Raw genomic sequence first — 132,870 nt, 5'->3', positions numbered from 1 at the left:
ACTTTTACTATTTTTATTAAAATAAACATCACTGTAAACGTAAGGTGGCTATGTTTCAATTAAAAAAAATAGTAGTGACCCTATGAATGAGTGATCTCCAAACTGTCCTGTCCTCAACAGGTTAATCCCATAACAATCTGAAGAATTTTAGGAACAATTTAAATTGTAAAATGTATGAAATTTGTCATGGGGGTTCTGTATATCCTTATAATACTAATGTTGAGACAAATGAATGTCGATCAATATGATATATCAGCAGCAGACGGATACCCACAGTTGTCTATTTCCAAAGAGTTCTAAAATTCAATTCTGACATATGGTGACCTTTTTTCAGTGGTTTCCAGATAAAGAACTGTCCAACATATACTCAGAAGTGGTTTACACTTCCCTTCCTATTGGGGAATCCTGGGGCAGTGCAGCTTGCTGAAGGTCACACAAGCTAGGTCTACCCACAGGAGACACAGTGGAGAATCTATCTCCCAACTTCTGGCTCCACAGCCAGATACCTCACCAACTCAGCTATCCAGCTGTTTTGTAAAATATGGCATGCTTATATCACTTAGGGGCTAGATGAAATATTGATTCCTGTGCAGTTTGTGATTCAGCTACTTCTCACACACTTGGCTTTTATTAAAGAACAAAACTCTGATCTCAAGGCAACTAAATATATCAAACAACACATTTAATGTAAGGCTCAGCAACTGTTTTTTAAATTAAAAATACCTTCTTTTACCAATGAGCATGGTAACTAAGGGTATCTAGAGCTGCAGTTCCATAACAGTCAGAGAAATACAGCTGCCTCTCATTGATTTAAAGGAATATGTATTTGGGCACTGAAGCTGCAATCCTCTACAACAGTGGTCCCCAACCTTGGGCCTCCAGATGTTCTTGGACTACAACTCCCAGAAGCCTTCACCACCACCTCTGCTGGCCAGGATTTCTGGGAGCTGAAGTCCAAGAACATCTGGAGGCCCAAGGTTGGAGATCCCTGCTCTACAACAGTGGTTCCAACCACTGTGTTATTGGTAACCCAGGTGTTATTAGACTTCCAACTCCCAGACACCCCAGCCAGCACCACTGGCAATGAAGGATTCTGGGAACTGCAGTCCAAGAACACCTAGATTGCCCAAGGTTGGGAACCACTGCTCTACATGCTAGCTAAGTGATATAAGCATGCCAGGTTAGAAAATGCTCTCCAATCACAATATTCTAGTCTTTGTTTTCTATTTGCAGATAATAATTTTACATCTGCTTTAGCATGACTGGTTCCGGCTATTTTAAAGACTATCACCAAAATATCTATACAAGGATGTCAATTTCTTTTTAAGTAGTATCTGCCCCACATTGTAGGTAGGATGCAGTACGATGCTACAAGCTGTTTTGAAAATGTGAAAGCACTTCACCAAGCTGTAGAAAAATATTTCCATGATTGATACATGTAGCATACAATTAAAAATAATTTCATGTGAAATATTGATGTATGTAATATAACATATCGCAGTTTTAAAAACTGCTTTAGAATAGAATTAAACAAACATAGCAGAAAGCAAGTACTTATATTGAATCTTCCACATGCATAAACATTATCCAGTTACTTGCTTTTAAAGTTATGCCATTTGTGGCAACCAGCATGGCTTTTATTTTGTTATCCTGTATAACTATATAGTAGTGAATGCTATATTTACAAGAACACCTTTGCATGTGAGTGTACATAAACAGATTAATCTAGTTACAGTAATTTATTTTTTGAGAATTTGAAAAAAGTGATTCTAGATGAGGGATGTGATGAATAAATAAACTAAACAGATTGAGATCCTGAGTCTTGTTTTCTTATACAGCACAGGGCTATAATCCTTCCTCCTCACAAGGCTTAAATATATTCCCAGACTTTGAAGCCAAGCATGATCCTTGTCAAGACTGTAGGATCATTTCAGAAGAATATAATGATTGTTCTTATTGTACAACTTCTTAAAGACAATGTTGTGACACAAGGTGAGATAATTGGACCACTACTCCTGACACCATGATTGGCTTCTCTCTGTGGGGAATGGGGCACAAAATAGGACAATATTCAGAAATCAAGAACCATACTGTTGTAAGATGTGCAGTTCCTGTTCTACAAAAGGCTGGATTTGTTTCTGTTTGAGGTAGAAGATGGTGCCTTCTGGTGCTACCTTTTGCAGCAATACATTAACCTGCCTTTCTCTCTGAAATTTGTTGGTATAGTCCTAAATAAACGTCTTCTAAAAAGGCATGGAAATAATTTGCTATATGACAACAAGAAAGAAAAGGAAATTAACAGCCAGAAACCCATTCAGATCCACACAAAGTTTGCTGGGGGTACATACAGATGTTATACTATTTGTACTCAATTGAGCTGGAGCACTGGATGTTAGATAATATAGTCCTCAAGGAGATGGGGAGGAGGGGCCAGGAAAGAAGCAAAATTATCCTAAGAGTTATAAATCTGTACAACTCTACAGTTTTAGTAATAAGCCTTGTTGAAATTTAACTTGCAGGAAAGTTACCTGCGTATGAAATGCGAGTGCTGCAAAACAAGCAAAAAGAGACTGTATCAACATACTTAGCTCTCTGAAACAAACATAAAAACCCAGGAAACATGCCAAAGATGGTGGTGGGGGGGAAGGAAAAAAACAAAGGGGCAAATTAAGGTGCAGAGAAATGAGATTACAGTTGGCTATGAAAACAGAGAATTTGAGAATGGTGTGGTATTTTGTACAAAGAGAAAAGGCAAATAGTTTTCCACTCTAATCCTGGGAAAAACATGTAAACTCACACATAATAGGTCCTCCACATGTTATGAGGGCTGAAATCGACAACCTCTGGAGGGTCGTAACCACCCAACCCAATCTACCAGTTTGTAAGACAAACAAATAATATGGTTACATCCCTGAAACTAGATGCTTGTGTACAGTACAAAAGATGTTAGCGGGTTACCTTTACAGTGAATGGTTTGGGGTCTAATTTTTATCACACACTGGTAGGGAGGGATTTTTTGTTTGCTGTGTGGAACAATAGCACACCCACATGCTGTAAATGAAATGACCACTCTAGTAGCTGCAAAATGCAATAATTTATGCTTTTTTCTACAAAATTCAGTGTGTGCTGTAATTATTGTAGCATCACTAAAGTTATGAAAATCTAAAGTATAGTCAAAGACACATAATCAGGATTGGAAACAGACTCTGGATATTTTTTAAAAACAACAGTGTTGAACATACCATGGCTGTTGATCTGCTATTAATTAATCTTTAGCAAGTTGCAAGTTGTATTAATTATCCTGTAATTAGCCAAAAGTGCCATCTCTAGCCATATCTAATTGCCATATCCAATTCCCTCACATATTAATATAATCTTTTACTAACTACTGTTAAACTGCCTTAGAAGGGTAACTTATACTGAAAAGTGATGACAAACAAACAAGCAAGTAAGTTCTAATGAAAGCTGTCACCACAGACTCTTTATGGAGGCAGCCTCTGTCAGGACTCATTCCTCCATGCATCCTTGATTGCTGTGGGAACCCTTGCAACTCACAAAGGTACACCAGGGTGCTTTGCAAAGAGTGCAAAGAAGGGGAATAGGAAACAGCATAGAGGTAAGAGGGCTGCTCTACATCCTGCTGTTTTATAGAGTTTCTGCCAAATTATGGGACTGGAATTTTATTTTTCCCAGAAGTTCCATCTCTAGCCAATAGCACCATGTCGTCTGCTGTACTGAAGGATACTGAACTCTAGGAGGGGCTGCCAGGGGAGAGAAATTTGATAGAAATTACATCCCTTCCCATTTTTCCAACTGAACACTTGTTCACATGTTTAACCATCTTGTGAAGTGTCTTAAGAAGAGAGCCACTTCAGGATATTTATTTATTTATTTAAGATATTTAAATTTCAGATATTTTTACCCCACCTTTTCCCATTGAAAGGACCCAAGGAAGCTTACATGATTAAAATACAATATTTAAATCTAAAAACAGTAAATATACAAATACAGAAAAGGATCAAACAAATACCACACTTAAAAATGGTAAACAAAGGCAACACAATATTGGCATATTTAGCACTTCCTCTGCTTCTGCATGGAAGGAAAGAGGAAGTAAAGAGTGAAATGTATGCCTGTGTCATCATAACATCTGAATACAAGAAAAGATTTTAGTTCAAGTAAAGGGAGAAATGCTTACTTTCTGCAACAAATATCATTTCAGGTGACCATTAATTTTGATTGAACTAGATGCTGACTAGCCAATTTGTTTAATAGCTGTTGACTGCAGATAATTCTCAGGATGTCAAAAATCTTCTGTAACATTGTGTGTGTGTGTGTGTGTGTGTGTTTGTTTGTTTGTTTATTTATTTATTTGATTAAAATATGGAGAATAGAGATGGGCATGAATCGCCAGTATAGCGGTTCATGCTGGTTTCTTATGCAGCTGAACAGGTGTTGGGGTTGGCGGGGCTTTAAAGCACCAAACACCAGCTTGCAAATAAACAAATCAGTACGAACCACTGAATTGGCAGTTCATGGCAATCTCTAATGGAGAAGCTCAACATATACTTTAAGACTGGATCGCAGCTAGGCTTAGAGGGAAAAGTAGTTCTGCTTTCACATTCGCTCAACACACATTTTGCAATGCTCTGAAACATGGACAGACAAAGCATGCCCTGTGGGCTACACAGAAACTCAAAATACATTTTTCAACCCTCAGGCCTCATTATGCCAACTTTTGTTGTAATTTGTTTTTCAGTTCCTGGTTAGGAGTGGTTTTCGATTGTGTCGGGGTGGGGATACCCCAAGCCTGCAAAACTCAGAAGTGTAAATGGATGCAAAGGCATTTTCATTTAGGCATTTCATCATAGATCACAAGCTAAATATGAGCCAACAGTGTGATGTGGCTATAAAAAAGGCTATAAATAAATGTAGTGGTGCCGCAAGTTAAGCCACAGAAGCCTCTGTGCTGAAAGGTCAGAAGACCTGCAGTCATAAGATCGAATACACTTGACGGAGTGAGCCCCAGTTGCTTGTCCCAGCTCCTGCCAACCTAGCAGTTCAAAAGCATGGAAAATGCAAAAAAAAATGTGATTAGATAAATAGGTACCATGTGATCACGGAAGATTGTTTTCAGACAAATGCTAGCTCTATGGGTTGGAAATGGAGATGAGCACCGCCCCTAGAGTGGGACAAGACTGGACAAATTGTCAAGGGGAACCCTTACCTTTACCTTTTAATAGAAGTATAGTTTCCAAATCCCACAAGATTCTAGCCCCCCCCCATTTAGCACTGGCCTCACCTTGAGTATTGTGTCTAGTTCTGGACAGTACACTTCAAGAAGGATGCTAATAAACTGGAACAAGTTCAGAGGAGGGTGACAAGGATGATCAGGAGGCTGGAAACCAAGTCTTATGAGCAAAGGCTGAAAGAATTGGACATGTCTAGCCTTGAGAAAAGAAGATTGAGGGGTGGTATGTTGTTGTTGTTCAGTCATTAAGTCATGTCTGACTCTTTGTGACCCCATGGACCAGAGCATGCCAGACCCTCCTGTCTTCACCTGCCTCCCGGAGTTGGGTCAAATTCATGTTGGTATCTTCAATGACACTGTTCAACCACCTTGTCCTCTGTCATCCCCTTTTCCTCTTGCCCTCACACTTTCCCACCGTCAGGGTCTTTTCCAGGGAGTCTTCTCTTCTCATGAGATGGCCAAAGTATTGGAGCCTCAGCTTCAGGATCTGTCCTTCCAGTGAGCACTCAGGGTTGATTTCTTTCAAAATGGATAGGTTTGTTCTCCTTACAGTCCAGAGGACTCACGAATCAACTCCAGCATTACAATTCAAAAGCAGCACTTCTTTGGCAGTCAGCCTTCTTTATGGTTCAGCTCTAACTTTGATACATCACTACTGGAAAAACCATAGCTGAATATGCAGCAAGGTGATTTCTTTGCTTTTTATGATGCTGTCTAGGTTTATCATCACTTTCCTCCCAAGAATTAGGTGTATTTTAATTTCGTCACTGCTGTCACTATTTGCAGTGATAATGAAGCCCAAGAAAGTAAAATCTGTCACTGCCTCCATATCTTCCCCTTCTATTTGCCAGGAGGCAATGGGACCAGTGGCCATGATCTTAGTTTTTTTATGTTGACCTTCAGACCATTTTTTGCACTTTTTTCATGCTGATATGATATGATAGAATTTTCAAAAATTTGAAAGGCTGCCATACAGAGGAGGGGCAGGATCTGTTCTCAATAATCCCAGAGTGCAGGACACACAACAGCTTGGCAGTGGACAACATTGGCAATTATAGGCCCATCACCAATGCTTCTTTTCTTAGCAAGGTAGCTGAGAGGGTGGTGGCTCACCAGCTTCAGGCTGTCTTGGATGAAACCGATGCCCTGGATCCATTTCAGTCAGGCTTCATGCCACACCATGACATGGAAATGGCATTGGTCGCCATGCTGGATGACCTACTTAGGGAAGCCAACAGGAGCAAAATGTCCTTGCTTATCCTCCTTATATAAACAACATTGGGGAGATGATATATGAGGCTGTTGGGGGAAGGTCATCCGGGGCTGTGGAGCTTCATGTCACCGATATGCTGATGACACCCAGCTCTACATCTCCTTTTTTCTATCTGCAGTGGATGCTGTTATGTCCCTTGGGCACTGCCTGGAGGCCATTCTGCAATGGATGCAATCAAATGGACTAAGGTTGAACCCAGACAAGACAGAGGTCCTGCGGGTGGGTGGCCCCAATATCAGTGGTTTGGGGAAACTCCTTCTCTTTTGAGGGGGTGACTCTCACCACAAAGGATTCGGTTTGCAGTCTGTGGGTCCATCTTGACCTGGCACTTATCATGGAGACCCAGGTAGTGTCCATGATTCTGTCTGCCCATTTACATCTTCAGTGGATCACCCAGCTGCATCTGTATCTGGACACAGGAGCGCTCACCAGGCTGGTCCATGCACTCGTAGTTTCAAGACTAGACTACTGTAATGCTCTCTATGTGGGGATCCTTTGAGGCTGATGCAGAAACTCCAGATGATCCAGAACACAGCGGCCAGGCTATTAATGCGGGTGAAAAGATTTCACCATATTTCCCCCATCTTGGCCAACGTATACTGACTTGCGAATTACCTATCCACTTCCACATTGATTTCAAGGTGCTAACCATTACATACAAAGCCCTTAATGGTTTAGGCCCTCAATACCTTGCAGAGCATCTTCTTCCACCCAGTTCTACTCATATCACCTGCTCCAGTCAGGTCGGGCTGCTAAGGGGCCTAACACCAAGAGAGTCAAGTTGGGGGAAAAAACTAGGTATCGGACCTTCTCAGCAGTCGCCCCTTGCCTCTGGAACAACTTACCTGTAGATATCCACCTGGCTCCCTCACTGAGGGCCTTCAAGACTAACTTGAAGACATGACTACACAGGCAGGCCTTCCCTACAGCAGTTACCTAACCTATCTCCCCCTTTCTTTATTTTTTCCTCTCTCTTTCTTTTTTTCTTCTTTTCTTCCTTTCTGATCTTGGATTCTGTGATTAATCTGGATTTTAGGTAAAGGTAAAGGTTCCCCTTGACATTTAGTGCAATCGTGTCTGACTCTAGGGGGTGGTGCTCATCCCCGTCTCCAAGCCATAGAGCCACTGTTTTGTCTGTAGACACTTTCTGTGGTCATGTGGCCAGTGCGACTAGACCCAGAACACCGCTACCTTCCCACCACGGTGGTATCTATTTATCTACTTGTATTTGAGTGCTTTCGAACTGCTGGGTTGGCAGGAGCTGGGACAAGCGACAGGCGCTCACTTTGTAATGTGGATTCAATCTTACGACTGCTGGTCTTCTGACCTTGCAGCACAGGGGCTTCTGCCGTTTAACCCACAGTCCCACCACATCCCTATGTGGAAAAATTTGGATTTTACTTTAGTTTATTTTTATGTTATATGCAAACCACCCAGAGTAGACACATTCTAGATGGGCAGTATATAAACAAACAAACAAACAAACAAACAAACAAACAAACAATGGGCTCAAGTTAAAGGAAGCCAGATGTCAGATGAATATCAGGAAAAACTTCCTGTTAGAGCAGTACAACAGTGGAGCCAGTTACCTCGGGAGTTGGTGAGTGCTTCAACACTGGAGGCATTCAAGAAAAACTTAGATAGTCACCTGGCAGATATGTTTTGATTGTATTCCTGCATTGAGCAGGGGGTTGGACTTGATGGCCTTGTAGGCCCCTTCCAACATCACTTTTCTATGATTCTATGATTTCCCCTCACTCCTATTTTTTAATATTTCACCCACTAATAATAATTACATGCAATCAAGTCAATTCTGATTTATGACAACTCTTTCCAGAGCTGTCTAGATAGACAGCTCTCAAGGGAATAGAAACTATGCACTTAAAATGCATACTCATTTTAAAGGATTAGTACACCATATTTCAGGAAAAATTGCTAAACTAGTGCCTAGGTTTAGACATAAGAGCAGCACTTTGGCTTATATGCTGTTCACATACCTGAAGGGCATAGCAATAAAAAGTTTGTATTTTTCTCTGCCAACCAAGATGAGCCTCTGCCATTGCCACCATTTTGACAGCCAAGATGGGCCACTGCCACCATGTCAGTAATTGCTGAGACCCAATCAATCCCTTTAACCCTTTAATTTTTAGACCCACAGGAAAGGATTCCTTTATTACTGACTCCTATTAAAATTTAAGAGTGCCATATGGGTGAGCCATTCAAATAATCTTTCAGACTAAAGTGATTATTCCTAAGGAATACCTGAATCTCTAGAATAGACACATTTCATAATTTTATCATAGATATCCCTAAGATAAACTCTCCCACCAACTCTGGAATGACAGTCTCGACTGCAAGGGAAGAACTGTGGAAAATGATAAAAATTGTGTAACAATGAACAGATTTAGAAGTGTAAAAAGAGCAGTGGAAGACCTGTGAAGAAAAGAGATTGAAAATAGGCCACAGAAGCCTGATTGCTAATGAGCATCCTTTCAAGATTTTATTAAAATGCAAGGTACCTGAGTTCAGGCCAAAAAAATATCTATGACAGCTGGAATCCTAGTCAACAGTTGACCCACAGAGGCCTGCAGAGACAAAGCTTGGGGTGGTTGTAAAGGCAAGGCAGACACAACATGATTGATAGTTGCTGTAGGTCTCACACAACAAGAAGGCCTTTGACGGACAGTATGTTCCAACTGAGCAAAAGAAGAAAGAAGAAAAGAAATGAGACGCCAGACTAGCAGAGTCTTAAGTTACTTTGCAGAGTGCTGGTTTCACTGGGCCCAGACTCAGACATGCCTTATTAGGATCCGAAGCCCTTCTGTGTTGTTCCTTGTAGAGGATGCCGAGAATTTTATATTGTTTGCCCTATCTTCTTTTTTTACTGTATTTCTTCAACCTGATGTAAAGAAATCTACCCGAATCACCCGACATAGCCAGCAGGGGCGGCTGAGGGATCTGACGCTGAGAGAGGCCCGGAAGGAAAAAACAAGAAACCGGGCCTTCTCGGCAGTGGCCCCTCAGCTTGGAACACACTCCCTACTGAAATTCGGCTGGCACCCTCGCTGGGTGCTTTCAAAAGCCAATTAAAAACTTGGTTATTTAAATAGGCCTCCTCCCCCCCGTCAATTAAGTGATTCTCTCTTTCTTTTTCTTTCTCTTCTTTTGAGTATTGCCATCTTGGAAATTTGCTGCTTAGAATTAATTGTATAATTGCATTTTATACGTTGTTTTATTGTGTTATAACTTATGCAAGCCGCCCCCTAGTAGACGTTGTCTAGAAGGGCGGGGTAAAAATCAAATAAATAAATAAATAAATAAATAAATAAATAAATAAATAAATAAATAAATAAATAAATAAATAAATGAGAAGTAAGAGGTCCATCTTAGCTGGACGAGAAAAATAATTTTTGGTTGTTGTTTTTAAAATGAAGTGTCTAGTGTGTCTCCATTCCCTCTTTAAAGGAGTGCAGTCCTCCATCTGAAGGACTGCCAGTCTTACTTTTGAAAGTCCATTTGAAAAGCTATCCATTCAAAGTATGATTTAAAAATTGAAAATAAAAATAAAAACATAAGGAGGGAGATCAGGGACTTTGAATTTGCCCATCCATAATGATTGTTTGGACATCAGATTCAGCACACACAAAGGTCATCAGGCCATAGTCTTTTCCACTCAAGTTGGATTCATTATAGTCTTGTTTAAATTATTTAAAATCATTTCTATATTTATATCTATATTTATCTGCCGTCTTTTATCCTCCTTTTTTTTCATGATACATGTCATACTATACTGACCAGTATGTGGCCACTCTACTGAAGAAAACTGACCTGAGCTTATGCTGGCACTGGTGTTCCATTTTAATTTGAGCTGAAATGTGGCTTTAGCAGAGAACCCATTAGGTGTGAGGAATTGAAATTATCTGTAGAACTGGCTACATTGAACCCCCTTTCCCATTTTCCCAGTAAAGCCAATATTGCTGGAGATTGGCTGGTCTCCTAGAATCCCTAAAAGAAAAGAACCAAATGTTCCTCTCAGATTGACAGGAACTTCAGGGACAAAAAGTGTGATTCTTTGCCTGCAAGAATCTTGCAGTTATGAAAAACAGCTAAGATGTGGTGAATGAATGTGTGAAACCCATTAAATACTTCACATTTGTAAATTTTGGTATTGAAAATAGCTTATAATAGACCGCATGGGCTCATATTGTGTGAAATGTAAGTTGTCAGAAACCATTTGTCGCCGGAACTAGTGAAGAAGAAAATCATTCTAGTCATTAGTCAGAACCTGTTGGAGGGTTTTAGGTGGGTGATAATTGGGTCAAACGATTTAGCCATGAACTCTTTGGATGGCCTGGAGTGAGTCATTTGCTCTTAGCCTCAATTCTTTATATCTCTTAACATTAACATGTGTCTTACCTTTCTTGTAAAAGATGAACAAGATCAGTACTGTACAGCACTTTGCACTCTAGACGTCTAAATGATTAAGTAGTTTGTATAAATAGTAACACACTAAATAAAACGTTTGTTCTTAATAAATGTGATAAGTTTAGATTTTTCTTTGTTTTACTGCTATAGTGTAAATTAGAAAATCAAATAAACTATCTTTGTATTCTTGGAAATGCTAGGAACGATGAATTTGCTAAAGCAGTAGTAAGTTTTACATCCTTTCCATTCAAAGCGAATTACACTCAGATACTGCCTTCGTTTTTGCATTCTGATTCCTTTCATTTGAGCATCAAGAGATTTCTCAGGATTAGAGCTTACTGTATCGCCCTCCCACAGTCCTGGCACCCCACTGCCATTGGTTAGGTTAAATACCACAGGCTCTCCATTCAGAGGAATTCTGTTCCACTTAAGAAAGCAGGAGCCAAAGGTAAGTTTTCTGTTTCTTTCTTCATTGATTACTAAACTAGTTTAAAACCACACACACACACACACACACACACACACACACACACACACACACACACACACACACAAGTCATATTTAAGGATATTTATTTTATTATTTTCATAAGAATTGTGATTTTTAAAATGAGCCTTTTTTAAATTTCTCTTTTAAACTTGATTATTAATACCTTTCTGTGGGAAGTACATAATTTCCATCAAAATATTTAACATTAGAAATGCCAGTATAACTACAGAATGTTCCAATATTTTGCTTATAAAAGGGTAGGGACACACAGATTTCACAAGCAGGTGTGTCTCTATCCTTTCCTTGCCTGGACTCTAAGGACAGAGTCCAGGTAAATTTGCAGGTGGTTGGGGGGGGGCTGATGTTCATCGAGGCATATAATAATATTTATGCAAACACATGTACAAAGTCTTCACCAGCTACTGAAATGTCAGCTTATTTGCAGAATCAGATTATAATAATCTGAAAATTAGTGGTGGTATTTCATAGTGTTCTCTTTTCCCATATGCATCTTAATATTTCTATGTAAAAAAAGCAGCAGGAGAAGACAAAAGATTTGGAAGTGATGTGGAGTCAGATTTCATTGCAATGATGTAGTAATGGCTATACTGTAGTTTCTCAGCCTCAACTTCTGTTCATTTAGATAACCAAGGATTTATTTCAGGAAGTCTTTGAGAGAATGGCAAGAAGGTGGATTGCTTACATGCTTTTAAAACTAAGCATTTTATATAACAGGAGCAGAAGTAATAATATTAGCTACATTGTGAAGTTGTAAAAATCAACAAACAGGTGTGAATACTACGTAAACAGGGAGAAATATTCCTGAAATTAGGAGTCATGTTTATCAAACTTCTGAGAAGTCTGTATGCTCCACCTTATCAATATGATACAATACATCAGTAATCTTTTAGGCAAACCCTGTATTTTGAAAATAAATAAGTACAAGAAAGTGCAATACAATTAACCCTTGGTTAAAAGCTGAGACTCAGCTGCCTGTAAGCTCTGTCTACTAAAAAATGAATAAATCTGAAAACACATAAGAGAAAAATGAGTGCCTTGTGCTGTTCACCATTCCCATTGGAATTTCATGCCTTCATGTGTAAACCTGCTTCACAAAGGCCTTCTTTCAAGAGACTTAATATCAGTTTGTTTGAGTCCAGGTTACCACGAATGAGAAAGTGTCTCATGAATTTCTAATGTCATAGACTGTGTACTGTTTTTTAAGCATTGCATATGAATGAACACTCCTGCCTTAGATTAAGTTTGTATTTGTATTTACATGCTTTTCCTATATTATTGCCTCCTCTATTCAATCTAGGCTGCGTAAAAGTGGATTTTCTTTGAGAACACCGAAATTTAAATTTATCCTTACAACCTAGCGTTAAAATAAGGAAAGAATACTACTAATTTTCAGACCACAATTATTATCTAGGCTTATGTTCCCTTCAGACTAATTGTATAAAGGAGTTACACTGAACAAAACCTGGTGATTACAGTGAGCCTTCAGGGTGACAACTCTGGCTGGACTGTGGCTAGTGTTTTTCATGCAATTAAAAAAAACAGTGTTCTAAATCTTAGGTTTCAAGAGAAGGAGGTGAAAATTATAGACATAACATAGCCTAATTTAACATGGATACCCTGTGTAGTATAGTGCTATAGAGTAACAGACTTAAACACGAATAAAAAAAACATATGTTTGCTCTGCCAGTTTATAACACCAGTGGGAACAAGCCCTAAGGCTCAGGAGACCTGGATTCAAATTTCTGCTCAACCATGGAAATTTAGTTGTGTGGCAGAACTGATAAAAGCACTGCTTCAATGTCTCACTTACCCTGAAAGCCTTTTTAGAATTGCTATAACTCCAATACAACTTAACATATGAAGGACAGGGACAAATGTTGTGTGAGCTCAAAAGAATTCCCTTCATGGAATAAGCCATCTCCATCCAAGTCACATCATGCACATAGAGCCCAAGTCCAAACTATGACACAGGTTTTTCTGGATTCAGCCATTTTTTGATTCTGTCATGTCCCAGAACTGAACTGTTATCCAGATGCATCTGGTAGAACTTTCCTCTGTCAAGAGAGCATTTGATAATGTGCTTCTCTTACAGAAGAAGACAAACCATTTAAAACTATCAAGAGTTAGAAGAAAGTGATAAAGCATAGTCATCCTGTAGCTTCTTTTCCATCAACAATGTAATGTCCTGGTGGGAAGAGCTGCAACAATGGAGTGCTCCCTTCCAGCTACAGCTGCAACAGAAGTGGAAAATAGCTGTATGCCTGCACTTCCCACTACTCATGCAGGTATAATACTAAAGGAAATATTGAGAATAGAAGTCACGTAATTGGAAAGGAGCTATGACAAAATTAAGGGGAAATAATCGCCTCTACAGTACCGTTCTTCTAGTTTTCATCTCAGTTTATGTGACCCAGAATTATGAACATAAAAATATTTTAATTGCTTAGTTTATTAGAATCTAGCTAAAGGAAAAGATCAGTCTACATCCCAATCCCAAAGAAGGGCAGTGACAAAGAATGCTTCAACTACCGTACAATTGCACTCATTTCACAAGCTAGCAAGGTTATGCTCAAAAACCTACAAGGTAGGCTTCAGCAGTATGTGGACCAAGAACACGCAGAAGTACAAGCTGGATTTCAAAGGGGCAGAGGAACTAGAGACCAAATTGCTAACATGCGCTGGATGATGGAGAAAGCCAGAGAGTTCCTGAAAAACATCTACCTCTGCTTCATTGACTATGTAAAAGCCTTTGATTGTGTTGACCACAACAAACTATGTCAAGTCCTTAAAGAAATGGGAGTCCCTGACCACCTTATCTATCTCTTGAGAAACCTATATGTAAGACAGGAAACAACAGTTAGAACTGGATATGGAACAACTAATTGGTTCAAAATGGGGAAAGGAGTACGACAAGGCTGTATATTGTCTCCCTGCTTATTTAACTTATATGCAGAATACATCATGTGAAAGGCTGGACTGGATGAATCCCAAACTGGAATTAAGATTGCCAGAAGAAATATCAACAACCTCCGATATGCAGATGATACCACTCTGAAAGCAGAAAGTGAGGAGGAATTAAAGAACCTCTTAATGAGGGTGAAAGAGGAGAGTGCAAAAATGGCCTGAAGCTGAACATCAAAAAAACTAAGATCATGGCCACTGGTCTCATCACCTCCTGGCAAATAGAAGGAGAAGATATGGAGATAGTGGCAGATTTTATTTTCTTGGGTTCCATGATCACTGCAGATGGTGACAGCAGTCACGAAATAAAAAGACACCTGCTTCTTGGGAGGAAAGTGATGACAAACTTCGACAGCATCTTAAAAAGCAGAGACAACAAAAGTCGGAATAGTCAAAGCTATGGTTTTCCAGTAGTGATGTATGGAAGTGAGAGCTGGACCATAAAGAAGGCTGACCGCCGAAGAATTGATGCTTTTGAATTGTGGTACTGGAGGAGGCTCTTGAGAGTCCCCTGAACTGCAAAGAAAACAAACCTTTCCATTTTGAAAGAAAACAACCCTGAGTGCTCACTGTAAGGACAGATCCTGAAGCTGAGGCTCCAGTACTTATGGCTATCTTATGAGAAGAGGAGACTCCCTGGAAAAGATCCTGATGTTGGGAAAGGGATGAAATTATTGGACAATGTCACCGAAGCTACCAACATGAATTTGACCCAACTCCAGGAGGCAGTGGAAGACAGGAAGGCCTGGTGTGCTCTGTTCCATGGGGTCACAAAGAGTCAGACACGACTTAACGACAAAACAACAAGCTAATATTTATGTTTTGTTTAATTTTATCTTATTGTATTTATATGCTGCTTTTCTCCGCATAAGGGACCCATAATAGACAGTATAAGTTTAGTGTTTCCGTGGAATATTTGCAATTAGATTATTATTGCTACTTTTCTGATTTCTTCCTCTAGGATAAAGATAGAAGAATGAAGACCTTTGCAAATATTTGCATCTTTTTTTCTGTCTTCGATGCCATTATAGCAGCTCCTACAACGAGCTCTGTAATATATGATTCTGAAACATACGATATTGCTTTGGAAGATCTGGATAGCCTATACGACTATGATGAAAATCTATCCGTTGATCAGGCTCAGGTAATTACTGAATTATGCATTTTTCCTTTGTGTATCATATAACCACAGGGTTTTTTTTTAGATCTTTGAGTGAGTGGAGGAGAGAGCAAGATGTAGGTTCCATTATATAGCTTACATTTTTATTGCTTTTAATGAACTCAACATATATCTCACAGTCAGCGTTCTATATGTTTCCAGTAGCCTCTCATTCCAAGAAGAGTCTCATTAGATAATCACTAGGGCCTGACAGAATACTGGGAGAACTTGAATCAAGCAAGTTATCCTTTGTTTCCCATGTTGACACCATGGCAACTGGCACTGGCTCATCTGCTGATATCACTATGTAAGAGCAATCACACAAACATTCCTCCACCCCCAGCAGGCTTTCCTTCACATAACTGGTTACACATTGGTTTCAAAATCTGGTGCATGACCAGCCACACAAATGACAGCCAACAGAAGAAAGAAAAACACCATGTAATTGTCCTTTCATGTAATTTTTTTGTAAATAAGTTGTTGTCCATGTCTTTTACATGGTTGGAATTTTAGCAGTAATGGATAAATAATTATTTTGACAACTATTACAATATTTTCATAAACTATCCATTTCTTAAAAGCATATTTGTTCCTCATAAGGATATTATTTGTGCTAATATCAGCTAAATTACATAAGACCTGAATCTATTTGACAGTGTCAAGGAGATTGAATTAATGGGAATTCAATGCACACACATTGATTCATCATTCGGCAATTGATTCAACAGGTCTGCCATAGTTGGGACTAGCAACTGGATTCAGGTATAGGTCTCTTTGAACTAGAATCTTTCCTGACAGGCTTTGGAATCAGTTTATTATTTGATGTAGCTAGAGTCTTTTTTTATTCTATATTTTTTCCCTTAAATTCCTTATGAAAATCTTACTTACATCCGTCTAGCTTCCTGGAGTCTCATTCCTTTTTGACATCAATTGTCATACAATTCTCTTTCATGACAGATTCTCTCAGCATTGGCTTGTACATCTCTTAGAATTTCACATTCACCAAACTCCATGGACCTCTTGATGAATCGCCTCCTAACATGCCCCACATTTTTTTTTCTATTAGACTATGACCAAGGACAAGTTTTCCATCTGTGTGTGTTTGTTTTGTTGAATGTTCTCTACTTCTGCAATTCTTAGTGACATGATTGGATGGAAATCTGGCCCTTAATGGGTTCAGATGCATTCAGAGCTCACTCTGACTCCCAGGGCCAAACTGACATGGATCGAAAGCCCAGGGCACTGCCTCTGAGTGGGCACCTGCCAGAAGAGGAAGGGCAAAGGATCCCAGGGTCCCCTTGGAACAGCTGTGCAGCTGAACCACAGTTTGTGCCCATACATAAAATATGTGTGCCTAATGCTGTTGCACCTCACAGGTTACCCTGTGCTCTATTCAGGACAGCCTATGATGAAATTTCCACCTGAGGTGGAAAGACCAGCAGACCCCTGGTATCAGGTAGTGGCTACATCAGTGTACACCCACATAGCTGTTGCCAGTATACACTACAGCACAACCAGCCAACATAGTCCATAAGTGATAGAATGGAGAGAATTGGTAGTGGCAGAAGGTAGGTGCAGCTACACTGGGACCTTCACACTGTTGAAGGAGGAGATGGAAGCTATGGCTGTAGCGCTTACAGAGACCAGGTCTACACGAAGGTGTCTCTTTGCCATGATTTCCCGACTCTGAGGAGTCCCCAGAATCAAGGGACTATGTCTGGGAAACTTCCTTTGCTGCAGCATGCGCAGTTTCTCAAATCAGTCCTCTCTGAGAAAAAAATTGAAGAAAAATAGTTTACTCTGGAGAGGTGAGAATGATGACAGATCTTCAAAGCACCACTGGCCCTCCTCAGTAGGGTGGAGCACCTTATTCATTGTCTCCAGCACCACACTTCTCAAGGGCCTCATGTAGCTGGCTTTGGCTGTGCTCTATGCCAGTAGCACAGGGACTGCACACAGCTCCTGAAAGGGTTTGAATACCATCTGTTGCAAGGACTTTTGTACAGCAGAATTTATCCGAGCTGTGAATGATGTCTTGGACAAAGATGGAAAGGCAATTTAAAATGCATCATGCATGTACAAGATCTTGGTTTTCATTGTGAACTGGATTGAAACCAGGAGATATGATACTACTCCACTTTGTCATACATCTGAGCATTATGTGCTGGTGAAAGGTATTTTACGAGCCAGGTGATATGAACTTTAGTAGCATCTGAAAAAGTTTAATAGTGAAAACCTGAAATATGTAGGCATAAAACCGAATTGTGGGAAAATCTTAAGGAAAAGTTGGAGAACTTGATCTCTGACACCTTGAGGACAATATACATATGTTATGGACAGCTTATAGAAGAACATCTGGCTATATTATGCAAGGTGCTTATGAAAGGGAAATAAGATCCTAAAAGAGAATGAACATTTGCTTTTCTCATATAGTGAAGATACTGCTTTTATTTCTTTGATTTTAAATTTAAATTGGTGTCTAGGATATTTTCATAGTGTCTTTTTCTCACATGGGCATTCTTTATAAAAATGAAGACAAATCCCATAAATCCACTGTTTTATATTGTCAGAAAATGTGTATGAATGCTCTGTATTCTGTTTCCTTCCTCTCAGATGTGATATGTTGCTGGTATCATTCAAATGCTAAGAAAATTTTAGGGTTTACCTGCAGATTTGCAAGGATGAGGTGATGAATTCAACTTCTGAAACCATCCATTCTACATTGCTCTATAGTATCATTGTCATCCTACCAGACAGACAGCTGCCAGATCGACAAATAGAAGTCCATATTTCCTTTATAAATTCTGTTTCCTCCTCTAAGGAGAATACTATGCTAGAAAGTCCTAGAAATTTACAGTTCTGCAGAATTCTATAGATGAGATAAAGTATTGGCTTAAATTCCTCCTTTTGCTTCCAAGTTCTAGGAACTTTATGAAAGATTAAGTCCTAAAGGAGCTTATTGTTCTAAGAGACTTTAGGAAAGAAAAGATGTTATTCAGGCAAATAATTGGTGTGTCTGTTTCTAAGCAGAGACAACAGGAAAAAGGAAATGCTAAAAGAAAATAAACAAGAGAACAAGGAAGAGATGGTTAGGTCCAGAAGGAGAAATAGACTAGGAAGGAGTGTGATTCCAGGGTTATGTTCATTTTAATTTCTGAACTATATTTCAAAACTACAAAATATAATTTCAGCTCAGACTTCAAATGCATAATATAAAAATTATGCACATAATTTACTAATAATCAACAGAGAATGAAGTGGTCTGTAACAGATGGAATGTAAACTAGATGTTCTTTTAAAATTTGGGATAATTATTATGCTGCTTGATCCCCATGTCTCTCATAATGTGGTTTGTTGAGCTGTTATTTAGACAGGCAGACTGAACAATGTAGGAACCCATAATGATTTATTGGCATTTAAGCCTTTTCAGAATATGATAGTGTGAGCTTCCAGTTTCACACTTTTGAAAAATATGTAGAAAGGGGAAAACACTTTTCTAATAGCAACCACAGATCTATCAATGTATAGAATGCAAGTAGCAGTTACTGGCATTTATTATGCATACACATACAGGTATCTGGATATGCACTGATTAGAAAACTTACTGATTTTTCCCTGTGTAAGCCCTGCCAGCCCTGTCCACTTCCATGGGTTGTCCCTCTTCCATTCTTTGGTCCATAAAAACATGACACAAATTATCAGACTCAATGGGATTTTTGTAGCTTGTATGGCAGAATAAGGACGTGGTGGCGCTGTGGGCTAAACCGCAGAAGCCTGTGCTGCAGGGTCAGAAGACCAAACAGTCGTAAGATCGAATCCACATGACGGAGTGAGCGCCCGTCACTTGTCCCAGCTCCCGCCAACCTAGCGGTTCGAAAGCATGCAAATGTGAGTAGATAAATAGGGACCACCTTGGTGGGAAGGTAACAGTGTTCCATGTCTAAGTCGCACTGGCCATGTGACCATGGAAGATTGTCTTCAGACAAAACGCTGGCTCTATGGCTTGGAAACGGGGATGAGCACCGCCCCCTAGAGTCAAACACAACTGGACAAAAATTGTCAAGGGGAACCTTTACCTTTACCTTTATGGCAGAATAATTTAATAAATAACTTCATCAAGAGTCTTTGGTTCTAGTTACATCCTCTAGGCCCTTCACGGATTGCTGCGTTGTCATGGCAAAGGGGCTTGAGTAATTCAGAGAAGCTATGGGCTATGCTGTGCAGGGACACCCAAGATGGACAGGTCATAGTGGAGAGTTCAGACTAAACGCAGTCCACCTGGAGCAGGAACTGGCAATGCCACTCCAGTATCTTTGCCAAGAAAACTCCATGGACAGAAACAAAAGGCTAAAAGATAAGCCACTGAAAGATGAGCCTCACAGGTCGGAAGGTGTCCAGCATTCTACTGAGGAAGAAAGAAGGACAAGTACAAGTAGCTCCGAGCTAATGAAGTGGTTGGGCCAAAGCTGAAAGGATGCTCAGCTACGGACACACCTGGAAGTGAAAGAAAAGTCCGATGCTGCAAAGAAAAATACTGCATAGGAACCTGGAATGTAAGATCTATGAACCTTGGTAAACTGGATGTGGTCAAACAGGAGATGGCAAGAATAAACATTGACATCCTGGGCATCAGTGAACTAAAATGGATGGGAATGGGCGAATTCAATTCAGACGATCAGCATATCTACTATTGTGGGCAAGAATCCTCTAGAAGAAATGGAGTAGCCCTCATAGTCAACAAAAGAGTGGGAAAAGCTGTATTGGGATAGAATCTCAAAAATGATAGAATGGTTTCAATATGAATCCAAGGCAGACCTTTCAACATCACAGTCATCCACGTTTATGTACAAACCACCAATGCTGAAGAGGCTGAAATTGACCAATTCTATGAAGACTTACAACACCTTCTAGAACTGACACCAAAGAAAGATGTTCTTCTCAGAGGATTGGAAACTATCAGTCTACACCCCAATCCTAAAGAAGGGCATATAAATGAACTGTTATCTAGATGCATCTGGTAAGGCTTTCCTCTGTCAAGAGAGCATTTGATACTGTGCTTCTCTTACAGAAGAAGACAAACCATTTAAAACAGTCAAGAGTTAGAAGAAGGTTTGCCAAGGAGGGCAGAAGTGAAAGCATGTAAGAATTACCTAGACTGTGATGTTTGTAAGTTGGCAAAATCTAAGGTTTGTCCAATTCCATAGTTATCCTGTAGCTTCTTTTCCATCAACAGTGTGATGTCCTAGTGGGAAGAGCTGCAACAATAGAGTGCTCCCTACCAGCTACAGCTGCAACAAAAGTGGCAAATAGCTGTATGCCTGCACTTCCCACTACTCATGCAGATATAAGGCTAAAGGAAATATTTAGAATAGAAGTCACATAACTGGAAAGGAGCTAAGACTTAAAAATAAAGGGGAAATAATTGCCTCTACAGTACCACCCTTCTAGTTTTCATCTTAGTTTTTGTGACTCAGAATAATGAACATAAAAATATTTAAATTGCTTAGTTTAATCTAGCTAATGGAAAAGATCAGTCTACATCCCAATCCCAAAGAAGGGCAGTGCCAAGGAATGCTCCAACTACCGTACAATTGTACTCATTTCACAAGCTAGCAAGGTTATGCAGAAAATCCTACAAGGCAGGCTTCAGCAGTATGTGGACCAAGAACTCCCAGAAGTACAAGCTGGCTTTCGAAGGGGCAGAAGAACTAGAGATCAAATTGCTAACATGCGCTGGATTATGGAGAAAGCCAGAGAGTTCCAGAAAAACATCTACCTCTGCTTCATTGATTATGCAAAATCCTTTGATTGTGTCGACCACAACAAACTATGGCAAGTTCTTAAAGAAATGGGAGTCCCTGACCACCTTATCTGTCTCTTGAAAAACTTATGTGTAGGACAGGAAGCAACAGTTAGAACTGGATATGGAACAATTGATTGTTTCAAAATGGGGAAAGGAGTATGACAAGGCTGTATATTGTCTCCCTGCTTATTTAACTTATATGCAGAATACATCATGCGTAAGGCCAGACTGGATGAATCCCAAGCCAGAATTAAGATTGCCAGAAGAAATATCAACAATCTCTGATATGCAGATGATACCACTGTGATGGCAAAAAACGAGGAGGAATTAAAGAACCTCATAATGAGGGTGAAAGAGGAAAGCGCCAAGAGTGGTCTGAAGCTCAACATAAAAAAAAAATGAAGATCATGGCCATGGTGATCATCATCACCTCCTGGCAAATAGAAGGGGAAGATATGGAGGCTAGGAAGCCATGGGCTCCATGATAACTGCAGATGGTGATAGCAGCCATAAAATTAGAAGGCACCTGCTTTTTGGGAGGAAAGTGATGACAAACCTAGACAGCATCTTAAAAAGCAGAGATATCACCTTTCCAACAAAGGTCCGCGTAGTCAAAGCTATGGTTTTTCCAGTAGCGATGTATGGAAGTGAGAGCTGGACCATAAAGAAGGCTGACTACCGAAGAATTGATGATTTTCAACTGTGGTGCTGGAGGAGACTCTTGAGAGTCCCCTGAACTGCAAAGAGAGCAAACCTATCCATTGTGAAGGAAATCAACCCTGAGTGCTCACTGGAAGGACAGATCCTGAAGCTGAGGCTCCAATACTTTGGCCATCTCATGAGAAGAGAAGACTCCCTGGAAAAGACCCTGATGTTGGCAAAGTGTGAAGGCAAGAGGAGAATGAGATGACAGAGGATGAGATGATCGGACACTGTCATCGAGGCTACCAACATGAATTTGACCAAACTCTGGGGGCAGTGGAAGATAGGAGGGCCTGGTGTGCTCTGGTCCATGAGGTCACGAAGAGTCGGACACAACTTAACGACTAAACAAGAACAACAGCAGCAGCAACAACAAAATCCACTTGTTCACAGTCTGTGTTCTTTGTATCTTGTCACCACATTCCCTTTACTAGGAGCAGCTTAGATCTATCAGTGAGTCAAGGGGCTCCCAGCTAGTCCAATTCATGTGGAGGGTCCTCCATTTCTAGTGTTAAACTGCTCCTAAGAGAGATGGACAATATGACTGCAACAAGGGTAGGTATGTGGAGTTCCTTTCTACAGAGAGTCATACCTGCCCTGGCCTTTTGGTCTCCTCTCCTCCTGCCCTTCCTGATACTGATGCTCATGCTGCTCCATAAAGGAAACAGTGAAAATCCCTTCAAAAAACATCAATATGATGAAAAAGCAAAAAAAAAAAAAAAAAAAAAAAAGCATGGAATCCATGTAGTCTGGAAGATAATCCAAAATGGATGACCAGAAGTAAGATGATAATAATATTAACCTTAAAAAATGCAATCTGCAGTGGAGGAAGAGCAGTGGCAGCAGTAGACTAGCAAGGAATAAATCCAATCCAAAGTGGCGGGCTTCCAAGAATTTGAAAAGATTCAAATCCCCTTTCCCCACAATTTTCCAAATGTTCTTTGAATTCTAATTGGCAACTTACAGCCCTCCTCTTTTGTTTGTGGTGCTATTTTCTGCAATATCAGTAAAGCAATTTTGTGCACGATGATCAAATGAAGGTAATCCAAAATAAGAAATATAAAAGATATACAATAATTTCATTGAGCAGGGGAGTGGACTTGATGGCTTTATAGGTCCCTTCCAACTTTGTAATTCTATGATTGCCCTCTCTTTGGAATCCTGAATCTTTTCTATTTCAGTGCTAGGTCTTGGTTCATATCATTAGCTTTCATCCTGTCCAGGGGACAAGGAAGTTCATTAGATCCCAGGACCAGTTCTCATCCCTTGGATCTACTTTGGACTGCTTTACACACACACACACAATTTGGGGTCATGTGTTGTTGACCCCTGAGCAGCCAAGATCATCATAATAATCATCCTTAGACCAAAAGAACAAGGACAGCAGGGTACTCTCTCCAGGAGACAGCTGTTAATCAGTGAAACAAAGGGAATTGCCAGTGTTCTTATGTAAAATTGTTGAAATTAAATTAGGAGTACAAGGTGGAAAAAAATGTCAGCACTTAGATCCTGCATTTTTAGATCTTTAAAAAGAACAAAAATGCCTGCATAATCACTTGGATTAAAGGGCATTCTTAAACATAATCATTTTCTCTTCCTTGAAGTTGCACAAGACTAAATAATAGCAGAAGGGTAAAAACAAAGCTGAGAGATTAAGAGAGGAATGTTTTCAGCTGTGGTAGTATATGACATAGATTGTACAAGAAAAACTAAATTAAAGAGAGCGAGAAACTTTAAATTGCTTCATGGAGTTACCAAAACTTACAGAACTTCCATATGGAAGTAGCACGTAGTACACAAGCTCAGAAGCATCAGCTTTCCAGGTTATGTATTCTGTCTGAACAGTTAGTGACATAAACTGTTCAGAATTCAGGTTTTTTTAAAAAAAATCCCTAATTGTTCATGGAAAATATCAGATCAGTCATATACATTGTGCAACCTGGGCAACAGTGCATTTGTTTATATAATAGGCTTGCCATGGTTAAACAACAGCTGGAAGTTTTTAACTGAGGCAGAAGAATCAGGATCCGGATCATGGTGGTGAAGCTAGAATGGATGGGCAGATGTCAATTAAATATAATGTTCCAATTGCACTGTTCCCTTCAAAAGGTGCCCTTTCCCCTTGATTAGAGCCCAAAGGAGATGAGAACATGACAAATTTCTTTACGGTGTTACAAATTCAAGCAGCTTTGAGTCTAATTCAGCAAACCAGTGGAGAATACAGAAAAGATCGAAGTTCTATCTGGCCACCAAGTGAGTGTCTACCCACAGATGGGCTGATCCATGCTTTGTCTCTCCAAGGCCATTACAGGAGCTATGCTCTCTCTAAGAGTGAAGATCTCGTGCTCATCCCTCAACTAAGGCATGATGCTATAAATATTGGTGGCAAGGTCTGAAATGGTCCCATGGCAGTAGCCAAGCAAATACATGCACTGAAGAGGTTTCTGTGAGACCAGGATAAATAGTTACAACCCTGCATAAAATTCCTTCCTAGCCCTGTGAACTGGTAGCTAGGTTCAAAGAAGGTTCAAAATGATAACAGAGCTTACTTTGCCATCATAACAATGGGGCTGGGTGCCTTAAGTAGTCTAAGAAATATTGTAACTAATAATAACACAATGGCTAAGCTTATGGAAGAACCATCCTGACTTTTGTAGACAGCAGACTAGAGAGAAGAGGTTTCTTCTGAGTTCTGTTCATGTTAGTCCCAACTCCCAAATGAATTGGCTGTGGTAAGTCAAGAGGTCAGACCATGTCACAATAGCCCCAAACTGCCCCTTGTTGAGGTCTGCTGGAATTGCAGGGTATCCTCCCTGATCCCCCCCCCCCCAACCTAGCCTCTCGCTCAACCACAGAAATGTCACCTGGCATACATGGAGACTTGGACTTGTAATGGATGTTTAAAATCATTTTCAATGATTGTTGATAGCTGAGGTTTTCTTCCAAAGTGTGTGTTAATAGAAAGCTTCATATAGTTATTTTTGGTCAAGTAACTGTTTGGACAAATGTTGCTAAAGAGAGTGGTAAAATCTTATTTCCAAAGGACAGAAAGCGTGCTTACATAGATTCCAGCCCAAGAGACTAATTTTTGTATTTATTTTGCAACTCATTTATTTACTGCCAGGTAAACAAATACGAGCTTTTTCCTGAATAATTTTCTTTCTCAACAATGTATGACATTAATGGATCCTCTTCTGAGGTTTTGAGGACTTCAGGTTGCTTGGGGATTTTGCCAGGGTACACCAATAGGCACTTAATAGAAACCACTCTGGAAACCAATTTATAATGTAGCTCCTTTCCACCAGGGAAAACATAATAGGAGACTAATTTGAAGAATCTGTTTTTTTTTTTTTTAAAAAAAAATCTGCTTAGTAGATGGAAAAATATCTGAGTGGAAAGCACTGCATAAAATGATAGATAGTTGAAAAGCTCAGATGGATTCATATTTTTATTTAATATTTTATTTTCCCAGTTGTACTAGTGGGAACATGTAACAGGGCCTAATGTAATCATTAGATAGAAAAGACATTGTGCAGAAATTCCAGGTAATGGTAGTAATGTTTCATGCTTATTTTGGAAAGCATATCAGTATCAATCAAAAGTAAAAAGACCCTTAAAATTCTTTTTTAAAATCAAACCTTTCTGATGAGAAACCAGCTTACTTAGAAATATTTTCAATCCCTTTGATTTCAAAAGAGAAGAGTTTGGAATTAGAACTCATTTATTTAAATCAGTATTCCTGAAATGTTAATTATAGCCCTGTTGTCATTAAGGAGGAATGTGGAGTTGAAGAGAACATGCTGGCCACATCTCCTTTATCACTGCGTCAAACGCAGAAGCATGACTGTCTGGAAGCAGGGAGGTTGCTCTAGCTTGGCAGCCTCCCTGTGTGATCTAAAAGCCTAATTCGAAGTTGGGGAATGGGAGTCTAATATGGCGAAGCTTCCCAAGTACAGTGGCTTCTTCCTCTCCAAACAGTCGTGTTTCCATGTTCAATATAATGATAGAGAGGCCATAACTAGCACACTTCCCTGAACAGACTAGACTTCACACACTTCTTTAATACCAAAGTAGAGCTTTAAAAGGCCAGGGCCAGATGCTAAGAATCCATGTTCTTATCAAGGTTCAAAGTTGGCCAGCAGGTGTTCCAGATGTTCTAGTATACCTTGCACAGCTAGCCTGAGAGGGTATAGGACTGAAAATTAGCTGGTGCAATCTCAGACTTCTCCCAGACTGTATTACAGACTGCCAATGTCTTTTGGAAATTCTGGAAATTTGAGCCTCAACAGCAAATTCTAGAGTAGTTGGCTGGGAGGAATGAGTGGAGGAGCCATGTCAGCAGCAACCCAGGAGGCTTCAAAATCCTGCTAGCCTGCTGGAAGAGCACCAGAGGAGTTGCTTGTTGTGTCTTCCTTCTTTTGCTGTTTTGCTACAGAGTGTGGCTAAAGCACTGATGAAGCACAGGAGAACAATGGAGACACAGATATGGTATAGAATTTAACGTGGCTCATTTGCTTGTATGATATGTTACAGAACCACAGGACTTAAAACTTCGTAGGTACTCAAAAGCAGTGATCCCCAGCCTTGGGCCTCCAGATGTTCGTGGACTTGAACCCCCAGAAATCCTGGCCAGCAGAGGTGGTGGTGAAGGCTTCTGGGAATTGTAGTCCAAGAACATCTGGAGGCTCAAGGTTGAGGACCACTACTCTAAAGAACATCTGGTCCAATCCCCACCAAATGCAGTGAAAGTTCTCTTTCTAGTTCACAATGAGACACCAATTCCTGAAAGGTCTTAGGAGACAGGAAGTAGAGTTCCAGCAGCTTTCAGTTTGGAGGGTGCCGATGCCAGCAATTAGTTGGTGGGGTGCAAATCTGAACTGGCAAACCTGTTCACATCAATACATAATAGTGTGTTGCAGCTATACAACATGGTTCTAAATGGTATATATTGGTCATCATTGTAATTGTATCAAATATTCATTTTTAAAAGATTCATTTTATAAGCTTTCTTCATAGATAAAATGAGGATGACTTGGTAAGGACGTCTCCCAATATGTATAATAATCATGTATAGTCATGTCAATTCTGACTTATGGCGACTCTTTTCAGGGTTTTCTAGAGACGGAATACGCAGAAGTGGTTTACCATTCCCTTCATCTGGGGGTGCCTTGGGACTGTGCAGCTTATTTATTTATTATAGTTCTATACTGCTCCATCTAGTGGCTTTGCCATTACTCTGAGCAGTTTCCAACAGTGAAATAAAAATCAAGAACATAACTACATCCCACCCAACCAACAAATATAGAAATATAAAAATATAAAAAGAAAAACACAGTTGTACTCACAAGAGGCACAGTGGGGAATCAAACTTTTAACCTACTTACAGTAACTCACTGAGCTATACTTAATGGTTAATGGCCAGATTCTTCCTGGTATTTATGTAAGACTAACATAACTTGGGGGGGGGGCTAATTGTGACTAATTTATCAAGTTGCAGAGTGCACCTTGGTGGTGTACCTAGTCACATGCCAAACTATGCAAATGAGATGTACCTGGCACTTTGTCAGTTAGCTACAATTAACTACGCAAACATCAATTGCATTCTGCCCATTGTTTTGTGAATGTGATGTTCACCGGCTCTTTAATGGAACCCTATATTCCATCAAATAACAATTCCCTTTTCCCTCAAGCTTTTACTCCTTTCATATATAAACTGTAATTTTTAATATATGCATATTTTGGGAAAACTCATTTCTCAGAATTGCAACGGAAATCCATAAACAGGGAATGGCACATGTGCTATTTTTCCTCCACAATATCAAATAGCTGATCATTTTCAACTGCTGCCAAAAACAAACAAACATCTGGAAAACAAAAAAATAATATTAGATACTATCAAATCTAGAAACATCTTTGTCTTATTAAAGTCTTGTTTGATCTGTCAAACATATGAAACACAGAATAGTGCATGGCTCAGGGTAATGCTAATGAGAAACAGATTTGTATTTAGCCTCTAGATTGCATGTCCACAGTAACATATTTATCAGTGCTTTAAACATTTGCTTTAATCCATTTGCTATTGGATTGAGCTCCAGAGAAAGAAGTAAAAACTATCATTTTCTTAACATACATTTAATGTTTCAGATATGATACAAAGATCGGGGAAAAATATTTGACTCCCATTCTTCGGAATCACTTTTGTAATGTTTAGTTGTGGAGGCACTGCTATCAAAGTTTGGGGACCATGTTGCATTCAAGTAGTACCATTAGTTGTTGCATAGTGTACATAAGGCTCTGTGCAGTGGACTGGTAAAATGCATCTGAACAATGTGAAATGTGCAAGCCACATCCACAGTAGCTGATGGTTGATTTTTGTTTCCTATGTTCCAGTTTGCCTGACAGAAATTATGTAAAATGAAAATTAGAACAGAAAATGTTTGGTGTGGATGCACCCAGTTACTTTGGCAACCTTTGTATAGATGCCAGGGTGACTTGTTTATACACCTTTCTTATGAAGACTAATGGAAATCTTGCTCCCCCCCGTCCCTTTCAGACCAAGCCAAGTCAGCTGTATGGCTGCTGCAATAAAGGAAACTTTCAGTAAGAGACAAGAGTTGGCCAAGTCAGAAGAAACATTTCCCACTTTGTGGTCATACTATCCCAACGATGCAAAGGTTTTTATATAAATATATATAGCATATATTTGTAGACTGTGATCCTATTACATATTTACACCAAAATAAGGCCATTGATGTAAATTTCAGCAGTGAATTGCTGCAAGTTAAGAAATCAATGTAAGCATCAATGTTTACATGTCAGTCACATGACTGGTATGCAACCAAAAATGGCTATACTGATTTATTGGACAAATCCTGTTGTGTTACTTTTCACCAACACAACTTGGATTGAGCTCCAGAAACATTTAATTTACAATTATGGAAGGTCTCCATCCCCCCCCCCCCCCAATTTCAGGGTCTGGGGCTCCCTGGGGCTCCCATTTGCTCTGGTGAAGTCTTTGGTAATCTTAGCACACAGTGAGGGAAGCAGTTAATGGTAAAAAAAATTGCCACCAAATGCCAAAGTTATGCCAGTAAGATTTTGCCCCTTAACTTGCACATAAAGATTTATTCTACTCAGCAAGTATACTTTCTCTAATGGATCAGTTGTTGTTGACCTCTCAGAGTTCTCTGCTGCTCTGCCAGGCCATCTCCATTGCTTTTATTTTTCGTTGTGATGTATTTAGCATTGAAAAGGTGGTGCTGTCTAGTGGTGCACTGATCAAAATAAATGGTTAGTTACATCTCCCACTCAAGTGATGAAATTGCCATATAGACAAGGCATATGTTAATACTTTTGCGTGATACTAATGGTGGGTTAAGATGCTTGGAATGCATTCTTCCCTGTAGGCTTTTTCTATCCAGAAACATCTGCCTTGATTTCCTGTGTTTTTCTCTTATTTATTTGTCCCCGAGTCCATTCCTCTGTAAGCTGCTTCCCTTTCAAAATGACAGCTGGCAACAATGTGTTTTAGGAACACACATTTGTTAACAGTCTAGATAGAGCTTTACATATTATGTCCCTGAAGGGGTAACAACTTGCACAGCATAAAAGTATTGGTATTCCATATTAATAATTGTTTCAGTGGCTTTGATAAAAGAAGGTCTCATGATGCAGTGCCACTTTGATAACAGGAAGGACAGAACCTTTGGAGGTGTATTCTAGCAGTGGGGGGGAGAGATAAAAGGACAGACTAGGCCGAGTCACACACAATTCTTACCAATGTGAACATTTTCCCACCAAGCACACAAAGCACTATGTGTCACTCAGGAGCAAGGCCCAGGGCATACAAAATATAGCTCTTTGTCATGCTGCCTGGACTATTGGGACCAACGCTGAACTATCTGGAGGAGATATGCTATTGCATTAGGATGAGGTCCATTCTCTGTATCATCCTACCAACTGGTGAACATACTATTATCATTATTTTGTCTGTGTCTATTCAGAAAGGACCCGTTGCCTTCAATGGTGCTTGCTCCTAAGAAAGAAAGAGTAAAATTAAAGCCTTAATGAGGGCGCAGGTACACCGAAAGCGGAGACACAACACCTAAGCACTCGAGGGGATTTGAGTCAGAAACACCCAAGTCCAGCAGACTGAAAACTCCTAAACCTGAAAGACTGAAGTGAAGAAGAACGCTGAGCTCAAGAGCCATAAATAAAGCCTGAATCAACAATGATGGTCCCTGAAGGAAAACTAACATCCTCCTTCAAGAAATCTGCAGTCATTGGCGCTGTTATGCAAACATCAGCAGCATGACAAGAATAAGCTTCTGAAGTCAAAGGCCATTCTGTTCAAGACTTTCCAATTTGTCGTGGAGCCTGGATGTGTTAGTTGTCTGGTCCAAGACTATAAGGGGTTTCAGTTGAGCTTCAGCTCTTTATTGGAACAAATGGTTCACTCCCAATTCTTCCAGGTTTCTGTGACCCCTGTCTAGCAACACCTGGCTTGCCTTGTTGCCCCCTGAACGGATACTACCAGCGATGTTGGCAAGTCTTTGGGTCTGGGTCTCAAGTCCGAATCTGAGTCTTTGGTACCAATTCCCAATTCCCAAGACTCAACTCAAAGTCCCTATTAAGAACAAGCCATTTTTCCCTGAAAAAAAGGATGGGTGATTGGTTCTGAATTGTCAGTTGAGTCCAAGTCATTGGGGGAAAAAAATCTGAGTCGAGTCTGAGTCGAGTCACTGGTGTGACTTAAGTCTGACTTGCCAATGAGTCCTGTGACTTGAGGCCTCATCCCTGGATACTGTTTATCTGAACAGAAAAGGGGAGTGACAGGATATGCAGGTATAGAACAACACATCGAAGAAAGGGCCAGACGGATCTAGCAGGGACTGAACCAACTTTGCATACTCATTTAGAACAGAGATCAGGAACATGTGATCTTGCAGGTATTGTATTGCTGTATTAGCTAGAATTTAAAAGAGTTGCAATCCAGCAACATCTGGGGAAACATATGTTTCCTATCCCTGATTTCAAGCTTCATGAACACTGAAGGAGTTATCAAAATGGTTTCAACAGAAAATTTGGATCAATTTAGCCATGTTACTTTTTGGAGAGAAAAAAATTATATTCCTTGCTGGCTGAAGAAGGCTCTAAGTATAGTTCTTCTTTATACATGCATTAGTATCTTAGTACTTCTGAACAACATGCGGTGGTATATAGATTTAGTTCTCAAATATGAACCTCTAAAACAAATTAGGACAAAAGTAAGTGACTTACCCAAAGTTGCTTGGTAGGACTGGGTATCATGGCTAAAATTTAACTACACCCTTCCTATTTGTACATTCATTAGTTTCATTCATTTTCAGGTAAAATTTTACTTTTCGGTTGAAATGGCTTCAGAAAAAATAACTTTGCTTCCTCCCTATAAAGGCCAATACAGAAAATTTTCATTTCATTTTTTAGAAAGAGATATGATTAAAACAGGAAACTATTTTTAATTAATTCTCTCACTCAGTTTATTCCTGCACAAGGATTAGGAATATTTTGCAATACTGAATATTTTGCAATGCTGTATTTAAAAAGAAGAAATCACTCAGTTTTTGCAGTACCTTAGTAATGTATTTTCCCCCAAAGACAGCATCTATTACCAACTTTTCTCAGATTAATTAGTCTAATAACAATTAGAATGAAGACTCTATTAGTAAAAGTTCCATAGAATGCTGAATGTGTGGAACCCAAAGAGTGTTCTGAAAATTCAGATAGAAACAAAATAGACTATAAACTTGTCAGTATGCATTTCAAGGCATATGCACCATCTAGTGGTAGAATACCATTCACAAACTGGAATACCATTGTAAAACTGCCTTTTTTATTCTGCAGTGGCTAAATATTCAGTAATCCAATTTTGTTTGATTCATTTTTAATAACAGATTCCCACTATCCATACATGTTTTCATAAATTTAATGAAAAAAGCCATGAAATTTTAAAAATTAATAAATGTAGGAGATGTATTCTTGGAGGCTTTCACGACACGGATCTGATGGTTGTTTTGGGGTTTTTCGGGCTCTTTGGCCATGTCCTGAAGGTTGTTCTTCCTGATGTTTCGCCAGTCTCTGTGGCCAGCAAAAGGAACAGAGCATGGATAGAGTTCCTAGTCCAGTCCTCTGAAGATACCGGCCACAGAGACTGGCGAAACATCAGAAAGAGCAATCTTCAGAACACAGCCAAAGAGCCCGAAAACCCCATAACAACCAAATGTAGGAGAAATTGAAATTGACAGATTCATTCATCCTTAATTACAGGTGAAAGCTGGTTGGATAGCTTGGTGAGTTGAGTACCTGGCTGTAGAGCCAAAAGGTCATGAGGCTGATTCCTAACTGTGCTTCCTGAAAAAAAAGTAGATCCAGGCAGGCTGCAAAGTCTTAGAATGTCCAAAAGAAGGGAAGGATAGCACTTTTGAGTACTTTATACAAGAACAGCCATGAGCCAGTATGGTCTTGATTGGCACATAATAAATCACTCAGTCAATTATAGGTGAAATGCTGGTATAGCTCAGTGAGATGGAGCTATAGGGCTGGGGGTTCAAAACCCTAGTTTGCTTTATAGGAAAGGACCAAGACAAGATCACTAAGAGCATGTGCAGATGGTGGTGTTTTATGCCCTTCTACTTGTGCAATCTTGGGTAAGCTGCATGCTTTCACAGGGTCACCAGAAGGATGGACTGATAAGCCAAAATCCTGGGAGAGCCCCTGTAAATCAGAATGCACTTGTTGGCACATGATTAATTACTAACTGTATGTGTCCAAGAAAAATTAGATATAGTCCATTATACAATATTATGCAAAATGTTTGTGAAAAGATCCTTTATTTCAAATAACAGAGAAATTAGTTCAATAATCCAAGTCTGTGGTCATGCAGAACTAATTGTGTAGTAATTTGGATCATGGCCTAAGTGACTTAAAAACAAGCAGATAACTTAAAAAAAAAAAAAAAGAAAGAAAGACCAGATACGAATGACTATCCCTCAGTGGTTTAGATATCTGGCACGCCAACCCAGGTTTTTTGTTTGTTTGTTGTTGTTTTTGCTGTCATGCTGAAGCATGCCTTTGGAACTGCAACAGAAGGTGTCTATCTCCGGACTAGATCAGATGGAAAGCTCTTTAATCTCTCTAGGTTGAGAGCAAAGACCAAAGTCCAACTGAAATGCATGCGGGACTTCCTCTTCACCGATAATGCAGCTGTTTTTGCCCATTCTTCTGAAGACCTCTAACAACTCATGAATCGTTTTAGCAAGGCCTGCCAAGACTTTGGATTAACAATCAGCCTGAAGAAAGCACAAGTCATGGGCCAGGGCATGGACTTGCCTCCCTCTATTATATTTTTTATTTTATTTATTTTATTAGATTTATACCCCGCCCATCTAGACAGATAGTGTACTCTGGGCAGCATGACAAAATTTAAACACAATAAAAACAATAACATGTAAAAATCCAAGATGTAAAAATATACAGCAGGAGGGAAAGCCTGCCTAAATAGCCATGTCATTAGTATACTTCTAAAGACACCCAGAGAGGGAGCCAGGCGGATCTTTACGGGCAAGTTGTTCCAGAGGCAAGGGTCACTGCCGAGAAGGCCCGGTTCCTTGTTCTTTCCTTCTGGGTCTCCCTCGACGTTAGGCCCCTCAATCGCCTGGCCTGGCTAGAACAAGCGACTCTGGTAGAAGTGGTTGGGAAAAGGTGCTCTGTACACAAGAATTGGAGGTTGTTCATGATTTTGTGTGCCTTACTTCAATGATCTCTATATGTCGAGCTGGATAAACACATTGGCAAAGCAGCGACCATGTTCTCTAGACTCACAAAGAGAGTATGGCTTAATAAGAAGCTGATGACATATACCAAAATCCAGGTCTATAGCACCTGTGTCCTGAGCACACTCCTGTATTGCAGTGAGTCTTGGACCCTTTGTGCATGGCAGGAGAGAAAGCTGAACACGTTCTATGAGTTGTCTCCATTGCGTTTTTGGTATCACCTGGCAGGACAAAGTTCCAAATAGAGTAGTCCTAGATTGAGCTGGAATTGTTAGCATGTATACATTACTGAAACAGTGACGTCTACGTTGGCTTCGGTGTGTCGTGAGAATGGCTGACAGTCGGATTCCAAAATATCTCCTGTATGGAGAATTAGTGCAGGGAAACTGCCCCAGAGGCAGACAGCAGCTGCGATACAAGGACATCTGCAAGTGGGATCTGAAGGCCTTAGGAAGGGTCCTTAACAGATGGGAAACTTTGACATCTGAGCATTCAGCCTGGAGGCAGGTGGTGCAGCATGGCCTCTCCCAATTTGAAGATCCACTTGTTCAGCAGGCTGTGAAAAAGAGGCAGTCCCAAAACCAGCAAAACCAGGGAGCTGGACCAGGGACAGATTGTATTTGTCTTCAGTGTGGAAGGGATTGTCACTCTCGTATTGGCCTTCTCAGCCACACTAGATGCTGTTCCGAGACCTCTATTCAGAGCACATTACCATAGCTTCTTGAGACTGAAGGATGCCTACTATTACTAATAATAGACATAATGTGGTACATAACTCTCTTAATAAACACATATTTTCTCTCTCTAGGTAGAAATTGGAACAGCCTTACCATCTATAACTCGAGAGATCTATTTACCTTCATCACTGCCAGAGGAACCAGAAGAAGAAGCATCCACACCAAAACTGATTGATGGGTCTTCGCCTCATGGACCAGGAGTTCTTGGTCCCCATACACATGAAGGTTAGTAAAACAAAACTGGGAGACATAATTGTAGCCTTTCATGTATTGTTGTAGGTTTGAGGCTCTAATTCTATCCATTGTTTGCCTGTTTATTTGTCTGTCTTTTTGTTTGCTTATTCCTTGGAGGACCTTCGCATATTCTTTATATTTTATTTTTGCCTTGGGCTAAACGCTTCAGGATATTCAGTGAGGGGATTATCATTACCAAAATAAAAAAGTGCATTACATGGAGCATCAGAGTATGCCTCTTGATGCCTGTATACCTTGAAATGCTTGAAGCTCAAAGTTGCTAATTTCTCAAAATCCAAAAGGGGAGGAATAGAGGTTAGATGTTAACTTATTTTTGTTACATCCCTGCTGGACTATGGACTAAGAAAGGGAAGTGTCTCACCCCATAGAGGTGAGGGAGGTATTTCACTGTCTTAGTTTATGAGTTACCCATGTACTACACACATATGAAAGTAAAGACAACCACTGTTTATATTTTAATATTTCCATTCATTCAGATTATTTTGATTATTCACATTGCCAGGCTTAAGACAAGCTAATGACACCATTTAAGCAAATGAAAACATTTCTTCATGTTACAGTCTATATGAGCCTCCCCAAGCTTTGAGACCAGCTGCAAGAGACTGCTGTCTGTCTCATTGTCACTGGAAATATGGTTGCCTAGCTCTGAGAACAGGGCTTTCTTGATGGCAATCGCACAGTTATAGAATTCCTTTCCTGGGGGAATCCAACAGACTCTTTCTTTTCCCATTTTTAGAACTGGCTGCCTAGGAGTGGCATTTTCCATTAAACTGCAGAGATCTATTGCAGTCAGAGTTGATGGAATGTCCAGATAGTTATACAGTTAAGCTTTAAAATCAAGAGAGAATGCTGTTAATTTTCCGGCCACAGTTGTTATCTATGATTACATTCCCTTAAAGCCAGTGTACAAATGAGTTAAACTGAACAAAGGCTGTTGATTTCATTGGGACTTGAGAGTGACAACTTTCGTTGGATTGTGGCTAGTACAATTCAAGAAACAGTGTTCTAAATCTTTGGGAACTCCGTGAAACTAACTCAAAGGGGAAGTAGGTGAAAATTATGTCCGTAACCTAGCCTAGCTAGGGGACAGATACTCATTGTGGTGTAGTGGATAAGTGGTAGTCTAGGATTTGGGAGACCAAGATTCAAATCCCTGCTCAACCATTGAAACCTAGACTGAGGTCAGATTAGAGAAATGCCCTCCTTCTTTCTCGCATCTTCTGCTTCCTGTATAGTTGTGTGTTGTGGTCATGTGGTATATATCCTGTGATAGTGCTTCATACATTTTTACCCTTCCACTTTCTTTGGGTGAATTAGATGTGGTACATTTGTCTACACCACCCAAGCAGGACATATCCCCTTCTTTTTCTTGTGCCTTTCGGCAAAATGTCCTTGCTGACCACATACTGATCTGGGTAATTTTTCCCCCCTATTTCCATGCTTTGAGAGCCCTATTAAGGATGCCGTAAGTCAGTTCCAACTTGACAGCACATAACATAACATAAGCAAAGGAGAAGGGGAGAAATACAATGAGGACTGAGTGAAAAGTGACACATAGAAATAAGGCCATGGGATAAATGGGGTTCTATCATACTAAGCATTTGTAGTATGAAGTATAATAAAAAAAGGACATACAAATAAGACATCTTATTTTACATTTTACCACAATTTGCATGATATTTCTCAATTTTCTCTAAAAATTTTCATTTTTTTTCTAAATTTACTATATAGTAATTTTACTCTCATTGTGATGGTTCCAAAAGCAATGAAAATGGACAGCTTTCCCCCATTTTATCAGAACACCCGTTAGTAAAGACATCTCATAAATTGGATTAAATGCTTCAGGTCTGTTTCTTTATGCTCCTTCAGCACTAGTTGGATGTTTTGTTTAATAATCCATAGCTTTCAAATAGTTTTAGCTCAGGGGATGATTGAAACCTTCCCTGATGTTATTGCTCTGCATCAGAAATGCTAATTAAAAACAATTCTAAGGAAATTGAGGTCTCCGTAGGAAGAAAAAGCAATTTCCTAAAAAATATCATCAAAAAGGGATGCTGGTTACCAAACTAAATATAAGCAGCTTTATTAAGTTTTAAAGGAAGGACATGCAGATCCTCAAGTTATGATACAGCCTAAACAGATCATCATAGCTATTTCCTCAGGAATCTAGTATGAGCAACAAAATTATACTGTTATAAAAGTTCATGTGAATCTTTCTCAAGTTCAGCCCAAGACATGTTGCTGCTTGAGACATAGGACAAGATAATGTCTCTTGCAACCTTGGGGAGTCATCCTTGCTCATTGCTATCACACTAGTGAGATATACTCTCCCCATATACACTTCTGCCACGTCCACCCTACACCCAACCACCTTCTTATTTGTGCTGCTAGTTGTGAATGTGAAATGCTACAATAATTTGTTGTTACATGCTGTTGTTATCCATAGCCTGAGGGCTGTTGTCACTTTTTACAGAACAAAGCTTAAAAGGAGAGGTCACCGGTTCTTAAACCATTACCAAATGTGACATCCTACGATGATTATTTTGGCATCTGCTGTTGTTATCCATAGCCTGAGGTTCCTTTACCAACATAGCACTGTCACTTTTTACAAAATAAAGCTAACTGCTGAATAGCTCAATGGCTTAGGTCTCTGGCTCTGGAGCTACAAGTTGAGAGTTAATTTCTCTGCTGTGCCTCCTTGAAAGAGGCTGGAGTCGATAGTCCCTAGGGTCCCTTTCAGCTCTGTGGTTCAAAGGTTATTTAAAGGAAAAGAATTTAGAAACAGATCTTAAATCATTAAAATGCCACATTGACTCACACAGTTTTCATTTGCCCCCCCTTGCCCCGGAATAATGATGCTAGACCAGAATTATGGATTAAACACGGGCCACACTTTATTGAAATCAATGTTGCCAATCCTTTGGCAAAGGGGGGTTCTGCTGTAGTGCAGAATCAGGTTTAAACCCAGAGGTCTTAACACACCTTTTAACAAACAAATGGGCAATTCCCTGGCCCATGTTTTTGCAACTGTGAAGACAGCGAAAAACCCGGCCCAAATTTGACCACACCCAGACTCAAGCCACACTCTCCTTGTTGACTGTTGATCTGGGAGTGGCCCTAGCACATCTCCCCCCCCAGCACTGTAATTTCACGATCCACAGTGTTGGGAGTTCAGATGAGCTACACATTACTTGAGATAGCTATGGGACTCACCAAAAAACCTGTTTGATCCGCACTACCCACCACTGTATAGGGACTAGCCTTGCTAAGTCCCATGCCCGCCATCAAGATCACCCAGCTCCAAAAGCAGCCCCCCCCCTTGATGTCTTCAAAGAAAACATCCAAACCTCTTTCGGATAGATGTATGATATCTGACTGGAAAAATCAGGCCTATCCATGCGGATCCTTTGGTGTTCAATCAGCGATCCAAGGCCGCTGCAATCAGCTCTGCAGACTACCCTGCTAACACTCCTTCATGCAGTGTTAGCAGGCCAAAAATGCCTTGCATTTCTCCATACCAGCTGAGGGATGGTCATCGGCCATACAATGCTCATAGCATGATATGGTGCCTTCACCGATCAGAAAACTCAGGCCTATCCTTATAAAATGTAAAATTTATAAAATGTAAAACTAAATCAAAAACCCAAGAGGAAGTGTCAGGCAAACCATGGGAGGGAGATGATGCTACCCCCACTTTTCCCAAGCGTTGAGTCTGCAGGCCTCGCAACCACACTATGCCGTGTGAAAGGCGGTCCAGCAGCTAAACTCCATCCTTGACTGTTGCCAGTGAAGGAAGAGGAAGAGGAGAGGGGGGAACAGCCTTTAAATAATCTAGCATTTCCCACCCTCCCACCTAGCTGCTCACATGAGACTGAAGAGGTCTCACCACCTCCGAGGAAGACGGCAAAGCCTAGCCACACTGCTGAAGCATGACTCAGCAGCGGCTCAATCATTTGAGTCCACTATACTAACCAATCATTGTCATTTTGTCCTCACATGCATGCCATATATAAATGATTGCCATATCGTCTCATTCTTATATCTCAGGAAGTGAACCTGATTCATGAAAGCTCACATTAAAACATGCAAATTCATTTTTAAAGTGCCATGATATTTCTGTCTCTTTTTCTGAAAAAAGTTGTACATGTATTTCTTTTGTTTTGTTTTGTTTTGTCTAATCTGTTCTATACTTTTCTGAATAGACCCTTTATCTAGACTATTTTGGTTTTGTGCTCCTGAGTAAATTGTTTGTCTTTCCCTGTTTTAGGTCTTCCAACTTGTCTTCTCTGTACCTGTCTGGGTACATCTGTGTACTGTGATGATCGTGAACTTGAGGCTGTTCCACCTTTGCCCAAGCAAACAACCCATTTCTACTCTCGTTACAATAGAATCAAAAAGGTCAACAAGGATGACTTCACTAACCTAAGTATGGATGTTTATGCTGACAACATTGATCACCACATCTTAATTCCTTGTAAATGATATAATGAATTTCCTCACACTGAAAGTGAAGCATATGGTAATAGCCATCTTTTAGACTGAAGATAAATAGTACTCTATTTAATAATGAAAACTAATAATTTATAAAAGTGTTTCTGTGCAAAACTGACATTATTTTTTTTCTGCTTCTGATTTTGAAATCAGCCCAAATTTTATTTTAAGAATGTTCTAAATGATTTCCTGATTTAATTTTCTTCACCAGGTAGCTTAAAAAGGATTGACCTGACCTCCAACTTTATATCTGAAATTGATGAAGATGCCTTCAGAAATCTCCCACAACTGCAGGAACTGATACTTCGAGATAACAAGATAAGGCAACTTCCAGAATTACCACCAACCTTGTTATTCATTGATCTTAGTAATAATAGACTCGGTCGCAAAGGGATAAAACAAGAAGCTTTTAAAGTGAGTTATGAGTTTAGTTCAGTGATGGTGAACCTTTTTGAGCCCGAGTGCCCAAACTGCAACACAAAATCAACTTACTGTATTTTTCGCACTATAAGACACACTTTTTTGTCACGGTTTTGGCGACAGTAGAAAACGCAGAGTTATTCTTTTGTTGCAAGACGGTTGTATTTACACGTATTTACAATTATATACAGGCAGGTATCTTAACAGCACAGCAGGAACTCTTTGTACAATCTGACAGCATGCATGGCAGCAAGTGATAGTGGAGGAAGAAAGAGAAGCAAAGACACAGTCCACTTATATACATGTACATGGCTTTGTTCAGTCCAATCAGAATGCAGGTGACTTCATCCTCTTGCACCTGGTCTTCTTTTGATTTCAAGTCATTGCATCAGCTCCAGAGTGATTCAGCATTCTCACATCTGTGCACAATGGCAGCTCGTTAATGAAACACATATACAGGTTCAGGCTTATACAGTGGGGTCTCGACTTAAGAACTTAATCCGTATTGGAAGGTGGTTCTCAAGTCAAAAAGTTCTTAAGTCGAATCTGCATTTCCCATAGGAATGCATTGAAAACCATTTAATCCGTATCTGCTCTTTTCTGTCCATAGAAACTAATGGGAAGCTGCTATTCTGCCTTCTGCCACTAGAGGGGGATATTTTCTTTCTTTTTTCCCCTGAGGTTCAGGGAAGGCAGGGAACACTAAAGGCAGCACTTTAGAACTCTTTTTTTTTTTTAAACGAAGCCAATTTTAAATAATGTTTTAAAGCATGTTGTGCTGATTTTTTCAGCACAAAGGCACTCAGGCAGGCTTTTTAGGTGCTGAGCAAGCCTCCAGAAGCCTGCTCAGAGCCAGCCGATCAGCTGTTAGGCGGGGAGAGGGGCGGGGAAAACCACAAAATGGCTGCCAGGCTCTTTCTGGGTGTCGGCTTTTAGCTCTTTCCTGCTCTTTTTCCTGTGGTTTGGGGGCTACCAAGGCCTGGTAAGTGACTTTATTTAACAGTGCAGTATTTATTTTTAAGTTTCTGACCCTTTCCCCCCCTCCAGAAGCCTCTAAGGGGAGGGAGGGGGGACTTTTTTCCCTGTTCATAACTCGAGGGAAGTTTGCATGTCGAGTCCTTACTTTCCCTATAGGGCAGGTTCGTAACTCGAATTGTTCGCAAGTCGGGTCATTCGTAAGTCGAGACCCCACTGTAAAATTTCTATACTCTGACATTTTTTCCACAAAACAGGGGGGTGGAAAGTCTGTGCATCTTATGGAGCGAAGAAAACAGATTATTTTTTCCTGTTTTCTTCTCCTAAAAATTTGGTGCGTCTTATGGAGAAGTGTGTCTTATGGGGCAAAAAATACGGTACTTATTTCAAAGTGCCACCACTGCAATGTTGTTTTTTCCTATGGGCGGTATTACCAATGAAATACTTACCAGTCTTCCAATCCCCCATTGGGCTAGACCAGTAATGGTTGCCATTGTACCCCTCCACTGGACTACTGCACTAGCAGATGGGAGTGCCAAAATCTGGGATTGGAGGATGGGTAAGTATTTGTTGATGGCGACTTATGGCTCGCATGCCCACAGAGAGGGCTCTGTGTGCCAGCTGTAGCACACGTGCCATAGGTTTGCCATCGCTGGTTTAGTTGTTCACTTTTAAAAAAAAAAGAATAAAAACTTCCTGACTAATAATTTTTACCATAGTAAGAACTGGAACCCTTTGCATGGGATGAGGTAGGCTGCAGCACCTTTGCAGGAATGGATTGAGAGTGTTATCGAGGGCAAAACAATGGCAGCCGGACACCTCTGAAACATGTGGCATGATTTAACAGCATGTTTCTTCTTCCTGGTCTCTGTGATTCACAACAGTAGGTTCTTGTGCACTAGTGCAGGCTTCCTTAGGGAATATTTCACAGTTTTAGAGCCATTGCTCCATCCCTCAGATAGTACATACTATCCACCCAGCAACTGCTACTCAGTTGCCTCTCATCTGAGGCAACACTTTATGGCTGTTTTGGAGCTTCTCACCCCCACCCCACCCCCACCCCACCCCCACCCCTTTACTGTGAACTATTGTGTATTATTACTTGTATAAGTTCAGTCTAAGCCCTTTCCCCTTTACCTTCATGCCTGTTTAAAATTAAAGAGAGAAAGACTTTATTTAGACCATTGTTACACAATTCCTGTTTTCTTGCCATTTTATGGCCCCTATGGGCCCATTTAAGAACTATGCAGCTTGTCAGGCCATATAGCAGATATCATTTCGCTTTTCTCCTTCTGATGTATTCAAATACATTAGGCTAGCCCTGAGTTAAAAAAAATAAAACAGACTTTTAAGAATTAAAACCCTGGTTGCAATAAAAGATAAATCTAAATCCTGATTGCAAAACATTTTGCCTTATCACTATAAATGCTTCCAGGTGCTGTAACATAAAGCCTCTAAGGCTGCTGCAATATCTTTTTTTTAAATTCTCTTTTATAACCCACCACCTGGAATAACAGTAAGAGACATATTGTATGTGTTATACACAAGCAAATGTATCTATTTAATTAATTCAAGATCTGAAATGTACATTGCTTCTTACCTTACTATCTCTTTCATCATGCCAATGTGTACTATCTCAGGCTAAGGCAGAAGCTAGGAAGAGTAAGAGTATCCCAAACGTTGACCTTTGCCCTTGTCACCAACTACTAATGGTAGTAATGCACACTAAGTTTTTCATTCTCCTTCATTTAAGCTATCATAACTCAGTGAGACACCTTGATGAAGAATGTGCCGCCTTGTCTCCCAGCAATAGTGAGACAGGATGTGTTGTGGGTTTTGTTTTCTTTTTGCCATATCTCTGCAATTTGTGCATATTATCTTTTTCTTTCTTTCTTTTTTAACAAACCAGTGTTCTTTCCTTTTAAGAAACTAAGGCTTTTCTTTTCTTTTTTTTAAGATAAAGAAAATCATATAGACATCCAAAACAATTAACAAATGTCTACAAAACATAGTGCTCCCCATCACTGAGGACCAATTGGGAATTGCAGCCTTTTACCTCCACGAAGCCCTGTTTCCCTTTCAAAACTGTAATGACTGTAATGTAATGTGAGGGGAATTGTCCCTTCCCCTTTATTAATACAAAACATATTCTCCACATATATCTCTAAATTTATCCTTCACACCCCCTTCCTAACCTTAATATTACCTGTTGGCCTAGCATTAATAGCTATATCCCAAAGTTCCCTGTACCAGTCATTTAAGTGAGAATTATATCTTATTTTCAAGTTCCTGGCTATAACTAGCTATCTTGCTGTTGTTAACAAGTTAGAAATAAATTCTTTAGTTGTCCACTTACATTCTTCCTTTTCGAATATTGATGAAAACACTATTTTAGGACATAAAGCTAAGTTTAATTTACTTATTTCATTCATTTCTTAAAAGCCAATTGCCAAAATTTTGATATAATCACATGATGTGACAACAAACCTGCTGTTAAGTGCAAAGCTTTGAAGCTGGCAAGACATTTATTTCATTTCCAATTTGGAAATGTACAAAATGTTTTGAAAGCCTGTGAAGTACATCGAGTCACTAAACTGAAGTCTCCACACAACTGCGGCTTGTGTATTAAAAACTGGCCTTTGTATTATTATTTTTAAACACAGTTTATTTAAAGAATGAGTTTTAAAATGTTATGTTCAAGATGAAAGGAAAATGAAAGAAAATTGTTTAATTATTTTGGAAATATTTTCCTTTGCCTCAGGATATGTATGAGCTGCACCATCTTTACATCACTGATAACAACTTGGATCATATCCCACTTCCACTCCCTGAAAGTCTCCGGTCACTTCATCTGCAGGTGGGCAACAATGATCAATGGACTCTAGATGCAGGGTTTACAGGAAAGAGGGTGTAATAGTAATGTGTGACATGTTGCCTCATGCTAATGAGCGACATGCCTTTGATGCTGCAAATGGTATGACACATGTTCAAATCGAAACATCACATTCTAGATTCTCATTGAAGGATTTGTAGAAATTGGAAAAACAGGCAGGCAAGAAAATGTAGGGGAGGGTTGGATTTGGGAATGAGAAGATTTGTTCTTGAAAAGCTGGGGCTTTGAGAGTGACAAATAATATCCCCTTCAAGTTCCCACTGTGTCTTTGCAATCCAGCTAGTTTGTGTTGATTTTATCATTAGCATGGTTCACAATGCACCAGAGTTCCTGATAACGCATGCCTTGCAGGGGATGCGGAGTTGAGCAGGGTGGCGGCTTCTTGCTCCTAGTGGTGGCATGTCATTCAGATAGGCTCCTTATTCATTCAGCAGCCCAGCCACAAATAGACCTGTCAGGATTGGAGGAGTGAGGAGGTCTTGGCAGGCATTGCAGAGAAGGGAGTATCTTCCTCTGGTCCCGTAGGTAACACAGAACCGTTTCTTCAGTGATAGTAAAGTCAGACTTGGAAGAACTTTGTGCCCCTTCCCACCTACCATTGTTTGAAGGTTCCTGCTGGTTTTGAAGGCAGCAGTTCACTGGGCTATGATTCATTTTCTTATAAGCACCAAGCCTTGTGCACTGTTTCAGTCTTATATGTCACTACCTTCTGTTAAGTCAATTTGGGCATTTGGAATAGATTCATTTGGGAGGCGGGGAATGGTTCCTGTGTCTCCCTCAACATTGGGAATCCCTTAAAAGGATCTTGAGATTAAGATTTTGAGAAAAATGTCCATCTTAGGGGCTATTAGATCTGTTTCATTAGAAGACAGAAGAACTCTACAGGGGTTATGTCCTTGTGGGAGGACATCTTGTGTTTTTTCTCTCAACACAAGAGCAGGGAATGGTAGTTTATCAATTAACAATGCGTGAAGACATTTCCCAATATTGTTCCATGACTCCTCAGGTGTAACCAATAAAGTTGTGGCCATTTTATCTTAGCTATATGTTTTGGACATTTATTCAATTCTACTCTATTACTTTACCTCCTGTGATGTTAAGACCACAAACAAGATATTTACTATTGAATCATAGACATGCTGGGACGTGAGGTACCGACTATCGTAATATTCATAGATGCTTCTGTTTTCTTTCCAGAACAACAATATCCAAGAAATGCACGAGGATACTTTCTGCAAAACGAAAGACTATTCCTATATCCGTAAATCTCTTGAAGACATCAGGCTAGATGGAAATCCCATTAATCTGAGCAAAACTCCTCATGCCTATATGTGCCTACCCCGACTGCCAGTTGGAAGCCTTTTTTAAGCCAAGACAGTAATAAAAATACTGTACAATATAATTTCTTTTTCAAGTAAGCACATGATTGCTTTCAAAAGCATAGTGGATACTATTGCAAGAGCTCATAATATTAGAATATATATCATTAACGTAAGATTATGAGTAAATAGGTACAGTCAGTAACATACAGTGCTGAATATTAATTCATTCTCTGAGAAATATTGGAATGGGAAATGTTGACCTTGCAAATGTTTTTTTTTCACTACAATTTCCATAATCTTTTACCATTGCCCATGCAGAATGGGTTGATGGGAGCGATATGCTGTGGGGTTTGGAGAGCTCTGTCATAGGAACTGTCAACATTTTCAGCTCTGAAGTAATTGTTAGGAAGACTAGATGGTAATTATTGTATTGTTTACAAATTGTGATTGTAAACTGCCCAGAATAGTGGTTTGGCACCAATGGGAGTATAAATAAATAAATAAATAATTCCCGATTTCTAATTCTATTTACCACAGAAGTATTGTAGCAGAGCTATAAAAATTGTTATTTATATCGACTAATTCTATCTTGTTTTTATTACATGTTATGTTCCTGATTCATGTTATGTTCCTCTTTCACTGCACCTTCCAGAACATAAAAGTCCTGCTGGAAGAGATAGAGAGTTCACATAGTCCAATAATCTGCTTCCACACACACACACACAGACACATTTTACTGACCTCAGGAGGATGGAAGGCTGAGTCAACCTTGAGCCGCTACCTGGGATTGAATCCAGGTCATGAGCAGAGTTTTAGCTCAGTACTGCAGTTTAACTGCTGTGCCACAAGGATCTTTTGTAACATACAGAATATTATCTTGCAGTAGAAAGGACATGTGGAATCTGTGCTTATATAAGTAAATAAATCTACAGTGAGAATATTTAATATATTCATAGCAACTATTGGATAGATAATAGTGAAGGAACACAAATGGCTGTTTCTAATATCTTTTCAAGCACACCATCGTTACATAGCAGCAATGAGAAATTTTTGTGAAATGGTATGTTTCAGAAATGTTGAATATTTCCTCTTAATATGATGAAAATAAAGAAAACTTCTTAGGCTGTAGGATGTCATAAAACACTTTGTTGTTTTGCAGCAAGAGGCTAATAAGACTTCCCCTTTGACTTTTTTTTTCACGTGCCTCTTTAAAATGAACATATTTTTCAAGTGGCTATTCACCAATTTCACAATAATATGCACAACTTCTCAAATAATAACCATAATCTAAACATTGATTTGCATATTGATTAGGCATCCTTCAGTCTCAAGAGACTATGGTATCGTACTCTATATGGAGGACTTGGAACAGCGTCTAGTGTGGCTGAGAAGGCTAATTTGAGAGTGACAATCCCTTCCACACTGAAGACAAATACAATTTGTACCCCGTCTAGCTCCCTGATTTTCCTGCTTTTGTGATTGCCTCTTTGCCTCAGCCTGCTGGACAAGGATCTCTTCAAATTGGGATTCAGCCTCCAGATGTCAGGGTTTCCTATCTGTTGAGATCCATTTCCAAGGCCTTCAGATCCCGCTTGCAGATATCCATGTATCGTAGCTGTGGTCTCCCTCTGGGGCAATTTCCCTGCACTAATTCTCCATACAAGAGATCTTTTGGAATCTGACCATCAGCCATTCTCACGATATGCCCAAATCAACATAGATGTCATGGTTTCAGTAATGTATACATGCTAAAAATTCCAGCTCAGTCTAGGACTACTCTATTTGGAACTTTGGCCTGCCAGATGATACCAAAAATCTGTTGGAGACAACTCATATGGAACATGTTCAGGTTCCTCTCCTGCTGTGCATGAAGGGTCCAGGACTCACTGCAGTACAGGAGTGTGCTCAGGACAAAGACTCTATAGACCTGGATCTTGGTTCATGCTGTCAGCTTCTTATTAAGCCATACTCTCTTTGTGAGTCTAGAGAACATGGTAGCTGCTTTGCCAATGCGTTTATCCAGCTCGACATCTAGGGAGAGAGTGTCAGAGATCATTGAACCAAGGTACACAAAGTCATGAACAACCTCGAATTCTTGCATGGAGATGGTAATAGAGGGAGGTGAGTCCACGCCCTGGCCCATGACTTGTGTGTTTTCTTCAGGCTGATTGTTAGTCCAAAATCTTGGCAGGCCTTGCTACAACGATTCATGAGTTGTTGGAGGTCTTCAGCAGAGTGGGCAACAATGGTTGTGTCATTGGCAAAGAGGAAGTCCTGCATGCATTTCAGCTGTACTTGGGTCTTTGCTCTCAATCTAGAGAGATTAAAGAGCTTTCCATCAAATAATAGCCATAATCTAAACATTGATTTACAAAATATTTAAAAGAATTATGGCATCAGTAGCAGCGGCAAATTTCCACTAATTAATTAGTTGATGCCTGCATTCCTGGGTGCACATGCAGTCAACCACAACCACCATCTCATTAATGAGTGCAGTTTGCTCCCATAATTTATGCCACTATACCTATGCAGCTTAAATCACCTGTTGGAGTCTGGCCAATCATACACAACCATCACAAAGCATATTAAAATGCAAATATTTCTTGATAAATCATGAAATTAACAGAGCATTTAAAAAACCTCTACAATCAAAGGAACTGACACAAAAATATTTCAATTTGCTCTTGTGAAGAAAGCAAGAAATGATTCAGAAAGCAGATGATTGTCTCATGAAAGGCATTCCAGAGTTCTAGGCTTTAACAGAGGTGACTAACTCTCAGTGAGGCCAAGGATTAATTGGCAGATCAAGTTGGAAAGGACTCAGGCCATTTATGGCTTTAAAGGTCAAAACCAGTGCCTTGAAGAGTCTGGAAGTGAACTATTTAGTAGTAATTCAGTTTTAGTGTTCATGATGAATGCGTGTAACAATGTCATTGATATCAGGATTCTGATAGGTTCAGTATTTTACACCAGCTAAGGTTCTCAGATTATCTTGAAAGGCAGCCCAATGTATCTTTGGTATGTTTTAGGGAAGAAAGGGAAATTTGATTAAAACAAAGAAATCAAGATGTATTCTTGAAGGCTTTCACAGCTGGGATTTGATGGTGGTTGTAGGTTTTTTGGGCTGTCTGGCCATGTTCTTGAGGTTTTTCTTCCTAATGTTTTGCCAGTCTCTGTGGCTGGCATCTTCAGAGGACAGGAGTTAGAACTCAGACAAATGCTGGCCAAAGACTGGTGAAACGTTAGGAAGAAAAACCTCCAGAACACGGTCAGACAACCTGAAAAACCTACAACCACCCCCGAAATCAGGGTGCCCAATTAAATTTTGCCTGGTAGAGGGCAAAGCAACACACTCCGTCAACTATCTTTTAAAAAAACAACAACAACACTTCTCTTTCATGGATAGATAAAGATAATTACTATAGCCTCATTTTTTAAATCAATACTATGTGTAATTAGGAGCTTGCTATGTAAAGTAAGTGACCAGTGGTGAATCAGATTTTTTTAATCTTTATCCAGTGTCACAAATTAGGTAGAGAAATTTAACATTGCTAATCAATTGTAGCTCCAAGCCAAACAATCTGCAATCCTTTCAAATTGTTGTCAGATTTTAGAGTTCTAGATTATATTGTTTTTGAATTTTAGTGAATTATTAAAAATACTTTATTGTTTTATTTTCTTCTGAATCTTGTACATAATTCTGTACATGAGCAGCCTGCCACACTTTCATATTTTTTCAGGTCATTCATATTCACTATGCAAATGATCAGCTGACAGCATACACCAAGATCCAGGTCTATAGAACCTGTGTCCTGAGCACACTCTTGTACTGCAGTGAGCCCTGGACCCTATGTGCACGGCAGGAGAGGAAGTTGAACACATCCCGTGCGTTGTCGCCAATGCAATTTTGGTATCACCTGGCAGGACAAAGTTCCAAATAGAGTAGTCCTAGAATGAGCTGGAATTTTGAGCATGTATATACTACTGAAGCAGTGATGTCTACGTTGTCTTGCGCATGTCGTGAGAATAGCTGATAGTCGGATTCCAAAAGATCTCCTGTATAGAGAATTAGTGCAGGCAAATCACCCCAGAGGGAGAGAGACCACAACTGCAATATAGTACAAGGATACCTGCAAGTGGGATCTGAAGGCCTTAGGAATAAACGTCAACAGATGGGAAACCTTGAGTGTTCAGCCTGGAAGCAGGTGATGCATCATTTACTTTATTTTACTTTTATTAAACTTATACCCCGCCTGTGATGGATAGGTCAGTAACCATTCCTGTCCATCACAATGGAACCTTGATTCAGGAGCCAATGGTTATACAGAAAAGGTGGAGCTAAGGATATATAAGAAGAATGGATGACAGTTAAAGGCCAGTTAGAGAGGATTTCAGTTAGAGTTTCAGTTAGGGATGAGTTAGGGACTTCAGTTAGAGTAGTTTAGGCAGTTAGGACCAGCCTGGTGTTAGAGAAGAATAGAAAGATAGAGAACAAGATAAGAAATGAATAAATACCTTGATTAACATGACTCTATCTAAGCAAATATAAATGTTATGAAAGCACAGTTGATTGCATGAATAAAATAAGACCATCCATGATTCACTTTACATGATTTACTGATAAACACATAAATAAATATTGTTTTATTAGAGAACTGTGAATTAAGAGTCATATTTAATAGAGGGAGGGATAAACCCTCTGGTGGCAGTGGAAAAGGGTTGAAAATTAAATGTCATACCCGAAAGTGTACCTGGGCTGCATGATAGAACACAGGGGAACTGGGGGTGCATGACACCGCCCCTCTAGACAAAGTCTACTTGGGGCGGCTTACATGAGTAAAAAAACAGAATAAAATAACGTACATAATAAAACCTAGAGTGGTCCTATGTGATTCAGATAGGCGGGATATAAATTAAATAAATAAATAATAAAATAAAAAATAAGTGTCATGGCCTCTCTCTCCTTGTTCAGCAGGCTGAGGCAAAGAGGCAGTCCTGAAACCAACAAAATCAGGGAGCAGGACAGGGGACAGATTGTATTTGTCTTCAGTGTGGAAGGGATTGTCACTCTCAAATTGGCCTTCTCAGCCACACTAGATGCTGTTCCAAGACCTCTGTTCAGAGCACGTTACCATAGTCTCCTGAGACTGAAGGATGCCTACACAATGTACAGCAAAAAACAATCATGTGATTGTATACCTACTGCTATTTATTTGCTTGTATGACATATTTTATTGATGCCCAGAATCTATATACATATCAATAGATACATCAACAAAAGACATATCAACAAAATGACATTAAGCTGCATTGCATCAATCACATCAAGTTTGTTTTATTATATGGGACAGAGGAAAATATGTAGAAGGGATTAGAAAACTATATGCAGGCAGAATTAGAACGTGTGATAAAGATATTCTCCAAATCTGTAATTAAATTCATGAAATTTGCTAGTGGAATTGTCCTGTTTTGATTACAGATAAGTTCCATCACACAAAAGGACAATAATAATCAGCAGCTAAAAGAGCAGATAACTGGTCTTTGAGAAAAGTTAAATTTCTCCTTTTTCCCCTTAATACAAGTGTACATTTCATTACATTCTTTTCTTTCAATGTTTATGCCATAAGGAACTAGTGAAACAAAGCCTCATTTAGTGAAGTAACTGATTTGAGATGATCCCCTAACTGCTAGATACAAGAACAAAAACAGTTTTCTCATGAAGAGCAAGGTCAAAAGACTGAGTCCAGAAAAGAAAGCTGATAACAAGAGACAGGGGGAAAGAAACTTTAAGCTAAGGGCTTGACATTTTACGTGATACAATAACAACTAAGAGTGGCAACATTAGACATGATCTGTATCTGAGAACAAGTTTGTTTCCATATTTCACTGCATACATTGTATTAACAAGGTTATGGGAAAGCATCTCAAATAACTTCAATATCTGTGTCTCTGTCAACCACATGTTGTTGTCAAAGCTGAGCCAAGAACAGTGTTGCTGGTCAAACTGTCATAAGCAAAGGAACTTCTAGATCCTGTTCTCAAGTCTGTTGTGATTTGCGCCTTATAAAGGTAAACCCTTTTCCCCTATTTTCATGATAACATTATTTTTGCTGTATAGGCTCCTGTAGGCTTCCTTTCTGCAGAGACTGTTATCCTTCAATAAAACCCTTTTCTATAAAATCCAAATGTACTCTTGTGTTTGGGTTGTTAGAATTCTCTCTCTCTCTCTGCAGGTGCCTAAAGGTGTTGGTTCCTGACAGAATAAACTGAATCTGTATTTTTACAAGAATGTTGGCGTAGTCACACGATACATTGGTAAGTAGGACTGTGTGTCCCTCTCCCCCTGGCAACAGGGTTCCAGGGCACACTCAAGCTAATCTTGGGTCAGGCTGGTTCCCCTTGGCTGGTGGGGGGCAGGGGCAGGCATCTTCTTCAAAAGGATCCAATTTTAGAGAGAAACAACCTGCACACAATTCAGCTACAATTGGCTATCATTTAGGGCTTGAAAAGGAGCACTTCTGCAAACCTGGCCAGGTAAGAAAGGTTTGAAACTTTTCAGAGTCTGGGACTCGCAGATAGGCCTTGTTGCCTGGGAAGTGCCCCTTTGGAGACCGTCAGCATTTTTGAATTTGAAATTCCACCAAATTAACAACTTGGCGAAAGGCATCTGAATGGGTTTGGGCTACAGTCACCCTATAATAGCTATTCCTTGGGTCAGGTACTCAAATTGGCTGCCAGAACTCAGGACTCTAGAAACCCTTTTTTCATTTCCTCTTGGAGTCTGAGACTCTAACCTGATGTTGTAGTTTAGGCTGGTCAGGTTGGAGCTCCTTCCACTCTCTCACTATGTTTGCTAAGATGATGTTAGAAAGGGTCAACAAAGCCATATCATCTTCCTTTTGAAGTGCCGTTCTGTGCACTTCAAAGTGTGCATTCTGGTTTAAATTCTGATGTGTGTCCAAATGTTCATTCTTGTGCCTATATTCAGGCAATATCCCCCAGTTTGCTTCACCACCCAGCTACAGCATAACACAGTTCAACAAAAGTGCACACAGTGGCCCATTTGCCAAGACCACTGAAACCAGAACATAATCCAACACATTCTGTTTCTTTGCTCACAGCTACAGTACTTCTGCTTTGTGAAATGTTCTTGGTCCTTTCCAGGACCAAATGTCTCAAAATGGGGATGCCTACTATGGGCATATATGTTGTTCTATGCAGTCAGACATGGTAAAATCAGCTGTGCAGGTTTCTATGTAGTAGGGATGACAGTCACAGTCATACTTGTGTATAGGCAGAAATGAGTTGATATGTGAAGGCAGTGCATCCATCCATGCTTCAGCTTCTTCTCATTCCGTCTTTCAGCTGCAGCAATGAAGAACTTTGGGACACTCTCAAAAGACAGTAAAGATAAGAGGAAGAGAGAGTGAAGATAACAGGAACAGATTATTCAATCCATGTTTCAAGGACAATAGGATGCAAATAATAAAAAATGCTTGGGCTGTTAATTTTCTCAGATTGGTCCACGATTTTATAGACCACTACTGCCATCATGTGTTGAATTATATGATGAAATACTTTGCCAGAACCTTTTGTTAACCCTTGCCCCCAAAGCCTGTTCTGTGCTTTTAAAACAAGTTCAAAAGCTAACACATTTTGATTGTGACTGATGTTGTGAGTTTCTAAGAAACTCAGGATCTATGCACAGCTTGGAATCGTGTATTTACCTCTTTCCTCTGGCAGTGGAATGTAGACAGTTGAATAGATAGAAAGGAGTGTTGTTACTTTTTTCTACCTAAAGAATTACCTCTATTTCAGAACGGCAAAGATTTCACTCCTATAAACACAGGCAAAACCTGTCACCTGCTCCTGATAAGCCAGAGACAGGCACCAACAGCTTGTCGTCTGAGCAGGGAGGATACCCGACCTCAAGTGAGGGAGTGGTACCCTCCACTCACTGAAACCACGGAAAACATTTGGTCAGAGCATAACACAGGTTTAGCCACTCATTTATGTCTTAAACTGAAACTCAGCTACTTATTTCCTGGTAAATCACAGATGAAGTATTTCTGTAGGTGTAACAGTAGCTTTGGATATACTGTGATCAAATCATTTGATATTCTACTTAAGTCATGTACAGTACTTCAGTATTTGGAGGGACAGAAAGACATGCTGCCCAAAATATGGAAACAGGATTACTAATTGTCATAGATCTAAATATTTTGACTGCTGACCAATTATTATTTAAGACGTTCCTGGAATCCATTACATATGGCAGACATAACATTAAGTATAGCATCTTGAACAATTTGTTCTCTCTGTCAGTGGCCAGAATCCTGTTGGCACAAGTTATGTTGCAAACCTCTGGTGATGTCATCAGCGACAGCTATTTCAGAGACATTAAAAACTTCCCATTTACTCATATATGAGAAAATAGCAGAACACATATTCAAAATGAGGGATTGAAGAATAAACCCATCTAGTGAGTTTCTTTTTCCAAACCACAAGGGATAGGGAATTATTTCAAACCAGAAAATTACTGCCACTGGCAGCTTACCCTACCTTGTCCTGCAGCTTCCAAAGACTTCCTAGGACAAAGGCAATCCCTGAGGAGCTCCAGGACCAAATGGAAAGGTGAATAGGAAACTCTTAATTTACCTGAAATAACCAGAGAATAACTGTGGTCGATGATATCACCAGAGATCCACAATGTAACATGTGTCAAGGGGATCCCAGCCCCTGTCTGATTTGGAAAGGAATGGGTTTATTCCTTTGTTTACCATTATGAATTTAAGTTCTGTTATTATGTTATATATATTCTGAAAAAAAAGAAGTGAGAATGCTTATCTGCAATGATGAAAAGTTTTGAAAGCCACATTGTGAAGAATTGTAAAATCAGAAGCTGTAACAATGAACATTAACGCTAGCTGTGGGTGTGGGGTTCAGATGTCACAGATGGCCAGCTATCATAGCTTCATTATTTAGCCATTGGAAAAAGCTTGTGCTGAAGTCTTTTAAAGGGGCTTATACATAGGCTGGTACTGTTACTTTTATACTGGATTGGAGCATCTGCAAATATTTGACTTCCACGGTCTCTGTCAGAACAGAACATGGTCACCATGAGACAGATGTGTGCACCTGGTTGCTTTGGAACCTAAAGTACAGAAGAGTCTTTGATTCTACACAACGTCTCAGGAAAGAACACCTAATACAAGTCTTCTATAGGTTTAAAAGCTGGTGGAATGTCCAGGTACGGCCCCGCCCATTGCTTTATGATTGGTTCCCTGTTGCCCAGGGTGATGAAGATGCTTTATTCAATCTGTACAGAGATCCCAAGAGGAAAGGGAGTCACCATTCAGAGTGGTATGATACCTGTGACCTGCTGAATCTGGTTTCAAGCAGCCTCTTACACCAATAATTCATTGTTTTACAAAAGTGATAGGCATCGGAGCAACGAAGAAGGGAGTCACAGGAAAAGACGAGGAGTAACATAGTTGGAAAATTGAGAGTGGGTGCCCGGCCGCTTGATAGCAGCAGAAGCGAACTGCATAACGCATAACGAAGGCTACAAGCAGCGAACGCTGAGTAAAAACAACCCCCAGATAAGACAGGAAATAAAAAAGGCAGAAAAGGGCGGCTCAGTTTGTGGAGCAGGATTCCCATTTATCTCCTACCAAGATGTGGAGACAGGGATGGCGGTGTTATCAGCAGTTGTCTGTACAACAAGGGTATAAGAATCAGTGGCCTGTGATGACAAGGAAGATCTCAAATGTTGGCAGAAACCATAAAGGAGCTTCCGACCTCAGATGTCATGATCAAAAAATGCAGGAGCCCAAATGGCATCGCTCTTCAAAATGGAAGAGATGTAGGTTCTTTAGGAATGGTAGACCTTGGAAAAGAAAGGGAGACTACTGGAAGAGAAAAAGGTCACAGAAGAAGATGCAAGCAAGGCATTGTCATTCTACTGGTCATCAAAGGCACTCCAGATTCTGTAGGCTCTGTCAAAGCCACCACCGCCATTATAGTCGGAAACGGTACTTCAGAAGACAGCGTCTGTTGGCATTCATGTGTGCAGCTATAAAGGGACGACTGCGCCCCATGAATATCTGGGGGTGGAGAGCACCAGGAATGCGTGCCCCTCGGAACACAACACAATTTATAATGCATCAAGTATATGAAGACATGCGCCAGGAAAAGAAGAGAGCAGAAGCTGCAGCTGCAGAGAAAAGAGAGGAAGAAGATGCAGAAGTGCAGCTAGCTGTGGAAGATAATGATTCCAACATGGGCTCACCAAGTGCCAGTTGCATGGCCTCCATTTTGCCTATGACTCCAGAGAGGAACACCCTTGAAGGAGATGAGGAGGTTGGACAAGATGTGAGCAGTCAGAAAAGTCAGACGTATGATAATGTTGATATGGAATGCCTCCTGAGCATTTCATGTGAGCCATAAAATGTAGCAACTACAATATGCAAAGTGTCAGACTTTTGAGTTCATCAGTAGTTTGGAATAGATCTTGATGTCTGGGGCTTAAATAAATATGTATGCTGTCCTCTCACTTTTGTTGTTTGGTATCCTAGTACAACTAACTTCTTTATACATAGACCAACAATTGGCAACTTTTATGGGTTGAAAGAAGCAAGTTTTTGCTCCTAGAGCTCTTAGAGAATCACACAAATGGTTTAAAATACCCAAGAAATGATTTAAAAAATGACTGGAAGTCTATCTTCAATTCTGAAAAATGGCTATTTGGGGAGTTAAATGGTGCATGCCGAGAACTGTAATCTATTTAAAATGTGAGTGGCCTTGTAGACCAGATGGGCGGGAATATATATATATATAAATAAATAAATAAATAAATAAATAAATAAATAAATAAATAAATAAATAAATAAAGATTTGCCCCTTTGTACCAAGAAATAAGAATATTTTTTGAAAAGTAGTGTGCTTTATTTATTTTGGGACACTAGCACCAACAATTTGGACTTTGAAGTCATATTCAGAATTTGGAATTGCAGACCTTCAGATTCAGAATTTTGAATTTTAAAAATTAGGAATATCTGGATATTTGGATTTCCATTACAGTCAATATGAATACTATATAGTCGTTATTTTCCCCTTTCAAAAAATACAAGCAGGCAAAACATTTTAAAGGATTTAATTTACATCTTTCCAGTGATCATGCCAAACAAAAAGACTGCACACCACACCAACAGTCAGCAGTGCCTAGGTATTAGGAAACGATTGTCATGGGCATATTGATTGAACCTTGAACAGTCAGAATGCCCATCAGAAATGCCAGCAGTATGAGGGAAGCAGATGGCAGGTTGCATTGAGGAGTGTACAAATACCCTGGGCAGCACTGGGTGGCAGACTGGAGCAGCAGATAGCCTGTGTTGGGCAGGAACTGTGCCAAGACCGAGGGGCACAGCACAGTTGAGTGAACGAGCACAATCTTGGAGTAGCAATTGGAAGACTGAAAGCGGTAGAAGAAGGGATCAGCAGACTGAACCATGGCACACCTAGTACTGTGAGCAGAGTGTGACATTCTTTCTTATTTAAAGGGGAGTTCAGGAAAGCCAAGCAATGGTAGGTTTACCTTAAGGAAAACAAGTTTTTCTATAGATAAGTGTTCCAGGTGTGAGTAGTGTGGTATAAACCGACAATGTTCCCTGTCTGAGAGGACACACACTCATTGGTTGAGTTGATGGGCAAGTCCTGCTGCCACCTTGGCCAGACCTTCCCAAACAGACTTCTCCTCAGCCCAGTAAGGCAAAGAGTTAGTCTCTTTTAGCTTGCAATGCTCCTCTATAGATGCCTCTACCTCTGCCTCTGCAATGTCCTTCCTCTGGGGTGGTGTCTCTGCAGGACAGACCCTTTTTTTGAGGGTGGGGATGGTGCAACTGCCTACCCATCACTTCCTCCACAACTCATAGTGGTGGAGAGGAAGGTGCTAAAGAAAAAGGTGGGGAAATGTTTGGTTCTGCATGATGCTCTCTACCTAATGTGATCATATGGTGACTTTGTTGTGATTTGTCGTCAAGTCACCTCTGATTCATGGTGACCCTATGAATAAGTGCTCTCTCAAATGTCCTGTCCTCAGCTGCCCTGCTCAGCTCTTACAGACTAAAGCTTCTGGCTTCTTTTAGGGAATCAGTCCATCTCATATTTGGTCTTCCTCTTTCCTGCTCATTCATCCATTTTTCCCACCATTAGTGTCTTTTCCAGGGAATTCTGTCTTCTCATGATGTACCCCAAGTAGGACAGCCTCAGTTTCAACATTTTTGCTTCCAGAGACAGTTCAGGTTTGATTTGATCTAGAACCCACTTGTTTCTCTTTCTGGCAATCCAGGGTATCCACAAAGCTCTGTTCCAGCACCCCATTTCAAATAAATCCACACCCCCTTTCAGCTCTCTTAACTGTCCAACTATCACACCCATACATGGTGACTGGAAATTCAAGAGTGTGTATGATCTTGGACTTGGTCTCCAAAGACACATCCTTACAGTTGATGTTCTTTTCTAGTTCCTTCATAGCTGCCCTTCCTAGTCCCTGTCTTCTTCTGCTTTCTTGGCTGCAGCCTCCATTTAGATTGATGACTGAACCAAGGTGTACAAAATCTTTACGTCAATTTCTGTAGTCATGATTTTTGCTTTCTTTGCATTCAGCTGAAATCTCGTCTTGGCACTTTCTTCTTTCACTTGCAGTACAACTAATGACCAACAGTAATTTCAAATCATTTGTGCTTTCTGCCAGTGAATTGGTGTCATCTACATATCTTAAATTATTGATGTTTCTTCCACCCATTTTTACTCCTCCTTCATCTGAATCCAGTCTAGCTTTCCATATTATATGTTCTGCATATGGATTGAACAGATAAGAGGATAAAATGCACCCTTGTTTAACACCTTTGCCTATAGGAAATAATTCTCTTTCCATTTTATATTCTAATGGTAGCTTCTTGTCCACAAAACATTATGTATTAGGACAATCAAGTACACACCAATTTCTTTAAGAGGAACTCATAGTGAAATGCTTTGCTATAGTTTATAAAGCATAGACCTTCTGAAATTTTTTAGTGTTCTCCAGTAGCCAGTGGATATTTCCAATATAATCTTGAGTGCCTCTTCCTTTTTGAAATCCAGCTTGAACATCAGGCATTTCTTGCTCCATATAAGGTAAAAGTGTCTATTGCAACACTTTGAGCATCCCTGTGCTTGAAAAAGAAATTAAAGCAATGGTCCTATAGTTACTGCACTATTTGGCATCTTCTTTCTTAGGGATTGGAATGTATACATATGGTGACATTAGGTAGAGGGTTTTGTGGAGAAAGCAGATTGGTGGTCAGGCTGTCAATACTGTTGCTGTTATTTCAACTTCCAATGACAATGCTCAGTCAATGAATAAATAATCAGTCAATCCACCTGTTGGGATTAATAATAATCATAATCATGTGCCATTAAGTCAATTCTGACTTATAACAACCCTTTTCAGGTTTTTCTAAATAGAGAATATTCAGAATTGGCTTGCCATTCTCTTTTTTTGAGGGCATCCTAGGACAGTGCAGCTTGCTCAAGACCACACAGGCTGGTTGTTCTCCCTGGAGGAACAGTGGGGAATCAAGCGCACAACCAGTGGCTCCATTGCCAAATACCTAAACCACTGAACTCCCACAAATACTGCTGAGAATTTTGAAATGCAGTTTTTACACAGCAATGCTACTTAGCCAAGAAGTATGTTTCAGCATGTGAAGAAAATGAAGCATCCAGTGAATAGCTATGTTCTGATCAATTCATACAGATGTCACACCGGGCCATTGGCAACAATGGTGTGACTGAATTTCTGTGATTCACAGTTTCTTCTCAGATGATGAAATGTTTTGTTGAAGTATATGCCCAAAGGAAGGAAGCCAGTTTACTAGCACCACCAATAATAAAATACATCAAAAGTATTCCAAGTTGAACTACTATGGAGGTTCCATTAACCTCTCTCTCTCTCTCTCTCTCTCTCTCTCTCTCTCTCTCTCTCTCTCTCTCTGTTCCCTGTCAGATGGATCACTAAATCTTTATTTCACGGTTGGCTTGGAGAATCTAATTCTGGAACATGTGAAGGAAATAAATTGTCGAAGAAAACAGATCTTTTCTCATAGAAGAGTGATAGCTTTTGTATTCAGTAATGCTTCCACAAGTAGAAAATCGATTCCTATTTCCTGTTTTTCATTATTGAGAAAAGATTATGGCAATCCTAAAGGCACTTACTCTAAAGCAGTCTCATTGATTGCAGTCTAAAAGCTTCAGTTTAATTGTCTACAGTTTCAATGAAAATGATATCCAGTAAAGTGCTTAGGATAACAGATAACACATGTGTGTGCATGTGTCTGGTCTCTGGGTGTCTGTGAATTTCATTGTATGGGTATACTGTGTACATACTTACAATGACAATAAATAAATAAATAAATAAAAAATAAATTAAAAAAGATAAGTAGTCTGATCTAGTGATGAGTTGAAATGAGGTGCATGTGTTGGGAGTTCGTAGGCAATGAATATGTCTGCAAAACACACACTCTATTTGGCTTCAAACTTTTTCATAAGGAAAAGATCTGTACCTGCTGAGCTCATTTCCACTTGGCTTGCTAGAGCGGGACACTGACTGACTCCTCTTCTGTCCAGAGCTTGGATCTTTTACTTTGGAGCAGCAGTGATGGGTTGTGAAATCTGGAAATATGAGGTTCAGAATAACAAGATGGATCCAAAACATTTGAGGTTGTTGAAAATGAAAGACATGATGGGGTCTTTTGCACTCATAGTACAGATATTGACCAGCCTGACAAGTGCAAATTTTCCAGCATCTTCCATTGCAACTGAAAGCAGCAGGGTTCAGGGAGGCTAGGTGGTCTACACCATGCCAAGATCCTCACCTTACAGCATATGCTCTCTGAGGTGGCTGAGTCACTTTTCTTCCAGGAGGCCCTGAGTTCATTTCAGTCGGGCTTCAGGCTGTGCCAAGGCACGGAAATGGCATCGGTTACCCTGCTGGATGACCTATTTAGGGAGGCTGACAGGGGCAAAATGTCCTTGCTCGTCCTCCTTGATATCTCAGCCACCTTTGATACTGTTAACCACAATATCCTCCTGGGGAGGCTCTTTGATTTGGGGATGGGTGGCCTTGCTCTCGCTTGGCTCCGGTTCTTCTTGGAGGGCCATCCTCAGAGAGTGCAGCTTGGGGAGAATGTATCAGTCCCGTGGTCCCTCAGTTGTGAGGTTCTGCAGCGTTCGATCATCTCCCCAATGCTGTTTAACATCTATATGAGGCCGTTGGAGGGGAGGTCATCCGGGTATGTGGGGTTTCGTGTCACCAATATGCTGATGATGCCAAGCTCTACATCTCCTTTTTTCCATCTGCAGTGGATGCTGTTTCGTCCCTTGGGTGCTGCCTGGAGGCCGTTCTGCAATGGATGCAGTCAAATGGACTAAGGTTGAACCCGGACAAGACGGACGCCCTGCAGGTGGGGGCCCCTGATATCAGTGGTTTGGAGGACTCCCTCTCTCTTCTTTTTTGGGGGGGTGACCCTCACCACAAAGAATTTGGTTTGCAGTCTGGGCGTACATCTTGACCCAGCATTTACCATGGAGACGCAGGTAGTGTCTGTGGTTCGGTCTGCCCTCTTACATCTTTGGCAGATTGCCCAGCTGCATCCCTATCTAGACACAGGGGCACTCACCACACTGGTCCATGTGCTCGTTGTCTCAATAATAGACTGCTATAATGCTGTCTACGTGGGGCTTCCTTTAAGAGTGATGCAGAAGCTTCAGATGGTCCAGAACACAGTGGCCAGGCTATTAACAGAGGTGAAAAGATTTCACCATATTTCCCCCACGCTGGCTGCCTTACACTAGCTACCTATTCGCTTCTGCATTGATTTCAAGGTGTTAACAATTTAATATAAGGCCCTTAACAGTTTAGGATCTCGATACCTGGCAGAGCACCTTCTTATGCCCAATTCTACCCGTATCACCTGCTTCAGTCAGGCTGAGCAGCTGAGGGGCCCAACTCCAAGAGAGTCCGGGGGGGGGACAGAATTCGGCTCTTCTTGGCAGTGGCCCCTTGGTTTTGGAACAATTGCTGAGATCTGACTGGCTCCCTCGCTGAGGGCCTTCAAGACTAACTTGAAGACATGGCTATACAGGCAAGCCTTCCTTACAGCCATTACCTAGCCTATCTCCCCTTTTCTTCTTTTTCTTTTCTCTCCTTCTTCCTCCTCTCCCCCCCCTTTTCTTTTTCCTTTCCCATCTTGGATTAATCTGGATTTTATCTTAGTTTATTTTTTATATTATATGTAAACCACCCAGAGTATACCTGTTCTAGATGGGCGGTATATAAATCTAATAAATAAATAAATAAATAATGGTTGGACCCATCACAAAGAATACAGTCTCATCTAGTTTGTCACCCTTGGTTGTATCATGGCAGCTCTGAGATAAAAATGTCTCCACACATTCTATTCTCAAATAGCAAATTTGTAATCGATCTGGACTCTTACTGAGAGTGGAAAATCATGGTGGTAGCCAGAAATCTTGGTCAAATATATAGCTTTACTTTTAAGCTCAAGGTGAAGAGTGAGGAATCCTTCAGCCTCACAGGTGATTTTCCAAAAGTTAAGTGAAGAAATGAAAAATAAAAGGAAGTCACTGCTTCTATACTGCTGTGCCTGAGGGGGGAAAAAGAACAAGGAAACATTGACTGGAAGTCTGTGAGACCAAGTTAATGCATTCTGGACTTTAGATAATACATTCAGAGACTAGGGTTCTAGTTTTATCTGCAGAAAAGTCAATTTCATGGTAGCTGATAATCCAAAAGTGCAGAAAACTGATAACTTCTCCCATTTCTGATGCTGTGGTGGAAAAGCCAATTTTTAAAATTTCAGACTTCTGGACAGTCGATCATATAAAGGATATAAGCTGAACTATGAGATTTTCTTACCTTCTTCCCTATATGGTCAATAGACATGTATATTTGTTTATAACTGGAAGGAAAAAAATGGTCTTCAAGACAACAAATTCTTTAAAAGGGTACATATGTCTGCTATTCACCACATCTATTTTCTGTGCCTCAGAACAATAATACCAGTTGTGTTTTAAACTACAGTTTGTTACTCCCTTTGTTTTATACCAGTTATGTCAGGTATCTTCTCACTGAGTTCTCCACTTAGCCATTCATAGGAGGTACACTAGATAGATTAATAGTGAATAAATTTGCTATCATTACTGGAGAAGCGAAGTAGCTCTTGAAGTTCATATTTTATCTGATATTTTAATAATTGTGTTGAAAAGTTTTATTTATAGTTTCCATTTTGAAACTGTAACTTTGACAAGCCAGATGCTGATGTATTTTTCTGATATCTTTTAAAATATATAAACAAGTGATCTGTAAGAATGAAGCAGTTGAGGCAGTATGTCCAAATATGCCATGGATAATCATTGAACTGTTTGAAATGTATCCTGTGTATTTAAAGCTACTTCTCTGTATCAAGAGTATTCAACATTTTCTTCAAAGCAAAGGAAGATAAAATATCTCATAAGAAACAAGTAGCAATACATCTGTGAAGATTCTCAGCCATCCAGGTGAGGTTATCTGGAAGGTGAATCATGGCAACTGGACTTCTTTCTTATTAGGTTGAAATGTTTTGCTACTCATCCTAGTAGCTTCTTCAGAGTAGCAATACACTACTAATAATACAACAGTGGCTGGAATGCGTGTGTGTGTTTAAGAGAATCTATTTTCCATTTTAAAAGGGGTAACTGTATTAGTCCACAGTCACAAAACTGACAAAGATTCCTAGTGCAACTTAAAACTAAGAACATTTTAATAGCATGGTTTTTTTGTGGATTATAGTCCATTTCTTTAGATGCATGAAATGTTACCCAGAATTTTAGGGAGCTATATGGGATGTAGGGTTATGGGCTGGATCTGTAGGCACTAAAGTCAGGGAGAAATTAAGTGCAGAAAGTAGTGACAGTATAAATTACATTATTACACTGATTACACCAGACTAGTAATTAGTTGGTTACACTAATTGCACAAGCCACTGTAATTGTGACTGGCACTGCTTTCTAAATGTAAATGTAAATGCTTTCTAAATGCTGTCCATTAACACCAAAAGTGGTGACTGGAGCACAGACCGGCTAGGCAAGGGTACACAACTCAATCCACTGTTTTCACCTGAACTTTTTTCATGTATAACCAGTCTTTTATTGTAAAGTACAGAAAAATGATTAATATGACAGCCACAAGGATAACTTCAATTCAAAGGGAGAAAGAGGAGTTTAACTTTTCTGTTTCACCAGCCTTTATGTGCATGTATGAATTGGCAGACCTTTCTCGAAAATGGTAAGCAAGGCATAGTCAACAGCCCATTCTCTTTTGCTAAGAGGAGAGGGCAAATGCCCTATGAAATCTCAAGTTAGGTGTGATAGTGGATGGCTGGGAGGTCTGAACCTGATAAAAATGAAGGACTTGATTTTTCTCTCTCAAACATTAGCCAGCCTCATGAAATAGATAGCACAGTCTCACAAAGCAAACAATTCATTTACAGTTCAGTCTGTATTCAGATTAGTAAAGCAAACTGGATCTCACCTTGAAACTACCTGAAAGTTCTCAAAAGATTTGCAAACACTGATCTGCATTAGTATCGAGCACACTCATTCCTAACCCATAATAGCATTTGTGAGGAAAGGAGGGAAAGAGAGGAGCGCATTATATATTACAGATTATTCATTAGAAGAGTGAATTCTGAAGCTGCTATGAACTTCTGATGGTGACAACGGGAGCTTTTTACACACAACTTGCAAACCAGTTTGCTTTCTTATGTGATTGGTCCTCAGAAGGTAAGTATGGGCTTCATTTGCAAGTATGATTGCTCAGTCATGAAGAGTTGCCTAAATCTGGGACACTAGTGTATGTCCACTTCTAATGAAGGGCTATTAGTAACATAACTGTGGTTGGGGCAAGAGGAATTGAGAGATAAAGAGAGAAGATACTGAAATCATAACAATATATGGATTGATATATGAGTGCAATAATAATATCTTCCACTTGGAAGCACTGTTTCCAAAGAAGAAATAAATTAGCAACCCTCACATTTTTATATTTAAGTCTTTAATAGGTAGATTAAATAAATACCTCCAATCTTTAAAAAAAAGAACTTGAATAGTATTTTCTGTGCATTTCAGCAAAAGAAATCCCTCTGCATGTTTTGAGTGAGAACATGCCATCTGAGCTGAAGGTACAAACAAAGGCATGTTGGTTGCTTTTGCAAATATTGGTGAATTCTTAAAAATAATGTCACTGAAGTCAAAGATACGTTAGTGAAACCTGTAAAACTGTAAATTTGTAAATGTAAACCTATGGGGAAAACATGTTCCCTCCACCCAGATTGTTTTGGGGAACATAGGAATTTGGGGAATAGCAGAAACCTAAATATATTTAGAAGTTTGTTTTTGGGGTAGTGAAGGCAAGATAGCAATGCATGAATGCCTTGTCTGAAACATTCAAATGCAAGAGTAGGCAATACCTTCGCAGACCACTAGAAAATTCATCATACCATCTGCAAGCTTTCATGGATCAGGACTATCGTCTTCGTCAGCCATGTACCAGTGAGAAGAACTTACAAGTCCAAATGTTTGTGGCAAGATGGATGTTATTCATAATTCCAAAATTAAAATGCATAATAATGTTATCCGGGTTTTGTAGCAATTCTTGTCCACCACTTTCTTTGCAAAGTTCAGAGAACTTCAAAATTCTCTCTGTTGCTTAAGGCAAGCAGTAGAGGTTGCTTGCCAGTGTATATGGCACACCAAAGCATGGCTTTTTCCAAGTTCCAATCACAATCAATATAAAAAAATTGATTGTTTTGGCAATAGGAGTTTCATCTAAAATAAAAAGTTTGAGGTGTCCCCACCACCTTTGGCTGAGGCTATGCGTATGCTTTTGGAATATAATATGGTGAACAGGAGCTGTGATGGTTTCTTATTCTTTCTTACTTGTCCAAGGTGTGGTGATGAAGTCTGTGAGCTTGTAATAACTGAAGTCTATGCATGTCAGTGGGCACAGAAAGGCATCTAATAACTCTTGCTGCAGTTCTGCCCCATTGCCATGAGACCACATGAGGGCTGATTGAAGCTTCCAGCCAGCTTTAGGGACAACACAATGGTCCACCACTCTTATGGCCATTACTACTGGATGCCTCTGTCATACCCTGAAAGCCCAAGAGTGCATGCACGTATGTGGACAGAGCTTTTTACTCCACTAGCATTATACTGAATCCGGGCCTATGTATACAAGCCACAGTGATGAACAGCCCATATATTCAAAAGCCCAGGTTTGTAAGCTGCCTTGGGTTACTCTTAGACAATTATGGCAGGATATTGTTTTTAAAAAGCCAGTAAAAATAAAAACAATGAACCAGTAACTTAAAAAGAGCAACACAAATAACTACTACTCTGGCTCAGACATTTCATGTCTGGCTTCTGTTAGGTGAAGGTAAAGGTTCCCCTTGACATTTTTAGTCCAGTCGTGTCTGACTCTAGGGCGCGGTGCTCATCCCCATTTCCAACCCATCGAGCCACTGTTTGTCCGAAGACAGTTTCCGTGGTCACGTGGCCAGTGTGACCAGACACGAAATGCTGGCTTCTGTTAGCAATGATTAATAAGTTGTTAATTCAGAAGAACTGGAGTAAGCAGAAGTGAAAGATCTACATGTGAGTGCAAATCTCAGTCATATAATGGCTGAAATCTTGCACATTACGCCAAAAATTAGAGGGGGGGGGAGTGATATAACAAGACATCATTGGAGTAACAAAGTCTACCTACCAATGATGTCTTGTTATATCACTCCCCCCCCCTCTAATTTTTGAAGAACACCACCTTTTCCCACATTTTTTAAAAGCTTCTATCAATTGGCAGAGTGGGAGAAGTTATTTTGAAATGCACAGATGATTCATCGTAAATGCATCCTCTGTTGAATAATTGTGTTGGTCTGAAATAAACAGGATTGCAAACTTAAGGAACCTTTTTGAAAAGACAGTGTGAAAACACACTTGAAGACCCAATGATTTTATAGAAAATACCAAAAACATCCCTCTTCTGTGTTTTTTTTTTTTAATTCATGGATTGACAGGAAAAGAAAGGCCATTCATTTATTTCCCATCAATCTAGGGTCATGCTGGCTATGGGATTCTGGGAGGCATAGTCGAATAACTGTTTAAACTTTTCCGATTTCTGCTTTTACCACAATGAAATTGAGATGTGTATTTTTCATCCAGGATAGTTGTTTCCAAAACAGTGCAGAGTATTTTCAAGCAAAAGGAAAAGGGAGCAGTTCTCACAAACGATCATCTCTACTCTTCCAAGTATTTGGAGATAACATTAATGGCGTGACTAGATGGTTCAATAATTAGAGCTGCAGGGCTTTCTGAGGATAATATTTGTGATTCTTGTATTGTACTAGGGAAATTTAAGTACCTTCATGACCTTTGTGCAGGTGTAACTGCAGATGTGAGCAATATCTTTGTCGGTTCTCATCTTGGGAGATGATATTTAGCCTATTTTTAAAATATACATTTTTGTTGTTTTTTGTAATGGGGCACAAGAACTGACCAAAATCCTGTGAAGAGCTCATAAATCTATGTTTATACTCTTCTGAAGAGGAATCAAGAGTTGAAGAGAGAGGATTATTTAGATCAAAGTATGGAGGGATTAGAAAGGCAATCCTAATATTATTTGAAAATAATATAAAAGCTATTTATTTCATATTCCGGTAATTTATCAGGGTTGGGTTTTTCATTCAATCTTTGCATAATGAAGATTCAGATGGCTGTTTTCATCTGGTATGAAGATGTGTCACGGCAAATATCAGAAATGTTTGTATAAGCTGTACAAATATGACACCGTGTAAGGAAATATCAACCATGAGTAATGCAGGGGAGTGCACAGTTCTGTTTTTTAAGATATGGACATATAGTGAGGTTGAATCAACACCAATATTTCACAGAACCATGTTTGAGCCCAAGGTACATTGCACAACTTCTACAATGGGATGTTAAGGAAACTAACTGTATAAAATGTTGCGACAAGTACTTCTGGCAGATAAACCCTAATAGATTTCCCAGGTACATGAAATATTTAAGAAGTGGTTTTACCACTATCATCACCTAGTCAGTTTCCATGGCTGAGCAGAGATATGAACCATGGTCCCAGTTTCTTGTCTGATACTCTGCTGCTGCAACACACCGGCTCTTCAACATGAGACAGCATTAGTACCTCAATGGAACACAAGAGCATTTCCTGCTCCACCTAAAGCAAAATAAAGAAGTGGCAAAGTCTGCCCTGATTAGGAGAAGCTGCCATCAGCAGGGTGCTACTAACAAAAAGACCATGTCTGAGCTATCCACCAACCAAGACCCGCCAGACTGTGAGACATACAGTGCCCTTCAATGATGGCAACAAATTACAAGCGAGTATATAATGAAAGCCAAGATATCAGGAGATTGATAGTGGATCACAAAAGATCCCAAGGGTAATGGAAGCCAGTTGTACAGTCTCAGGGAATCTTGAGGAAAGGAATGGTAAATCACTTCTGAGTACTTGATACTTAGAAAACTCTTGAAAGAGTCACCATAATCCAAAGTCAGTTTGACAGCATGAAATTAATTTAAGGCTCAATAGAGGTGGAGGAACACAATCACACCTACTTTACTATATATTGGCTCAAACCAAGCTAATCAACCTGAGGTGTGCCACTTATTCTGAGGGTACATTCCCTTATCTCTTTCCTGTAGATTCTTTGTATAGGTGCCAAGATAATCTGTTCTGCACTATTGCCTAAGCAACTTAAATGTCAGCTGTTTTCTTTAGATGCATCACACTCCCCACTATTTTTAACAGTTTTATTTTATTCTTGCAATATGTGCATTGGGAAACAGGAATTACTTTCACTGGTATAGCTGGGGTTTTCTAATATGCTCCAAAAAAACATCAAAAAGAACTTCCAGATGGACTTTCTGTGCATGCACAAGTCATCTTTTTAGAAAGTAACAGTACTTTCAGAAGAATGAAGAATGATGAAGTTGAAGAATATCAAAGAGCTATGAACTGGATTTCATAAATTTAAGAGCAATAATATAGACAAGGAACTACCAGCCTAGAAGATACAGCACCTTATGCTATGCATGATATGAAAACTTGATTTCCACTGGCATATTCATTTTTACTGCAAGATTTTCTGGGCACAGTTAATTTCCCTATAATTACCTGTATGTTTCTGAAGCTACAATTTTCTCTTTTTTGCAAGCTTACGAGAGCAAGTTTTAAACTAAATATAGAATTTGAGTCATGATCAGTAACAAAGTTTTCCACTTGGAAGTAAACACTACTGAAAGAGATTTTTTTGAACTATGTTAAAGAAGCCAAAGGTTGGTGACATCAATTATTCAGAGCCCTTAAAAGTCTTTTCCAAAGAAAGAAAATCATTTCACTTAATCTTACAAGAAACACTAATGATATGCTTACATAATTTATTCCCAGTGATGGTTAGATTAAGTTTGTGTTGGATCTTAAAAGAGCTCACAAGCATTAAGAGTGATTATTTTCAAATAATCCACTCCATTTAATTTCAGATAATTAGCCAAGTCCAGTGCTGCTGAGATGGAAAGTTCCACGAAACCAGCTCCCAGCAGGGTAGAGGCTGATTGCTTCAATAGAAGCCCATTATGCCTCAAAACTTTGGAATGCTGCCTGGCTGGGACACTGATACTCCAATATCCATAAATCCTATTTAGCACAAATATCCTACTGTTAATGAGCCATGCCACATAAGACCGTATACAGCCTGAGATACAAAGGGCCTTGTGAAGGATTTCAGCATGCACACAGGGAGAGGGCATTTCTGCCCCCTCTTTCCACACTAGCCCACAATGCCCCCCAAATTCACTCTTGAATGTTAACTAAGAAGAAGTGAGGCCTGCAAGAAAATGTTTCGCTGTGTGGTGCTTCTGTTTCTGGCTGACTAGGTAGACCTAATATTATATATACTGCTGCAGTTAGAAAGTGCCACTTGCTGAGAGAGGGGAGAGCTCTCTGCTTCCACATGAGCTCTTGGCTTCTCAGCCACAGTTTTTCTCCAGATCAAACTGTATGATGCACTTAGCAGATCATCAGAACTCTCTAAAGACATAGACTCTAGCTCATTTTGAAATGAGTTTCTTCATAGGCACATGTTGTAAATTAGTTTCCTTTTGCTTTTTGATTGATCTTTGGGGAGGAGGCACATCCCTCATTTCTAGGTTGATTGCTCAAGTATGGATTTGCGATGGCATTATGTCTCTGGAGGGAGATTCTGCTATCAGTTACTCATAACATGGTACCTAGGTTGTACTGGTTTTTCCAGTAGTGATGTATGGAAGTGAGAGCTGGACCATAAAGAAGGCTGACTGCCGAAGAATTGATGCTTTTGATTTGTGATGCTAGGGGAGATTCTTGGTAGTGTCCTGGACTGGAAAGAGAACAAACCTATCCATTTTGAAGGAACTCAACCCCGAGTGCTCACTGGAAGGACAGATCCTGAAGCTGAGGCCATCTCACGAGAAGAGAAGACTCCTTCAAAAAGACCCTGATGTTGGGAAACAGTGAAGGCAAGAGGAGAAGGGGACAACAGAGGACGAGATGGTTGGACAGTGTCATTGAAGCTACCAACATGAATTTGACCCAACTCCGGGAGGCAGCGGAAAATAAGGGGTGCTGGCGTGCTTTGGTCCATGGGGTCATGAAGAATCGGACACAATGTAACAACTAAACAACAACATCAACAGGTCATAGAATTTGACCCCACAACCTAGCTCATATGTGTAACTGGTTCCAGTCTGTTATCAACACAGAACTAAAAGATGTTTGGGACATTTATTTTTATTTATTTATTTACAATATTTTTTAGCCGCACCATTGCCAGTGGCTTCTGGGCGGCGTACAACATTAAAACATTTGCCATATATTCCAAAGAAGATGAGAAATAAAACCAACAGAGTAGATCTGCAGTTCAAACATTGCTTCCGGAATAAAGATGCATGCCACACACATGATCAAACTTCAGAACAGATGGGATAACAATAACATAGAGCTTTGGGTGGAGTATATAGAACAATTTACATGCATTAACTTCTTGCAGTCCTTTCTAAAATACTCTGGAAAGGGATATAGGCAAGAGAGCCTCACCTCTTTCCTCTGCTCTTTCCCTCTCAAGAGTCTATTAGAAACAGTTGGTTAGTCTGTTGAGGCCTGTTGCTGCAAGCAGTCATGTTCATTAGTTTTTCTGTTTGATCTATTCAATTGTAATGAAACTTTTTCTCTCTCTGAACAATGTCTCAGAGTAAGCTATTGAGAATGTAAGAGCCAGTTACTGAGAAATAGGGGTGGACTACTCTGGGGAACTTAAAGCTAATTCTGCTCTGTGAATTCCTGCACTTCTGCTGTGAAGCTAAAGGAATTTAACTAAAATTCAAAAATCTGCAACAATTTTACACATTATTCTTTCCATCAAAAGGGAAATGTGAAGAGGATTGTACACATTGAGCATAAAACATACATCCTAACTGCCCAAAGGGGGCAAGGGCCACTTGAACCCACACTAAGCCAACTGATATTAAGATATTTATTCTACTGTGAGAAGTAAGAGATCTCATTATGTCATGATTACATGTTAAGACTCAGTGTCATCTTATACTTTAATATTCCATGCCTTCTTTTTATTAAAATTGTAAGCAAAATTAATAGAATTCTGGTGTGTAAAATAACAGGGTCAAGACAGGGCCAATGACATGAATAGGCATTGATGAGGGAACTCTTTGCTTTACTGGGTCTTGGGGCAAATTGCCCCAGTTGCTGCTTCTCCTTGGGCAGCTGTACAGGTTTGTAGTGTTACCAACTGGCATGGCAAAAGATGGGAACTTAATAGGCCCTTCACCAGCAAGATCTATGAAAAGGGCACAGTGCAAGCTACCTCTTCTTTGCTCTTCTGCTTCAATGCATTCTTGCTCCAGTTCTAGGACCTCAAAGGATGACTCTCCTTCAAGAAAGAGATTGTTTTAAACTTTGATTTTTCAGCCACTGTGCTCCAGTTTCAACAAGCCCCAGCTCAATAAGCCACAATCTGGGCCATAGCAGAAGTACAACAGTTTTTACTATGAATATATTTCGGTTTGTAGCCATTGCTATCTTAGTTCACTGCAGACAACACACGAAATACACACAACCACTGAATTCATTGTGCTGCTGCCTTCAGCTAAGGTTGGTGTCACCATCAGCTCAATTTGGAGCCTTCACCTTGCTGCCACCTCAGTTCAGAACCCTGAGAAACTCAGCCTCCAGTTGGTCCTACCCTTATTCAGCCCTTTCCTGAGGGGAGATCTTGCCCCAAAGAGCAGGAAATGTCTCTAATCCCACATTTCAGAGAATCAACTGGCAGAAGGAGATTTCAGTGGGGAGGAACAGGCTTGTGTCTAATCCTGACCCCTCCAGGCAGCACATCTCTCAGTTAGGATTGCACTGGCTCTCTGTATGAGGTGCACAATGGTAAGAAGATTATATTTTATATAAGCAGAGGCTGCATTACTTTGAACAAGCAATCTTCTCTCTAGAAAAAAAAAACACTATGAAATCAATCATAGTCATTTGCTGGAGATAAGCTGTAAAGGATCCACAGGGCTCTCACCTCCACTTGTTCTAACAATACTTGTAACATTTTCAGTCTTGCTTTTTCTCCAGCCATGGCTACAACATTCAGAGAACCGTTGTTTCCTAAAAGAGTAGTAATTTGACACACAGAGGTGCCTGCTGGTTCCATGCCAGCCAAAATGATGGCAGTATCAGTATTCACCTTGCAGAAGAAAACATTCCATTTGACTATTTACATTATAAACAAAGCAATTAAAATGAGAAATGTCAGCAATTTCCACATCTGCTTTTTTCTATTAGGGCTGCAGGTGTCCTTCCTTATTTGTATTATTAATCTTCCAGCACGAGATGAAAAATGTGACCAATTTCTTAAATGTTTTGTTATGTTCTGCTTTGCTGAAAAGTCATTCAGGGAAAGGGATGCATGTGATCATCCACGAGTCCAGCTGATCACCTCTGTTCAGCACTTTGTTAGCATTTTGTAGTGAGTGCCACCTGATTTTAACAAATTTAATGTGTGCATGTTTGTATCTGGATTAAACAGGTATGATAAATACAGTGAACTGATGAAAAATGTTAAAAAATGTAGATAGCTTTTAACTTGGTCCTTAAGGTAATATTGGGGATGTGGTGGCGCTGTGGGCTAAACCGCAGAAGCCTCTGTGCTGTAAGATCTTCAGCTGTAGGTTCGAATCCACACGACGGAGTGAGCTCCCTTCACTTGTCCCAGCTCCCGCCAGCCTAGCGGTTCGAAAGCATGCAAATGCAAGTAGATAAATAGGGACCACCTCGGTGGGAAGGTAACAGCGTTCCGTGTCTAAGTCGCACTGGCCATGTGACCACGGAAGATTGTCTTCGGACAAAATGCTGGCTCTATGGCTTGGAAACGGGGATGAGCACCGCCCCCTAGAGTCGAACACGACTGGACAAAACTTGTCAAGGGGAACCTTTACCTTTACCTTTAAGGTAATATTAGGAACTGGTTACTCCCTATTTTCTGTCCCACAGCAAAGAGGATAAAGCAACTCAGGATGTTATACCAATGTCATGCTGTCTCTCAGATTATGAGAAGATAGACATTAGTTGACAATCCATTTGTCAGCCATTAGTTGACAACCATTAGTTGACAATCCACAACCAGATTTGGACTGATAATTTAAATTGTGACTGTGTGCAGAAGAATTGATCTCAGGAGCACATTAGGAGAAACATCTTAATAAACAGTCAAGAGTGACAGTGGAACCAGCTACCTCTGCAGGTTTCTGGCTCACCCTTGCTGAAAATCTCCACACAGAGAATTAAAAGCCATCTGCATTGTACTCCTTTCCTCAATTTGTGACAGCAAGACAGCAGAGAAGGGAAGGGGTGGACTAGATGCACAACTAAGCCACAATTCTGCTGGTTTTCTTTTTACACATACTTCTAATCCTATCTACACAATACATTCTGATTAACAGTTCTACTTCTATCAAAGAGGTATAAAATAATCAGGAGAGGCCTGTATCTTAATCCCGTGACCTTCACAGGTGCCTCTGATGGGGATACAGGAGAGAGCCTTCTCTGTTGCTGCTCCCAGACTTTGGAACTCCCTCCCACAGGAGGTCAGGCTGGCCCCATTATGCATTACTGCTTTGACTGGATTTTCAGTACTAGTTGTGTGTTCCATGTTTGTGTTTTTCATTTCTCAGAGTAGAATTTATTGTTTTTAATATTTGTATACTTCTTGTTCTTTGCTTTAATTGCCTTTTAATTATATAAGATGCCTCTTTATATTGTTCTAAGCCTTAAATATGTTAACTATTGTTGTATACTCATTGTTTTCAACTTTCAATATTCTCTTTCAATGTTGTACATTGCCTTGGGTCCTTCTCAAAGAGAAAGACAGGGTAAAAATATTTTACATAAATAAATAAATCAAAGGAGTTGCACTAGTTGAAACAGCTACTTTTTAATGAACTTGAATGGCCCCGTTTCTCTTGAAAATTCATGGCACATTTGTCAGTTCCCACTGTGATGCTCCTCTGATTCCACAAAAGATTGGGCAGCAGTGACGGACCTGGATCCAGACCCGGAAGACCGGAACTGGAAGTGGCAGTTTAAGGGGGAATCATGGCAACGGACCTAGAGGACCCCGAAGTGGTAGCAGAAGAGGGAATCCTGGCTGCAGCTGCCTCGTGAGGTTTGGCTGCGCAGGGGAGGCGAGGGGAGTAGCAACCTATGGCTCGCGTGCCAGAAGGGCTCTGCATGCCAGCTGTGGCATGCATGCCATAGGTTCGCCATCACTGCTGTAGACTATATTGACTGCAGCTATCAGTGTCGTCAACATTTAGACTGCCTTTGCTATGTAAAATTTGACATCCTTTTTCCTGCTGGCAATGCAGGCGCAACATAGTGCAGCAATATTGTGCCATTTCCTTTTTGTTTTTCCCCCCGAATCTTGAACAGAGAAATACATTCTTAAAGCAGAGGGTTTTGGAAGATTTGAATCTGTATGTTTGTGAAGCACCATTGCATAATTTAAAATGTCAGATATATGCTGGAATCCTGTTGCTTGGCATAGTGGGTTGCAATTAGAGTAGGCCCACTGAATCAAAGGCGCTTTGAGAAGGGTTGATTCATCAAATCCACACTGATTAAATGGGCCTACCCTAGTTGTGACAGCAAGCAGTATTTCAGCCAGTGTGCTGTAAACCCACAGGAGCCTGAGTATTCTAGCATATTTCAAGGAAAAGTGATTTTAAGAGCTATTTTATTTATCATTATTTTTATGTATTTTACTTTTATGTTGCCTTTCTCACAGGTGGCAGGACTCAAGGCAGCTCACAGATATTTAAAAGAAACCAAAAATTAAAGATATATGAATCATTAAAATTATTAAAAATGGACGTTTTGAAGTAATAATCCAAAAAACAGATTAAAAATTGTGAAACCATTAAAACACACACACATACGAATATAAAAAGGATATACAGTAATTGTGGCAAGCATGGGGCATAAAGCTGTGTTAAAATTAAGTATTAAAAGCCTATCTGCATAAAAATGCTTTCAATTGTCTTCAAAAGAAGGAGGGCAGCCTAGCCTCATGATTCTTTTAGACTTCATACTTACTCTTTTGTATGCTAAATACAGCTTCTAGGGATAGTACTGCCAGTAGAATCCGAACTGTCAAGAGATTGCAATGCTATTTTCTCTCTCCCCCCCCCCCTTCCACATTCTGTTGAAGCTCCATTATGTTTGTGATGCTGCATGAGCTCACAGGACTGAGGTTTGGCTTGCTGATGGTTCTGTGGCCAATTACATGGGACACAATGGGCCATCCTTGAAGTGCTAATAAATATGCAGAGTCAAAATTAAATTCATTCATGTATGAATTGTTGCAGCAAAGACAAGACACATTAGGCTCTGAACCAAAATGGGTAACAGAGAAATTTAAACAGATCAGTGATCATACATTGCTTTTAATTGCATTTATTTGACTGACTGACTGACTGTTACATGCAGATATTTGCTTTGGATTTGGTACATAGCATGAAAGAGTAGCAGGTATAATGCTATTATATGTTTGTTTCCTGGAGTTAATAGGTGTCTGTGTAGATTTGCATCTAGTGAACAGGACAGTAACTGGGGTGCAACAATTGGGGCATTGCCCCAGGGCACCCAAGTGTAGGTGAGTGTACTGGTGTTAGGAAAATAAACAGCAACATCTCATTGGTTCTACCAATTTTCCTATTTTTAAAGGTATAAACATTCTCTTTCTTTTGGGCAGACATCACTTCTGTTCCTTTTACATAGTGGGCTCATGCCCACGCCCCATGGTAGAGTGGGTGGGAGACAGTGCTGCCTGCCTTGGGTGCCAAAATGTGCTGTTTATGGCTCTTCTAGTCATTGACAACCATGGCAGAAATAGGCACGACATGAATTTTTGATCACTAATTTCTTATGTGGTGGCACTGTGGGCTAAACCGCAGAAGCCTGTGCTGCAGGGTCAGAAGACCAGTGAGCTCCCATCACTTTATCCCAGCTCCTCACCAACCTGGCAGTTCGAAAGCATGCAAATATGAGTAGATAAATAGGTACCACCACAGTGGGAAGGTAAAACGGCGTTCCCTAGTCACGCTGGCCACATGACAATAGAAACTGTCTTCAGACAGGCGCTGGCTCTATGGCTTGAAAAGCGGGATGAGCGCCACCCCCTAGAGTCGGACACGACTGGACTAAAAATGTCAAGGGGAACCTTTACCTTTAACTATATTGCAGTATGATCTTGGTACCTGGAAAAGAGAGAGACCCAGTGTGGTGTAGTCGTGGATAGAGTGAAGGACTAGGACTCAAGAGTCATGGGTCTTAATCCCCTCTCAGGCATCAAAGCTCACTGGAGTATGGAACTGGTAAAACTACTTAAAATATCTCACTTCCCTTGAAAGTTCTATTAATAAGCAAGTGCCATCAAGTCAATTCCGACTTATGATTACCCTTTTCAGGGATTTCTAGGTAGAGAATACTCAGAGGAGCTTCACCACTCCCTTCTTCTGGGGACACTCTGGGACTGTGCAAGGCCACACAGGCTGGCTGTTCTTCAACTCCTCAGTCTCTGGCTCTCCAGTTAGATACCTTACTCACTGTGCTATCCAACCAGCTGAAGGGTTGCTATAAGTCACGTAACAAACCTGGAAAAACTCACATGGTACGGATAACTATGACCACCATAGTCTCTAGAATATGATTAGCATTTGCCATACCTAATTGTCAGGTGCAAGCAACCAAAGCCATTCACGCCTTAGTCACTTCTGGATTAGATTACTGCACTGCACTCTGTGTTGCTACCTCTGAAGGTGGTTCTGATTTGCATTTAGTATGGAATGTTATTTCCAGAATATTAGGTGAATGATATATAGCAAAATAAACAATACTTATACTATTAAATCATCATCATCATCATCATCATCATCATCATCATCATCATCATCATCATCATCATCATCATCATCATAATTTATTAATGATGCTGGTTATTATTAACAATTATTAATGATAATATATTATATAATGTATGATATTATACAATTACAGGTACCACCTACTCTTGTATTTGTTTCCACAACCATATGGTACTTTCCTGATTTTTCCTGAACTGTAAGATACCATAGAATAGTGGATTGGGGCATTGATTGAAGACCAGTGTAAGTTCTTGGACATCATGGACTCTTGACATCAAACAAGCAGTACTGCATCCTAAAGAGATAACCAGGTAAAACTATTTATTTGACTTTAATTTGGCTTAACTTGACTGTTCCTAGTGGTTTTAATCCCAACTCAGTTAGAGGCAGGCCATGTTAACTGGGCAGCATTCCCTCCCCCAGCTAAAGAGAAAGGGTGAAGGAGAGCCCTCCCCAGATTGCCTGTGACTGTCCTGTGTTTTAAGAGATTGGCCATAAATTCCAAATTGCTAGCTGAAGAAGAGCTTGAAACCAACATGCATGCTGCAGCTGGTTCGATCTAAGAAGCTAACCTGGCCTCTGCACCATCAGCCATGTGAATTGGGAAATTCAAAACAGCACATAAGTTTGGATCTGCCCACAAGAACTTGATGCAAAGCCTTGAAGAACTTTGATGATTTACCATCAAAAGCTCACTATTTTTTTTGTTTTCTTTAATATATTCTCAATGGTCGATGAAAGGTATCACCTGCTCCTGTGTTGTTATTATACTAGTTACATGAGCTACCAATTTGTTTTGACACTCAGAATTGCTGGTACTGATGTTTAAAGCAGGAAATTTCATACCAGCAGGATATCTTTACCCCTACTGATATGAATTTAACAAGTCTCTGTGATTTAATTCTAATCCTGCCGTGCTTTGCATCCTCCACAGCCTAAAGTACGGTTGATGGGCAGAAGAGACAGAGACTTCTTTATTGTGGTTATCAAGATACTGTATTGTGACTCTGTTCCCCTTGTTCTCCTCCCTTCTTACATTCTGTTGGTTAGCTAAGGTATATGTTTTCTGCAACTGTTTCCTGGTATTGTATTTTGAATGGGTTTCCAATTGTTGGTGTTAAAATCTTTTTTAAAATCTTTTATAGACTTTGGTTTTTCAGGATGTATTGTGTAAATTTTTAATTCATTATTATTATTTTCTTGGAAGATGGAATGTTATTGCTTCCATCTGGAAGTGAAATACTGTTTCAATACTGCACATACTCATATTTGCCAAACTGATAACACTTGTACACACCCTCAGGGCCCACTTCAAATGATATCTCTTCAGCAGCAACACACACCGAAAAATCACACTCATGTCATCTATGCTGTGATAGTTGTGCTCCTCTTTCACCCTTCCCAAAAGTGGTAAGAAAACATCAACAGGAGCAGTAATGGGGCGGTGGAGGAAATATTGTTTGGTAACATTTCATGAACGACTGTAAAATGTGAGTGAATAGGGCACCTAGTGTGGAAATGGCCAAACAAATACATGGAATTTTATTTCATTTATTTGGATAGAGTAAAAAAGTAGCTCTTTCTCAGTAGTCTATCTCCCTTGCATTTTTTAAAAATAAATAATAATTGTGTGCTGTCAAGTCAATTCTGGCCTGCAGATTTTATTGTGTAGTGTTCTGCAAAAGGGGTGCAGTGTTACACCGCTGAATTTCCTGATTTACCTACAGCAGAAGGAAAACAGAAAATCTTCAGTAAAATGATCTGCACTAAGACCTACTTGTTACTAGTAATAATGACTCAACCTCCTCCTTCCCCATGATTAGTTTCTACTAGAGATGGTTAGCTTCCACCCCTGCGCAGGTGGAAATAACAAGGGTCCAGCCCCATGGGGCTGGACTGTCCACTCACGATTTCACCACTTCCACCGGCTCCACGGAGGTGTCCTAGCGTGCTGTTCTCCACAATGGATTAGCCACTCTCTGACCTAACAGAGAGGCTTGTCATCCCGAATCCTGCCAGGACTGGGTAATCGACTGTGGACAATAGGAAGCAATAGGAAGCCTCCATCAAGCCGGCAGCAGTGGTGAAATTGTTATTAATAACCCTTGTTATTCCCACCTGTGTGGGGATATTCGTATTTGTATATGAATATGAATACCTCCATCTCTAGTTTCTACCTCCTTTATTCAGTCTGAAAGAAGAAAAATCAGCTGGACTGCAGTGTCATAGACAGATGGAGCTACCAGTGGAGGAGGGGAATTCCTCCTTGACATTTGACAACAGCTTTTTCCCTCACTTTCTTCACACTTGCTTTAATCCCATGTGCCACCATGTACAGCACAGTTCTGTAAACTGAAAAGCACTTTTGTCATGAAAAGCTGACACATTTCTCCTCATGCTTTCCATTTAAGGAAACAGTAGGGAGAAATGGAGGTTGTACTCTTATGACTGGCAGCTCTACCTTTTCATCACAGTAGTAAGTTTGATCAGGGCTTCTCCAGTCCCAATGCCCTCCCCGAGCACAATAATATTGAGGTAATGTACTGCAGGGCTCTTTCGGAGTACAGTGTTCTTGCTAGTTCTCTCCCCTCAGGAGCAAGAATATTAATAGTTTCTGTAGAGCCGGTGGGACCTGAGAAGGTGTCATATTAAGTACTCACTTGGAAAATGCTGATGTTCAAGTTCTTCTCCCACTGCATTACCTCCCTACCCTTTTTCTATTGTCCGTTCTGGGGGGAAAATTCTCTGGGAGCAGGTGAGAAGGAAAACAAAATAGGACACTGCCGATTAGTTATGTTCTCTCTTATATTTAAATAATGTAATGATCTGTTAATTCAGATGGCTTAAGCAGTACATTTTTACCAACACATATAGGTTAACCATCTCTTAGATTTTCAGTGGAAAAAAATACATTACAAAAGATTCCTAACATACGACCAAGAATAAGAAGTCTTAGAATTCTTCCCAGAAGATTCCACATTTCCATACAAACAAGCCAACTGTAACCACTTAGTGACGACTTCTTATAAAAAGGCCATCACCGATATCATTATGGACCCATAACAATCTGGGAATTATTTATAAATGATATACTCAGTGGTTCCTGGCAAACTTAGTGGAAATTTGATGATGTAAGATTCATTAACTTCCAGTATTTTGGAAACTAGGGAACACACTGGGCCTTGAAAAGATGGCATCAGATTTGTAAATGTTAGATTTCTTGAATAAAAAACTTGGACATGATTAGCCATTTACGTATGTCTGAAAGTTCAGTTGAAAACAATGGATTGTGCTCTTTGACACCTTCTTAGCTGTTGGTTCTGAGCTAAATTTTGAGTCAAAGCAGTTGTACTCATAAAATCTTTCTCATAGGACTGCAGAGATTGTAGTTCATATCCCAACCCAGCCATGACGTTCACTGGGTGACACTGAACAATCACCAAACTAATCTAACTCACAGGGTTTTATGGGAATAATGGGGGAAGTGGGAAGATTGATCCTTGATACGCTCTAAGCTCTGTGAAGGAAGAGTAGGGTATAAGGGCCAGCAGAGCTAAATAAGGCTAGGTGGAGCTGTGCTAAATCCAACCTCAAAGAATGCTATTCAGTATTATAGTGCCAAATGTTGAAGTACTGTTCTGACAGTTTCCATAGCCACACACCTGGGGAAAGTAGGAAAGTGAATATAGCTGTTTTAATCTATAGGTAAAGGTAAAGGTTCCCCTTGACAATTTTTGTCCAGTCGTGTCCGACTTTAGGGGGCGGCGGTCATCCCGCTCTTCAAGCCATAGAGCCAGCGTTTGTCCGAAGACAATCTTTCCGTGGTCACATGGCCAGTGTGATTTAGACATGGAACGCTGTTTACCTTCCCACCAAGATGATACCTATTTATCTACTCGCATTTGCATGCTTTCGAACTGCTAGGTTGGCGGGAGCTGGGACAAGCGACGGGCGCTCACTCCGTCGCGTGAATTCGATCTTACGACTGCTTGGTCTTCTGACCCTGCAGCACAGGCTTCTGCGGTTTAGCCCACAGTGCCACCAAGAACTAATTCAGGACCTAGTACCCTGTTTCCCTGAAAATAAGACCTAACCTGAAAATAAGGCCTAGTATGATTTCTCAGACTGCTCGTAATATAAGCCCTACCCCCAAAATAAGCCCCAGTTAAATGAAACCCCACCCTCCAGCATTGTGCAGCAACCGGAAGAAGATGACATGACAATATTTGAATAAATGTAGCTTGTTGTACATGAAAAAAAAAACATCCCTTGAAAATAAGCCCTAATGTGTTTTTCGGAGCAAAAATTAATATAAGACCCTATCTTATTTTCAGGAAAACGCTGTATTTTTGTACCTCTTTTGGGCCACTGTCATTTTATAAAGATATTGCCCTCTCAAATCCAAAAATTTTGCATGACAAGAGTAGACATGCACAAATATTTATACAATATACAGTAGTTGCATAGTTATGGGAGATGATAAATTTCCATGTTAACTCCCTTACCGAAGTGAAAGGTGAAGACTGTACACCAATGTACAATACCTATGTTTCCAGTGAGGATGAGGGGTTTATCTGTGGTCTGAAGTACTTCTCTTTGTGCGGTTTTTCTTTGTGAAGTGTGTTGTGGGGGAAAATTGACTTGCCATTCAGAGTGTTTCTACTGTGCAGACTGTAGCCCATTTCAAAGGGTGCAAGAAAGCCTGAAAGGTGATAGCAGCCAATATAATCATTTCTTCTAATTCAAAATGCCCTGACAGTTGTGGGACCCTGTGTGTTCTCATCTCACTGCACTCTTGGTATTATACTCTAAAAGTATGCTGTTCCTTCTTTCCCACGGAAGCACCTCCATAAATCAAGAATCCGATGGAATGTGGCAGCTTCACCATCTTTCTCCCATTCCAGTCATAGAAATATCCTTGACTGGCACTTAGTTCTAATTATAGCAAAATACATGCATGTCAGAGCTCTTATTCTAATAACACAACTTTGCAAGTTGGCAGTTCCAATTTGAAGGAAAGCTGAGCCAGCATTTTGCTAGAAGGAGGACAAAGCTTTTTGTGCTACCACCAAAAACCTTGTATAAACAATTTTTCTTTACATCCAGAAGACGAGATGTATCTGTTTAGCCGAGGTCTGTTTGCTTGAAGCCTGTCTGATTTAATGACAGTGACACTGGCACGTAGCCTAGCGGAGAAAGGCAAAGTCATTCAGAACATCGGCTTCGGCTGTGAGTAATCGCAGAGTGTCAGTCTGCTATTTTGCAGTCTCCCAACTTGCTTGTCAAAAGTACGGGAACGTGACAATGATCAAACAAGCACTTGCATCACAGCGTTCATGCAAAAGTCTCGAGTGATTCTGTTAAGAGGAAAACAGAATACAGTATATACATTTTTTTACAAAGGAAGGTCATCTGTGATTGCAGTAGAAAAACAATGGCCCAAGGGGACCCTTCTCCCTCAGCTGGCTTTGCTGTCCTCCTATACAGACATAATTAGGCCTTCCTGGATGCTTCTTGCCAAAAACTAATACATAATATCCAGGGATGGGATTCAAATAAATTAACAACAGGTTCTATGCCAGGACACCCCCCCCCCAAACTACCACATTTTGTTACTGGTCCTCAAATCCAGGCTGGGGGGCGCTCGGTTTTGGATGACACCTCCCCAAATCCCAGGCTGTCCAGGGGGCTTTTGGGCGTAGGGGTTCCCAAAGATCTATTCTGCCCCCCCAAAAGGAATGCCTCCAAACTGGTGTCCCCTCTTTATAGCCTATCCTATGAAATAAAGTCATTCCTTTTTATAAAATTAAATACTCACACTCCTCTCCCCACCCCATCCCTTCCTGCTTGAGGAAGTTTGGGGGAGGATGCCGTAAGGGGACCCCTAAGGGGACCTGGTGGGGTCCCCGCCTGCCCACCTCCTTCCCCCTGCTGGGCCCGATTCCAAGCGGGCCCAGCCCACGCATCCCTTCCTTACCTGCGCAGCCAGGACTCCGCCAGCCTTTCCACAAGAGCCGCTTCCTGCTCGAGAGCGACAGAAGCCACAGCCGGACCCCGGCATGGGGACAGGAAGGTAAGAGCCTGCTTGGTGCCCTGGGCCTCATTGCCCTCCGCTGGCCAAAGGAGACACCAGCCTTCCCGCCGGGCTGCCTTCGCCCATGATGTCCGCTGCGTTTCTTGGTATCCTCATGAGGAGGCAGAGGAGCCCGGGAATGCCTTGGGTAGACAACAACAAAAAATAAAATTTAAAAGTCATGCCAGTAACAGGAAGGCTAGCTCTCAAGGGGAAGTCGTCCCTTCTCCACGAGGTGCACCAAGCACTTGTGGGGGGGGGGGGGCTTTCAGAAAATCACATTGTTTAATGATTAAAGTCCCAAAGCTTCAGGGCCAGAGGCTGGCTTCCCACCACCCACTTCACCACCCACCCTGGTCCTGGCACCTCCTTCTGGCCGCAAATGGGTGATCCAATGCTGGATGGCTCTGATCTGTCACCATGCAGTGGGGTCACACACTGCTGAATCGCACATTTGCAGCCCCACAGCCTGCCCCTGCCTCCTTCCCACTGCCCCTATTGCAACCCTACCTGGTCCCGCCACCCCCTCCTCCTCCTCCATTGTCAAAATCATGTGGCTGTGTGGCCACAGAGCTTGCAGGTAACAGTGATCTCAGCTGATATGTCTGATCAACTGGACCCCCAGTGCATGTGTAATATTGGGCATGGCTCACAGAAGCTGTCTCTGCACATGCTCATGCCTGTCAGCTGGTAGGAAGGCACATGCAAGGAGACAGCAGGCCCAGATCCTGGGAGTGAAGCCAGGCTGCTGTCTCTGAAGATAGCAGTGGCAGTGGAGAAAGAAGGGGAGGTGGCAGCAGCACAAGTTAGAGAGACAATGTGGGCAGCGGGTAGAGGTGGGGGCAGACTGTGAGGATGATGGGCAAATGAACCAGAAAGTTCATGAAATTATCAAAAAATGTGTTGGTTTATTTTGTTTTGGTTCATTGGTTTTGAAAAACCCAAACCTATCAACCAGTCAATTTTTATGATCTCCCTAGTTCAGTTTTTTTGATTCGTGTCCACCTGTACTGGCACTCAGTCCTAAAGCTGAAGATAAAATAAGAATCACAAATACTACGAACATTAGCACTGTAGCCAATGCATTGCCTCCAGCAACACAACAGTCTTAGCTGGAGCTGGGGAGCAAGAATGAAAGCAGAGGGACTAGTGCCAGAAAGAGGGATTTCTAGACCCAGCAAGATGATACTGTTAGTACATCATTAGAAGTGGAGTTCCCTAAAAGTGATAAAAGACTTGTCATTATTCTACTGTGAGTCTGCTTAACTTCTCATTTTGCAGAGTAGATGGCTTTTTTTTTTGTGAGTGGTAATCAGGAATTGAACATGGGCTTCATCTGGATGTTGGGTTGCTAGCATATGGCACTGTGGAGGAATTGTATGCTTGGAAGAAGAAAGTTTCCTCAAAATGTGATTCTGCTCAGTGAGAGACTGAGAGAAGAGTAGGATTGCCAGTGAGATGAAAAGGAATACCTGATTTGCGAAGGATATGGGACTAAGGAGCAAATTAATGTACATTAATATACACACTAATGTATATTTATGGATTTATGCACATTTCTCAGAATGACATTTTTTAAAATTTTGGTATACTTATTGATCTTAGCCTTAGCATTGCCTGCTAATTGATGTAAGATGCCTCCTTATTCATTGTTCATAATTTTTAAATATAATCTTTTAATGGTGTTAGCCACCATTGTATACTTTTTTTTTGCATTGTTGTAAGCTGCCTTGTGTCCTTTTCAAGGAGAAAAAAAAGGGGTAAACAAACATTATTGTAAACAAACAAACAAATAAATTGCCTAACCCCAAGAACAGAGAAGATAGCACTAGCATGAGATACAACATGACAGTACATGAAACATATTCTCTTCCTACATTTGATGAAGCTACAACCCTGTAACTATAAACACAATTAAAAATGAAAAGTTAAAGGGAGTCTGTGTAATGTAACATAGATCTGACATAGTTAGATCTTGCGTGCTAAACAAAGTAATTAAATATACATATAACTAGTTATTTGTATTGAGTATTGGGCCACTCGTGTTTGATATCATGTCTGAAAGCCAGGAAGTCAAGAAATGCCTTGGAGTTTCCTATACCTTGCTTTCAACCATATTTGTTACATACCCTCAGGTAGCTATAGAGTCTTAGAACCATAGTACGTTGCAGGGTGCCACACATTTTCTGTGCAGTCAGTATTGAGGCATATATTTTATATCCAATTAAGAGTTTGCACCATGCTTTGAGGGGCTGAATTGCTAATTTAGATGACATAGAACATATTCTCACAATAATAGGAATTTGGACTATCAATTTTCCACTCCAGTTGTACTCCATTAGCTTGCTAGGGAGCAGAAAAAGGAAAACGCACGGCTGATACCATGAATTGACATCTCCACATAAATAATGGATGCAGGGTGGTATGCTTCTATAATACATTCTGGAAACAGAGATACAGCAAACCAGACTTCATATGCAAATTAGAAATTAAGCGAGGTTAAAAAAAAACTTAACTCTTTTGACAACATGCTTAGTGTTGCAGGAGGTCTCTCTCCATTTTGGAACATCACACACAGAGGCCAATTAGAAACTCTTTCTGACATTTCAGTCTCTTTAATATCCACACAAGTGGCATCCATCAAAGGAAAAGATGGGGCATGGTATCTAACTACTTCTGTTGATACGAAGTAACTTGTTGTCTGAATTAGAAAGCTAGTATGACTCTAAGGATCGACTGTGAATTAAAATAGAGTTCCAACGTAAGCAGTAACTTGCTGTCATCTTGCCCGCCCAGCCCGGCATAAAGAGATGAAACACACGACATGGGGTAACTGGGCCACAATTTTATTAATTTTTATTAACTTTAACTTTAATTCCCCTTTCACAAGGGGGCCTACCGTAGTGCAATTCTGGTCTGTCCCCGGCGTCTATTTTCACATTCTGGTCCAGACCTCAATTAAGTGAATTCCTATTCCGCAAGTGTGCTGTCCTACCATGCAGCATGTCCCTGGGCATAATGTAACCAGAATACCCTGCTTCCCCTCCCCTCAGCTAACTTTTGCTCATTCCAACCTGGGAATAGGGGTGCTTTAAAGTTCATCTATTTTTTGTGCTTTAGACTCCCTCCGGGACCTACGCACTGCTGGCATACCATCACCACCTCTCCTCTGTGCTCTTTCCCTCTCTAACATACTTAACTTCTCCCATATTACCCTATAGGCAGGACATTCCTCTTCATCCAAAGAGGAAATGGCTGGAGTTGAATGTGTGTGTGTGTGTGGGGGGGGCTTTAGATTTGGCAGGCTGCTTCTTTCTATCTTGATTTTTCTTAGGGTCCATGGTGCTATTAATTTTTTCAACCTACACGCTGCAGTTATCAATTTATTTATAACCAATAATACTACTAATTGACTTCTGTCAACTTATCCTCTTTATTATTATTCCTACTATTATGACTTAATTTATATATCTTTTTAATGTATTTTTAGCCAATCAACCACCAATCAATTGATTAGTGAATCGATCAATCAACCAATGTTTAATTTCAAATTCCCTGTATTATTATAATTATAACTGGGTTTTTTTTTAAATGTGATGTTCCAAATCAATGCCCTTGATCACTACAACCCACTGTGCCTCCAAGTGACCAATCTACCACTTAATCAAATGCTTCCCCAAAACACAGAGCCTTCCCTGTAGCCCACTTGGTGGTTGGGTAGGCGACGCGAGGGGGGGTAGGGCACCAGGCCACGTCCTTTTCAGAATCTTTTTCAACCCCATCCAACCCCCTTTTTAGAGGAACCCCCATAGATATATAATAGATGCTTCATTAAAAAAAAATGCTTTAGTGGTTCATTAGTGCAGTCTCTGCTCTGCTTCCCCCCCCCCCCCATTTTTTAATAGCCAATCAAGAGAAGCCTTCAAAAGGTTCTTTCTGTGCTAAACAAAGAAATCAAACCACCACGGGCTGAGCTGACACCCAGCCACCAACTCCTCGTCGCTTCTCTTCACGTGGTCACGCATTCAAAGCCAAAACTGCCCTGATCTGTGCTGTGCTGCCCATTTTCCCCTTCAACTTGGAGACAACAAAGAGCGTGATGCCAGGCTCGGAAGCCTTTTTAAGGTCTGAAGCTTCACGATGTCTCATCTCCTCCAGTCAGGCGGGCAAAACAGCCCCACATAGGGAGCTGCCTGCCTCACGGAGAGGCCGTTATCTGTGCATACAGCAAAATGTGCTTTGCAGTCTATTGTTTCTTTCAAATACTGATGATAAACATCTGAATTTTCACTCCCAATACAAGACAAGCTTCAGTTTTTTAAAACTAGGAGTTTGCAGTTTTAGCGGCAGCAGGGGTGAGGGGGAATGGCTCCTTTCTATCACTGGAGGGGATCACTCATTATGAGCAATTGCATTGTTGAATTTGTTACTGCACCTGTACAAACCTCCTGCACACATTTTGAAAGAAAGCACATGTGGGGAATTTTTAAAGAGATATGCAAATACAGTAGTGGAGCCAGGTAATGGGGCAGGGCCCCGTGGTAGGGCACATATGGCCTATGGAACACATGTCCCCCCCCCCGCTTAACACCTAAACCTAACCTCTCAACAGTATGGTCTTGACAGTCTAGCTAGCCTATGGCTCTCCAATGTCCAAAGCTCTTTCACATTTGGATCACCACTTATTTTTGTCTCCATTTCTGTGCCTTTAATGGTAGTTTAATACAAGTAAAGTTAGCTGAAAAGTATCTCCATCACTTTTGCTCCCATCTTTCTTTCTTTCTTTCTATTGCTATTTACTATTACTATTAATGGGTTACTATTAATGAGACTGTGGCTAAAATTCTGTTGTTCAGAGCATTAAAGTAGTCTCATTGAATCAGTGGGGATTTGGTGAGTCAACTCCTCCATAAGTTCCATTGGGTCAAAAGATTGTCATACGGAGGAGGGGCAGGATCTGCCCTTGCTCATTCCAGTGTGCAGGACATGTAATAATGTGTTCAACTGAAAGGAAGACAAATTTTGGTTGAACATCAGGAAAAATTTCCTGACTGTTAGAGCAATACAATAGTGAAACCAATTCCCTCGGGAGATGGTGAGTGCTCCAAGGCTGGATGCATTCAAGAGAAAGCTAGATAGCAATCTGTCATATATACTTTGATTGGAATTCCTGCAATGGGTAGGGGATTGGACCTGATAGTCTTATAGGCTCCTTCCAACTCCGTTATTCTATGATTCCATAACTCTGTGCTCTAGTGTTGGCTTACTATGCTGAAATAAATCACTAGATTAAGCCCATTTGAATAAATGGAACTTACAAAGGAATTCACTTACCAACTCCCCATTGATTGAATATAATAGTGTAACTTGCCAGACTGAGCAACAGAATTTCAGCCAGGCATAAGATCAACCCCTCCAAATGATAAGGTAGTTCCACATCCTTGTTCATTTTTCTCTGCTATAGAAGGTAGAGTTGACACTTTTTTTCTGGTAGAACTTCCATTGCAATTGATGAATCTGCCAATTCTGTTTTCTCTCACATTCAGATCATTCTCCCAAGGCTTTCCCATCCCAGTTATGTAGAAGTTTGGTGGCCTTGGTGAATTCATATAAAAAACCTACTGAGGTCAATTTCAACAGGTACAGCTATTCCCACTATGGGATGGACCAAGACATAACATCCTACCATTTAGCTTGGTGGCACTCAGGGTGAGATCACACACACTAAATGTTAGGTAAAAGAGATGGAAATATTAATTCAGTTCCACAAGCATGACTGAATGCACATGAATTCAAACTCCTCTGACTGAATAGGTGGATATCTCAATTTCATCTTCTCCCACATTCATATTTCTAAAATTTCAAGGTTTTTTCCATCATATTCATAGAGAAGTTTAGAAATTGAGAGAAAATCTTGTTTAAAAACTAATTGAATGAAAATCTTTTCCCTTGTGAAAAAGGTAAAGGTAAAGGGTCCCCTTGACAATTTTTGTCCAGTCGTGTTCGACTCTAGGGGGTGGTGCTCATCCCCGTTTCCAAGCCATAGAGCCAGCGTTTTGTCTGAAGACAATCTTCCATGGTCACATGGCCAGTGCGACTTAGACACGGAACGCTGTTACCTTCCCACCGAGGTGGTCCCTATTTATCTACTTGCATTTGCATGCTTTCGAACTGCTAGGTTGGCGGGAGCTGGGACAAGCGATGGGAGCTCATTCCGTTGTGTGGATTCGATCTTACTACTGCTTGGTCTTCTGACCCTGCAGCACAGGCTTCTGCGGTTTAGCCCACAGCGCCACCACGTCCCAACGATAATCAGGAATGGTAGAAGCGCAGTAAATTCTGGCAGTCAGCCACGAAGCGTTTAGGGGCATATGCAACAGTATCCCTTGTATTCCATTTAGTCATGAGGAACCCTCCTGTTGACTAACAAAAATGGCAGAAAGTTTCTTAAAAAAATACAAAAAACATGTAAAACCTCTAATTTGTTTCTCAAGTCCCACTCGTTACATTGTAGTTTTCTTCAATGAAATTACCCCAGATGAAATAGGAAAGAAACGGAACACAAGTCATATTGATTTTCTTATTCTGTTGTATGGTGATGATGATGTGGAACACAAAATAACAACCCACATGGTAGGCTCCCTCTTCAGGAAAGAAATGCCAGCCATAGTCAATGGTTAAATTTGTGACACTGTAACATGATGGCCAGCAGTTGAAATATTTTCTACTTTTTTCTTGCAATTCTTTTCTGAAGAAAGGTTAGTAACTGAAATATTGGTAATTTATTCCCCCCCATGTACATAATTCAATAAAAAACTGAATAAATATGACGTGAGTTAAATGCAGCCTCTAAAAATGCAACCCCTTCCTTCCAAGAAACAAGATGAAATGCCCCAAGAGTGGGCGAGTTGGATTATCTTTCATTATCTGAAAGGCAATTTGACAGCACTGGGAGTAGCATGGCATCTCTGAGAAAAAGGCCACCCAGATGTAAACCGCATAAACTATACAAAGCTATCTTTGTCTTCGCAATATGTGAGAAAATTAAAACTTGAAATATTTCAATTACCATCAGAATTCTGTATTGTTTTGATGTCTGTGAAGTTGTTTCTAATGGAACTCCTTCTGGTTATTATATTTCTTCAGTGTTTGCAATTCATAAGCATAATAAATGGACATGTGAATAAATGGGCATTTGAAGCACAGTATTCTTGGGTAAAACTAAATTATTTTTGTGAGTTTTTAAGTACCATGATCAGAGTCCTTTTCAGCTCTAGTGGAGTATAACACCCTAGTAGCGGAGCATAACACCCCAGTAACAACCTCCAGGGCACAAATGGATCTTCCACTTGTGTAAGGAAATATTAGATAGGGAGGTATCTCCTTACATAGACTCCATAATTAAAAATCTGTTGCACAGGCAAAACAAGTTAATAGGATCCTGGCAAGTGCATAGGTACATAGTTACTGCTGCTTTATTTAGCTTCTTTGTCTGTGTCTTTTCCAAACTTTTCTAGGCTCTTCTTCCTTCTTGTTATTCTTGTGGGCAAGCCTTATTTATTCTGCTGCCAAAACTGATTTTCTGATTCTTAGAGGTCTCACAGAAGGAAGGTCTGAGGTGCAAATCTTAACAATTAATGGAATTATCCATTGCAGTGATACCAGTGGGAACTCTGACTGAAGAAACTGAAATATGAAATATCAAAGGACAGTTGTACTATTTTTAAATTGTAAAATTTTCATTCAGCACAAGAATGCAAGGAAGACTAAGCTGAAAGGCATTCAGCTGTTTGTTGTATTTATATACTTACATATCCATGGATTTTTATTAATGCTGTACAAAGGTCCCCTGATATGATCCAGGTTTTTGAACCAAAACTCAGTTTGACCCATGTCCCCCTCCTATCTGATCCAGGCCCCATGTCTTGGCTAGTATTGTGATTTTTTTAATGTCTGAAACTCACACTGATTTGAACACAGACAACAAAATTGCTATCACTTTGGTAGATAACAAAGTGAGGATTCACCAAACCAAATTGCAGACAAAAGCTTTTCAGATGTGTGGCCAAGTCACTGCTTTCTTCTTTGTCTTCCGGTCTCAACTGTCCAGTCTTGCCATCACAAGGATGGACACTCTTTGCACTGGAAGCCAGGCTGGGAGTTGGGAGAAGGGCTTTATTCATGAAACAGCAGCAGCAGGAACCTACCTAGGCAAGACAAATGGCAAACAAAAGTTGGAAAAATCACCAAATCCATAGGCAAGTATGAACAAAAAAGTAAATAAAATAAAAATGAAGAGGGAGAAAGATACCAAAATATACCCTAGAAAAAAAATGAGGTGCTTTTAAAACTACCCACTGTGATAACAGAAGCTTATTGTTCACTGAATCTATCAGTGACTAGAATATCAACAGCTGTTTCTGGATTAACAAATATCCCACAACGCTAACCAAATAAAACAAAGAGGAGGTTTAAACTGCACAGATACTGTAATTCCCTGTCTTCTATTACATTTCCATAAGCTATTAATCAGAGTGGTAATCTATGGAAGAGGCAAGGAATTTCTATAAAGTGATTCATGATTTTAGTCTGAATAATCAATGATGAGACATAATATTTTATTGCTTCTGGCTGCGTGTATTTGTTTCCTGTGAAAACCTTATTAAGAAATTCTTGTATGAAAAACTGGGGTCACAACTTTGAATTGATATATTAGTTAACTTAAGTTTTAGTTCAGCCTTCCTGAGCCTGATGCCCTTCAGAATTTGTTGGATTACAGCTTTTACCAGGCCCAGCCAATATACCTAATGCCCATGCTGGCTGGGTATTATGGGAACCATCATCCACCACAACTGAAGAAGAGTTGCTTTATTTGATCAGTAAAGTCCAACGTATATCAGGGGATGAGTCTTAAGGACATTTTTTCCTCCAGCTCTTTTAGTTGTTATATAGAGAGGTTCTAAACCTCCTTGAAGGACAGAGTAAAGGATCCTGGGAATTGTAGTCCTAAAAAGTAGTACTTTCAAGCTCTGATCATGCAAGAAGGGATTGAGAAGATGCTCTTAAAAATGTACTATTCAAGAATCAGTTTTTAAAAGCATTACATAGTAAATTCTCCCTGAATCATATCTCAAAAGGCACACTTTGTGCTAGTGTGCACAGTTGAATATAACTGAATAATTGATTAGTGGGTTTAAAGGGCAGATTACTAGCTCCCTAAACAAATCATTAATCAAGTGACCAGCTGAAATAACAACGAAGTGCTAGGCAAAGACCTCATTCTCATGTGTTATGTCTATAAACAAGGTAAAGGAAGAATGGAGGAATGATGCAATAACGGATAAAAATAATTTCTAAAGAATGTTAAGTTAAATATGTCTGCCAGTTCACAAAGGTCTTCATATAAACACCTTAGCAATATGGCACAGAAAAAGAAATCAGTTCAAAAGTTATAGAGAGGAGTTGACTTTTGTAGCAGTACAGTACAGGGTTTATCTTTCTACCCTCTAATGTTAAATATGTCTACTTAAAAGCATATGCTGTTGCTTTTTGTGTAGTTTATGTCAGTGGAAACACGTGGAGAAGCCAATCTTTGAATCTTTATGTGTCAGTAAGTCACAAAGAGTCGAATAGCATTTCATTGTGCAACAGGAGTTGAATGAACAAGGGATGTCAAACCACAGACATTTTCTGTCAGGATCAAAACAAAATGGGCTGTTCATTTTTGTTCAGTTATTTGTCCTTCCTCTTCGATACGGAAAGGACAAGTAGCATTTTAATAATAATACTAATACTAATAATAGCTGAATTTAACTGATTTAAGAGGGAAACTTCTTGTACTGTACTCTTGCATAAAAGTGTTTATTGGCAAAGAAGCAAATATGCTTCTATGCTACTTCCATTTTCCCAAAGCACAACTTAATTAATGCTGTCATCTAGCTCAGGGAAACAGACTCCCACCATAACAAGCCTCCCACGCCAGAAGATCAATGGAGCCCTGCAAGCTACAACAGAAAGAAATTAGAACGTGCATCAAATTTGTGAAGCTGATAAAGAAAGCACATTTGCCCTTCATGTATTTTTAAAGTGGCCCTTTTTCATTATTCTTTGTAAATGGCTGCTCTGTATAAGCTACGGAGGTATAAAGAAATAAACTTTGCAAATGGTAAATTGCTAGGATTATTAAGCATGAAAGCTCCTGTGAACTCCAGTGAGAGGATTCTTTATGTGATCTTTACTGATAGTTGGCTTTAAATATAGCTAACCTTTTTCCCCATGAGCTCAAAAGGTCTAATATATGGAGTTGCCACATTTTAGTTCCTCATATTTTGGGTGGGGCACTTTGCATATTATACAGTTTGCTAATTGCATCTGTTATGTGGTGAATGGAGAAAAGCCCAAAGATTCCTTTAGGGAGGGTCTTTCATTCGAAGAATCATCCTCCATTTTAGAGATGTATCCTTACTGGTGATGTGTACCTGGTCACCCTATCCACCCGGGTGGATCTGATTTATATCAAAATGATTTAAATCGCAATTTAAATTTTAAAAGGGTTGAGGTTTTTTGACAATTTAAATTAAAAAATGACTTTTCGGTCTTGAATCAATATTTAAATCAATTTGATTTTTAAAAATATTTGCTTTTTATCCACTCTGCTATTCCCTCCCTTCCCCACTGCCAGCTTTTCTGATCACTCAGAAAAAGTAAAGGTTTTGGTAGATGCATCTAATCAACCCTCTCTCATTTTAAAAGTAAGATAGATTGGAAGGGGAGTTTATTTTGTAAGAAAATGCATAAAGGCAGAAACCACACATTGCTGTAAACTACTGATGAATGAGAGAAGTATATGGTTTGGCGTGGAATGAACTTCCGATCTGGACATTCTGAAAGCACTGTTCACACCATTCATGTGAAATAGCTTATTGTTGTTCAGCTAGATTTTTCAACAAAGCTATAGGCACCTCCGTTTATTTTCTTTGTACTGTATATACATTCATTTTTAGTAACCTGAGGAAAATATAAGACACAGGGCATTTTAGACAACTTGTTTGTTATTTGGGTTTTTTTATAACCCATCTTTGTCTCAATGCTGCATCCCAAGGTGGTTTCCTAGTTGTGCAATATGATGAGCTGTAGAATATTCTCACATAAACTATAGGAAAAATATCTAATTGTGATGATATTTGCATATATTGGTTGAAATTAGCATATGTAAATTTACTGCAAAACATTACTCACTGAATACAGTGAGTCGAGCAGAGATGTCCAGCGCTCCGTCTTGCCCGGTGATTTTTGACTCCTTTCAGCCGGTTACGCCTGACTCTGTGGCCAGGGCGCTTGACCGCTGTTGTGCCACCACCTCCTCCTTGGACCCTTGCCCGGCCTGGCTAATCAAAGCAGCCAGGCCTTCAACAACGGAATGGGCCACTGTAATAATTAATGAGTCTTTCCTTGAGGGCAGGTTTCCTTCTGCCCTCAAGGACACACTCATTAGGCCCATTAGGAAGAAACCTAGTTTGGCGGCGGACGAAACTGGCAACTATAGGCCCGTCACCAATGTTTCTTTCTTGAGCAAGGTGGTAGAGAGGGTGGTGGCTGACCAGCTTCAGGCACTCTTGGATGAAACAGAAGCCCTGGATCCATTTCAGTCGGGCTTCAGACTGCGCCACGGTACAGAAACGGCATTGGTCGCCCTGTGTGGTGACCTATTGAGGGAGGCCGACAGGGGCAAAGTGTCTCTGCTGGTACTCCTCGATATCTCAGCAGCCTTTGATACCATTGACCATGGTATCCTCCTGGGGAGGCCCTTTCCGAGCAGGGAATTGGTGGCCTGGCATTGGCATGGCTCCGTTCCTTCTTGGAGGACCATCCCCAGAGAGTGCAGCTTGGGGAGAGTGTCTCGGCCCCGTGGAGCCTCAATTGTGGGGTCCCACAGGAGTCAATTATCTCCCCAATGCTGTTCAACATCTATATGAGGCCGCTGGGTGGGGTCATCAGGGGGTGTGGAGCCTTGTGTCATCAGTACACTGATGACACTCAGCTCTACATCTCCTTTTTTCCAACTGCAGGAGATGCCATTCTGTCCCTTCAGCGCTGCCTGGAGACTGTACTGCAATGGATGCAGGAGAACGGGCTAAGGCTGAACCCGGACAAGACGGAGGTACTGAGGGTGGGCGCCCCCACAGTCAGGGATTTGGGAAGCTCCCTCTCTTTTGGGGGGGGTGACTCTGCCTGCCAGGGATGGGGTCCGCAGCTTGGGGATCCATCTGGACCCGGCGCTTAATATGGAATTCCAGGTGGCGTCAGTGGTCCGCACTGCCTTTTTTCACCTCAGGCGGATAGCCCAGCTGCGGTCCTACCTTGATGTCGGGGCGCTCACTACTTTGGTGCATGCGCTCGTAATCTCAAGATTAGACTACTGTAATGCGCTCTACGTGGGGCTACCTTTGAGGCTGCTGCGGAAACTACAGGTGGTGCAGAATGCGGCGGCCAGATTACTTAGTGGAGTGAAAAAATTCCAACATATCTCACCCACTCTGGCCGCACTGCATTGGCTGCCCATCCGGTTCCGCATCGACTTCAAAGTGATGATGCTCACATACAAAGCCCTAAACAGTTTAGGGCCTCGATACTTGGCGGAACGCCTACTCCCACCAAGATCTACCTGTGTCACTCGTGCGAGCCAGGAGGTGAGGCTGAGGAGCCTAACGCTGAGGGAGGCCCGGAAGGAAAATACAAGAAATCGGGCCTTCTCGGCGGTGGCTCCTCGCCTCTGGAACAACTTACCTCCTGAGATTCGCGTGGCCCCCTCGCTGGGTATCTTTAAGAATCAATTAAAAACATGGCTGTTTAGGCAGGCCTTTCCATCAGATAATCCCTGACGCTCCTGACACCCTTTCCCTCTCTTATCGTTCCTTTCACTTTGTGTAATGTTTTATTATTAATGATTGTTTATATATTAATTTTATTGTAGTAGTATTTTTGTTGTTAGCCGCCTAGAGTGGTCCTGACCAGACCAGATAGGCGGGATATAAATAAAATAAATAAATAAATAAATTTTTCATGAAGAATGAAAGGTGTTCCTTGTCCTCCATGTCCTCCTTTTTGACTAAGGAATAGTGACCACCCTACTCATGACACACACAAGAAATGTGGTTTAGTTAATAGGCATCTAGTTTTGGGTGAGTTTGGGGCACACTATTTATCTGCTCTGCCTTATGCAGCAAAATTTCTTTGGCCATGTTTGGGACAGAAGCAAGATAAGTGTCAGACATGGCTGACTCATACTTCCCAGAAGAGCCCAGCCTCTCATCCTTGTCTCTTAATTTAATTACATGAAAGCTGAACCACTGAATTTAACACAAACATACATGAACAATTACACTGCCTGCAGCTGCTGTGAATCAGTCTTACACTGTGGGTCCAAGAAGATGAGCTCATAATGATTCACAACTTCACTAATGAAACAGCGCATGTAGAGTTGTCTTCAAGCATCCCTAGACAAGCAGCAAATGATGCCTAAATGAATCTGTGCTGTTTCATGGGGATGAAGCTGCATCTGACGTACAAAACAATGAAGTAACACAAGTACAGAGGAAAGCGCTGGTCCTAGAAATGTGTATCGGGCCTCAAATAGAAAGACAGTGAGACAGAGATTTATTCATACACTAGACAAGTTATAGGAGTTTGAAGATATTTAAATATCAGAGCTAAATGATACAGAATCCTGACATTTATGGTTTGTTTGGTGAGGTAATTAGAATTCTTTGCTCAGAAACATCTTGGATTCTCTCCTGAAATTCAGCAGCTACTTCTAGATACCTCACTGAACTATAAATCTCAGGACTCCATGACAGTGGTTTCAAGGTGCCTTAATTGTGTAGTGTAGATAACAGTCAAAGAGATTGTTGGGCATGGACCACAGACCACAAGTGCTTTTCAGAAAAATAAGAGATAAAATCATAATTCAATTTGGGGTTATCCAAGGAAGCTAAATGGTGAATGGTTCAGGAAAGCAGTTCTTTGCATAACCAATGTTTAATCTATGGAATCTGTTATCACAGAATAAAAGGCTGGTGCCATCTTGGACAGCATTAAAAAGAGTACACAAACCTATGATAGAGAGGACCTTCAGTGGTGACATAGCTCTAGCGTCTAATATCTAATTGCTGGAAGCAGATTATTTTACTAATGCCCTGCTTTAGACATTGATCAGACAATATAGGAACAGGATATGACGTTGGATACACTTTACGCAGCACAGGACTCTTGTGTCCTTATAGTTATATTTAATTCTCTTTTTTTCTGAATATCTATTCTTGATAGTATTTCTTGGTCACAAAACATTTGATTCTTGACCAAGAAATTTACAGAGGCAGGCAAGATTCATAAAGTTTACAAGTTTCATGTTCAAAATCCAGCCTACTTCTTTAAATGGTTTGTAGCAATTGAAGCTTATACAATCTTTATAGTTCTTAATTACACTCTTCCACTATCTCATGCTAAAACTTTTCACATTGAAAGGCAATGTTCACACTGAAACTTGTGCATTTTTTTCATCAGACGTTTACCGTTAGAAGCATTCATTGCCAAACCTCCTTGCAGAGGTCCATTACTTGAGATACAAAAACAGTATCAGTCCTTAATTTAAATATTACAGAAAAAGAGCTTCTCATAATCTATAAAAAGATGAACTATGCTTTTGTTCATTTCTATTTATTAGCTGAGCTGACAGAACATGTGAAGTTGGCAATGTAATATCAGTGGCCTTTTAGTGGTTTACAAACCAATGCTTCTGGAGTAAAATTCAAAATCTAATGTTTGTAAATTCTTAATCTCATTTTTAAAAAAATTATTACTATTTGAGAAGCCTTTTTTATTCCTCAAATTAATTGTTTAAATGGATTTTCATTTTCAGGGTTATAAAGAGGCATCCCGTTTAATTATTTAAAACACCTCTTTCATTTTATCTCTTGTTAAGTCAAGCAATAAATTAACCTAAGACATCAGTCAAAAAGCCCTCAGAAGGAAAGAATTTTGCAGTCAGTGTACTGTGTGTATACTTTTTAAAAAGTGATACTTCTGAATAAGTTCGACAGAAATTAATAACTTCAAGACACCAATGCCTTAATATTTTGAGATTGATTTCCATTCCTTTCATACTAATATTTGGTAACAAGTTTTAGTGATAGATTGAAAGTTATGCTGCATATTTGATTCATCAGTTTTGTACTGGTTATAATTTTTTTTAATGACTGAATTTAAGTTTCATGTTTATGCTGAGCAACAAACAGTTAATATTACTGGTTTTATTCTTTCACTCATGGAAGTAAAAAGTCTGAGCATGCAGCTACAGAATTTTTTGTTGTACACTTTTCAAGTCTGAAACTCCACTTTGGTATAATCCTCTAAGACTTACAGTGATGAAGGTACTGAGCCTTACTTCCAGGTAAACACACTGAGGACTGCGCTGTTTTTCATTACTTAGCTCACTTAATTCTAAAATCAAACTGCTGGAAGTTGAGCTGTCCGTGGTACTTCATCGAATTAAAATTCTGCTTTTTCAGGTGAATTTGCATCATGAATAAAGTTCTGGGTCTGAATTATGCTGCAGCAACAAAAATTATTCTATTATACTGAAATAAATTGAAATAAATATTTTACTCTTCAAAGTCTTACAGTATTTTCCTTTTTCTTCTTTCCTTTCCCCTTTTTACTTTTGTCAACATGCTGAGAAACATTAATACAGTTCTTTCTTTGGAAATTACTTTGAAAATTGTACCTACTCTCATTTAATCAGAATGTGACCAATACACCACACCTATAGTGTAATAGCACAACAGGATTTCAGTTTTTATCAGTTGCTACCTTCATTAATGTACATATTTATTGTGAGAGTGTATTCATGGGGGAAATATATTGTGTCCTTGCTGGAACCCCCCCTCCCATACACAAGGTACAATAATTTAATAATTTTAGAAAGGTGCATCATCTATATAAACTGGACTATTATTATCATTATGCACTATCAGTTCTGACTTATGACAACCCTTGCCAAAGTCTTCTAGTTATTAAGTACTCATAAGTCATTTACCAGTCCTTTTGTCTCATGTCTTTCTATGACTAAGCAGCTTATCCAAGGCTGCCCGGGATGGCTCTTCTCCATTAGGCACATTTGGGAATTGAACTGACCCATATCCAGGTGATCTAATTCACTGAGCTATCTAGCCAGCCTCACAAACTGGAAGCAATGCATCCCTTTTAAAATCTACATTTTCCCCTGTTGGCATAATTTACTGCACAGGGAAGCTAAGCAAACAATGAAGATAATTAGCAAAGTATTGGCGTAATTAAAACATCAGTATTAAGCAATAGGGTTAAAGATGATAATCACAATATCAAAAGAAAAATCCTACTAATTTTGAAAAGACTTCCATCTGAAACTCCCCACCCCAAATTTTGGGCTTTAGGTGAGCCTAGCTGGACTGAACATTCTATGTAGGAGGTACCATACTTAGAAGGCCTTCTCACCTTTTGATTGTCATCTCTCTCTCTCTCTCTCTCTCTCTCTCTCACACACACACACACACACACACACACACACACACACACACACACACACACGGAAGATGAGGAGGCAGTCCTTCAAGGTGCCACATCCACATCTGTATACAGCTGTAACTACAACTATGTTCAAACTAGGGGTGTACAAAAGAAAGAGGAGGAGGTTTTATGCCTATACATTTTTCAAATGGCTGCAAAGAATAGACTTCCCACCCCTTTGCAGCTAGATCAGAAGTTGATTCAGGTGGTCAGCTCCCAATGGCTGCCATTTTAAGTTTTCTTCCCAGATGTCGCAATATGCTTGGACATTCTGGTGGCAAAGATGGTTGCCTTTAAATGAAACCATGTCTATCAGATTCATTGACAATTAAATGAAAATAAAATGAAGCCAGTGTCCAGAAGGTGCAGCTGGCACAACAGCCCCTACTGAGAAAGGTTCTGTTTAGTATGGAAGTTACTTGGCTGCCCAGAAACAATGCTAGAGCCCCCAGTCCCCTCCAAGCTGTAAGCTGATCCTTTAGGGAGAAAGTGGGCCCTTTATCAACTATTTCTAGTTGTGTTCAATTTTTATTCAGTATGAACCATTCAGAAATTAATAGAGCAATGCTTATTATTCCAACCAGTAGAGGTGACCTCCATGGAAATCAAGCAGAAATAACTTTGGTATAGGTATATGGGCAGGAACTGATTAAAATAAATGTGCCAACCTGGAAATATTATTCATTTTAATAATTCAATCAGTCCTAGGAGCAACACAGATAATAGGTTCCATCTGGTTTAATTGTCTCTTTCATGCCACAGATTGTGTTTGTAATTAGACTAAAATTTATTTAACAAAGGTGCCATATCTATCCTTAAAGAGGGCAAGTGACATCTTAAAAATTTAAAACATATATTAAACAGTTGGTGTTAACTCTGCTATTTTTATCAGTTTTCTGTTGTTGTTGTTGTTGTTGTTGTTGTTGTTGTTGTTGTTGTAGATGATGTCCCATTCACAAGACGCAAAAATATTGTTCAGAAGTGCTGCTGGAGTATGGGGGTTTATTTTTGCAGGGGGTTTATTTTTGCAGGTGGTTATGAGGGTAGTGTTTGTAATTGCAGCTACCACATTTATATTCTATATTATACTGAAGTTACATTTTATATTTTATATTGCAGAGATAATTATGAAATAAAAAGTTATATCAGTGGACTTCTTCCCCAGATCAATGGTTCCCAAATTTTTCTAATTCACAGCTCCTTTGACTAGCATGCATAGCCACTGGCCATGGCTCCCCCAGAAGATACTCTGTGGTGGGAGAAGAGAGTGGGGAAGCCCGACCTGAGCAGTACTTCCATGGATTCCCCAGAAGTACTTCCAAGGATTCTGAGGCACCCATGACTGGGTTTGACAGCACCCGTAGTGCTGCGGCACATAGTATGGGAACCATTGCCCCAGACCATTCATGTATGGCTTTGACAGGTATATTATAGGTGTGCTGCTTCTTCGCTTCCAGACTATTCACCCAGCTGGTGTACATAGCCAACAGAGCAGGTGATTCCCTGTGAGTGCTATGACAAAAACAGCCATGAAAGCACACAAAAGATAGGAAATGTTTACTTTTTGCTTTACAGCTCCCAGAATCCCACCATACTATGACTGTGGCCATGCATGCTATTTGATTCTGGGACAAGTAGTAAAAGAAAAATGTTTCCACTTCTGAAGCACACTACATGTCCTCTTATTTTTAAAAAAAGAAACACTAGCTCCATGATGAGCATAATTAAAAGCTCTCCAGTATCTTTCTTGCTGTAAAATTTATACACATTGCCACTGCTTTCTGTAAATCAAGGAAAAGGGTATTGTGATACTGATAGAACACTGCTGAAATCACTGTCAGTGCCATCCCTGTCATTAGACGCACTGAGGCAGTCTTCTCAGGGGTTGGAGCACTGGGCGCAAAAAATGTTTCAGCCTCTTATGTCTCAGCTGCCACTCCACCACTGAGACGTGGGCATCTCTGACTGCTTCCTCACATGCTGCTGATGCCAGTGCAAAAACAAGAGGCAAGCTGCACAACAGGTGGTTATTAATTATTCAGGCCGGACTCTGAGCAGTTCTTTCAGAGCCAAGGCATACTGGGAAGGCCATCCAGAGAAACTGTCCAAGTGGCAGTTTCTCTGATAGTGTTTCTTCATGTGCCTTTGCTCCAAGGCAATCTATTGGAGCCAGGCATCATGTGAAAAAAAGCTGCCTGCCTTGCTAGGGCACCCCGTGCCGTGCTATAGCATGCCATGCCATGTTGTGCCATGCCATGCTTTGCCATGCCATGTTCTCGCTTTTCTCCATTGGCAGCAGGGAGCGAAGTGGGTGGAAGTACTGCTACTCCCAATGGTGTGCACCTTCTTGCTTCTGATGTAGTGATATGAGGGGACAGATCTTTGTTTGCCATTTTAAGTGACAAGAGAGCTTGAACTGACAATGTCTATGCATGTCATTCCCATTGTGCCAGGGCTCCAAGGAGACCTTTAAAAAAAAGCCAGTTGCCTAGCTGTTCACTTCTTTGTTCTCTAGCTATGATGGTCAAAGAAACTTGAAGAAGCAGGGAACGGAAATGAAGCACTGCACACAGTAAAACTTCCTTTCTTCAAATGCAAACCAGTTGTGATACACTAGTAATGATTCTACAACTATGAACATGGTTGGGTTGCAAAGCTGATCTTTGTAGATGTTGACTATGTTTCTTTTCAGTTTATCTTTCATTTCACCCTACAAGTAAGGCCCTATACAGATAAGGAAAAAAAAAAGGGATGGATCAATGGGCCGTATTTTGAGTGAAAAGGGTTGTCCTATGATCTGGGTTACTTTGTTTTTATAGATAACAGCTTCATCCATATCTTTCTTTTATTTAACTCAAAGGGTTATTAATATTTTTCTTTGGGAGTATTCTGCACCTTACTGTGGTATGGTTCTGTCTCTTCTGCCAGGGAAGTTGTAGCTACTGAAGCAAGGACTGGGAAAATTCAGGGTTTTTGCATGTCGGAGAGATGGCATGCAGGGGACAGCATTCAGAAAGGTACTTAGCAGCCCCTTGAAAATTAGATAATATAACTCAAGGCTCTGGGACTTATGCTAACATAAAAGAGAATAAAAGCAGAGACATTTTTCTATATTGTGGGCTTTAAAGGAAATATTCATGTGTTCCTGCTGTGACCTAAAGTATGAGATCTCAGTTATTATAACCACTTATTCATTTCAAAAGTATTTCTCCCATTTTAATGGATTTTCCATGGTGATTGTGTATAAAGCACAGGAAAATAAACACTCACTGTTTATGTCCCTGCCTTTAGAATTACGTTTTATTTGTTTACAGGGTTTAAAACCTTTGAAACAGACTTCAGCAGGACTATGGCCTGTTTTATACATGGAATCTCCAAGTACATTTGTGGCCAGTGGACTTTGGCTAGGATCCTGATAATGTAGGTTTTATTGTTTGAAAAAAGTTCCTAGTTCTCACTGATAAAAAAAGTTACTGAATTAGTGACCTAGTACAATGCCCAGCAGGTGAGAATTCTCAGAAAGCTTTCCTAGGATTTCAATATGTAGTCACTAACAATAGTGGGCTTAGAGTAGATAGGGACCTACTAGTACATTTCTGGGTATTCACAGTAAATTCTGAGAGGTTTCTGACTTCCATTTATATAAAGAGCAAAAAAGCCCCCCCTTCCCCTTTTTGAGTTGCTGAGAAAGGACACTTGAATATATATGTGTATATATAAGTGAATGTATAAATACAGACTCAGGTCTAGGCTACATGGTTGAATTAAATCAGAAGCTGGTCCGGGATTTTTAGAATTTATATGATGTCACATGGTTTTTGTGTCATGTGCATCCTCATGGAAAATGCATGTCTTGCCTCTGTATTGTAAGTAGACAGGGAGAAGGCGTGTCTCCCAGGTCTCTGCTTGCTCTGGCCAGAGAGGAAGGTGGGCAGGTGGTGGCGGCTTCTCCTCACTCTGAAGACTAGCCACCCCACTTTCCCCAACTGCTGGGAGCTCCGTGGAGCTAAGAGGAAGCGGCCAGTCCATCTTCCATAAGGTTGCTTGAAGGTGTTTGCATACAAGGACTATTTTAATATTTATGAAGCCAGGAACCTTCATTAATAAAAAAATAAACAAATAAACAGAACAGTTGTAAAGTAGGGGTCTTGACTTACGAACGGCCCAAGTTACGAACATTTTGACTTACGAACTGCTCTCATAGGAAAATATTGACTTGACTTACGTACTTAGATTTGAGTTACGAACTGAAAAAAACCACGTGGGAGGCAGGGAAAGTGCAAAATTTGAACTTTCAGTTAACTGTTGGCCAGTGAAAAGGGTGCCTGTCTGCTTCCTCACTCCTCCCAGCGTTTAGAGAGTGGATTGGGAGACAGTCTTCAGACTGCCTGGTACTGTACTGCCTGGACTGTATTTTCCCTGCCTTCCCTGAACCTTTCTTGACCTAAGAAAAAAAGAAACAAAATATCCCCCTCTGGTGGTCGAAGGCGGAATAGCAGCTTCCCATTAGTTTCTATGGATGGAAAAGAGCAGATACGGATCAAATGGTTTTCAATGCATTCCTATGGGAAATGCAGATTTGACCTGCGAACATTTTGACTTGCGAACCACCTTCCAATATGGATTAAGTTTGCAAGTCAAGCCCCCACTGTATATGATGGTACATTTCCACAGATATAATATTCCACACAATAATTGTGTACCATCAAGTCAATTCTAACTCATAGGAACCCTTTCTGGGGTTTTATAGACAGAGAATACTCTGAACTAGTTTTCCATTCCCATCTTCTGGGGGCATCCTGGGACTATGCAACTTGCCCAAGGCCACACAGGCTGGCTCTTCTCCCTGGAGACACAGTGAGGAATTGAATCCCAACCTCTGGCTCCACAACCCAATACGTAACTCACTGAGCTACTGGGGAAAAAAATCATTTTAAAACTCTGTGACTATTCTTTAGAAAATTTTAAAACAAAATGTCTATAACATTTTATTTTATGGGGAAATTAGTTTTGCTCTAATTAAAATGTGCAATAGAGATGTAAAAAAAATAGATTGTCTCTCTCATCTGAAAAACAAAATATTAGAAACCTATATATTGTATAAGTTGCAGTCAAGGTGTAAGCTCCTTCAAGGCATCACTTTGATGAGTATGGCTTCAAAGTAAGATTTCCATTTTAATTTACAAGTGAAACGATTCAAAAAGCTGTTGCCCTGGTTATTTTGAGAGATGTGTCAAGAATGTAAAAGAACATCAATTGAGGAACACACAAAGGAGCTAATTTTAGAAAACCATAATGTCATAAGGAAAGCAAACCTTTCAAACCCACGGGGGATTTGGGGGGAGGATCCGCCAACAGCAGCAAAATGCTGCCTAGCAACATCATGCAACTTAAACTGTATCAAGCGCCCGCCTCCAGATCAGGTCAAAAAGACAAGCAAATAATCACTGGAGATCACTGATGATGAACATCTGTGGCTACTAATGCTTTCGGTCCCTACAATGTTTGTAATGATCATATAGTGTTCTTCTGTAATGAGCTCATTATATTTAGCTACTGAGGATAACATGGTATTAAGAGAAGATGGATGCTGAGAGTGCACAGACCTTCCTCCTGTACTTAAGTGGGAAGTGGAAGAGAGGGGCACAACATTCACCTTCAGATGACAAAACAAGTCAATGGCTGACCATAACTCAAAAATAAAATTATGGTCAGCCATTATATATATTATACGTACTTTCTAGATGAACTTTGGAACATGCCTCCCACTCACGTGTGTAATAATTTCCATGACGGTTCAGGAAATTTTGCACTTTAAAGCTTCAGTAAAGGAGAGTGGAGTAGATCGTATTGCTCATTTGCAGAAACAGATTTGATGTGCAAGAACTAACCTGTGTGAGGCTGCCTTCACAGTGAATAAGATGTTTAGCCTTGAGTGTTTGGGGTGTGAAGGAATGATCTGGTTTACCAGGTAGAGGAGAACTTCCAGTCTACAAAAATGAGTGATAAACTGAATAGCCCTTCCTTGTTAAAACTACAGAGAGTGTGGGAAAATACCATCTAGAGAATAGTTCAGTTTGGGTTTCTTATTGGTTCAAAAGGAAAATGAGAGCTCACGGAGCTTACGCAGATTTTATTTATTTATTTATTTATTTATTTATTTATTTATTTATTTATTTATTTATTTGTTTGTTTGTTTGTTTGTTTGTTTGTTTGTTTGTTTGTTTGTTTGCTTGTTTGCTTGCTTGTTTGCTTGTTTGCTTGTTTGCTTGTTTGCTTGTTTGCTTGTTTGCTTGTTTGTTTGCTGCCCAACTGGCAGTCAAGGCCACTCTGGGCGGTTTAACAAAAAACAACAGAGTAGCAAAATAGCAAATAGCAACATTAAGACATAGGGGTGAAAAATCAAAAATCATAAAGTGAAGTGAGGGTAAAATTATAATACAATAAATACAATTAAAAGCATAGAAAAATAAAAACATGGAGCACAGCAGTATGATAGAAGTTTTATTATTGGACACTATTGTATCAGAGAAGGTTTGTTCAGGGAAGGCCTGCCTATTTAGATGCCAGCTTTTTAGTAGCTTTTTGAATGTACCCAGTGAAGGGGCCAGGTGGACTTCGGGTGGAAGAGAGTTGCATAATTGTAGCCCTACCGCTGAGAAGGCCCGATTCCGAGTGGTTGTTTTCTGGCCCTCTCTCAGGGTCAGAACTCTCAGTTGCCCTGCCTGCGATGATCTTATAGGACAGGCAGATCTAACTGGAAGGACGAGCTGAGCCAGATATCGAGATCTCAAACTGTTTTGGGCCTTATAGGTCAGTACCATCACCTTGAAAGTGGTATGGAAGTGAACAGGTAGCCAGTGTAAGGCAGCCAGGGAGGGGGAGATGTGTTTTAAAACAGGGGTCAGGGAACTTTTTTACCTTTTACCCCCCGAATAAATTTATATACGTTGACATTATACGCCTCTGGAATAATCTACCCCCTGATATTCGCACGGCTCCCTCGCTGGGTATTTTTAAAAATCAACTAAAAACATGGATGTTTCGGCAGGCCTCCCCCCTAGCCAATTCCTGATCTTCCCTTTCTTTCCTCTCCCCTATTGTCTGTCCCATCTTGTTGAAAGTCATTATGTAAAAATCGTTTTTATAAATACTGTGTATTCTTTCTTGTTAGCCGCCTAGAGTGGTCTTAGCCGACTAGATAGGCGGGATATAAATAAAATAAAATAAATAAAAAAATAAATTACCCCCCCCCCCTTGGCTCTTGCCATCCGCGGCCAACCCCCACCCCACCTCTGCGCTCGCCTGGGACCTGTGGCCACCGTCCAGGCAGTCAGTCTGGAACTGCCACACCACTGGGAAAGCACGTCCTTGGCGAGGGGAGGTGGGCACCACAGGGCCGGCAGGTCCACTGGCCATGAGCTCAGGTGAGGCGGGGTGGGAAAGGGGCCTCCTTGCCAGCGAACCGGGCAGGTGGGCACGGGCAGGAAGGAGAGCCCTGGCCAGGGATCTGCCGGGCAAAGAGTCCAGCTGGCCTGGTACGCTGCCCTCCCCCCCCCACTTTGAAGGCGAGGAGGACAGGCAGGTGCCCTGTGCAGTTCCTCGCCAGGGCTTGCTCTCCCCACGATGGAACACCCGCCTACACACAGCACCGTCAGAAATAAAATGCCTGGGGGTAAAATGCCTGCCATGACCATCCTCATTACCCCCATGATTTTCATTTTTACCCCATTTAGGGTAATTTACCCCTGTTCTCTGACCACTGCTTTAAAAGAATGTGCATTGCTCTCTTTTTCTGAACAGTTGAGAGGTGATATTTTATGCCACCAGTGGGTTAAATCCAATGGATCTGGTCTTAGCTACAGTCAGTTCACTTAAGTGAATTGAATTTGTGATTCCCTACTCATACAATTCCCATTGACTTCACTATTTCTAGTTGTAATTAGAAATAGTGAATTTTCATGATTGCAACTAGAAATTTCATGATAAAGATCCTTAACTGTACAAGGCAGGGTTACTGTAAGTTAATGAAATAGTAAGAATTAGGTATGTGCAGAAGCCCATTCCATGCCTAGAAGAAGAAGAAGAAACACAGAGATCAGGCCCAGCCTACCCCAAGGAATCCTGGAGCACCTCCAACCTGATCTTTATCTTGGTTCAATATGGTATTTGTGTGTTTCTGTGAAGCTCCCATTCCTGTGAATGGTTAAATACAAATGGGAAGGCCAGGGCAGGACAGAAGGGCTTCTGGTCAAAGAAAGAAGAGTTACAAAGCTAGTACTTCAGTTTTAGTTTTCCCTTTAATTTTTCCAACCTACAGGGAGAAACCTGAAGTGACTTACTAAGACATCAACAGGCTTATTCCTCTTTGATTCCTTTTTAAATGGGCAGTGCATGGCTAGGCATGGGAAATCCATTTCAGAGGTAAAGACTGTATTCTTCTTCCTCTTTACCAACAACTCAGTACTTTCCTTAGTTTTCCATAAACTTGCCTCACTTCTAATAGGGATTTGTGACTGGTGGATTAAACACTAGGAATCTATGGGTGTGCCACTCGATCCATTAATGCCCTTGGTCTTTTCATTCCATGTGATGGTTACCTCAAAAAGCCTAAATACTCCTGCTTTTGTTTGTTTTAACACATTTGTCTAAAGATGGTGCTGTCGTATATTTATATGGATAACAGTTATCTCCTAAATGTTTATACTCAAAAGTAAGTCTCACTGTGTACAGTGGAAAAAAGCTCAGTGAATGGACAAATGCAAAAAATGTGTCATGCTTTGGATTGCAGATTTAAAAAAATAATTTAAAATAAATGAGATTTTATGCCAAGTTCCCATGTTTCTATCTGCTCCCTACGTTTTAGGATGCTCACTGAAGGATTCCTTTTGGAACAAATACTTTGCCCAATGTAGCAATACCTTGAATAAACAGTTATTGAATTTCAAAACCATTTTTCAAAGTTCTAACATTTCTCAAACTAAGTGAGCCATGGAAGACTAAAAAGGCAGTACGTCCCAGGTGTGTAAAGGAACAGCATACATTAGGAAAGTGGTTGCTGTAATCTGAAATAGATATCCAAGACAGGAATAATAATAATAATAATAATAATATAATAATATAATTTATTGTCATTGTAAGTATATACACAGTATACCATACAACGAAATTCACAGACACCCAGAGACCAGACACATGCACACACATAACATTCCCCAAACACTCCCCACCCACTAGAAGTCCCCCACTAAAAATACAAACATCTACACCTCAGGCCAAGTAACACAGTCCAACTAATTATTCACTACTGGTGGTCTTTAAGCTCATTATTAATTGCAATTATAGCTCTAGGATAAAAACTATTTAGAAAACGTGTGGTCCGAGTCTTAATTGTTCTATATCTTCTGCCAGACGGTAACAGTTCAAAAAAGTTATAAGCAGGATGGGAAGAGTCTCTCAGGATGCTGTGTGACTTCCTCAGACAGCGGGATGTGAAGATGTCATCCAGGGTTGGTAGCTGGAGCCCGATGATATTCTGGGCAATTTTAATGGTTCTCTGTAGAGCTTTTTTGTCCGCTACAGAGCTACTCCCAAACCATGCCAGAATGCCATAAGTTAGGACACTCTCAATGGTGCTACGGTAGTAGGACAGAAGTAAATGCTGTGATAAATTTAACTTCCCGAGCATTCTCAGGAAATACAGCCTCTTCTGTGCCTTCTTTATTAGCATGTTGGCATTTATAGTCCATGAGAGGTCCTCTGAGATGTAAGTACCCAGAAATTTAAAACTACCAACTCTCTCCACTTCCTCACCGTTTATGCACAGTGGTAAATGTACATTTCTCTTCCTCCTAAAATCAATTATGAGTTCTTTAGTTTTTTTGATGTTAAGTGTGAGATGATTTTCTTTACACCATAGTATCAATCTTTGTACTTCCTTTCTATAAGCAGACTCATTGTTCTTATTTATGAGTCCCACCACTGTCGTATCATCCGCAAATTTAATAATTGCATTGGTGTTATATAGTGGGGTGCAATCATGTGTGTACAGGGAATAGAGGAAGGGACTCAGCACGCAGCCCTGGGGAGCTCCTGTACTTAGTACCAGGGTAGAGGAATGGTGGGATCCCATCCTTACTGACTGTGGCCTATCTGTCAGAAAATCCTTTATCCACATGCAGATCTCCTGAGGTAATCCCAGGTTGATCATTTTTAAAAACAACCTATTTGGTAGAATGGTGTTAAAAGCAGAGCTATAATCCACAAACAACAGCCTCGCATAAGTTCCCTGTTGTTCTAAGTGGCTCAATACAGTATGGAGTACGATGGACACAGCATCATCAGTAGATCTATTTCTCCTGTATGCAAATTGCCATGGATCCAAAGAAGGTGGAAGACTAGCCTTAATGTAATCCAGCACCAATCTCTCAAAACATTTCATAATAACAGATGTTAAAGCTACTGGTCTATAATCATTGGGAGATACCACAGCTGACTGCTTCGGGACTGGCACTATAATAGATGTCTTCAGGCAAGTGGGGACAGAACACTGCAACAAGGATAGATTGAAAATATCCGTAAAAACTCCAGCTAATTCTGCAGCACAGCCACAGGAAGCTGTCGTAAGAGAAGAAATGTTAATGTTCATTTACCCTACTTTCTATACTAGCCTCTCTAATAGTATGTTATAAAGAATATGCTCAAAGTATTAATTAATCTTTTACTTTGTATAAAACAGTGGCTACCAAACACCAAACGTTGCTTGCCGACAGTCTGTTGGTGAGTTCTACTGACTGTTGTAATCCAGAAATATATTCCATAATATCTTGTGCTCAGGATGAACAACGTTTTTTCTACTCTTCTTTCTGATTTCATAGATACATATCATTTTGAAACATGCAACAATAAGAGGAACATGAAAGACAATAGCCAAAATCTAATACAAAATGAGATATGCTTGAGCCAACTGATTTCAGTTAAACTCTTTATTGGATTTAAGACAATGAACATTTTCCTTCGTTTTCTTAAAATGAACACTTATAAGTAGCTTCATTTGAGACTCTTACTTAACAACAGATGCAACGTAATGAAATAGACTGCTATCTGAGGGAAAGAATGGAGTCTGATTTGAAAAAAGGGGAGGACAGTGTGCTTTGGCAGACCATACACTGCTGCGCTATTGCATTTTAGATGCTAATGTTGGGGATTCATCTTCCATCCATTAGGGACTATAAATACAGAACACTTTCAAGGTTTGAAGCTGGCCTTTCCAAGGAAGCAGAGAGATGCATTACTTTTGTCTGGTAAATAATATCTTGCTACAAAGAAATCATGAGTATATGCCAGGGTGGGAGAGGGGGGATCAAATGAAAAGCTTAGCTAGAAATTCAGAATGCTGCAATACTTTTTAAAGAAACCAGTGGCAATGTCTGTAGTTCCGCTGAGCAAATATTTTCCTAGTAACCCAATGAGCTATGTATGAATGATACTAGTAAACGCATTAGGTTATGTGTAGGCCAAATGCCAGGAAATTCTGAAACTGAGAGCTAGGCATCATTTATGACAATTTTAAACATCTTTTACAAGCAGCACCGTCATTTATCATTATTCCCCTTTGCAAGCTGTGTGGAACAATGCAGTTCAGGAGGAATGTCTGCTATAACCTCAGTTTGACTGCATACTGGGAGATATGTCAAAAAAAAAGTAAAGTGCTTCATATTGAAACATGTCATACACTGTACACTTTAGTTCAGAAGAAGGAGTGCTGAGCTGAAATGTGGGGTGCAGTTCCCGAACTCCTAAACAGCTTCATCAGTTGTTAGACACATTTGATGATACTGTATAGTAGGATATAAGGGACAGATTGTTTGCTGACTTCTCAGACCCTTTGATAAAGACAATACTGGTGCTTAAGTACATTGCAATGAAATCTGTAACACTACAACAATGACCGTGGGACAAATACAGGCAACAACTTGCTCCAAATATATCCTCTCAGCATCAATAGGTTACCATGCAAGGTTTTCAAGCAATAAGGACAGTGAGCAATTTTTTCCATTTGGCTAGAACATAATGGGCCCTGAGTGACTTATTTTACCAAGGAAGGAACTATCATTACTTTTAATATCTATCTATCTATCTATCTATCTATCTATCTATCTATCTATCTATCTATCTATCTATCTATCTATCTATCTATCTATCTATCTATCTATCTATCTATCTATCTATCTATCTATCTATCTATCTATCTATCTATCTATCTATCTATCTATCTATCTAAATTAATACATAGCCAAATAAGGTAAATTAAAATAGGTGGCAATGAAGGTGGTAAAAAGGGTGATAAGGAGGATGGCAAAAGGATGGTAAAAGGGAGGCCAAGAACTTAATGCTCCAGAAAAGCCTGGCAGAAAGCCAAGTCGTCAATGCTTATTTGAACTCATCTAGCAAGGGTGCCAGGCAGATCTCAATGGGCAGGTTGTTCCATGGGGGGGGGGGTGTGTGACCGCCAAGAAGGCCTGGTTTCTTGTTCTTTTCCTCCGGGACTCCTTTGGGGTCAAAGCCCTCAATCGCCCTGCCTGTGAAGAATGGATGTTATGGACAGATCTGGGAGCAGGCGTTCTGATAGATACCGAGGTCCTAAACCATTTAGGGCTTTGAATGTTATCATCATAACCCTGAAGTCAATGCAGAAATGAACCAGTAACCAATGAAGGGCAGCCAGAGTGGGGGATATGTGCTGGAATTTTTTTCACCCCAGCTATTAATCTGGCTGCCAAATTTTGGACCAGTTGAAGTCTCCACATCAGCCTCAAGGGTAGCCCTATGTAGAGAGCACTGAAATAGTCTATTCTTGAGGTTACAAGGGAATGAATCAGCATTGTGAATGCCCCCTAGATAGGGACACAGCTGGGCAATCCTCCAGAGATGGAAATGGGCTGCCTGGACCACAGATGCCACCTGGGTTTCCATAGTGAGATCTGGGTCTAGGCAGATGCCCAAGCTGTGAACCACACTCTGTGGGAAGAGTCACTCCCCCAAAGGAGAGGGAGTTTCCCAACTCACTGACACCTGGGCCGCCCATGTGCAAGATTTCCATCTTGTATGGATTCAGCCTCAGTCCATTTGCCCTCATTCACCCCATAATGGTCCTCAAGGGTTGGAACAGCATCCACTGCATTTGGAAAAAAGGAGAGGTAGAGCTTGGTGTCATCAGCATACTGATGACACCAGGCCCCACAACTCCAGATGACTTCACCCAGCGGCCTCATATAGATATTAAATAGCATTGGTGAGATGATCGATCCCTGTGGAACCCCACAATTGAGGATGCACAGGGTGGATGGCATCTCGCCAAGCTGCACTTTCTAGAGATGATCCTCAAAGAAGGAATGGAGTCAGGACAAAGCGTGGCCACGGATTCCCAACTTGGAGAGCCTGCCCAGGAGGATACTGCGGTCAATGGTATCAAAGGCTGCTGAGATATTGAGGAGGACCAACAAGGACATATTGATTGCCCCTGTTGGCGTCCCTCAGGAAGTCATCCTGCAGGGTTACCAATGCTGTTTCTGTACCATGATGTGGCCTGAAGGTGGACTGGAATGGATAAAGGGCATCAGTTTCCTCCAGGAGGGCCTGGAGCTGATCGGCCAACACCATCTCAACCACTTTACTCAAGAAAGAAACATTGGTGACGGGCCTATAATTGCAAATTTTGTCCACCGCCAAATTAGGTTTCTTTCTAATGGGCCTAATTAGTGACTCCTTGAGGGCAGGGGGAACCATGCCATCCAAGAGAGACCCATTAATTATTGTGGTGGCCCATCCTGTTGCTACCAGCCTGTCTGCTTTGATGAGTCAGGACGGACAAGGGTCTAAAGAGGAGGTGGTGGCATGACAGCGCGCAAGCACCATATCCACCTCATTGGACATCACAGGTTGAAAGCCAGGCAAGATGATGCACTGGACATCTCAGCTCAGCCTACTGTCTGTAGAAAAGGATCAAGGTCCAAGTGGATGGCCTCCACTTTAGATTTTTTAAATGCTGCAAATTGGTCACAGGAAGTGCTAGAGGGAGGTCTATCACTGTGGTCAACTCCGGATAGATTGCGTATTACATGGAAAAGTTCTGCCTGCTGGTTGTGAGCTTCGCTTATCTGGTCAATGAAAAAAGCTCTTCTAGCAACCTTTACCATAGCTAAGTATAGATTAGATGTGATCCTAGTGGTTTTTAAATTAATTTCTATTGGGGCCTTTCTCCAAATGCTCTATAGCTTTCTCTTCATGGCCCTCAGCTGCTGGTTAAACCAGAGGGCTGGTCGGGCTTGGTGGCGGAGAGGGCATTTAGGTGCGATCATGTCAATTGCCCTGGTGGCAGCAGTATGCCAGCCATCCAACAGAGCATTGACAGGAGTGCTAACCAAGTCAGCCGGAATCCACCCCCTCCCCAATGGTATCTTGGAATCCATCACAATCCAGTAACCTGCGGGGGCGAACCATCTTGATGGATCCAAGCTCCCCACGGGAGTGATGTGCCACTGAGAGGCTGCATTTAATTAGGTGGTGACCTGGCCTTGACAAGGGGGCCGATACCAAGTTGGCCACCATCAAAGCACACTCTATCTGCTCGGCAGCAAAGACCAGATCCAGCATATGGCCGCCCACGTGGGTAGAACCATTGACTGGCTGGGTCAAGTCCAAGGAAGTCATGGTTTCCAGGAACTCATGAGCTGGGCCGGAAACATCAGCCTCTGTGTGAATGAAGTCCCCGAGAACCAATAGTCTGGGAGACCTCAATAGTGCTGCAGAGACAAAATCCGCCAGCTCTGTCAGGTACTGCGCTGGATCGTGGGAAGCATGATATGCCAGCAAAATCCCAAAGCCACCCCTGGCCCCAAACAACACATGGACAGCCTCTAGACCTGGGCTTGTCACCGCAGAGAGCCTAGAAGCCTCAAAGATGCTTTAACAAAGCAACCCAGAAATTTTGCTGGTCAGTCTGGTCTCTTTTATCATTATGGCCAAGTAAAAAGTTGTTTATGGACTTTGAACATTTTCCGACCATTAACAACATTTCAAAAAATGGCAGACACTTCTTTCTTCTCAGGAACACCATTTCCCAAAATGTGCTAGAGAAATAAATTGGTTGGAAATAAATGAGAAAGACATTCTCAGCTTGTAATTTTGAATGAACAAAAATCAAGGCTATAAGATATTGTATTCGTGAAGATATTGTTCTCACTTAATCTTAACAGGCCAGTTGGAAGGAGATTTTTTTATATATATCATATATGATTCCAGTGGTACCAGTTCGTCACTTGAAGTTTAAAGAATTTTGTCAAAGAAACAAAACAAAACAAAACAAAAACACGTGACATCTTAAAGACTAATTATTATATTGTTGTAAATGGGTCTGGAAAGTCTGTTCCAAAAATGATATGAAATAATCAAATCATTTTTGTAATGATATGAAATACATTATCAGGTACAAAAACCAGTTTGACCAAATGGTTTTCTTTCTGAAAACTCTTAGGAATACATAAAGAAAGTCTATCAGACATAGTTTGTAGTCTAGTAGTATGTTCAGTAGCAGTTTAGCAGCAATTACCATTTGCATGCTAATTTCAAATTAGGGGAAACAATTATATCTTCCCCATAAAAAAAGATAGATAAGGAGACACTGGCACATGAAGTTGTTGAACAAGCTTGCATAGAATGGGCTAAAAATAAAAAACTTGCTGGTTTTGGAACAGTAGCATCTTTTCATCCTATGGAGAGGAGAGTGGTGAGGACACCCCTGTTGGTAGCCCATTGCCCTCCCACCCAGAGCCCAAAGAGCAGACCAGTTTAGAGACAGTTGAGGGCTTGGTGACTCTGGAGACTGAATCATCAGGGGAAGAGGACAAGAAGTCTCAAGCAAAGGACGCTGGAGCTCAAACTAGGTTTCTGCCCCCGTTTGTGGTTCTTGAAAGCCTGGGGATGGGCAGGCAGTCCCAAGAGGAAAAGAAGTCTCAGTTGTACCACTGGTGGATGGATGGTAGGTATAAAAGGGGCCTTGCCACAAAGCAAGACAAACCCACCACCAGAGTGAACCTGCAAACTGAAGTGAACCAAAAGCCACTTACTGGCCCCAACAGGACAGAAGGAGAAGCCTTGTAGGAAGAAGACTGAGGGGAAACCTCAGAGAGTTTCTTGGGAGCTTACTGGACAGAGGACACACCCAAAGAGGACCCTGAGTCATCCGAGGGGAGGGATTACATTTATAAAGAGGATTCTTGGCAAGGGGTCCTTGTCCAGCTGAGGGTCCCGAAGGGGAGAAACATGAACACCTCAAGCTCCCCTACAATCTTCTCTGCTGGGGGATAAAAAGAGGAAGGCTAGGAAGGCGCAACAATCCATTCTGCAGCCAGAGAAATCCTCAGCCAATCACCCTATCTCTAGGTGAGGAAATGGAAGGACAAGAGATTGTAGTTTGTAATTGAATCCCAGAGTATGAAACTGGGCAGAAAGAAGCTGGGTTGTTCTCCCTTTTATATTTTATGTTATCTATTAGATTTATATACTGCCCATCTAGAATGTGTCTACTTCGGGTGGTTTACATATAATATAAAAATAAACTAAGATAAAATCCAAATTAGTCCAAGATGGGAAAGGAAAAAAGAAGAAAGAGAAGAAGGAGAGGGGGAAAAAAGAAAAGGGGAGATAGGCTAATGTTGTATGTTGACCCCTACCCTGTCACAATTAAATCCTGTTCTGTTACAACCCTCATATTGGGAGTTCATGGAACACTGGATACAAGAAGGTAGCAGGATAGATAATATAAGTGTAAATTGTGAAGTTTACGCACTTACCATAGTAAATCCTGACTATATTTTAAGCTTTTACTATTATCTGAGTGTTACAGTCTAAAGATAAGTGATTGTATATTCCTTTCTGTAAAGGAAACTCATGAAACATTGATTTAAAAAAAAACACAGTAATAGGGATTTAGGATGTACTGCTCTCAATGTCTGAATGTTAATATGAATGGGAATGTGGGCCATCAGTTCTCTGTTACTTGCAAAGAAATGCATTTTGGAATGTTGGCTCATGTCAGCTTCATACAAACAACTGGGGTAGGGGACATCCAGCCTTGATACCTTCCTCCACAACAGCCATCATTTCAAAATTTCTGGCACCTCCAAAAATGCATCAGTAATCATTAAAAAGGTATGTGTAGGGTATACCTACGGGTAATAGCTTTATGCACAACACATAAGAACATAATAAGAGCCCTGCTAGATCAGGCCAAGGGCCCATCTAGCCCATCTAGTGCACTCTACCTTTTAGACTAATGTGGAAGCTTCAAATGGTCCAGAACGTGGCAGCCACACTTCTTATTGGGGTGAGAAAACATCAACATATCTCCCCTACTGTGGTTGCCCTGCATTGGCTGCCCATTTGTTTTTGCATTGATTTCAAAGTACTAATGATGACATAAAACCCTAACTGGTTTAGGACCTCAATATCTGGTGTAATGCCTCCTCCCACCTACATCTGCCCGAATCACTTGCTTTAGTCAAGATGTTTGGCTGAGGGGCCTAATGCCAAGGGAGGCCCGAAGAGAAAGAAAAAGAAAGCAGACCTTCTCAGCAGTGGTCCCTCGCCTCTGGAACTATCTCCCACCAAAAATTTGTCTGGCTCCCTCACACGGTGTTTTTAAGAGCCTCTCTAGTCAGGCCTTCCCTCCTGTCAATACCTAATTTATTTGCTATTTTCAATTATATTAATGTTGTTGTTTTATTTGTTTATTATTCTTGAGTGTTGTTAGCCGTCCAGAGTAGACTTCGGTCTAGATGGGCGGGAAATAAATAAATAAATAAATAAATAAATAAATAAATAAATAAACTTCATCTGCAAAAAAAATGACATTTCTGAGTCAGCTTTTTTTAATGAAACAAGATGATTTTGAAATAACTAAAACTCATTAATTTTACTTTTCTCTTTGTATGCACTCCATTTACCTTCTTGGTGTTGCCAAATCTGAAGATGGAGTCAGATGCTCATGTATGATGTGTAGCCACTTTCACACTCACCAGGAGACTACCAGAAACCAGTAAAAGAGAGGTACAAATGAGACAACATGGTTAGCGCATCAGTAGAAAGAGAAAAGGTCTCTTAAGATTTAAAAATCTCCTGTCTATTCTGTCAAGGTTGTGGCACATGTTGCAAATCATGTGAGTATTTTAAAACTCATCGCAATGTGGGTAATCCCAGCCCCCCCATGATTGGTCGATGGGAGGTAACCACAGGCTTAATTTGCTTTGGTAGTGCTGTGAAAATATTATGGACCCGGAAGGAAATAATAATAACAGTACAGTTTCTTCCTTAACGTATAATTTGACTCATATTGATAATGCCTAGTCACAAAGTGAGAGTGAGCATGGCAGAATTGCTGGATACTCAGTGGAGCCAGAGTTTGGGAGTTCGATTTCCCCCTGTGACTCCTTGAGAGTGGCTGGGTCACTTCCAGTTCTGCAGTTCAAAGGTTATTATTATTATAATGGATGGAGCATCAGACTCAGGAGACATGGGTTGAAATTCCTCCATGGTCATGAAAATTCACTGGGTGGTGGCAAGGTTCAACTATTCCTTAAATATCCTGCATAAATCCTATTCATAATAATATCATGCTATCATCAGTTCTGACTTATGGCAACAGTTTCCAGAGTTTTCTAGGTAATGAATAGACAGATATGGTTTACACTCCCATCTTCTGAGGGTGTCTTGGGACTGTGCAGCATCTTGAAGGCTGCACAGGTTAGCTCTACACCTGGAATGTAAAGTAAAAATGAACTCTCAACTTCCAACTCCACAACCAGAATCTTATTAGTATCACCATAATTTGAAAGTAACTTGATAGCACATAACAATAACAGGTGTGTAGTGCCTCCCTCTGTTGCTCTTTTCCTCTGATCTAAAGAAACACAACCAATTAAAATAGACAAAGCAAGGTTTAATAAATAAATAGTAGGATTTGTACAGTGTAGTTTGCTATGCTCCTATTTAAAAGAGAGTTTTGCTACATACCCTAGGCCAAATTTCAATTTGGTCATAAGAATGAGATGATGCTCACATTGCTGTAGGTTTTAAAATATTGTGCCTTATATAAAATATTCACTCTATTTTATATAAGGCACAAAATTTGTATAAGGAATTGAGGACTGGGATGTGGTGAGTATCACATATCATGATATGACAATATATGCAGAAGAAATTCTCACTATGGGAAAATGATTTATAAATTTCATGTCACAGAGACTCCATTGGGTGAAAAATGAATGTGAAAATCCAGGACCAGATGTGAATTTTATTTGAGAAATGAAATGATATATTCACAGATGTATTTGATTAAATGTTCAGCAAACCCTCTTCCCACTACAAAACTTGGGTCTTGGGAACTGAGAGGAAAAGGCTTGAATGAAAACTTATTAAAAAAGAAATCACATTTCTCTAAACAATTAACATTTTTTTTTCTGTAGGCACTTTAAGAGTCACACTGGAGACAAATAGCTAAATCTAATATTCCTCTTCATATAAGCAAGGACCCAAAGGCTATCAAATTTATTCTACATTTATGTGTCAAGTTAAAACATTTGGTACAGATATAACAACAGCCTAAGCACTTCCCTGATGTTTTAATCTAAAGGGATATCTAAAGAGACAAAAACATGTTTCAGGCAATGTTCAGTTAGTGCGCCATCCTTTCACTGAAAATTAGTTGCCAAATATATCCATAGTCATTTAATGGTCTGCTATTTTCAAATCAGTTGATCTGGATGTAGAGCTTTGGGGTTTTATTGCCAGTTAGATATTACATAAGTTTTATGTAGAGTGCACAGTGGATGTTTAAGTGTATGGTCAATACATTAGACAAAACTGTTCATTGTGAGCAGTAATCTGTTGTGGGAAGAAAGAGGAAGGGAAGAGTTACCATTAGAGGAAAGTAACATTTCTGTGGTGATAAGAGTGGTGCATCTTTAAAAGCAGAAAACTGCAGTCATCTGGATGGAATATTAGAAGCTTCATATCATATCTAGAGGGGTTCTTTTTTTCACTAGTAGAAGAGCTACTGCTGTTGAAAGGTATTCTCCTTACCCTCTGCACACACACACCCAGCAACCAAATCTGCTGCCCAGAAATGAAGACTGAACATGTGTCATTTTTTTTTTTTTACAATGCTCAGTATCTGAAAACAAACACATTATTGTTAGGAAATTAAAAAATCAAGAAAACAAAGCAAAATTCTGAACACAGGATTCAGCAGCTCTCGGCACTGCAGACCAAGGGCACAGCCCAGAACCGTTACAATCTGCTTTTCAGATATTGGAGATAAGAGCAGTGATTCTTTTACTGATCAGAAAAGAGCCGAGGGTTGGGGAGGGGTTTGGGGGGTTGGCCAAGGGCATCCAGAGGTGGAATTTTGTCACTGACAGCTTCATGTTCTAATCACATATGATGGTTTTGCCAGCACTCATCAAAGTATTTTTGGGGAATAATTTGCAATAATGCATGACCACACTGGCGGTCCAGTACTCATTTGTATTTCTCTCCCAGACGTAGCAACGATGAAGGAGTTTTTGAGAAGTCTGTTAGATCTGGGAGCATGTAGTGTTAGATGCTTGCTGGATGATCAGATCATTCTGCCTCTGCTTCTGTATGACCCACATCCATTATCTATGCTGTCCTCTTGCAGTCCTGGTGATATTACTGCAGGAGAAAAAGTCTTAACATGTTTTCCATTCATGTAGCTCTGTGGCTACGTTTTTAAACTTTTCAGGTTTATTGCCAAATATGTGTACCACCCTGTAGAGCATCCCCCAGTGTTTCCTACTGTGTCCTGAAAAGGATATTTTTTAAAAGTAATCATGGTTTGTTGGCAGAATTCAATAGCAAACTTCTAAAACCAAAGATGAACCTCAAAAAGGCAGTAAGTGAGTCTTTTTGTAAGTGTTCATTTCAGCAAGAAAACCTCAACTACCATTCTTTTCCTGTTTGTTTCTCCATCAGTTCCCTGCCTTAAATCGCGATTGTTCTTGATTCTGCTGGAACCTGCCAACTTTGACTTGCTTCAGTGGGCTAAATATGTCTGGAAACACCATCCAATTCAACCAATTATTTTGAAAAGTTAAATCAGTAGTATACCTAAAAAATAATCAAAATATAACTTCCGGCCATACTCTCTCTTAAGAAAACAATAAACTTGAAAATATCATCTAATTATTAGTAAACATGAATACATAATAAAAGTTATAGATTATTATTGCTTTTTTGCTGATGTTTTGTTTGTTTGTTTAAAATATTTTTTATCCCACCTTTCTCCTTAAAAAGAACCCAATGACAATTAATTGGATGCCTAAATAAAAATTCAGATATAGGTCCAAATTAAATATATAAGGGCATTGCAGATATAGGTACAAACCCCAAATCAGATCATGCCAAATTGGGATGTTTTCCACAAATCAGCACCCAAACTAATCATGCACATCCATGATTTCCTTTCTCCTAAGGAACAAGCTAAATAAAAAGATACGGCAACTTGCATAAGATACAAAGCATTGGATGCTTTTCATATCTTTGTCATGAAGCATCTCTGTCATTGCTCTGTGATACATGAATGATTAGCTTCACAAAGAGAAAGCAGTATGAGTTTTGTGCATAGACAGGAAAGTGGCTATTGTGCAAATTACAGAAAATATGATGGGGGAGTACAATATCTGGCTTCATTGTCTCAAACTAGTGGTGAGATCTCTTCAGAGAGTTGGAGACTCCTCAGTATGATGATTTGCTATGCTGTTGTGGTCAGCCTTGAGTCAACAACTGGGAGGTTTACATGCCTAAAATCATATCAGACATCGACAATGTGATAGTCATACTTTAAATGTAAAGCTGATTGCATTGGATGGGATCATTATATTACTTATAAACATTTTAAAATATATTCCTGATGACTATTATAATCCAGTATGAATAGCTGCAAACTGATTTGACAATAAGTTATTGGTCCCCTATAACAAGAAAACATTCTGTACTAAATAGCCCATTATTTTACACATTCCTAGCAGGATATATGACATTTTGTAATAAAAGCACAAAGTAATTGCATTAATATATTCTTTGTGCTTTAATGAATAATTCATACTTTATTTATAATTCATGTTATGTATGAATGTATCATTCTATTTGTGGACCAACAATTAATTATTGTATTACACTACAATAAAAATATTTTAATACTACACTGATGTTAAACCGTATCCTGACACATATATTAGTGAACATTCCTGTTACAGCAACAGTTCTGAATGTTAATCTCATAATAACATAAACAATCTTTAACAACTTTTTTGTTAAACATGTCTGAAACAATGATATTGAGCTACTGCACACAAATAGAAAAGGAAAAGTAAGTTTGAAGAGGATATGATGTAAGTGAGGGGAAAACATGGGCCTATAATTCACTAATTATAGGAAAAATATTCAAGCTGTGTTAGGATAATAAAACTAAATAATTAATAGTGGGTTCTTGTAAAATTCCAGTTAGTCATAGTGGCTAAAATCCTGTTGTGAAATGCCAGGTATGTAAGTAAAATTGCAGAAGCAGTTTTCATCATTTTCTGAGTGCCTGTTGCCCACCTCAATGCACAACAGAGTGTGAAATGGAGCACATGACTGGGATGATTTGGGGCACATGACAGATAGTTGCCCAGATGGTCCTGGCCTGTTACACAATCTCCAGTTTGCACTGTGCACTCCCAATAGAATCCTGGCCAGTGAAACAAGTGAACTGGGCTCAGCTATTAACTTTAACACGCACGGCCAGCTAGTTTGAAAATAACAGCACAAGCACCTTCAAGTCAAAGAAAGGATAAGTGCAATATTTTAGCTACGAAGTTAGCACAAGCTGAATAAAAGAACACCTTCTTCCTTACCACGGCAGGATAAAGCCTTGGGGCATAAAAGACATAAAGGCATTGCATAAATGGTGAAAATTGCCCCAAATCAGGATGACTGCTGTTTTATTTAAGAAACTGAGGATCTCTCCACACATTATTGTTACCTTTCTTCAAAATCAGCCACTCATTTTGTATTCATATGAATGTGTATGGGCATGCTTTGCCTCTCAAAGTGAGGCTTGAAATATTTTGGGCAAAATTATACCAAACCGGATGGGCAAAAAAGTTTGTCTCGCACTTACAAGGAGACAAGAAGTCTCTCAGGGCTTTAAAAGTCCTTGTCAATCTGTTTGGCTGTGTTGAGGCAGCCAAAATGGATAACAATGAGGAACAGAGCATGTATTCGTTTTCTCTCTGGATTTTGCACTTGCCAAATATCATTATCAGACTGTAAAATGTATTTGCTACAAACAAATGTGTCCAATATATTAAAAAAAATATTTGCTGCTTCCCAGTTAGTTTCATTCTTGTTACTACCACCACCACAGGTGCTATTAACACATGTGGCACTTTTAAGACTATTTATTTCAGTGTGAACTTTTGTGGACACAATCCACAGTCTTTTGGGGATACCATCTGAAAGGCTGAAGTCTTGATTCTGAAACTGCAACAAAATGCAAGTTCACGTCAAGCTCAATTCTATGTTCTGATCCTAGACTTTAAAACTCAGGTGGGCTGGGACCAGTATTTTCCTGGTGGCACCATGAGATAACCATGTGGCTCTATTTATTGCCTTCCCCCCACTAGTGCAAACCACTTGCTACATGAGTTGGCGCTTTGTTCTGATATCGTTGCTACCTTGCGGTGGGGGGGCAGCAGCAAAGTCTACACTGTTCATATTTTAATAGCTTTTGATGGTATGCTGTCACTGTAACTATCTTTTATACTGGCTTAGTGATGGTTTCTAAATATTGTTCTTCTGTTAATTTTGTTTTCTGGTGTTTTTATTTGGTGAGCTTGCTGTTGGTGTTTCTGTTGTTTTCTTCCAAGTTGAATTTTGTTTAAAACTGAAAGTGACCTTGAGGCCCTCTGGTGAGTGGAGAAATACAGAAATGCTACTGGATAAATGAAAAGTGATTTTCCTCTAGAGAATCAGTACTGAATGAGGAATTCTGTTTCAATCCTGCAACCACACTGCACATTTGATAGTTCAGCTACCCCTTGAAGAGCCACAGGAGTAATTTTGCAAGATTCATGAATGGCTGCTTTCTCTCAGGAAATCCCTCATACATACTTCACTTTGAAAAGACCTCTCCCCCTTTTCTTTTCAATTTCACATCAAGCAAATTCCAGTGGGCCTTCTAGAAAGCATTAGATGCCCTACAAATGTGTGCTTCAGGAAACACAGCAACACTGTGTTCCCATGGCAATGCATGTACATAATCCAAAATAGATGTGCACACATTTATCACACATCACTGACACACCCAAAAAGGGTATTTTCCATGAAGAAAATATTATTTTTTTAAACTCATTATCTTCCCTTTTCAAGAGTGGCACACAATAGCTTACCTCCTCTCGCAGGATGAGGAACACAATTTTCCTCATCCTCATGTGCAAGAACGAGACAAGGTATTTTTTTTCCCTGGCGGCAATTATATTGCTCTTTGCCTCTTTTTAGAAAATCAATACAGCTCTGTTGTAGCACTGAAAAGTGAAGAGAATTGTCTTTAAGATAAATCAGTTTCGAAAGCAATACAGTTACAAAAAGATGGTACATAGTGACAAATTTGTCACTAGGAAGGCACTTTTAGTGTTGTTCACTACTTACTAAAAAGGTAAGAGGTGCTGACAGGGCAAAAGATGCACTGCGTGTGTTTTCCTGAGGAAAGGCTCCTGCTGCCATAGAACATGTTGTTACACTTGCCTGACTTGATTGAGCAAAGAAAATTTCCACAAGTGCAGCGTGTTCACAGTCTTGGTTTCTTTTAGAAGGAGGTCACTGGAGGCTTTTGACACATTGCAACATGCAAGTTTATTTTCCAAATATGTAGGTTGAATGTAGGTGGAAGCACAGCTTGAATGTAGGTGGAAGCACTGCTTAAGTCCTTTGACCACCAAATCAGCTGCCACACCTCAGATATGCAGAGAGGGAGCCCTGAGAAAGATGCTCCAGAACATAACAGGCAAGCATGTTCAGAGCAAAGGCCCATCTAGTCCAACCATCTGTTCACACAGTGGTCACTGGGTCACGTTCAGGGATGACACTAGTAGAACAATGGTGCATCTGCATCCTCACTTTTAGGTTCATAGACTGTATGCATACTTACAAGGAATGTACCATCTTTCCTTTGAAATTCACACTCTCTCTCCCAAACAGTGGTGTAGTGAAGCCAGGGCTCACAAGATCATTTTGCCAGGACTTTTATAACAGCAAAGAAAATGACATCATCTGCCAGCCCTTTCAGGCATCTTTGCTGCTTCTGAGAGAAGTAGCAGAAGAGGAATGGATTTTCCCCAGCCATGATACAGTACATTGTTGGCTACTCCCCTGCTGTCCTGCAAAGTATTTTAGAGTGATTTGGTCTTGAATGTACACTTAAGCCTTATTAATGTTACAAATTTCCTGTTTTTGATGAAAAGTGCTTGGACTGGTTTATTGTGCTGGAACAAAAGAGGTGTCTGCATTTTATTTAGTTATATTACTTATTTAAATTTTTTTACCCCAACTTTCTCCTTGAAGAGACCCAAGGCAGGAGCTCCCTTGAGGGTATGATTACGGGGTTGCCATGAAGAGCAGTTAAGCATCAACATTTCCCAGTACACAGAAATTGTTCAGCCAAAATTAAGTTTTAAACCTGAAATGTTGTTATTGAATATAATGCCAGAGATTATTGATAAAAAAAATAAAATATAGTCTAAGGTATATATACACTGCAGCAAGGTTACTCTGGGCCCCAAAAGGGAAGAATGGAGAAATACTAATGATGAATGAGCTATTAAAGAAGTAGCTTCCAGTAGCCTCCAGTACGGGATCAACCAAGATACTGGAAGCTGATATATAATTGGGTCCAGAAACAGATAGGAACTTAGGGGAAATAATAGTTATGGTGAACCAGTGCTCACTAGAATCCTTTGATGATATTTAGATGACCACATGATGGTGAAATCTTCTGATCTATACATGTAGTATGGATGTTTAGCTTTGCTGTTTTTTATTTGTATTATTTTTGTCAAGTCTTCTTTTGTTCTGTTGTATGTTTTGTACATAATAATAATAATAATAATAATAATAATAATAATAATAATAATAATAATAATAAGAAGAAGAAGAAGAAGAAGAAGAAGAAGAAGAAGAAGAAGAAGAAGAAGAAGAAGAAGAAGAAGAAGAAGATTTCCCACTACACCACTTCTCCTGAAATGCATAATTGTTCTCTATCTTCACCTCACTTGCCCCAGCCATGCTGTGGAAGCAGAGGGATAAGAATGAGTCATCTTATCAAACTTTCTCCTGTCTCCTTGGACCATTTACTGCAATTTCTATAATGGAAAACACGCCTGGCAACACTGCCAGTCACTATTAGGATTATTTCTAGTAATGCTTCTGGCTACTTTCTTCTGCAAGACCTTTTTCCTGTTCACAAATCATTTAAATTCCCACACGAGGAATTGAACAAACTTGGAAATTGGACAATAACGTTGAAAATTTGGGAGAAACAGCAATATTATTACCAGCCTTACTTCCATTTTTTCCACTAACTTTCAAGAGAAATCTTTCTTCCATTTTTTAAAAAAATCCTTACCATGTTCATTTGGGCCCATTAGGACCTGCTTTATCTCTATCAATGCTCTGAAATTACTGATCTTGCAGTTGATAGCGACGCATCTCCTTCTCACTTGGGCCAATGTGTAAAAATAGCATTAGAACTGGTGTGTGTCTGTGGAGGGGGGCAGGGAGCTTTTTATATATATAGATATGAACCCATGAATACAAAAAGACAAGGAGACCAGTCTAATCTATCATTCATATACCATAATGGTTAACCAGACGCCTGTGGGAAATCTACAAGCAAGATATAACTGCCATAGCATCCTCTCGACTGGTGTTCAGAGACATACTGATTCAATATTCAAGGTGATACACAGCTATCCTTTATGACCAGTAGATTTTCTTAAGATGCACTGTGTGCAGTAGATAGACTGATGGACTGGAACTCAGGAGATCTGGCTTCAAATCTCCACTCAGCCATGGAAACTCAAGGAGGGCGTAGGGGCTGTCCCTGAATATCACACATATTTTGAAAACACTATTAGGGTGGCCATAAATTGGAGGCAACTCTTACAGAGTTTTGAAATTTGGCTAAATTCCTCTAGCTGCTCAGCAGAAGAGCAGGGATTTACAGAGCAGAATTTGCTTCAAGTCTCCCCAGAGTAAACTACCCCTTATTGTCTCACCAACTGGTACTTACAGTCTCCATAACTCACTCTGAGACATTGGTAAGAGAAAGAATAAAAATATTTCCACTTTCTCACTGTTCTGAACAGATAAAAAAAACAGCATACCATATGGGGTGGGGAGGGAGAGATTGCTTAAAGGAAAAGCCCCCAACAGACTCACGGCCTGTTTTCAGTAGACTCCTGCAGACTATATTCTAACAGCACTTAACTGCACAACAGGCTGAAAAAGACACTTAAGCAGAGAGGGGTGTGGTTCACTTTTAAATCAGAGGCAGGGAAAGAACAATTGGTTATTACTGGATTGACTGACAGTTACCCCAGCCCACAAAGGTTCCTCCCAGCCAAATTTACTGAAGACAGAATATGAGGCTAAAATAACTCCAACAGCAAATTAGTGGCATATGACACATGAGCAGTATTCATAGTTTTATCTTCAATGAATTCGACTAATGCCCTTTTTAAGATACCCAGATTAGTGATCAACATTACTGTGAATCTCACTGTTTAACTATGTCAAGTCCTTCCTTTTCCTTGTACTGAATCTTCTAGCATTTAATATACAGTGGTGCCTCGCTAGACAGTTACCCCGCATGACAGGTTTTTCGTTACACATTGACTTTTTGGGATCGCGATAGTGATTCGAAAAACAGTGATTCCTATGGGGGAATTTCGCTGGACAATGTTTGGTCCCTGCTTCGCAAACCGATTTTCACTAGACGACGATTTGCTTTTCGCTAGACAATGATTTTGCTAAACAACGATCTCAGTGGAACGGATTATCATCGTCTAGCGAGGCACCACTGTATTGTCTCTCTTTCCAAAATTTCTTGCCATCATCACTGGGATTTACTATGTCCAATTTTATGCACTGTCAGGTCCCCACTTGCTCACCATTTTATAACCTGCACACTATCTGGAGGAGTTGCTTCAGCTCCTTGATCCTGCTCTTGAACCTTTCCCAGCTCCATAGATCTCTGTTCTTCAGCACAGCAAAACAGAAGTGGTCCATACAACCAGTGCACCTCTGATTGTAGTTCTCCAGTACAATAGATCTCATCACTTCTTCTGATGGAACTGGGAAGAGAAACCCTGGCCTGAATCCAAATGCTTATCCCATGTAGAGTGGACTAGTGAATCAAATGCTGAGTGATGAGTGAATATAATCACAAATTCAAGTCTCCCAGTAGGTCTGTTCTGTCAAAGACTACCGATAAGACTCCCGCCTCTCACGCATGAAACTACATTCATGACGCCTGTGCATATTCTTATATCTATTGATTAACTCATCTACTGTACACTTTAAATATTTTCACAGCATTCTTCAACCAAAAATTGTCTGCACGGTTAAAAAAGTTAAAGCCACCAACTATAAAACAAAATATAAGAGAATTGTTTTCTCTAAAACAGTGCAAACTGTGAAAGACCAAAACCTGGACACAACAGAAAGGCAATGAATGGGCAAAAGTCTTCACTTAGGAATAAAAACCCAGATACCAAGTAAAGATCTCTGGGGAGACTGCTCTACCACTGACATCAACTGACTAGACACCCATTTAAGAAAACTTTCACAGTACCCCCTTCCTCACAATAGAATCTATAAGCCGGTGGTTCATAGTAATTTTAAAAATAAATCAAAGATTTGGTGTGCAAGGATATAGAAAATAAATCAAACTTAAGTAAAAACAGCTATGAAATAGTGGATGCACAGCACATAAAAGCAGCCTATAAAAATGCAACAGAAAAATGATGGGTAGATTTTGGGAATGTTCAGACTCCTATAATGACTAATTTACAAAGTATTGCAAACTAGGCTGGGCAGGTATCAGCTGCTTGTCTTCTGGAGTATCATGACCATTCTAGAAGGTGTCATGTTACCTTTTAATGTTTTCATTCAATGTGCTTGAACAATATGTGCTGATCCCTAATTTGTTCTGTTTAAAAATCTTGCAATTTAATGGAATTGTCAAGTTGATTAATTCAGGACAATTTATGTTAGATACCGAATTAGATTGAGTAGCCAGAGCAATTAGAATCATACAGGGTGTAATTCATCACCGATTAAGCATTTTTTTCTGTGAGAAACCACCATTGACTGCCCATGTTCACAGAGAGAAAATGAAAGTCCTTCTCCCCACCCCTCTTGTATACATGAGTTGTTGGACAAGCAATATTGACAAGAAGGACAATGAGTTTGACTAGCTCATTGGTGTTTGCTTTTTAAATGGATATCTCCAGAAGACTAAGGCTTATAGCAGAACAGTTCCATCCTATCTCTCTGTCACTACAACTCACCATTCAGTGGATAATTTTATGGATCTGACGTAGTTGGAGCCAGCAAGTGGATTTAGGCCCAAGAGGAAATAAAGGAAATATATAAAGGTCCATTTATACATTGCATTTATTTCCTCTTGGGCCTAATTACAGTAGATTCTACAGTAGAACCAACTCTGCTCCCACTTTCTTTGCTAACAGAATTTCCACTGCGAATTATAATGTCTGAGAACACCTACAAAAATAAAAAATCACCCACCAAGCAGGTATCTCCCACATGCCCTGAAAGGAAATTGCTGCTGATAGAAGCCATATGGCTTAAGGGAAAATATTGTTCCCTTCATTCTTCCATCTTCAGGTGTAGCATGGATGGCGAACAAGTCCACTAGCTCCTCGCTCTTCCCTCCCTCCCTCCCTCCAAAGGGGGTGGCACTGTGTATGGTGGCAGAGCTCTTTGGCCACACACACTCCCTCCCCATTCTGTGAGGAGCAAAGGAATCTCATGTTATAAAATCTAAATCAATGGCAAAGTTCAGTCATCAGGTTATTCCTCATCAACAAATATGGATGGTTCAGGGGAAAAAACACTCCAGAAAAAAACATTCCATAAAATAAACTCAGATGAACATGCCAGGTTTCTTTGTTAAAGTAAGTTTCACAAAAGCAACTTCAGAATCAGATCAGAGGCGTAAATTTCAGATTCCACCTCTAGGGGGAGATGTTCCAATCAATGCCACCAGACTCAACATTAAAACCCACACCCCAGGTTGGCCACACCCCACCAACGCAGTCTGACACTATCTTGTCTCAACATAAGGACCTCCTTGATTCAGCTTGGTGACCTCCTCAGCACACTTTAGAGGCAACCATTGAGCTCAGTGGCCTCTAAGGCTGGTCCTGGTTCTAAGTGACAAAGGGAAATTGCCTTTGGATCCTCTTAAACTGCTGTTTTGTCATGTTGAAGATGGATGGATGTGGGTTTAATGTGGCTCAGCCAATTTTATACCTTCCAGATATGCCTGGGGGATGGGGAATCAATCAAAAGAGGCAGATACTGCTCTTGAAAGCCTCCAACAATGACAATTCACTTCTGAAGTTCTCTTTAGCATATTTGTGTTGGGGGATGGAATCATGTCTGTTCCTTTATGAAAGCGAAATAAAAAGACATCTTATTTTGGAGATCACCCCAGCCTGCCAAAATTGGTCCCCAGAAATGCCACAGCTGTCAGATCCTGAGTAGAATTGACCCGCGAGGGGATGATAAACACACTAACTCTGCCCTGGCCCCTCATCATCTTCTCTTTTGCCTTTTACAAAGTGCAAGGATCTCTTCTGAAGTGAGAAACCTTTTATATTTGTGTGGTCTACAGATGGGCATGAATTAAAAAATGTATCACCAAATTTATTTTTAAAATTACTTTGTTTGACTCCTAGGTAGCTAGAGACACCAACATCACAGAGAAGCTTCCGTTGAGTCTTCCTCTACAATTCCTCCAAGTTTGGTGAAGATTGGGTTTTCCCAATCCGGCTGCTAAAGGGCACTTTCCGGCGTGGGGCTCCTTGTTGGTGTATGACCTGTATATCTGAAATCCAATCTTCACCAAACTTTCAGGGCTTCTAGAGGAGAAATGTAAGATCTATGAACGTTGGGAAGCTGGAGGTGGTCAAACAGGAGATGGCAAGAATAAACATCGACATCCTGGGCATCAGTGAACTAAAATGGACAGGAATGGGCGAATTCAGCTCAGATGATTATCATATCTACTATTGTGGGCAAGAATCCCGTAGAAGGAATGGAGTAGCCCTCATAGTCAACAAAAGAGTGGGAAAAGCTGTAATGGGATACAATCTCAAAAATGATAGAATGATGTCAATACGAATCCAAGGCAGACCATTCAACATCACAATAATCCAAGTTTATGCACCAACCAGCATTGCTGAGGAGACTGAAATTGAACAATTCTATGAAGATTTACAACACCTTCTAGAACTGACACCAAAGAAAGATGTTCTTCTCATTCTAGGGGACTGGAATGCTAAAGTAGGGAGCCAAGAGATAAAAGGAACAACAGGGAAGTTTGGCCTTGGAGTTCAGAATGAAGCAGGACAAAGGCTAATAGAGTTTTGTCAAGAGAATAAGCTGGTCATCACAAACACTCTTTTCCAACAACACAAGAGGCGACTCTATACATGGAAATCACCAGATGGGCAATATCGAAATCAGATTGATTATATTCTCTGCAGCCAAAGATGGAGAAGCTCTATACAGTCAGCAAAAACAAGACCTGGAGCTGACTGCGGTTCTGATCATCAGCTTCTCATAGCAAAATTCAAGCTTAGACTGAAGAGATTAGTAAAAACCACTGGGCCACTCAGGTATAATCTAAACCAAATCCCTTATGAATACACAGTGGAAGTAAAGAACAGATTTAAGGAACTAGATTTGGTGGACAGAGTGCCTGAAGAACTTTGGATAGAGGCTCGTAACATTGTCCAGGAGGCAGCAACGAAAACCATCCCAAAGAAAAGGAAATGCAAGAAAGCAAAGTGGCTGTCCAACGAGGCCTTAGAAATAGCAGAGAGGAGAAGGGAAGCAAAATGCAAGGGAGATAGGGAAAGTTACAGAAACTTGAATGCAGACTTCCAAAGAATAGCAAGGAGAGACAAGAGGGCCTTCTTAAATGAACAATGCAAAGAAATAGAGGAAGATAACAGAAAAGGAAAGACCAGAGATCTGTTCAGGAAAATTGGACATATTAGAGGAACATTTTGCGCAAAGATGAACATGATAAAAGACAAAAATGGGAAGGACCTAACAGAAGCAGAAGACGTCAAGACGAGGTGGCAAGAATACACAGAGGAATTATATCAGAAAGATTTGGATATCCCGGACAACCCAGACAATGTAGTTGCTGACCTTGAGCCAGACATCCTGGAGAGCGAAGTCAAGTGGGCCTTAGAAAGCCTGGCTAACAACAAGGCCAGTGGAGGTGATGGCATTCCAGTTGAACTATTTAAAATCTTGAAAGATGATGCTGTTAAGGTGCTACATTCAATATGCCAGCAAGTTTGGAAAACTCAACAGTGGCCAGAGGATTGGAAAAGATCAGTCTACATCCCAATCCCAAAGAAAGGCAGTGCCAAAGAATGCTCCAACTACCGTACAATTGCACTCATTTCGCACGCTAGCAAGGTTATGCTCAAAATCCTACAAGGTAGGCTTCAGCAGTATGTGGACCGAGAACTCCCAGAAGTACAAGCTGGATTCCGAAAAGGCAGAGGAACTCGAGACCAAATTGCTAACTTGCGCTGGATTATGGAGAAAGCCAGAGAGTTCCAGAAAAATATCTACTTCTGTTTCATTGACTATGCGAAAGCCTTTGACTGTGTGGACCACAGCAAACTATGGCAAGTTCTTAAAGAAATGGGAGTGCCTGACCACTTTATCTGTCTCCTGAGAAACCTATATGTGGGACAGGAAGCAACAGTTAGAACTGGTCATGGAACAACTGAGTGGTTCAAAATTGGGAAAGGAGTACGGCAAGGCTGTATATTGTCCCCCAGCTTATTTAACTTATATGCAGAATACATCATGCGGAAGGCTGGACTGGAAGAAACCCAAGCCGGAATTAAGATTGCCGGAAGAAATATCAACAACCTCCGATATGCAGATGATACCACTCTGATGGCAGAAAGTGAGGAGGAATTAAAGAACCTTGTAATGAGAGTGAAAGAGGAGAGTGCAAAAAACGGTCTGAAACTCAACATCAAAAAAACTAAGATCATGGCCACTGGTCCCATCACCTCCTGGGAAATAGAAGGGGAAGATATGGAGGCAGTGTCAAATTTTATCTTCCTGGGCTCCATGATCACTGCAGATGGAGA

The 132,870-nt window shown here is 40.3% G+C and overlaps 2 protein-coding genes and 1 long non-coding RNA gene across 3 annotated transcripts in view; all 3 read left to right on the top strand.

Annotated features, from left to right (window-relative positions):
* The window catches only part of KERA (keratocan), an 11,554-nt gene extending 6,340 nt beyond the window's left edge, over nt 1-5,214 (top strand). The window contains exon 3 of the mRNA XM_020815460.3: nt 1-5,214. This exon is cut by the window's left edge and continues 912 nt beyond it. The gene's annotated coding sequence lies outside the window, so the exon portion shown is untranslated.
* Nucleotides 5,215-11,274: 6,060 nt separating this feature from the next.
* On the top strand, nt 11,275-45,569 carry EPYC (epiphycan). Its single transcript, XM_020777925.3, has 7 exons — nt 11,275-11,397; nt 15,383-15,565; nt 34,704-34,857; nt 39,155-39,313; nt 39,590-39,792; nt 43,535-43,630; nt 44,864-45,569. The coding sequence occupies exons 2-7, from the start codon at nt 15,398-15,400 to the stop codon at nt 45,032-45,034; spliced, it is 951 nt and encodes a 316-aa protein (XP_020633584.3). The 5' UTR covers nt 11,275-11,397; nt 15,383-15,397; the 3' UTR covers nt 45,035-45,569.
* Nucleotides 45,570-50,950: 5,381 nt separating this feature from the next.
* LOC140707353 (uncharacterized) lies at nt 50,951-58,924 on the top strand. The gene is made up of 3 exons (XR_012087346.2): nt 50,951-51,057; nt 51,222-51,303; nt 52,354-58,924. It is a non-coding gene; the product is annotated as an uncharacterized LOC140707353 (long non-coding RNA).
* The last annotated feature ends 73,946 nt before the right edge of the window (nt 58,925-132,870 follow it).

Source organism: Pogona vitticeps, chromosome 5 (genome assembly GCF_051106095.1).
Source record: "Pogona vitticeps strain Pit_001003342236 chromosome 5, PviZW2.1, whole genome shotgun sequence".
Lineage (NCBI taxonomy): Eukaryota > Metazoa > Chordata > Lepidosauria > Squamata > Agamidae > Pogona > Pogona vitticeps.
Note: the sequence above shows the minus strand (reverse complement) of the source record. Positions and strands in the feature narration are given on the sequence as shown.

Excerpts from the sequence above, each read along its gene's own strand:
- EPYC (XM_020777925.3), top strand. The coding sequence starts at position 15,398 with ATGAAGACCTTTGCAAATATTTGCATCTTTTTTTCTGTCTTCGATGCC. Across the intron at positions 15,566-34,703 it reads TATCCGTTGATCAGGCTCAG|GTAGAAATTGGAACAGCCTT; the intron begins GTAATTACTGAA and ends TTCTCTCTCTAG. Across the intron at positions 43,631-44,863 it reads TCCGGTCACTTCATCTGCAG|AACAACAATATCCAAGAAAT; the intron begins GTGGGCAACAAT and ends TTTTCTTTCCAG.